Source organism: Dromaius novaehollandiae, chromosome 3 (assembly GCF_036370855.1).
Source record: "Dromaius novaehollandiae isolate bDroNov1 chromosome 3, bDroNov1.hap1, whole genome shotgun sequence".
NCBI classification, from domain to species: Eukaryota; Metazoa; Chordata; class Aves; order Casuariiformes; family Dromaiidae; genus Dromaius; species Dromaius novaehollandiae.
The window spans coordinates 127,661,648-127,800,739 of NC_088100.1; the positions used below are offsets into that span (position 1 = coordinate 127,661,648).

A 139,092-nucleotide genomic window follows, 5' to 3' on the forward strand; every position below is an offset into this window, starting at 1 on the left:
ACAGAATACATTGCTGTAACCAGCTGGGCTTGTGCTGGCAGGACTCTGGCTAAAACGAAGGGAAGAGCAAGCTGGAGAGAGGGAAGAAGCTGTGAAGAAGAAAGCGGTCAGAGAAGGAGAAAAGGACACTGCTGGCAGGAGCTTTTACCAGCCGAAAGGAAATAAGAGCTGTGCCATGGAGGGAGTTGCAGCAGGCGGGTGGCTGCTAAATGCAACCTCCCTCCTTCCTTCCCATCCTCCTTCCTGCCAGCAGGTGAAGGCAGCCACAAACGTTGCCGATATGGCCAAACCCTGTGACCAGGGATTTCTTGGTGGCTTCAGGGCCACGGGAGGGGGCAGATGGGGCCAAGTGAGAGGTTTTGGGGAGATGTGGGCAGCCCTGAGGGACTTTAAGCAGAGTTATCCCTGAAGGCATCCAGCGTGCAGGGCCAAGTCCTGGGGTGTCAGTGGGCAGCACTGATTTACACCTGAGGGCAATTTGGGTGAGCTATACCAGTCCTGCTGGGCAGCCTCTCGTCCCCTTTATCTGCACAGCACGTCAGCGTGTCCCTGCCTGCCCCAGCTGGCCAGTAATGGGCACGAGGGCAGCAAGCAGCTCCTGCAAGCCAGGATGTGCTGGCTACTGGCAAGTGGCAGGGCTGGGAAATTTCTTGCAGAGGAAGATGCATCCCAGGACAAACAGGGCAGTCAAATTTCATGGCTGTTCATCCCTAGCATCTTGGAAAGAGATCTGGTACGTCGGAATAGCAAAAAATGGCCTAAAATAATGGTATTTCCCAAGCCATTTCATTTTCTTTTATTTGCTTTTCTAGCCTGGAGCCCACGGAAGTCATTTTCCTTTTCCATAATATGGAGCACTCATTTCTTTCTAACAAACTCACTCAGATGCCCAGCCAAGTTCACAGGACTGCGGCTCTGATGGCCAGAGATGAGCAGCACGCATTAACTCCCTGCACGCCAGTGACTCCCTGGAAGAAGCACCCGTTTTGGCTAGGCCCTGCATACATCACTTCCCAGTCCACAGCTGAGGACTTGGCCCCGGTTTTGGGAGCAGATGGTGCAGCTGCCTCCTCCCCGGCCCTGCGTGCCCAGCACGCAGAGCTCTGATAACGGGCACTGACCCTGTCAGCTCTCACCAAGAGCCTCCCACCAGCCTTCTCGCCGCTCCACTCCCCGCAACCAGGGCCCCAGCTCCAGGGCAGGGATGAAGCACCCTGGGCAGCACCGGGTGTGACGGCAAGGTGATGCAAGCCAGCAGCATTGGCATAATGGAGCCGTTCGGGGGTTGGATGCAGATCCCTCGGGCTGGAGCATGCTGGAGGAGTTTTGCAGTGGGCTGGCAGGCAGCAGGAACCAGGGAGAGTGCTGTAAGGAATAAATAGCTGTCCTGTCCCCAAGGGACATGAAAAGATTTGGGGCATCAAGTGCAAGAAAGGAAGACAGTGAGAAAAAATTGTTTCTCTCTTGAAGGAAGCAGTGGGGTGGACTTCTCGGGAAGGCTGCAGGGTCAGAAGGGTCGGACAAACCTTTCTCATGAGCACATTAGGTGAGAGACGGCCCCTACTTCGGGGCAGAGGTGGTTGAACCCATACCATCTGCGCCTTATTTTATGTAATGCCCACAAGTATGTGACCTGAAGAAGAAGGAATCCTCTGGACCATGCCTGATCCTACACAGTTTGGAGGATCAAACCTGTGTGAACAACAAGCATCACTGGGATGCACTAGGATCATTGCAGGGCCTAGGAACAGACCCAGGACCCCTCCAGCCTCAGTGGGATGTGCCAGAAAGGCCCCAAGGGTGCTCAGAGGGGCCTTCATTAAGCTCTCCAAGCCATTGTAAGGCCAACGCACAGACCTCAGGATAGCAGCAGGGCTGTACTTGTTAGCAAGGTTGAATAAATGCTGCTCTGGGACATGATATCTGCCTGCTCTGCACATGGCACTAGCACTGGCAAGCTGTCAGGTTTGCTGCAGCAACGCAGCTCTCGGTTCTGCATCTGCCAGGATCCTGCCCAGAGTTGCTCTGGTGCTGGGGAAGCAGGTTTGCTGCCAGCAGCACTTGGGATGCAGAGCAAGGCCATGGGGAGACCCCACAGGCACAGGGACCCAGACCAAGACGGGGTGGGGAAGCCCAGTGCTGCCCCAGTAGACAGCATGGGGCATGCTCTGCCCTAATTCTGGCCTGGAGTTGGAGTGGGGGCTTGGCCTAGCACCAAGAATTCATCTCCAGGGGGTCCCTGGCTTTTGCTAGGCTCAGTGGGTCACCAGGGACAGCAGCTGGCTCAGAGCCCACACCCAATTCCCCTTATCCAGCCACCACGTCTGGTGGCATCCTGCACGACCAGTGCTGTGCGTCAGGGCTGCTCTCACAGCTCCTCTGGGCCAGGGAAGGGCAGCGGCCATCAGAGAGGGTACCAGCAATGCCAGGAGCAACTGAACATCCCCCCTTGCAGGGAAGCAGAGCGCATGGGCCAGATGAGAATTATCCCCCATAACCACAATGACACGACACTACCATACAAAAATCCCTCCTTCAATGCAGTGACAAAAAAGCACATCATCTCCACGGGGCACAATCCAGTGTCAATGCAGGGAAATCCTCGTAGAAAACAGGTACTTTTCTCGCTCCGGGAAAGCTGTCATTTTGCAGTTGCAAAGGCTGTTGGCTCCCCCAGACTCAGTAGTAGTAGATGCTGAAGGCATGAAGGATGTACAGGAAGGTCGTGGTGAAGGCAAAGAACTGCGAGAGGAAGGAGAGCAAAAGCTGGAGTCAGAATGCTGCATGGCTCAGAGGATTTTGTCTCTTTGAGTAACCCCATCTTCTCTCAGTGCTCATGTCTTGAGGAAAACTCCCAGACCAGAGCTCTCTTCCCAGCCTCAAAAGAAGAGGGAATGCCTCAATGTTTCCCAGGAAGAAGCCATGCAAGGCTGTCCCTGAGCTGCTTGTCCCAGAGAAATCCATTCTAGCTGCCTAAGGTGATGGAGAAGAGGAGTCAAACCTTAGAAGCATGTCCAGAGCTCATGGACGTGCAGCATAATGTCTGGCTGCAAAGCGTGACACACTGCTGGGCTGGACGAGGCTTGGTTCAGGCTGGCCCTAATGGAGCTTGGACATTTGCTCCTGCTTCTCCCCAGGCAGAAATTGCTGATGTTTTGACCTGCTTGAGGTTTTCTGCCACCCCACTGGAGCCCTGTGGAGCATGACAGTGTGTGGGGGGGCAGAAAACCCCTCTGGACTGGAAATGCCCAACTCACCGATGCAGCACTGTTGAGCTGGTAGTACAGTGCTGAGTTAAAGCTTGACTCAGAGACGATGGTCGCGTTGGCTTGCAAGACAGCAGCACTCATATACAAAATGGCTGTAGCACCGTGGTACAAACTGTCCTGCGAAACAAGAGAGCAGCATGAATTAAAACCTACCCCAGGGTGATCCTTCTCCAATTCACCCTAAAGAGAAGAGATGCCATGGTCCATCCTTTGCAGGCATGGGTGATGGAATGGGGCACAGACACCTGGACTGAGTCCACAGGGAAACGTTCAGAAACCACACGCAATTTGAAGAGCAGCACCATGCAATGGCAGGGGCTGAGGCCAGGCATTACTCTCAGCCTTGGTGTCAAATCCTCGCACTCTCAGACAACGCAGAGTCCCAGGTGGGGAGCACAGGGCCGGGCCAAGGGCTTGCGAGTTGACTGGGACAGAGGTGGGGACTGTTCCCGCTGCTCCCTGAGCCCTTCCCCTTTGTCCTGCCCCCTCAAACGGACTCAGCCAGGTGCCCAGGCAATGGCATGGCACAAGTTCATGTCCTCCCCTCCTCCCCCAGCATTTCCAGCCAAGGCCTGACTGTGCCTCCATCGAGGGAAGGGACATCCCTCTGCACAGTGGCTGGGGACCAGCTGAGAACCAGCACAACTCAAACTGCAGCAGCTTTGTGCTCGCTCTGCTGTTACTAGCTGCTGCTGCCAACTTCTGCCCAATTTCCGAGCCCATCCTTACCAGCACTCTCCACTTCTCGCTGTTTCTGTGAAATCCCAAGAGGTAACTTAAAAGGAGCAGCAGGGAGAGGAGGCAGGAGGTTAGGGACACGTACATCACCCATCCCTGCAGCAGTGGGGAGGAGACGGAGGTAGCAGCCACGAGGATCCAGACCCAGGCCCCACAGACCTGCCAGGGACAAACACATGCATCGCTGGTGAACGTGGGTTGGGGAGAGCCGGTTGCCCTCTGTGAATCCATTCTCATCTCCCTCCTTCCCTCTCTTCCCCGCAGCCCCGACTTGGCTGTAGCCCACGCTGGACTCTGCCTGTCCCGCAGTGCCTGTTGACCGCGGTTGACTAACGGCGGGCGGTGCAAAGCCGATGCAGACGGGGCTGGATGAATGTAACAGCCCTGCTCCAAACACTGTCAGGTCCTTACAGACTGGGCAGGTGCTTTCAAAGGGCTCCTCTCCAAGAGGTGCCACGCGTGGCTGCGGCAAGGACACGGGTGCTGTACAAGCACAGGCAGGACAAGCCTGCGGGAGCCACGTAAGGGCCCAGCTCCAATCTCAGCTGCTCTCACGCATAGAAGAGGCACCGGGAACATCTTTATGACAGGCAATTCTAGGAAGACAATCCTGAATGCTGGTAAAACACGTGACCTTTGTCTTTGGGCTGCGCTATCTGTGTGGAGGTATTTATGAGCTGCGAAGGGACGTTGCACCTGAGCTGTCTGCCACTGAATAACCCAGCGTCGCACCCCTCCTAGCTGTGCCTACCACCACCCATCCTGCAACTTGTGTCACCCAGCACCACCAAACTGCTTGTGCCACACTCTGTTGGCTCTTGCCAACCAGCGTGGGATGAAGGCCAGGACAGCACGGGCTGGTAACACTCACTGGGCTGCTGAGTAAACACAGCCTGGATTCACCCAAAGCCAACAGTCTCCCGTGAATGTTTGATCCTAGCCGCAACACCCTCCCTGGGCATGAGGTTGGAGCCACAAAACCTGAACTGAGGGGAACCTGCTGGGAAGATCTGACCCAGCCCGAAGAGCCACCACATACGAGCCTAAAACCTGCCCCTCGACTTGGGAATTCAGGGGAGCTGTGTTTCCCCCCGGGACGTGCAAGGGAACAGGAAGGGGTTGGTACGGCAGCAACATCCCATGAAACCTGAGCTCGCACGCAGCCCCCATGCCCAGCCGTGCCCAGGCTCCCACCATCCCCTCACTGTGCCTGACTGGTGGACAAAAACAAGTCGAACCCTCCGTCAGCTCTAACGCGCACCCGGACACCAAGCCCTGCCAGCAGCAGCAGACAGCGGTCAGATTAGTCCGAGCTTCTCCCTCCATTGGTGGCTTCCTCATAAAGCCCCTGGCCACATTTCTGCCCAAGGGCAAGGAGCAAGCATGGCCCAGGCCCTTGCATGCCCTAGGGAGACCTGATCCCTTGCAGCCTGGGGTGGGGATGGCCCTGACATGAAACGAAAATGGGATTTCAGCTCTGGAGTGGTGCCAGACCGCGTCAGACACCCGTGTCTCCTCCCAGCACTTGGCAGCCAGCACTCGGAGCAGTTCTGGCTGCTCAGCGCTGGAAACATTGCAGCCCTTGGGTGTTTGTTTGCACATATAGAAACCATGCAGGTCAGCAGCATAAGAGAGCCGTACCCGCCAGGGCTGCTGCCAGACCTGCCCATAGCTATAAACGAGCAAGCTCTGGCTCAACTCTCCCCCCAAAGGCAGCAGCACCCCACGTCTCCTCTTCCTCCGAGCCAAGGGCACAGGCACAACCGGGATGCGGGGTAGCAAGACTCGCACAGCGCCGAGCTTGGCAGACACCCGCTCACCTGAGCTGGAGTATCTGCCCTGCTCTGAGCCCTCTCAGTGCCTGTCCGATCAGGGCAACGGCACGACAGACAAACGCTCTTTTAACATAGCAGCATGGGCGTCTGGGTGGAAAATATGGAGATTTGTAGAAGGGTGAAGGTGGGCTGGGACCCTTAGAGGTCTCTAGTCTAGGTGTTCCCTCAAAGCAGGGCTGACTCAAAGCTGGATCAGGCTGCTCAAGGCAACTTTGTCCAGGTGTGATTTGAGTATCTTTCAGGATAGAGACCCCACAGTCTCTCTCAATAATACCTCTGATGTCTAGCATATCAGCTGTTCTCCCAATTTGGCATCAATTCCAACTCAGTAGCAAGCCCTTTGATCCCTTTTATATCCATTTTATCCGTAAAATGATGGTCACAGAGATTTCCTTCTTCTGGGGGGGGAGGGGGGGAGGGCTGGGGGACAGCTTTGTAGACTATTTAAAAAGTGGATAATACCCAAAAGTAAAATTATCATCCATTGCTCTCCACCCTTCCAGAGCATGACAAAACAGCATTGCTTTTTTAACATGAGCCGAAACTATTTCCCCTGAATATTTTCCTTGGGAAATGACTTAATACGTTCCTTAAGCAAACAAAATAATTCCTCCCGTGTTTGACAGAAAGAAATTTGAGGGCTTTGGCACAGATCACAGAAACTATGGTTTTATCTGGGGAAGTATTAGGCGACTTCAGCTGTCAATGTCAGCCCAGCCCTGCCTGTGCATTAGCTCTCCCGAGTTTGAAATCACAGCACAAGGAAGTTACCACCTAACTCCATGTGCCAGCCCAGAAGGAGTTTCCGTTCTGGATCCACCTAAACTATTTACTGTGCGTAAATAACACAGGGAGGGTTATCTGGATAAGCTCACTCTGCCCTGTGCAGCTCCATCTCCCGCAGATGAAACTCCTCCCGGCACACGCTGCTGCTGGGAGAACTGAGCCTGCTGTCACCAACCAAGTCACTCCTGGCCCTGGGCAGCACAGAGGAGCGGGTCTACATCAAAGTCCAACTGCTGGGCTATGACAAAAACACCTCTCTCCCATGGCCTAGTCCGGGAGATGCTGCTAAAGGGGAATCTCGGCTCCGACACACGAAATTGGAAGACAGCAAAGACACCGCCACTGAGCCCACAGAGCAGGGGTAAAGGAGTGACATCTCTAAGCCAGGATACATGGCCTTAGAGTGTCTTTGGAAAAAACTTTCCTTCAGGCTGAACTTTCCTTCAACCACCCTGCCCTTCTAGATAGATAGATACAGTGAATCTAAATTCATTGTTGCAAGAGCTTAGGCAGTTTAACAATGCGATTTCCAGACAGCTGCAGTGAAGGCACCCAAGAAAGCGTGGGTAGTGCAGGCTGCCGGCAATCAGGGTTGCAGCTACGAACTATGTATCAAAGTGCAACAGCACTTAACCAGTCACATCGGATGCCCTCTGGACCCAGAAATGTTTTTAAAAAGTTACGAAATCTCATGCATAACCAAAAGCCCATCTACATCCTTTTAGTCCTTGAGAGACTTTCATACAGAGAACAAGTTTTCCTTAATTTGCAAGTAGTTTCCAATTTCTATTTCACAACTAGAAATGCTTTGACTTTACAAAGGAGCAGACAGCTCTCTCCAGGTTTTCCTAGCTCTCTGTCAGCTCTGTGGCTGCCCTATGCAGGCTCAGGGATGGTGCTGGAGCTCATCTCATCCTCCTGTTGCCGCGAGCCCCAAGACCACCTTTATGAATTCAAAATAAGCTAAAAGAAAAGATGTTATTTCCCATACCGCTGTTTAGGATCTTCTGGGGCTACTCCCAGGTTTTTAACCCCATGATTTGCTAGCACCATTAGTTGGTGTTAAAACAAAGCAAAGCTCAGCATACTCACTATCTCAGGTAGCATGAACACGTAGGGGACTGTCTTAAACACGGCCAGTCCAGTCGGCAGGCTGGGCTGTGCTGAGGTGGTGGTTGGAGCGGGAGCTGCTGATGCCATTTCTTCTCGGCTGACGCTACCGTCGCTGTGTTACGCTTGTATTTGTGCCACACCACTCCCATGCTAGGCTTAAACTGACACGCCCACGCAGACACAGTCCCAGAGCCTGGCCCAGCCTGGCAGGACACTACTTCCTTGAGCTGAAGGAGCCCTCAGTAACCCTCCAGTTATCTTCACCCAGGTCACATTCCTTGGCACTGACACAGGGTCAAGAAAGCAGCAGGGATCTGAGCTGTGCCAGCACTGCCACAGACAGATAGCATAAGCCAACTTCATCAGTTCAGAGGTTTTAAATGAGGAAGGAAAAAAAGAAAAAGAAGGGACACCTTCCTTGGCCAATTCCACACCATGCTGGGGCAGGAACATTCCTGCAATCAAATTTTGTCCTTCTCACTCTTTCAAGCCCCGAATATTTTCCCTTCCATTCTTCTTGCCTCCTCCCCTTTTTGTTCTGACTTCTTCATGCTCCCGTAAGCACCCCCCCCACTCCTCCCCACACCCACTGGACGTGTGGCATTGCCCTGCACAAGGAAGCAGCATGCCCTGAATTCCCACCAACTTTTATGTGTATTAGGAGGGGTCAAGCACATTCCTATGAATAACCCAACCTTTTCTGAGTGGGAAAGGAAAACAGTATAAACAGTCTAAATAAAGAGCAACCTACTGTCCATTGATTGGACAAGAGATAATTTTTTTACTCACTAGATGACCTTGCTCAACAGCATTCTTAAAAATCACTGCTATTTTCCTTGCCTAGCTACTACCAGTCTACTTGGGTGCTGTGACAGTCTTCTGTTCAGGACTTGCACTGACTAAAACTTAACTGGAAGTTTATTGGAAGCTGCATGAGAAAAGTGCTGCCTCAGCGTTAGTTCAGCTTAGGTGCACTGCAACACCCAACTTGGCTACGACAGACACATGTAGTTACTAACTGACAACCACAGCCTTGTCTAACACTTCCAAGTGGAAAATTTAAAATATAGTTTCCATTAGCTAAAGTGATAAAAAACTTCTTTAGACTCTAAATGTTAGTGTTAACATATGTTAAAATATTTATTACAATTCAGATAGTATATTAAAAACCTTACAAAATCTGTTTTGCACAGGCGCAATTTCTCTGCGTCAAGAATTCATTTATATTATCACTCAATTCTTTTATACCCTATGTTGTTCTTCTGTAATCTATTCATAATACAGGATTGGTTTTCCTAGTTTCTCCTAAGAAATCATAAGTCAACTCTGAGATATCGAAGGCTTTGTGAGTGTTTTCTGATGTCAGCAAAGACTGAAGTGCACCGTCATTCTCCCGGCTCTTTTTCAAGAAGTCAGCAATCACCTTCCAGCGAGATGCTTCAGACTCTTCTTCAGCCCACTTGTGACTGGGGAGGAAAGTGGACTGGAGGAGAGGAAAGACAGAGTCATGGTACACCAGGACAAACAGAGACTTCAGAAATTCTTGGTCTCTCTGCAAAGAAGAAAAATATTTAAAAATATTTAAGTGCAAATATGCAGTGCTTTCAAGCACTTCTGCAGAGATTTGCATGTACACAGTAAAAATAAACAAACAATCAAAAAACCCACCCAAATCCAAAAAAGCATTCAGCTAAGCCCCAATTCCCAGGATAACAATGAGAGATTCAGCCTTGCTAAACAAATGTCAATTAGTCCAGATGAGCCTGAAGCTCACCACCAGAACTATACAAAGACTGCGGATTAACAAATCTGCCCTCCAATCCACTTACTTTTCCAAACACCAAAGAGCAATATACAGCCAAACCTTCAGATGCCACCACATTGCTCAAGAGGAAACTTAACACCGCTTACCTTGTCTGTCGCAAAAGCTTCCACACATGGGGGGTTTCTCCAGGGCACCAGACCACACTTCTGAATAAACCTCCCCAATGGAGCACGAGCTTCACAGCATGCAAGAGTTCCCCTCACCATCCTCATACCTGATTTTCAGATATAATCTCTCACTGAAATTTGCCCGAGGCAGCATTGCTGTGTAGTCTGATATTAAAAATTTTGACTTAAGAGAAATCTCAGCTTTGCAACCTTCTACAGCCCTTCTCTCTCTCCATTGTGATGATCTTAACTACCAGACTCCTTCTTGGCCTACATGGGCTAACTACCTGTCACATCCCTCTGCTCCAATACCCCATTAAACTCCACGATACAACATCCAATATCCTCTCTAGTTACCTAATGACATAACTCAGCTACACTAAGAGAAATTATTTCTGAACTATACTTAAGCTTGGCTTAGGTGTACCACAGATGGTCAGCCTTGATGTTTTCACACCCTACAGTGCCAGTTATCTTTTACAAAGCAATCATTTGACTAAACCTATCTTCATCCAAATAAGCCCCTTGTAAAAGGCTATTAATATGGGTTGAGTGAATGGAGGAAACAACACACTGGAATGTTGCAATGGTAAAGAAAAAGTAAAGTGTGAATGCCCTTTTCTTCTTTTATTAATGTTTAAATATTTAACATTCTAAGATTAATCAAGGTAGTCTTAATGACAGCTCCCCCATCCCTCCCTAGTTATATTTTTGTTCTAGAAATAATTTTGTTGGAAGAAGATTTATTAGTATGGAAAACCTGAGGCCTCTGATGCATCAAATTCACCTCAAAACTTCCCAAAATTATTTTCATTCAAGCCTTTGCAAATCTAAAGGAGATCTTTGCACTTTTTAGCTGCTTTGCATTAAGTGGCTTGTGCTGCCAATGTTACTATAAAATAGCAATCTGTATAATGGTTACTGAGAGCCCTTTGCTCAGGGTGTATGTATATTTCTTCATCAAATATTAGTGTATATGGACTTCTTCCCATACCCTCTGCATGCACAAGCTAAGAGACTGTGTTTGCAGAGGTCCCAGGGGAAGAACACATATGCTCCCTGCCTTGGAAGCTCAAAATCCACTTGTTTCTCTATTGCCCTAGGTGGAGAGTTGCACCAATCCCATGCTTCTCAGAGCAGCATGGCTCTTAGCAGGAAATAAGACCATGCTGTAAGTACTGTTATTTCACATTTTGACAGGTCATTCTGTATCCGGGGAGAATGATACCCTCCCATGTAATAACAAGTTTGTAAAACCTAGAGACTAAGAATCAGTCATCAAGTATCAAACACTGAAAGATCCTTGACTGCTTTACTTTAAACAAAAACGATTTGCATGCCTTGTTTTCCAAACACACTAGAAAACTCTCTTCCATGCAAGAAGGACATGCACAAAGTGCTACCTCCTGGAAAACTCACTGTCCACCGAAACTCTTCTAGAAATGTTCCAGAAGCGTAAGCAGTGTGACTGACATTGACATCTCTTTGCTACCCCTGGGAGGATGAATGGTTCATGTCTCAGCAGGTGATTTAGCAGCCGTGTCTCATATAAGTAGGCAAGGAGGAGAAAGAGCTAGCTGTCATGCCAGGCAGCAATCCTGTCATGGGAGTGGCACATCAGAAATCAGGTAAAACTGGATGGTTCTGGGATCCTGAGGAGCTACACATTCTTTGAGCAGACCAGCTTTCATTTCAGATGGATGGTTTTGAAAAAGCTTTTCTGACGCAGGGGCTTTTTGTTTTGTTTTTTTTTGCATAAATGGAGAACTCTCCTCGTGCATCTATTCACTAGCACGCACAATGAATGAAATATCCTTCTGTTGCTCCCAAGAAGTGAAATGCCTAGGATCAACAGCCAATGCCCTTCTCATATGTATGGCTTCTCTTTGTTCAGCAGATAGGAGATAGGACAAGATACAGGTAACCCTGGTGACATGGCCAATTCAGTTCTTCTGCGGCTACCTACCTGCCAAAATGGGAGGTTACAACTGTTTGAAGCAGGGAGATTACAGAATTTGGGGGCCTTTCTCCCACCAGAATGTGGGTGGACTGCAGCTCAGAGGTTGGAGAAGGAAAGATTGTTTTGTAGACATGCATAGCTCCTTTCGTATGAATGGAAAGCTTTCACCAGCCAACTCTTGGAAGCACATCATGAAACAGAGCCATGTTTTGATTATGGACCTATCATAGCTTCCCCATTAACAAACATACATAAACACCAAGACAAAAAGTTACGAGCCAAGACAAAAAGTTACGAGCCAAGACAAAAAGTTACGAGCCAAGACAAAAAGTTACGAGCCAATTTCACAGTCCTCCTTTTCTAGCTTGCTATTATAAATACGGATAAGAAATGTGAAGAACTGCATTTAGCATATCTGTATTTACTAAATATCTCTATGGTGAGAAGGACAGTTAACTAGCAATAACACTGACAGAGAGCTGCTAGTTTGAATTAGATCTAATACATGTCAAATAACCACCTGTAATAAGTTACCTTCTCTGATCTCTTCAAAGTTCTTTCTTTATCCGCCCAAGCACTCTAAAATACAATGTAAAATGTTACATCAGACAGATTGTGGAGATTTAGAGAAGTTCCATTCTTAGCTGCAAAAACCTCTCTTACTGCAGTCCCACAACAGTATATGCTGCTGTTGCAGTCCCATTTTCCTCGCATTCTTCATACCTCCCTTGTGTCATTTTAGGCGATTTAAGCAAACAGCCATTCCAACTGATTTTACAGATGCAAGGATTTTAAGATTTTCAACTATCAGAGCCATATAAATTAAGTGAAGTGGATCTGCTACTTAGAACAATCAATCACAACCCTGGTTGACTTTCTCTACCCTATAAGCATGTATTATTTTTTTAAATCATCCAACCTTCTGCATGTAATGCAACATGGAAAAAAACAAATGCAAAATCATCAAAACCTGTGTAGAACTTTAAAGCCTTTGTTTGATTACTATCCAAAAAGAATAGGAAATAACTAAGTGTTATCGAACAACATGTGGTTTCATGCATGACAGATAAACTTCCTTAACGAAATACTTTTAGAGAAAAAAATATAGCCTAACGCCAGACACTAGCAAGTTTTAACAGTAGTGTCCTTTGAGCAGAAATAACTCAGCTGTTGTTGTCTAGTACTGACAGCTGCAAGGGACTGCAGTGTAAATACAGTCAGTGCTGTTCTGCAACTGCCAGTCAGAAGCTAAGTCAGCTCTTACCTGTCATAAATGCAGTACTGTCTTAGAAGCTGGACAAACACTCAGGTAATCCACCTGAGCAATGTGTTGCTGCAGCTACATGGCTAGTAGTGCTCAAATTAACTAATTCATGTCTTTGCATCCTTTCTAAATGTATTCACGCATTCTCTTGTGATTTTGAAGGTGCTAAGGCACAAGAGATCTGTACATACTTCAATAATCATAACTTTTCCACTGTGTGGCTTTTCCATTTATCACTTCATAGGATAAAAAAGCTCAAATTTTGCAAACTACCTTGAAGTTCTGATGTGTCAGAGGTATTGAACCTTATGTAGATAACATACCCGAAGTGCATCCATCAGGTCTGGCTGATCCATGAGTTGGGGGAAAGTTGCTAAAATAGGATTACAGATTAAATCTGAAAGATAAAACAAGCACATTCAAGGATGAGGAAGAGAAAGAATACATTTCAAGATAGAAGACTAGCTCTCCCCAGCCACCCCCTCCCGAGAAGACTTCAGAGGGAAAATTAGCTGTAACAAGACTCCACAGCAACAGGGAAGGTAGAAGAGCTCTCTAAGAGCTTCATTCTCTAATGAGAGCTTTCTGTGGCAAAGTGTCCAATGGCTACAATCGGAGAGAGAAGATGCACACAGAAGCTCACTGACAGCTTATGAGGAGACACCAGTGAGCAAGAGATCTCACTGATTTAATCTAAAGGTAGTTTAAGATCTTTCCCCCCCTCATTTCTGCACCTGTCTTTTTTATAAACATCTCACATTGTGCTGCCAGTTTTGGATGTTATGAATAAACATTCTTCCCTTTTACCTTAATCTGGCTCATGTTGTGTGTGATTTTATGATAACCAGATAACAAGCGGCATGGTAAATTTACCAAATGGGGCACATCAACAAACTGTGTAGGTCTCCTGCATGCCTTCCAGACTATCCATAGGGTCATAGGTGGGTCCCATTTCAGCTTAACAAGCAGGCTGTATCGAAATCGGGAAGGGCAGACCTGTCTCCCTGTGACTGGCAGGAATCAGCAAGGTGCTCTGTTACAAAGCAAGACGCAGGAATGCATGCCTAAACCTTCAGTAGCCATGGGGGTCTGTCATATTTTAGTCAATGAGACTGGGGATAAGACTATAATAGCACTACAAGTGACATACAGAGGAATTTTGGTCAAAATGTTTTCCTTCTCTTGTGATTTTGACTATTTAAGGTACACTGTTGTTTCTTCATGTTGAAGTTGATCGAAAGTTGAGTAAACAATATGCGTTTACTAATAACAAAACATTTCAAGGAAGTAAGTCAGAACCGACTGCTTTTTGCAGAATATAACTGCAACTTTAAATTGCCTTTTTCCAAAGTTTTAGTTGATTTTTAAATAACAGGAGCAATCTTTTGTTACATCAAAAAAAAAAAAAGCAGAAAATAGTGATGACAGTTAGCTATTGGAACAACTTCTGAAGTACTGGGATAAAGCTTCCACTGTTTCCAATCAAGACTGAATCAAAATGGGTGCAACATAAATAAAGATGATGATGACCTCTGTTGGAGTTATTAGCCTGCATTATAATGATCAAATCAAGTAAGCATGGTGGTTCTCAACTGACCTTTAAAAACTAAGCATTTTCAGTTTCTCTGAGTTTATTAAATACAACATTTATTTAAAGGGTCTGATGTTTCGGACACTGAGCACTCAGGATATATACTAAAGTTCATGAAAATCAGGATAGGAGTTAACTTCTGAGCACCTTTGAAAGGTGAATCTATAATTTAGATACCTAAATATGGCTAGAGATTGTAGGTTTAAAAAGTTAGTATGTGCGTACATAAATTTCTTTGCCTCAGGAATAGCTGATACATAATTCAGTCTGGAGGCGAGACAGAAGAGAAAACACATGAAAGAATTACTTCGCAGTATTGATATAATTCACCTACGGTACAGTTAAGAAATGTAAATATCCTGTATTTCAAATACGACTTTAAAACAGAGAAGAATATAAACTATTATACTTTTATTGAAAGAAAGAGGTAGAAGGAATAAGATGCAGAGTTCTAAATCAGAGCTCTTCCATTTCTCCTGCCTCTTCCTGCTCCATCGAAAAATCAGGAGTTGGCCCTACTGACAGAAAAGTTTGCCTGATCTCTTCCACAACTAACAAGAAGAAACATACGCTAGAAATGAATGAGTAAGTCTTTGTGAATGTCTAAACTCTCATTGCATGGGTGGTGAAAAGGAAACATTTCCAAATAATCCCTTTATCTATCCACATAGGAGTGGGGAGTGGGGGGGGGGGGGGGGGTTGATGCAAGTTTCATTGAAAACATTTCATTCATACTTCACAGCAAACAAAACTATTCTTGCAGTTTTTGCATTCTGCTGTGGGAACTGAAGTCAAACAGAGCAACCCATTAGATGCAAGTTGAAATATTACTAGTTTGAAATGCAAACACACTGGTGGTAGTGTGTTTGCCAAGGTGAGAGGTTGTTTTCTTTTATCAACACGGACAAGAGGTTTCATTTTGTCCCCACCTGTAGACTGAACGTTGTAATACTGAGACCCTCTACACAGAGAGCGTGACTGCCTAACCACGTGAGATGGTCAGACCTCAATGCCAGCACTACTAGGGGCACAACTCTAAGAGGACCCCATATCAGTGAGAGTTTCCCCTGCAGGCCCCTGTCTAATCTTATGAAGGGGAAACTTTGGAGAGAATAATTCTCTTTAAGAACCTGATCTTCCTCCTGTTGAAGTCCACCCGCTCTCTATGCTGAAGTTCTTCTCCACAACAGTAATTCTTACCGGCACTTTGCATGCTTATTCTGTCTTTCAGGAGTGCATCACCAAGTATTTGTCGATAAAATATCAAGAGATGGATGTAGCACATACTACCAATTAATGTTTCTGGCAGCAAACTATTGGGGGAAAAGAAGGATAAGAAGTTGAGATTTTTATTTAAAACTGTCCCTGCAAAGCATTGTTCTCCAAAACTTGAGAGTAACAACAGATTCATGAAGATACCTGTATTAGCTCCTACTGGCATCTTCACGAATCTACCACAACTTTTGAAGATATACACGGGTTCAGCTATAACATTAAGCTTTAGGGAACACAAAAAAGATTGTAACAGGGCACAATCAATTCCTAAACTGTAGATTAGCTTACAGAGCTATATATGCCCACGTCCATGAAAGCTCTGAGGTTTATAATAATTCTCTGAAGGTTTCATTTAAACACATACACACTAACTTAACATGAAAGCACTGAAAGCATTTTCCTGATTTCCAGAGCCTGGGCCTGACTCCTGCTGCTGCAGTTTTCCCTCTTTTCTCCCTCCCCTCCTCTTTTCTTCAAAGCTTTCTCCTTCACTTTTGGAGGCTTTTTTTTTCCCCCCAACAAAATAGCTCTAAGCCTCAAACAGAGGTTGAGTACAAGGTGAAGGTGACACAAACCTCAGAGTCATCCATAGCCAGTGTTCCAGGGATCTCTGGGACCATTCTAAATTATCTGAAACACTTTTTCATTTTGTTGCAGCATAAACAAATACTTACTTCAGGATGTCTTTCGACTGCATGCTTAATGACCTCAGTTTCACAAGAAGTGCAGGCTGCTTTCTGAGTGTTAAAATTTGATGAAAAACACTGCCACTTGCTTGAGAAATAAACAGCAAAGCACAAAATCAGTCATTTTGAAAGAACATTCAGAATTATATAATAAGAATGGACACTTAAATTTGTAAGAAATGTTTTGCTGAAATTATATTGGTTTAAGGATGGGCTAAAGACCTGAAAGAGGAATAGAGTGCCTGAAAACTTTTCTGTATTTTCCAGTTATATCAACATTTGGTCTAATATAAGCTATCACCTCTCTCTAGAAAGAGTGGATTCGTTATAATATACATGGAGTAAAGTGGAGATAGGTGTCTTTATTTGAAAGGCAAAGGCCCTCTACAACTTGCAGCAATATGTGTCACTGACAAATGGATGTTATTACAGCTTCCAGCGAAAAGCCATGGCACCTCCAGTGTAGACACAAGCGATCTGTCATCTGAATGAACTCTTAGCAAAGTTTCATTCAACACAACAGGGAAGAACTAGTGCAAATGCTCTGTAGCATTTTTACGCACATGCGGAACATACACATTCACTTAGTTGATGATATGGGGCTTGAGCAGCAGTGCAGGGCTAAGGAGTTCCTTCCTGCTTGCTTATTCAGACCGCATGCTGCAATCATCACCTCTTCAGGCAAGCTCCTTCTCTCTTTTTGGCGAGCTCTTTCCATCTAGCTCAGTTCCCTGCTGCAGTTCACTGCATAGCCCATAACCTGTTATGTCTGTCCCCCATCATACCAGGCACTGTACAACAGGGACAGAAACAAGCCGGTCTGACTTGGGAACTCTACAGACCAATTTTATTGCTAAATTTTGTACCATCATCCAGCAGCCAAGAATTGTTAAGTGTGATTAAAGAAAGAATTGAACACATGTATCAGAAGTAATCCTCAGCCTAGAAACACTGGAAATTACAGAAATATTGGCACTGACTGACAGTTCTGACACCCATCAGCCCTAACAATCAGTCTAGGCATCTCCTAGGCAAAGTGTCAAAATGGCAACACATTACACAAAACCAGGCTGTAGTAAACACCTGCTAATGAGAGCCCCAGCTGAGTGCTGCATGCTGTAAAATAGGTAAAGCATTTGTTGTATCACTTAATTTATGAAATGTTTAGGAGAAACCACACCTCTTCTTGATACTGATGGGTCAACCTCAACACCTCTCTCGTAGGGAGTACCACCATTTAGTAGCAGCTCATGCGTTCTGTGAAAGGAGAGCAGCATAGTTAAACTAAAAAATATAGGTGAGAAATGCACCACGCTGTTCTCCAAGAAACAAACCAACCTGCTATTTCAAATAAAGAAAACACACACGGTGCTTGCAGTTAATACTAATATTTTATGTGAACTGACTAAGCCCAATTACTAAGTAACCAAAATTCAAATGATAAATCTGAAATTGAGTTTATATTCATACCATTCTGGAAAAGCAGTTGGACAAGAGATGCTAACGTTACAGGTACAGCCTTTTTGCCTAGTTTAAGTCCTAGGAACTAATGGTTACTGCACCCTTAAGGATGGAGCTTTTAGTCACTGAAATGTATTTTCCAAGGTGAGAAAGCTAGCCAATCTTAGTTTGGAAGTGTGGAGCATTTTTAATATTAATTTCTTCGTCTTGAAGAGCGAAATATTTTTAATATTAATTTCACATATTTCACACCTAGGTAAAAGAGCAGATTAGAGATGGTGCAGCTGTTCCAGTGGTTGATGTACTGTGAAATGAAGGTCTAATCTGGTTTTCTTCTTCCAGTTTGGAACAACTGTCTGTGGCACTATAAGGGCATATAGTTAAAACACAAAACCGTGCTCTAGCACTTCAGTTAGATGGACAGCACAGTTTTCATTACAGTCTTCCTGGCAGTCTTTATCTCTTTGTATTGATTGCAGAGATAATCTAGAGAGCAAGACAGTACGGTAGGGTGACCTAGCAGCCTTAGTACAGAGACTGGATATCCCTGCTACAAAGAAGAGCGGAGAATATTTAAGAGCCACGTGCAGAGGTTAAACAGGTTCAATGGAAAACACTGAAGTGATCTAAATAAAAGCTATATCATACCCTATGGATACAAAAGAGGGGTGCAAATTAAGTTCACACCATCAGTGCAAACAGCATCTCCTACATTTAATGTTGCCTCTCTCTTTTATTTACCATTCTCTGAATGCCAAAAGAAACCTACAGAAATCACACACACATAGGTCAGGTAGCTAGAGAGCAGCATTAAAAAGGACACTCATCTTTAATTTTACTTAATGTTTTAATATCATATAAAAAAAGCTCTTAAGAACTCCCTACTAACTCAGACATTTCCATAGCTTTAAAATTCTATTGAGGACTATTTTTAAATAAATATTAACCTGCAGCATTTCAGACCTGCATGTTGGTTCCAGGGAACACTTTTCCCACGCAAACTTAGTTTGTTTGAACGTACATTGTGTGTGGAAGCAGAACCAGCATTCTCATGGGGAGATTCAGTACAACCTGCATATTAGACTGCATAATTATACCTGCCCATACCAATGTGCAAGAACTGAAATATGAACTTTACTCCTAGCCTAACAAGTATTTATACTAAAAATAAGCAAGACAACAATATATTGGGGGGTGAGGGGGATGAAGGGGAGTGAGAGGGGAAAATCAAAACCAACTTACTTGGAAGGAACAGGCACTCCATCAGAAGTAAAAAGCTTCAGGAATGCCCAGCCACAACTTAACTCTCCTCTTTCACCTGTAGACTAGAAAATAAAAGAGCAACTAATTTAATCAGCTAAACTGGAATGAGTAACTGAACCACAAATAACTATTTAGAATATCCCATAAAGAATTTCCCTTAAAATGGTAAAAGCCCCAGATACATGGTAAGCAAATGCTGACAATGTCACATTCGCAGGCATTTGAAGATATTTTACCAAACAGCAAACATTTATGCTGAAGTTGATCATTAATAAACATATTTAAGAGACCAGAATTTATAAAGACAGGAAGTACACACTTAAGATAATCCTAAGTATATCAAGCTCCTGAAAATAAAGAAATCCACAGATATAAAGGTGAAACTCCCCAAATCTGCAATGATGTTCGAAGTAAAGGAAGGAAAGAAGGAAGGACAAAAACAAACAAGCATAAAAAGCTCTTGAGCTCCAAGCTTCTCAGTACTGCCACTGGCTCTCTATATATCAACCACTATTCCTCATCCTTAACTACAGGTATGAATGAAAAGAAATAATATATCAGTACTCCCTTAATTGCAACTTCTCTGTCTTTTCAGAATTCCACTGCCCACCTTTTAATATCCTGCTTGCTAACCTCATTACCCCATTTTCCATCCTTCACCCAGGATTGACTTGACTGGCAAGATTCACCCAAGGAAGATGATGATAATAATGAAAACTTAAGTGTTCAGAAAGAAGCTGCAAGAACGCTCCAGTCAGTCTTGTAAACAAAGTGGCTGAGATGTTTCAAAGGTCAGTCTCTAAAAAGCGAGCATCTCCTCCAGATATTAATGTTTCTTATGCTCTTGCACGCATCCTCTATTATATTAATCCTTACAAGAAAAGGTGCTTCATTATCCATCAAATCACTAATCATTGCACTTTTCAGGAGCACACCCTAGATGGATAGAAGGATATAGCTGTATCAACTGCAGCTAGAAACCAATGTCCATACTATTTAAACAGTTCAAATTTTAGTTTCTGAACAATACAGCAGAGCAGTCTGAAATGAATCACACTGTAAGCCATTCGATTGGAAGAAAGAAACAGAAAAAGCACTGAGGGAATGATGAGAAAATTAGCCCTTCGTGATCACACTACATTAGATCTTTGACAGACTAACAGAAATTACTTCGATGTAAGTATAAATATATGCATGTGCACTAATTAGAAAGTCTTCTGATTTCCCAATATTGGCTAGAGCTTAAACTCTTCAGAAACCAACATCTTTCCTCTTTTTCCCAAAAGCCGAAACAAAGACAATCTTGTAGTAAGCTAGAGATAATTCAGCTATGTTTCCATTTGGGTCTCACAGTTCAGTGTTGAGATGCTGCAGCTTAAAGGAGAATTGAGGACAGCAGATTCACTTTATAAACATGTACTTGATTTATTCTGCAAGTTTACACACTTACATTGCGAATATAAGTGATGCCAAGTTCAAATAATATGCCAATGTCTGAAGATGAAGAATTGGACCTGACAAAACAGTCACCATCCAGCAAACTGGGTAAAATGCCTGTTACCTAATACAGGAGGGGAAAAAAGTAAATATGTACATATTTAGAAAATTCTGATTTTTAAAGTCATTGAAGACATCAGACTTTCACATAAGATTTTAGACCCGATTCCATGATATATAAGAAAAAGTGGTGAGCATAGAACCAATTTCAGTTGAATACCCTGCTCCTCTTACTCTTTATCTTGCCAAGCAGCACAGCTATGCTAGCAAGGTACCTTTTTTTTTTTTTTTTTTGGTGACAAGCTCTCAAAGAATTTTAGATGTCAAGAAGCATTTAATTCCCTCCAAAAAACACAGCCACAACCCAGGTAAAACATGATAACTCTTACAGGTGTGACTGTGACCTTACACAACAGTTGTGGGACAGGGCACATGCTTTATTTACGAAATCAAAGCAAAAGCTCATGTGAAGTTGCCAGTCTCTTCCCTTCTCCATGAACACCATCTAGTGTGAGCCCAATATCGATTCATACTTAACCAGTGCCATCTGCTGGATCACCAGGTCCCCCTGCTGCTTTTTCTTCTACCTACTCCTTTTCTCCAAAGTGTGCGAGGTTTTCTGTTGTTGTTGTTTTTGTTTTTAAAAAGTCTGTTCAACCACTGTTCAAGGTGTCATGGCTACAGGCAAGGAAGGCACTAGCACTTCAGCTTTGCTAAAAATGTTACTTCAGTTAGTCTGAATTCACATACTTCAGCAAGTCTTTTCTCTTCTAGATGTTCATTTCGGTTCTGGTAAAAACAATGATGCCTAGCCGCTTGATTAATAGGCTTGAGATCTAGAGATGACTAGTTGTAGGTATGTCAACAGTTTCTTCCCCCAGAATCCCTTGACTCAGGAGAGAAACAACTGTTGTTTTAATCAAGCCAAGAAAGGTCCTGTTTAAGGGACAAGCAAACAGTGCTACGCATTGCGATTTGCATCTGCTCTCCGTAGTTACTCAGAGGCTAAGACAGTACATTCACAGTAAGACACTTAGCTACTGAAAGCCAAATGCTCAGGTACAGTATTGACCCACTGAGAATTCCTTGTAATACATTTTATCTCAGCAAGAAGGCAAGAAGTAATAGATAACTGCAAAAAAGAACCTGTAAATAGATAGTTACTGGCTATGTCATTTCCTGAGCTAGATACCTACCCTTGGAGAAAAGGTCCATGTTTCGGGATTTTTAGGTTGCCATGTAGCTCTTACTGTATGAATGTTACTGAGCACCTAAAACACGAGAGCAGGGAAGAATGCTAAGACAAGTTTTCCTGGAAAGCTATGCAGCTTTAAGAAAATGCAGTATTATCCAAGATTAATCCAGCTATCTGCATGCAACAAAAATTACACTTGTTCTTCAACTTCATCAGATACTTTCATTTTAAAGGACTACAGAGGAAAATATTCTCTGAAGCCATGCACAGAATCACCAGCAGAGTACTTTCCAAGGATTCCTGCTTCATGAAGTCCAGTAATGGAGTCTCTTTTCCCCCAGGAGCATTCAATGGAACAGAACAGCTACACTGCCAGGTTGTTAGTGGCAGATTGTGTGATAAAAAGTTCATCTCTGCACACACAAAGGAGCACAGAGGAACAATAGCAGGAAGGAAACCTGAGTATTACTCTGACCCAGCTACTCCCAGGCCCATCACAGGAGAGAATCAGCCCAAAGGCTCTTCTCTACAAACACTGAGGCACAACAGCAGGCCCAGGAACCCCAATTATACACTCAGAGAAATGGAGCCTGCTGGAGCAGTCACAGAAGAACCATCAGTCTCATGGGCTGGGTGTGACACCCACCACAGTGAGTCAATGGCAGAGGCTCTCCAGATCACCCTGCAGACCAAAACAGGTTAAGGGGCCTAAGGGTAAGGGACACATTGTGGCATGCAGCAGAAGAGCATTTGGAGATTGCACCAGACTTACTGTGGAATCTTTACGGGAGTAATCAAAGGTGGGAAAAGAGAGGGACCAAGGTGGTTCAGGCAGGAACAAGGGTGAGAAAATAGACAGGTAAGGTGATAAATGGGGCAAGTTGCCTGTAAACAGGTGCTAGTCAGTATGCTTGTCTGGCCATACCCTGAGCCTGATCAGTAGTCTGTCCTGTCCTCTCATTAAACTCCATTTCTCATTATTTTCCTGGGTGAGGGGCTCTCTAATCTGTGTGCATGTGTGTGTATGGAGGCCTAAGTGCGAGCAACTGGAGTCAGACCATGAGTCACAGGGTCCTGCATGTCTGGAGCGCTAGCAACTACAGCGAGTGAGGATGTGTGTATCAGTGTGTAATCACAAACAAATACCAAGCCAGACTAGCTAGTGACTGGGCCTCGAGAGCCCGGTGTGCACACATGCATGTGTCTCTAGAGATGTTGGAGTCCACAGGAGAGTTGGCTACTAGAGGGACCAGAGGGTTTAGGACAGCTGCTAGAGAGACTGTGGGGCATGACGGTCAACTGAGACCCACACGTGTGTGTCTCTTTGAGGGAGGCAACTGAGGGTAGGAAGGATTTAGGGGCCAGTCACCTACAGCGTGCCTGGCTGGGTTGCATGTATGTTCATGTGTGTGGGTGAGGAGATATGTACCAGCAGCTGGAGTGGGGCTGCAGGCCTTGGGGGCTCAGATGTCCAGGTACCAGCTACTGGGGATACTGCCAAATTCAGCAACCCCTAACAGCTAGAACTTTGAATTTTTGTTGATATTTGTATTTATCTGAGTTTAAAGAAATTAATTTTTCCTAAAATTATATCTACTGTGGTGTGTATGTCCAATGATTTACACAAACATCATTAATTTATATTGTTAATTTCTTTACTATATGCTACACATTTTCAAAAAAGCTGTTTAGATTTTATATAGTTATGAACAATACATGAACATTATGTTTCTTAAAAAAAGAAAAAAGTTTAAATTATTATGCTCCAAGAAATGAGCTGAAAAACACCACAGCCTTACTGACTAGATTGGGTTATCAGCACATGCATAGTATTTTCAAAAGCAGCTAAGGAACTTAGGGCTCTTTCACTTTTACTGAGACTACAGTTCCTAAGGAACTCCTGAAAGATCCTAAAGCATTACACCTGATCAAGACTTTTTTTGATAGCTAAGCAACTTACTCGATTGCCATCAAATAGACAAAGTCGAACATGTCTACTGAGAACCTGTATGCTGACTCCTGGGACAGGAATCATTTTACAGCTCCATAAAGTTATAATCATGGATACTCGAGCTGTTCTTCGATGGATCTGAAATGCAGACAACAGAAGAAAGATTAAATCTTTCGTACAGGCTCTTCCTGTATGTAGTATCATTTTTGTGTTTGTTTATTAAGAAGATTAAGTGCAGTGTTCACTAGACTGGATCCTTCTACCTACAAAGCTGGTGAAGCACTAGCAGCAAAGTTTTTTCATAAGTCATCTTCAGCTCTCTTCTAAGTAGATTGCTACAGATATTTAGTGCAGCAGATAAGGAAGGAAGGGAATACTGCCATGAGTTTCTTCCCTAAGTATTTCAGGACTTATCAGCAATTACAATTTCTGCACTGTTGTTTTTCCAGAATTATTTTGTAAATAGTCTAACAATGGTGCAAATCAAGATGTAATCATGAGTCAGAATGAAAGAAACCAAATGAAATGAGTGATTTTCACAGTGACTTACAGAAGTTCAGGCTTTAAGAACTCAGACTTGTCAGCCATGCAGATCTGTTTCACCCCAGACAGGAAAGAAATCCAGAAGTTCAAGATGAAATTCTTACATAAGACTCAACATGACAATTTCTCTTGATTTTTTGCCTGTTAATATGAGTGTGATAACATCTCCTGCCTAGGGAGTCTAGACTGACATCAAAGTAATCTATAATCTGTTTCACAGCAATATCTACCCACTAATATGACATGGTTTTTTTAGATTGCTAGTAATTCATACTTACAGTTTGTTATTTCCCTCATAACACGACAATATCATAGCTTCCTCACTAGTAATACTCACAGTATTTTTTTCAGAGTTCCACACCAAGTCTTTGAAAGCCAGTTGGGAGGGAGTAAGTTCAGGCTGTATAAAGTAACTTGCTCGAAACTGATTACCTACAAGATGACAACATTTTATTCTGTTATTTGCACTCCATCCCCAATTCCTTTATCCTGAAGGGATTTGATTTTTAAATTTCATCACAAAGGAACAGACAACATTTCATCTATTCCAAAATACTTCTCACAACAGAAGGAACTTTAAAAATTCTTAAATTTTCTATGACCTTTAATGTCACAAAATGAACAATGCCCACAATTCAAATGTAGCTGAAGTCCATTAGAATATTTGACTGGTCCAAATAGAACTATGGAGGCATCTTCCAAAAACGCCCTTTAGAAAGTGCAAAACAATCTGTATGCTTTCTGCAGTGTTTCACTCCAGAAGCACAGTAATAAAATCAAGAAAAAGAGCTATTTTTGAGTCAGCTTTAAATGAATAAAAAGACATGAGATGTGCAATAAGTTCTGTGAAGAGACTTCAAAGCACTCCAGAAAAGAAGGGAGGAAAACTGTATTAAAAAAAAAAAAAAAAATCCATTTCTGCAATGTCAACAGGAAGTATCCTCCAAAGAGGAAAATCTTTGAAGTCACTAAGAAATTTGTTATTGCCTTCGTGTGGCCCAGATCTCACTCAGATAAATAAAGACTGAATTGGAGAAAAAGGTGGGGGGGAGTGTTTTCAGATTACTTAACCAAAAGTAATGGCAAAAGAAAATCACAGATGCTTAAGAATCCTGCACTGCAATTATTATGAGAAAATCTTACCTTCTTCTAAGAGCTGGAAAAGTGTGGATAGGCGGAATCCTGCAGGAACGGCTCCCATGGTTGCCAATATCTCTACCGTGTCATTCTACTCAAAGAAATTTTTATATTGGTATTCCTGCTACTACATAGCTAATTCTGTTCCAATTTACAGCTCTCAGCCAATATGAAAGGCCTGGGGCATCAGTCACATCTTCTAATATGAAGCTAGTTTGGCCTATTCCTAGAAACATCCTTTACTTTGTTTTGTGTATGACCCTAGGCAGATTTCCACTTTGTAAAATCCCACTTCCATTTCAGAGAAGCACCGTAGCAGCCAGTTACAAAACAAAATCGCACCCTTGCAACAAGAACTGGTGAAGCACTACTATGGCAAAACAACAAAAGACATCTCATTTGTGTCTTCATTCAGACACACAGGCTGGACTGCAGCCTATTTCTAAAGCATTAGAGAGCCTTAACTTTTCTTGCTAGAGAAAACAAGCTAGAGATGCTCATTAAAAACACTCATCTGTACTATAAGACAAAGCATTTGGAAAAATACCAAGCTTAAATTACTATCTAAGAAATATACCTACCTCTGTGACAGCTTTTCTTACAGCACTCCAGTGAGAATCTGTCCTGAAGGAAAAATATTATTCTTTTATAAATGCATCACCCCCATGTGGACAAAAATTTTAAAACTGAATCCATGTGTTTGTCTTCAAATACCAGAAGCTTAGTATCTCAGATAGATATGGTTATTAATAATGACATACTTCCAGCTACCGATATTAACTGGTAGAGTGGCTCATGAGCTGTAACATGACCCAATACATGACCCAGTCATTCTTTGATTATATGAGACAAAAAAAAAAAAGCAAACCAAAGCAAAATTTCCCCCCAAATGTAGGAAATTATGTCTCCAAACTGAAATTAGTAGAATAGAGAAAAATCCAAGTGTCTCCTTCACTGAAAACACAAAGAACCAAATACACTGGTGAGGTATTCTCATTGTAAGTAATGTACTGCCATATTTAAGGAGAAGACAGGGAGAACAACTTTACACACATTTGCTTTTGCATCACAACATTTACCTTTTTTTAATTTTGGTTCCATCTGCTGTTTCATCTTCCACCTCTATCTGCTCTTCACTTTCCTCTTCTTGGCTTTCTTCGTCTCTATTATAGACCTGTAATTCAGATTCAGAAATGGAAGGTGTTTGCTTTTGTCACAGTTTTGTTTTCTTAAAAAAAAGCATTCTCCCACCATAGCATGCCTTCACAGTTTAGAAGGGGAGTTTTTCCTGTCTGCAATAACCCATCACTCCAGAGCACTGTAACTGCAGAACAGACCCCTTAGTTCTGCAGCTACAGTAAGGGACCAGAGTATTTATGCAAGGGCATGTTGAACAAGAGAATGCATTTATAAAGCACTCTCTTTAAAGAGAAAAAATGCATCAGCATCATGAAGTACAAAGTTAGCTACCCAACACAGTCTTTAGTTACATTCTAAAAAGCTCTGTTCCACAATGCAACGGTCAGACTAGCAGGACTCAATTGATCCAAACTGTGTACCCCCATGTAAACGTCTGTCACAACTGCACATTGGATGTACATGCACAGTACGCACACTAATGAGTGTAAGCTACTCTCAATAATAATAAAAAAAAAGTTACAGAACTTCCAAATCTATTTTTGAAAAGGCTGTTTTGTGTCAAATTACAAAATACTCCACCTTCCATATGAATTCACATTTCATATGAATCATGAAAAGCATGAGTTATTCCATAGCACAAAATTCCATATTCCAAGGCCTTCAGAGTTGACCTTTAGTGACAAAGATTATGATTTTCCTATTTAAGAAGCTTCTCTGCAAAAATCACGTCATATCAAAGATCACATCACATCCTCACAAGGCGCAAAAATATTGTTTTTGCTAACTACCTACCTCCATACACACACAAACATGGTGTTATTTGAAAATAACTGGCAAAATAGCACTGTGTAACCATGTAAGCATTATGATCAATTTTATACAGCTATTATATCAATAACATATACATAAAATAACAGAGATTATTTTCTAATGGAATAAGGCGACAGCACACTAACCGCAAGATAGGTTTTAGGAACGAGGCCTCTCTCCCCTTCTGAATTTTCAGCTACCCACCAGCCATCGGCCTTCTTGTCATGTATAACCAGGACTTCACCTTTCTTCACCATCGGAAGAAGAGACAGAGACAAAACACAACCAACAGGTAACCAAAACCCAAGTATTTCAAAAAGGGTCCCAGACATAATTGTTATTCAAATTCATCCCATAACACGGATCAGAGACTACCACTAGACTCTGCCACTACAGAAGACGGCAAAAGGACACTGGACTCCACTAGGCCAACTGTACACTGGGAAAACCCATTTCTCCCCAAATTCTGCAAGCAAATGGCTGAATCCCAGCAGCATAGGATTTAATTACAGTTACTGCTTAGTACAGGATTATCTACAGTAACAGAACAGTGAAAAAAGACTTTTAGAGACATATTTACTTTAAATGTGAGGTCCCCTTCTTGCTGTGCGTTAAAGTTTCCCACTGCAATACATTCTTTAACATTTGGATCATCCAACAATTGATCTTCGTCTTCATCATCTGCCTCATCACTGTCTTCCTCCTCACTACTTTCTTCATCACCATCATCCTCTTCATTTTCATCTTCTGTTTGAGCATCCTTCTGATGCCCCTCATCTCTATCCAAAATAAAAAAATACATCAAATTATTACAATTTTGTTTTTTTTACAGAACTTCTCAAAATTTCTCTGAAAAGCTTGCAATATGGGCTTCTCCACAAGTTTATTATCCAGGTATAGAATTTTCATTCCTGCATTTTGCTCTCCAGGCTGATCCAAAGAAACTTCAAAATCCCAGTGGTGTTTCATCCCTAAAGGCAGACACCACAGTGCGATCACTCCTCTCAATGGCCACGGGTTTTTTTTCAGTCATTAACCATCCTTAGAAACATCCAGCAAGTCATTCTTGGCTGCACCAATAAAGCAAGCCCCACATGAACCAGCTCTTCAGCACTTTTGTTCTTGAACAGTCACATGCACTGTTACTTATGGAATACTCTATTCTGTCTCCCCCAGTCTCTTGAGAAGCTCTCATTTTGCATTTCTTGATTTTATAGCCCTACTACTCTTTCTCTTCATCTTTTTCCTCAGTGGAAAAATGGCTCCAGCCTCCAGAGGTCTTGGTGAAGGCTCACTTTTGTGGCACAAATGTCAGGTGCAGCACCTCTCATTGCGCTGCTGATGCTCCTATGTTTTTCATCCTGCAGTGTTCTCTCTGCCATCCAGCTATGAGAAAATATGGGTTACACCAAATAAAAAAAGAGAAACACGTCAACAGGAGAAAGTTTTCCAGAAGAAACAGACAAGCATTAGGCCTTACTTCAATATGTGGGAGGACCTTGGCTTAATTTCTCTCAAAGTAGGCACTGCCTGGTGTTAGTGCACCAGTAAGTATGCACACAACTTGCGTGACCACACACAGAAAACATCTTGTCCATTATTTTTTAAACTCTATGTTAAGATAACAAAGGAGACGTACTAACAATATTTCAGGGTACTTTCCAGCCTCACATGTACAATTCTATGAAAGTGCAGATTATATTTATTTAAGCTACTTACACAGTATAATTCACAGTCACATTATCCTGATCCAAGATCAGAGCAAGTTTCTGCAGCTGCTGAGAGAGTTTTTGCAATAGTTTTTCTTCTTCCTCTTTCCTCTGATTATAACTCCCTACAGGTGCAGGTTCATCAGCCTGAGAAAGAAGAGTATAATAAATTGCTCAGAGAACCAAACGAAGCTAAAATTCCCCCCAAGAGTTAGTTTTCCAGACATGTCTCAACAGGTTTCACCCTCCTGGGCTGCTGTCGTCCTCTGTTCAGTGACACCTCTCTTGCCCTCTTACTCTGCCAACATGAAATTTCATATTAAATTTCAAATCTGCATTCTCTGCTCCCAGTATAACACATCTGGTTGATAAACATTTTAAGCTCAGAATCTGTACATGATGAAGCATAAAAAAAATATGCTTTATGTAATATTTGTATTATGCAATATTTGCACAGTCTGCAATCAAGGGTTATGCAGTGCTAGGCATTGCTCTTGTCCTGAGGCACCTAAAATCTAAAGACATTGGTGTTCTCTGAACATTCAGTGTGATGCATTTTCAGGAAAACCATTAGCAGATTTCTCTATGTACTTACCTTTTTCAAATTCTGAAGTACGTTTGTGTTCTCCTCTACAGATTTCTTCAGCTCCATGCATCTGTATTGAAAGCAAGACAGATAGACTGTGCTGTCTTATCTCTGATAAACACATAACCCAAATCACCCATAATCTCTGAAATTTGTAGATTGGACTTTAACACAACTGTGTGCACATACAGCTTTACAAATACCAATACTTGCCCAAATGGCAGCTCATAAGCCAAGAATGTAGTGCTTCTTTACAAGAGGTATATTAACAAAACTATTTAAAATCGAAGCATCAGTAAAAGATGTAGAACAGAGAAACAAAATGAAATTGTCATCTGGCCTTCACAATTTCTTGGTGACAATCAGATGGTCACATGAGAATCCTTGAGGAATTGAAGGATAAAATAGCTAAACTGTTTATTATCTCTAATGTGCAAACGCTCACTTGAAACTATCTCTGTCTTTGAGGACTGGAAAGCAGCTAGTGCGTTGCTTCAGCCTGAAAAAAAGAGATGAGTGAGAAGGGGCAGGACAGAGATCTGCACGACTATGAGAAAAATGGAGAAGGCAGATGGGGAACTGTTGTCTGCTGCTTCTTCCAATGTAAGGATGGGAGGACATGGAGTTAATTTACAGGGGCTAGACTCAAAACAACCAGGAGGTGGTTCTTTCCATGAGATGTAGTTAAACCCTGCAACTCCTTGCCAGTAGGCACTACTAAAAATGTGACTTCACAAAAAGATTAGACAAGTTCATAGAAAAAGATTAATCAACGGATATTAAACACAACCAGGGCATCTGAGTGCAGTGGCATGACCAAGGCCACACCTGAGACGATCAGACACAGGGAGAACATTTGGGAGGTATTTACCTGTATGATGTACCTCTATAATGTTTGCCTACGCACTTACCTGCACTCACATTATTTCACAGGCATATGCCAACACACACCTAACTCTGTACTAGGCCGACTGCTGACCTAGCCCACTATGGTTGCACTGATCCAGTACTGACTCTAAGGAAAGGTGCTGGGGTTAATGCAGGTTAGTAGCACAGCAGACTGCAAGTTGCTCAGGGTGGGACCTGTGCTTTTCTCAAATGTTCCACGGTTTTGGTAACACCAGGTAAATAGCAGCCTACTAAGAGATTCTGGTGACTCCTCTTGCTAAACCCAACACCAGCTGACACAGCAGGAGACACTACAGATTTGAATAGCAAAACAAAACCAAAAAATCTTTTCCAAAAGAGATCAGAGGCCTGTGCTCCACTTGCCTTTCACAGCACACAATGCCAGCCAGCTTGACCAGTTTTGTTGCTGGAGAAACTTCAACAAACTACAGCTTCGTAGAAGGGAGGAAAACAAACCAACATAAACTGCACATAAAACTCACAGTTACTTAAGCTTCTCTTTCCCTAAAACACATCTGCAACACACTGCTACAGCTCTGTGCTTTTATTCCCCCCGCTTAACCGGTCAAAATCATCTGTGTAAGGCTGGGCTATACAATGTGGCAAGGCTAGCAACCCTATTAGAAATCGTAGTGGCTTTACTTGGAAATGGACATTACCATGCTCCCTCTTCTAATCTTTTTTAATCTTGCACATTATAGACCTGTCAGAAATATTTGTTTAGCAGTACTAAAACAAAGTGGATTTAAAATGTGCCTGCAGTGATAGGTTTTCCAGTTAACAACTATGACATTTTTTTTTCCTTCCCAGGGAATATGGAAGGATTTCATCCTCATGTGCTTTTTCCACTCCATTCCTTTCCAAGGGGCTGACCTCAGATCTTCAGCCCCACTTGCACAACTTCCAGTAATGCCATGCTGATGTAGGAAGTTTAATTTGTTTTTCAAGAGCACAGATTTATGAGAAAGCAAAAAAAGATGGCTAGCGTGCGTGCACAACTGAGGGCTTTGCTAAGCTCTAAGCAGCATTAGGGTAGAGCAGTAGGTAGTGCCTAGCAGCACAGGTACTTTATCCACATATGCAGAATTCAAATCTAAAAAGCGACAGTACAGCATCATGGTGACATCACTGATATTCTTTTTAAAAGTGAAAATGAGACTTGCTAGTGTAATCTGCATGTTTACACATATCTAAATAAATAAAGAATGGCTCCTAGGTGGACTTCTTACAGCTACACACACTACTTCATGCATTAAAGGGCTTTGTTATTCAGAGTGGCCCAACCTCGCAGCCACTGGGGTAGGTTCATGTCTCACCCCTCTGGGTTGTGTCAATATCGCAGCGACACAGAAAATTGATGCCTGGTAGCCGATGAGCCACGGATTAGCCTTCAACTGCCAGGGGAGCATCTACCGTTTAAAAATCCACTCCCTGTCTTCTCTTGCTAAAATGCAGGTGACCAAATGGATGGGATCTGTAAGCTGCCAAATAGACCGCAGTCGCGTAGGCAGGACTGTGCACTCCCATAGCCAACACAGGGGCAGCGCCTGGGCCACCAAGCACCTCATCCTGCAAACGTTCAGGGACACGGCTGGCTCTACGGCCATTTCACGTCCTGCTGATGTGGCGGCTGCGCCCGTCGTGCTCCCCGCGGGGAAAGGAGGGCGATGCCGGGGCGTCCGCGGCCCCGCAGGGCGGGGACCCCCCCCTCCCCGGGCCCAGGCGCTCCTCACCTCTGCGACAGCGCCTTCCGCTGCCCGGGCGCCGAGGCCGCGCTCTCCGCCCGCAGCGCCGCCACCTGCAACACAGCAACAGCCGCCGTCAGCCGCCGCCCGCCCGCCTCGCCGCCCCGCCCCGCCCGGCCCGACGCCGCCGCACCTGCTCCTGCAGCTCCCGGCTCCGCCGCTGCACCCGCTGCAGCGGGCCCCGGGCCCGCCGCCCCGCCATGGTCGCTAGGCAACGAACGCCGCGGCGCGAAGAGATGGCGTCACGCCCGGCGCGCTGCGGACACGCCCCGCCGGGCGAGAGGCATGCTGGGAGTTGTAGGCCGCAGGCACGCCGGAGGGACCCTCCCCAGGGTCAGCGCATCAAACCCCACGACACGGTCCCTGCTCTCAGGGACAGCCAGCTGGCACACGGTTGCTCACTTATCGTCAGGGAGGCGCAGTTAAGCTCTTGCTACCGGGCACACCTCGCTTATCCGAGTCGGACTCGGTGCCTCCCCACGGCGACCGATGCCCTCTTTGCTGCCACCTTTGAGAGGGTGGACACCTGAGCGCCCGTGTCAGTAAGGAACGTGGCTGGGATTTCATGGGTCCCTAATGGAAGGTAGATGCAGGGTCCTTCCACAGGGTCCCACTGTCTCCGGACAGGGAGGCCCAATATCCACCAGGGCTCACTGGGTTTTTTTTGCTTCTGCAGCCTTCAGCTCCTCCCAGGGACGGGAGAAGGGGTTATTGGTGCACGGAAGTGCAGTGGGAGTAGCGCCCTCCTGTTTCCTCTCCCCTTTATCTAATCTTGTTTCCTGCCCCACAGGGGACACATGCCGAAAGGAGTCTCTTAGATTAGCAATTGTCCCTGTCTGCCTGTGTGAAGCAGCTCCAGGTATGCCTCGCTGCAGCGCTGCACCCCATAGATGGTTTCTTCTTTCCCTTTCTGCCTGCGGGGTGGACTTCCCTCCCCCCTTGACTGCAGTTCTGACCACCTTCCTTATCGGGGTCCAGGATGGTGGCACAGGCTCATCCTATCCCATTTCCCATCCATGAGTGACCACTGGGTGTAAGAGGTCATGGGGAGGGGTCATTGCTGCTGCTGAGGGTCCCGGATTACCCTATTACGCTGTCGACTGCGCTCTATCTCCTCCTTAAGTACACCTTCAAGGCATGTGGTGACCCTCTTATCAATGGTTTTAGGTACGCCGGGTCCACTGGATACGATATAAGCAAATGGCCTAGCCATCCCCAGGCGGCCTCATTTACTGCCTCAGTCAATCCCACTGAGGTGTGGATGGGGATCACTAACAGCTCCTGCCTGCTCACAGGGATCAATTCCTCCCACCCAAAAGGCAGCCCGGGAAATCCGAGAATGCAGTGACCCCCCAGCAGAGCAGGGCAGTCAGGAGGGCCTTCCAAGAGGAAAATTCCTGGTCCCCAGAATCCTTCTGCCTCCGTCCCATCCAACACTGCCCTATCTCTTCCCAGTTTGTTTATTCTTATTCCCCACTATGTCTCAATTTCTCAGGCTTCCGGGAGAATTCTTCCTGGGGACTCGCTAGCTGTAAGGGGTCAAACGGGATGGTATGAGTAGCCTCCCGCCGCTTGCCTCCTTGGGGGTCCCATAGTGATTTCATGTTTTACTATGGGGGCTATCCTTTTTATCAACAGATCATCTTCCATATCTCCTTCCCCATTCTCTGCAGGGCGAGGCAGGGGTGTTTGATCATTATCTGGATCAAACCAGATGTCCCCATCCCAAGTTTCTTGGCGGGTGAGCACTCGGCATATTTTGACAGGGTCAAAAGTTTTAGACTGCCTCGCCAGCATCACCTCAAGCTTCTCTTCTATTGCCCTCCCTTTATCTAGTTCAATCTTCAGTCGCCCATTGGTGTGATCATTTTCTATCTGCAGTAGCAGACATTGTTGTTTTGAGGCCTCCAGTTCATTTTGGAGGGTAGCTGCTCTTTATCTCGCTGTTGCTTGTAAGCATAAGCTGCCTCCAAACAAGCCCCAGCATTTTTAGAATTACACCTTTATTTCAGCCATCCTTACTCTTACCCCTAGCTAAGTCTAGTTGCCTTTCCACATCCCCCCAATCATAGCAATGATTGTGAACCCAATGGGGTGAGAACTTGGGGGATTCCTCCACTCTCTGATTCCATAAGTAGGTCGCTATGGGGTCACTAGTCATCATCCTGCCGACTACACCAAATTGTCACGGGGTGGTGGTGGTTATGTATTAGTATTATGGTATTATCATCTCTGGGTTTATTGCAAACAGATTTACTGAAGATGGCTATACAGTGTAGTCACAGCAAGCGAATCTTACTGCACATTTGCTCTTGCCTGCATCACAGTTTATTACCACTCCAATGGTTTCTTGTCAGCGGTTCTCTTAACTCCAGGACAGTAACCTTGAGAGGCATCCCAACTCCAGGGGAGATTCACCACCACGCTGCCCGCTGCCGTGCAGGAGAGCTCCACAGGCTCTAGGCTGCAGCCCTATTTATGGGCATGGAGTTTGACCCATGGTCATACAATATTTTGTGCAGAGCTATACCTTTTTGCTGACCTCATGCCGCATTGGGGAAAATATACCCTTTTTCTGCTTATCTCATGCCTGTTTCTGGCCTCACCAGTTGCAACCAGTTCCTCCTGGTCAGCCCTGGGCACTGTCAGTTATTTGTGGTCAGTTGGGGCCTGAGATAAGGGGGGGATAGTTGCGCTCCACCACACTTTGGGCCTGAGATGGCGGCAGGGGGTAGTTGCGCTCTGCTACAGGCATCTCTGTTGAACACAAGGTCTCAGCTCCATTTGGTACAGCACACCCAGGCATTTATATCAATGTAACTTTAAAAGGTCCAAAGCCTGTTTCTATAAGAAGACCACAAGACTACTTATTCAGTTACAAATCAACATTTCATGATATTAAAGGACAAACAGCAGGGGTTTTTTTTTCCAATTTTTTTTGGGGGGGGGGGTATTGGTATGTTGATGGGAGCTGTTAAATTAAATCCTCAAAATTCTCCCTTAAGGCAAGCACAGTACATTACATCATATCAGAAATAGGTGTGGCCAAGCCACAAGAGTTAGACTTCCCCTATGCAAACACACCAAAGCTAAAAACCAACCAAATGAAGAAAAACAAAAAAATCCACAAGCCTGGAGAAAAGGCAGGGGTATAATTCAACTGAGATTATGAAGTTTAAGACCAGCAGTCTGCACAGCTTGCAATAAATACTGACACAAACCAGGAGCACGACCTGCTCTCAAACTCAAGGAAATACTCTTGGAGGAGCAAAAAGGAACAAACTACTGCTATTTGCAGTATAAGGCACAAGTCCAAGGGAAAACCATCAAGATTTTTAGGTCATCATGTCCATTTGCTAGAAGTGGCTGTAGTACAAAAGAGTAAGTCTAAAGAACCAGTGTAGTCTTTGCAATGACTACATGTTAGGATATATAATCCAGTACCTTATGTTGCCTGAAATTCAATGTCCAAAGCACAGCCATCATTAATTTAACATACTAATCATCCTACCAGTGCATACTGGTGTATCATCACTTAATTGTTCCCATGGGCTTTTTTCATTTGTGTATTTTCATAATGAGATTTATCCCTCATTATGAACATCCTTAGGCTATACTTTCACTTATCAGAGTAATAAACATACCTAGGATACACCACATAAGCTTTTTACTAGTTTAATGTACCAGCAGTACTTCTTGGCAAGGGCAGAACAATGTACCTCAGTAGTAGACTTAAGGATCACACAGCAAGATTAAGTAGAGATAGTCCTTCCCCAGTACGGAAAGATATTTGGCGTTGTTCATAATTAATTTGTCTCTCAACATTTTGCTAGATGGGTTAGTCTGACATAGGTGAAGATCTTTTTTCTGACAGCAGTTTGTAAAAGATAGGTCTTGTTATTCTACAAGATGCTTTCCTTTTCCAGCAGCACTGTAACATGACTTTTAAAAGAGTTCTTTTTAAATCCATTTAGATAGAGATGCGAGATGAATCCATTACATTCATTCACTGTCCATTCCCATCAACACCAGGCTGTTAAATGAAACAAAACAGAGAGCTGCTTTTACCTTTTAAAATAAGCTGCAAAGACGATAAAAACCTAACAAGCCACAGAAGTCAGCAACAATAGAGAAACCGAAGAAGGATGACGCTCACGAAGCAGAGGAAGGAGCATGGTTTTTCTAGGCTGAGACGTACAGCACCGCACCTTCCAGTCCAAGTTTAACATGAGGATTCACTGCTTCTTCAAACCGAAGAGGCGGCCCAAGGGAAATCTTCGGGTCAGAGAAAGACAGCTCCTGGGACCGCTGCAACGCACGCCCGAGCCTCTCGAAGTCGGTACGCGCTTAACAGGGCCTTTCTTAGGACAGAATTTATCCGAGAACAGCACGATTTCATCCAAGAACAGCACGATTTCAGGTTCAGACGCGGCCCTCAGACTCGCAACGCTTCTCTAAGGACGTGACGATCGAAAAAGCCGCCTCCAGGCCGCAGCCCCAGGCCGCTCACGGCGCTCAGGCCAGCTCGAGCTGCTCCTGCGCGGCGGCCAGGCGCTGCTGGAGCCGGCGCTTGCGCCACTGGAGGAAGCGGCGGCGGGCGCGCCCGGCCTGCCAGCCCACCAGCACGCCCGCCGCGAAGGCCGCCAGCAGCGCCAGGCGCACGCTGCGCGGCCGCAGCACCTCCAGCGCCATGACAACCGCGGGCGGGAAAACCGCCTACGGCGGCGCGCGGCGGACAAAACTCCCCCGGGCGAGACCATGTGTTGGCGGCGGAGGGGGGAGGGAGCGCCGTGGGCTCCGCGTTGGCCCCAGCAGCTCCGCGGGGAGACGGAGGGGGGGTTCCCGAGGGGGGGCAGCCCGCGCCGCCCCGGGCTGGACGGGCACGGGGGTCGCCGTGCCCCGCCGTGCGCTCCTCAGCTCCGCGCCCCCCCCCTCCCGTGTGGGGCTTGGTACGAGACGCCCGCGGGGGACGCCCGGCGCGGCAGGACCCTCCCCCCGCGCCCCCCCCCGCTTCCGCCGGCCGGGTTAAATCCGGCGGGGCCGGGCGGGGGCAGCGCGTCCCTCGCTCCCTGTGGCCATGGCTGAGGCGGCGGCGGCTGCTCCGCAGGTAGCGGCGGGGGGTCCTACCTGGGGTGGGGGGCGCCGGGAGGTGCCGGCCCGCTGTGGCGGTTGGTGGCGGTTGGCGCTGGGGGGGGGGGAGGGAAGGGAGGTGCTCGGTTGCCCCCTCGGAGCCCCCCGGCGCTGGTGACACCCGCTGCTCCCCCCCGCTTCCCCTAGGACCTGCTGCTGGCGGCGGCGTTCGTGTCGGACGCGCAGTACAACCGCAACATCCCCTTCGAGACCTCCCCGGGGGCGGTCAGGTGAGAGGGGGTCGCGCTGGGGGGGTGGGGGGGGTGTTGGCTGTGGCCCCGCTTGCGTGTGCGTTAAGGGCGGGGAGGGAGACGAAAACTCTTCCTTGCTGGAGAGAAAGGAAAAAAAAAATCTTTCCAGAACGAGCCTCTGGCATCAGTGCTCTGTGGAGGTGGGAGAACATGGGACACTCGGCCAGCTCCCGTCCGTCCGGGAGGGGATGTGGGAATGTGGCTCTTCTCCCCTTCGGCCGCTAGTAACAAGCAACTCTGATCAGACGGGTGACTTTTCCTTGAGGCTTGGACTGCTTGAGGCAAGCTGTTTCTGTGTGTGGTGCTTAGGACAAGGTGGCCCCTTTGGAAGGGAAAGATGATGCAAAAGACTGCTGGCAAAGCAGTGTGTGAGCATGAATGAGTCCTGTAGCCCTACCTCTCCCCTCCTTCCCCCACCCTCAGAAAAGAAAACCCTTTCCTCTTACTTAATTCCTTTCTCTTGATTAATGATGCTTCTGGAGCTGCAGGGTGTTTTGGAGCCACAACAGCTCTGAGTATGTCTGTTGTTACAAAGGCACTGAGCAGGTAGATGCCCTTCTGTAGCTGCAATGCCTGGCTGCTTCTGAAAAACACAGACTGTGCACCTGTAGTCTTGTTCTGTCTGAGTATGTTAACTATTAATCACAGAAACTAGTGGTTTTCTGAATGGCATTGTCATAATGGTATTGTTAAGGGCAAGATGTCACATATCCATATAATCACCTGCCCTCTGGCCTTTACTTGAGGTGGCTGTTGGGAGGATAAGATGATTATCTGGCAATGTTGGAGGCCTTTATATCAGCAGGGAAACTATATGCTCTCTCCATAGGACTGCTCCACAAACAAAAGGAGCCACTGTTGCATGCCATAGCGTGAAACCTGTGGGGAGCTTGGAACTAGATGTGTTCACAGTTAATGCAAGCATTCACTGGAGGTTTTGCTGCCTTAGGGAATTGAATGCCTCTTGACTTGTGTATTAAAAGTAGCTTACTCTGCAACTCCATGCTTCTCTCTGGTAGCTTGTCTTGTCTCTTTGCTTTTTAACCTGCAAAGAATTAGATATTTAATCAGACTTGGTTTGTATATCATGTGGCTATCTGACCTTAGCAGAAGTTTGCACTAAAATTAAGGAAGAAAGTAATTACAAAAAAGTAACTCCAACAAATCTACATGTTTCAGGTCTTAAACCCAACTGAAGAAGACCTGTTTCTTCTCTCTGGCTTTTTTACTCCCTGAAAGGGAGCATAGGGACTGTCAGCTATGAGAGTAGAAGGAAGGACTAGGAAAAAGACAAGCTGACTGGGCTGGACAGCAGGCTCCAGCCCTTGGCTGAAATTTGGCAATCCTGTCCAGTCAGTCCGAGGTTGTGTAGGCACAGTGTGAAGGCTCCCCCCAGTAGTCCTTGGCTGGCAGAAATTTGCAAACATGTCCCTGTTCCACTTGCAGCACTTGTACCCTTTTGCTCCATGACTGTTTGGGATATTCTTCCAAGATTCATTTTCCGAGCCCCTGGGGATGTGTATTGAAGCCCTGGCTTATGGTGCCACTGCCTTCTTTCCATAGGCTTTACTATCTCTATAACCATTGGATGATGCAAGCAGCTACCTACTTCTTCATCTTTCTCAACCTTTCCCTTGCGATGTTTGAAGAACCTGCTGTGTATCCGCTCCCTTTCTTGGTAAGTCTCCAGGCAGTATAGAAGCAGGAGCACGACTACTGCCATGTTGCATGTTGTAGCAAGTTAAGGGCTTTTCTTGGAGGTGTCAAGAGATAACTGATGCTGACTTTTTCCTGTTGATAGCTTTGATCTACTGGAATGGGGGGAAAAAATGGGCATAGTAACCAGGTAGGGACTATGGCTGCTATTATTGGCATCAGCAGTAGGGGATGTGACCATGAGTGAAGTCACATTGCTTTTCTTTATCTTTGTATGATGCAAGTATAGTCCGGTGTCTCAAAGCACAAGTGGTATATTGCCCTTAGGACTGTTTCTGCAGCCTTTCTTTGTTTTGTGCTTGTGACAGATGTACAAATCTACCAGCTCTAAGCTGTCCTCAGCAGGCAATTTCACAAAAGGAAGCCTGAAACTGTTGTTTGGTGCCAGATTTGTGAGCCTGCAAAACAAACAACAGAAAATCCCACTGGAAAAACTTTTTTTAGTGACTCTACCTGTTTTTCTCTGTCTGTATGCCAGCCTGAGCATCCTTATCTGTGCGAAGAGGGCTAGCATGGCAGTCAGTTGTCCTGACTCAGACATCCCTCTTTCTTTCTCTCTGTAGGCCACCTCTCTGATTGAGGTGTTGTGCCTTCTGGTGTTCTCTGGCCGGCTTATGCATTTTGCAAAAGTCACCCCTCGCAACATATTTTGGAAGGATACCAAGAATATCTGTGTGATGGTTGCAATCCTGGTGAGTTAGGCCTGAAGTGGCCAGTGTATAGGTGCCTTTTTTTCTTCCTGTTGCTTTCCTGGTAATGTGGATCTAATGCACAAGACTCCTCAGGAGCCACCCCCAATTCAACCTGCAGCTCAGCCTGTTTGTACAACCCTGTCGTGTGTGTGTGTCTTGTATCAGCTAACCCCGCTGTCTTCATCTAGACACATTTCTAGAATAGCTCCTGGGAATTTTACTCCTCTTTCTGCTACAGATGTCTCTAACAGACTTGGCTGTCTATGGGACCCTCAGGATATACAATGTGAGGAGCATTCGATGGTCAAGAATAGTGAGGCCCATCTTCTTGATCAACTTTGCAGAGAGTCGCCAGGTAGGGAACACTTCTAGTGGGAAGCACATGGTACAGGACATGCTTGAGGTAAGGTCATGCTTAATAAAGCATAACAGTGCACAGAGAAGGAAGCATGTTTCCTGTAAGGAAGGATGTTTCCTGTCCAGCCTGTGTGGAAGAGCAGCTGCCATCTGCAAGCAGAGTTAGATCCTGTCCTTGAGATGAGCGAACATAACAGCACTGTGGACAAGAAAACTGTTTCTCCAGTGGCTCTCTAGGATGTGCAGGGTGAATGCAGTTTCCTTAATCTGCCCTGGTCAGGGGCCAGGTTACTTATTTCTGGAAGTCTCCTAGGCAAACAGTCATGAGTGTCATGCTGTGCTCAAACTAAATTCCTAGTCCAGTCTGTCTGGACTTTGATTTCTCTTGTCATGGGGAGATCTTTGCCCTGCTGCGGAAGGCCGTTCTGGTCCTGACTTGCAATGAGTAAAATACCATGGTGCGGAGGCCTGGAGGAGGGAACAGCTGAACTCTCATGTTGTGAGCTTGCATTTGGTGGCTCAGAGGTTCTTGTCTCTGACCTGTCCCCTGGAGCACAAGCATCTCTGCAGTGACACCAGGCTTTTTTCCCCTTGGCTAGCTGAGTTCATAGCGGTATGTACGCTGGGTCTCTCCTTTCATCCTCTCCTCCAGGGGATGAGGTGGAAAGGCTTAGTACTCTTGTACAGGCTTTTGCAGAACAGAATTGGCATGACCAGGTCAGAATCTCTCCTGCTGGGCAGCAGAAGAGTTCCTGTGTCCCACTTTGCCTATCTGTCCCTGTGTAGGTGTTTCATCCTGATGGGCTGGGGAGGGAAAACCAGATAATGCCTTGCCTCTAAACACTTCCGTTGCCCCTGGCAGATTCGAAGAGCATTCCGCAGCATCCGCAACACCTTCCCAGAGATCACCTATGTCTTCTTGCTCTTCATGTTCAGTGTTCTCATGTTCTCCCTCATGGCCTTGAAGCTGTTTGGTGAGAGGTACAGATACTTTTCTGCTCAGAGTGGGTTGGAAAGAATGGGGGTGATGCTTCTCGGCAGGAGGGAATCTGGCAACTCCAAGCTGTACTGCTGAATATATGAACGCTGCTGATTCCTGCAGTTGTGGGATGGGATATGTAGTCTTTCTACTTAACTTGACATTGTCTGTTTCCTCCTAGGAATCTCAAGACAGCAGAAGGCTTGCCATATTTTACAAACTACCTGGAAATTGTATTTGATCTGTATGTGCTGGTGACAACAGCAAACAGCCCGGATGTCATGTATGTTTTCTGAGTTTGAAGCCTTTATGTGTGAATGCTGATGTCCTGCCCCTAGGGGTGGAGAAATCATGGTCCTGTATGCAGAGTTCCGCGGAGAGTGATGTTTAACATCTGCAGCAGCTGACCTCACTTTATGTGCATTTTTTAAAAAAAGGGAGGAGGAGGGAGAATCTTCTAATGCTGACTGCCCATGAAATGTAACTCTTTGCCTGTTTTGTTGTCATACTGTTCTCAGCTTTCTGCTTACTTGGCACAAGGTAACCTGGGCAGAGATCTCTTGATGCAACAGATAAATCTGAGCATCTGCAGTGCTTGCTTAGCAACCTGAGCATTGTGCATGGCTATCTTGCATCCTGGCAGGGTCTCTGGTTAGAACAATTCTGTATGGCACGGCAGTCTCTTTGGATCGGCAATATGTGTGGTTTTTTGGTTTTTGTCCCCTGTTCCTCCCTGCTTTGTGGCCCTCCCCCCATCCTGTAGTGGCTTTGTGAATTGTCAGCTTTCTGCTCTATAGGTGGAATCTGAACCAGAAACTGAGATTAGGAAGACATTTAGAAAAGATGTGCTGAAAATGCTGCTTTCCAAATGACCCAATAGCTAATGAAGGTTTGAAGGGACAACACCCCTGCCAAAACTTTGATTAAAAGTGTGGGGTGGTTTTTAAGGAAGGTTGTGTTCTAATGACTGTATGCCTTTTGTCTCATAATATTTGCAAGGGTTCATGTACAGTTTTTTAAACTTGCACAGTTAAGTTCTATTTATGTAAGGCCTGAGCCTTCCATCCTTATTTGTTCTAACTTGGTTCCTATTTCAGTTCATACTGTGAAGGAGCCCTCAAAAATAGCAAAAACACCCTCATTTGTGTGTTGGAGATGTGCTGGACAGAACTGGGGGTGATCCTTGCACCCTGGGTGTTTAGAGTGAGACTGGTTGACTTGGAGTGGGTAGAATTGGAGGTCTGAGTGCAACATTGCAGTGAGGGTCTGCAAAGCCAATAACTTGCCAACTTAGCAATAGGACCTCACTTCAAGATTCTGCACTTAAACTTCTGTCAGGCTAGGTTTAGTGTCTCTGCTTTCTCTTCTCCATCCCTTCAAAGGGGACTAACGAATATGGGATGAAGAGCTAGCAGAAGAATTCTTCTCTAACTTGCCTAACAGACACATTCTCCTATCCAGAGGTGGGGTATTACCTGGCTATCCAAAACAGTACCTTAAAATCCAGTTGGAAGACAGTTTTCCTGAAGTGACTTTTATTTCCCTGTTTGTTTGCTCTACAAGTAATAATCTCTTTCCCCCTCTCTAGGATGCCAGCATTTGACTTCAGCTGGTGGTATGCCCTATTCTTCATTACCTATGTCATCATCAACACCTATATCTTTATGTCTGTCTTCCTGGCTGTTGTGTACAACAACTACAGAAAACACCTGAAGGTAATGTGTGGAGGGTTGAATAGTTACCTGCAACTGCCTTCTTTTTTTGTATAGCTTTGTGTGGAGGCATCTGGCTTTCTCTTGGAAATCCCCTGTCTCTGGAAAATGTGGAACAGCTTTTTTTGAACAGATGTACAGTTTCTGGCCTCTGGGGTTCTGCAAATATGAAGCACAGATCCACTTTTTGTATCATGGATTGCTGTGAGTTCTGCTTCTAGCATTTAACAACAAAAAGTTCTGTGCTGGTGTGCTCCCAGGAAGTTGCAAAAGATGGCAGTCATGTCTCTGTGCATTATGTCCTTCAGAGGCTTAGACCTCACTCAAGAACACTGTCTCTGTGCAGAAGACTTTTCAGCTGACCATAAGCACACAGCACTTTTCTCTGCCACTGAGCATGCCATTAAAGGAAAGGAAGTATAAAGGGAGGTCTGAATAAATCAGAATTCTATTACTTCAACCTCAAGTGAGTGAGTGCAGTTCAGTACTTGTGACCAAAGGCTTAAAGCTGGAAATTCCAGTATTTGCTTACAGATGGGTAGCATATGTGGATGCAGCACTTTTGCCTCTGTGAACTGAGGTTGTGCAGTTGCTGTGATTGTTTTTCTCTTTTTTTTCTTTGAAAGATATTCCCCCATATATCCTTTGTTAGACACCATCCTTTGCATCTTTTCTTCACGTTTTCTTCCAGTTTTCAATGTATCTTTCAGCAGCAAGGGACCTAGTGATATCCAGAGTGCTGTGCACAGGGCCTCTGGTTGCCAGTTAAATAGCATTTCCCTCGCCCCATTGATTATGCTGTACTTGGTGTCTGCTATCACTCCAGAAGTGTTCCTTTGAGCCTCCTCTTGCATTACTGTGCATGGCAACAACATGAAAAGCAAAGGAGGAGGAAGAGGGACTGAAGCTGTCTGAATCCTGAAATTCTTTCTAGAATGAGATCCGCAAGCTTGCTTACATGAAGCGCCGCAAGATGGTAGAGGCCTTCAACCTCCTGAAGGAAGAGGAGGGAGCAGAATTTGTGGTTAGAGAAGCCCAGTGGAAGCAGCTTGTCAAACTGGTGGCTCCTGATATCAGCAACTCCCACCGAGAGTTGCTGCTACACATATCAGATGATGAGCAGAAGGGCTTCATAGGTGAGCAGCAGGGGCCTACTGTGCTCAAGGCAATGGGAAGGAGGCTGGGGAGGAGCCTGGGGTCAGGAGCGTGATGCTTCAAGGGTTTTGGCAAAGGGACCTGTGGTCCATAATGGACCCAGAGGGACTCCAGGGCTCTCTTGCTGCTTCCCTCTCCAGATTGCTCGAGTCCTGAAAGGTTGTTCTTTCTGCCTGTGCTTCCTCACACCAACTGTGCTGTAGACAATGTCCTGTATGCTGTGGGCAACTCATCACACGGCAAGCCTGACCATTGAGTGTGGCAGCACAAGCCAGGGGAAGCCTCCCTTATTAGCAGATTCCTCTGAGCAATGTGGTGTCCCACACATTCCTCTGGAGCCTCTTCCCCTGCTCCTGATAGAGACAGGATATCAGGAGAGATGGACCAGTCTCCTGATGCTAGATCCTGCTTATCCTGGTCATGAAAGGTTTGTGTGGGCTGTTGGACTCTGGCTTGAGCCAGTCTGCCAGGAGTGGGGCAGAGGAGCTGCTGAGTATTGAGTTCAGTCTGTGGTGGCATGTGCTTTGTCTGCTGCAGTGCACGGTTTTGAGTCTGAATTGCTGCAACTTGTGTGCAGGCTGGTTTGCATTGGCAGGACACTGTCACTTTTATTATGACAGTGGACTGATGTGCAGTGCTCTTCTCTACTGCAGATAAAAAGTCCTTTGTACGCCTGGCAGATCTCCTCAACATCCAGGTGATTACCCTGAAGATACGCAGGCATCCACTGGGGCGATGGCTGCCTCACATCTACAACTCGGCAGCAAGCCAATTCCTGCGCAGCATGGTTAGACACAGGTAAGTCTATGCTGTTGGAGCAAGTAGCCCATAATTCAAAGGGCTGCAGAGCAGTGGTGTGGCAAGCAAATGCTCTTCTGGGTGACATGCTGGAAACTACAAACTCCCTGCAGGTGAATATTAGGGGTCCTGCTTTCAAAAACATTCTGTGGACCACCTGGGCTCCTAGTCTACCTTTGCTGGTGTGCAGAAACTAGACTAAGCTATCTGAGTCCATACCTCTTCCAGTTCACTTGTTCAGCTCTTCTTGATTCCAGTAACAATTACTAAATGCTGCACCTATAGAAGTGCTAGATCATCTAGTGTAACCCCCTTGCTCAAAGCAGGATCAACTAGATTAGGTTATTCAGGGCTGTGTATGCTTGGGTTTTGAATATCTACAGTGATGGAGACTTCAGCCTCTCTGCAACATTTGACTACCCTCAGTTTCTTCTTTTTTTTAACTTGTTTAAATGGAACTTCCTGCATTTCAATTTGTGCCCATTGCCTCTTGTGCTTATACTGGATACCACTTATAAGTCTGACTCCATCTTCTTTACTTCCTCACATCAGGTTGTACACACTAATAAGATGCCTCCTAAAGCCTTCCCTCTTTCCAGGCTGAACAATCCTGAGTCTCTCAGCACCTTGTGTGTCAGATGTTCCAATGCCTTAATGATCTTTGTGGTCTTTTGCTGCATTCACTTTAGTATGTCGATGTCCAGATATGGTCTCCTTAATGCTGAGTGGATAGGAAGGTCTGCCTCCCTTGACCTGCTGGCAGTGCTCTTCCCAGTGCAGCCCAGGATGCTGTTGGCCTTCTTTGCCACAAGGGCGCATTGCTGGCTCATGTTTAACTGTCCACCAGGACTCCCAGGTCCTTCTCTGCTGAGCTGCTTGCTGGACAGCTGGCCTCCAGCCTCTACTGGTGTGTGAGGTTATTCCTCCCCAGGTGCAGGACTCTGCATTTTTGTGTTGAACTCAGGAGATTCCTGTCTACCCATTTCGTCAGCATGTTGGGGTCTCTCTGAATGGCAACGTTCGCATCTGGTGTATCAACCACTCCTCCCAATTTTGCATAGTCTTCTGTTTTACTTGTCCAGTCTTGCTGCTTGACTTCGTGGAAATCCGGTTGCAGTCAGCATCTAAGAATTTGTGTTTAACATTGAGAAAACAGTGGCGTACCTTGAAAGCATGTGCTATTTTTAGTGTTGGATGTCAAGAGCAAAGCTAAACTCCAGAGCAGCTCTCTTAAACTCAGGTTTAGGAAGAATGGATTGGTAAAGATAGTTTTCTAAATGGCATTGTCTGAGGGAGGAGGCAAAGAGAACTTTGAAGTAACTGTAACTTTGACCTTCTTGGGAATGGCAAACTGATTGCTTTATCTTTCTCTTCTTGCAGGGGATTTGTTTGGACTTATGATGTCATCATTCTAATAAATGCAATATTCATTGCTCTGGATGAGGAAAGCCCCTTTATTTCCTATGCAGAGTGGGTGTTCCTTGCATTGTATATAATTGAGATACTCCTGAAAGTGTATACTTATGAACCAAGGACGTTCTTTGGCAAAAACCAATTCTGGAACTGGTGAGTGGGATGGGTGGCTGTTGTGAAAGTAGTGCCAAGTGTGAAGAGATCTTTGGAGTCTGTTTCTCAAGAACTGAAAGTCTTTTGAGGAGAGTTGGCTGACTGAGACAACTGATGTGCTAGGGTGTAGCTGAAATGATTGTGAGCACAAGATGACAATGTGCTCTTTCCTGGCTCTAATGGGGACTTCTGTCCTCTGTCCCCTCTGCTAGCTCAGAGCTTTCCCTTGTCATCTCTGAGCCCTAGGCAAAAAAGGCCTGGATCTGCTATCTTAACAAGGATGGCTTTGTGGTGTGTCAAGGACACTTCCCGCTGCTGGGCAAGGGGAAAGTGTTTTGCTAAACAAAAGCTTTTCCATCTCTCTACCCTGCAAATCTGAGATGAAGTAAGACTGCCCTGTGCAGATATAGGGAGAGGGGTCACTACTTGACTGTGTGGCAGCTAAAAGTCCATTCTGTTGCCCACAAATCCAACAGCACTACCCTTCCCTTGTGCTAGGTTTGATACCCTGATCATCTTTGCTGCCTTGACTGCAACAATACTCAACACCACTCTAAAATCGAGTAAGTGCAGTTTATACAACCTGCATGCATTTGGGAAACCTGGTGGTCTTAAGAGTCCTCTTCTGCAATCACCTTGGGCTCGGGAAGCTCTAGGAAAGGTCAAGGAATTTCCTATAGCATTTCTAAGAACTAACCTAGGCTTTGGGGGGGAGGACAAGGGAGTTTTTTTTGGTTTATTGTTAAGCACTAGCTATTCATAACAGGTAGCAATATGCTTTAAGTCCACAGTTCCTGGCTTATTTTTCTGAAAAAATCTCTTTCCTTTCTCAGCCACAGAGTACAACAGCCAACAAATCCTGGACATTGTCTTCATATTAAGGGTCCTCAGGCTCATAAGGATTGTTGACAGTATTCAAAGGTAATGAACAGAATGGGAAAGGGAGAAATTTGTGGGGTAGGCCTTCTCGGGGACTGGGTGAGAGACAGTTCCTTGAGTTGCCCTGCAGGGCTGCTTTGGACTGACTGGCTACTCAAGTCATCCCAAGACCTTGTCCACATGTGCCTGGGATGAGCCCAGGTGCTTCAGCCTCTCTGAAGACTTTCTTAATAAATGGGTACATGTGGGGAGCCCTTGCTGGATGGGATGCAAAGATAAGCAAGTGTGGGCTTTATCAGAGCCTCCTCATGGAAGGTGGTGTCATGAATCATTTGCTGTAGGTTCCGGGTCATCATGAACACCCTGATAAACATCGTACCGACAATGCTGACATTTGGTGGGCTGACTCTGGTAAGAAACCCTAGTATCATAGCTCAAAGCACTCCAGTTTTGCAGGAATGTGTTTAAAGTCTGCTCTTTCCAAGAGGATAAATGCAAAGCTCTGGATGGAGGGCCAGTTAAACTGTAAGTGTTGATTAGATTCTTGGTTATTGCACATGTAAATGTGTGTAAAGGGACTGGGTTTCTATTGGTCACCAGGTCAGAGGTCAGGAAGCTCTTTGCTCCATGGGGCAGTGAAGATGCTCTGTACAGTCTGAGCTTCAGACACTGTAAAGAATCAAGCTATGATTTGGGCAAAAAGCTGAATGGGAAACCTATTTCTCAAATCACTTCCTGAAAATAGGCTGCTCTTTTATAGTTTGAGAATTCCCATTTCCATGTCCTTGGCCTCTGGTTTGAGTTATTTTTTTATTCCTGGGTGGGAATTGCTCTTGAGTGGGTTGTGTCTTTTTGTCTCTGTCTACTCCTTAGCAGCTTGCAGTGGCTGTAACAGAACTAAAAAACAAAATGAACAAAAAACCCTTCTGCTGGAACTGGTAAACTTCATATGGGTCTTGCTGCTTACTGGAGAAACAGGTGATGGATGGAGTTTTTCTTCCCAGGTTGTGTACTATGTATTTGCTATCATTGGCATGGAGTTATTCCGGGGTAAAATCCAATTCTTCCCTGCAAACTCAAATGCTCCTCATGCCCTGGAGTGTGGAAACCCAGCTCTCAAGGACTCTTTGTTTGCCCGTGGGAAATACTGCAAGAATAACTTCAACAACTTTGCTTCTTCCTTCATAGTCCTCTTGGAGCTCACTGTAGTCAATCAGTGGCATGATATCCTTTGGTAGAAGGTCCATACTAGAGCTCCATGGTACCATACTCTTCTCCTGCCCCCTGCCCCTCCCTTTGTCTTGTGTGTATCCATGTGTATATAGTGCCACACAACAGAGAAGTAATCCCTGGAGAATACTTTTTCAGAAGATCATCACTAGGCAGTTTTATCCGTTTCCTCCCTTAGTGCTACTCTGCAGCAAAATGTTCTCCTCCCTTAGTGCTTTAGCCCTTAACTCCTGTTATACTCATTGCCAACGGATTTGCCAATGTGACTGTTCAGCCTGCAAAGCTGTACTTCATTGCCTTCCACATTGTGATGGTTATAATTATTGTCAAGTAAGTTTTGGTTTCCTCTCATTTCTATTTTGGAGTGAAGGAGAGGGGGCTCTGCCCCCTGCCAGGGTAGTGTTGATGATCCCAGGGGTCATGCATGGGGCAGTTCTTGGAGAAAAGCAAGATATTTGTTGTAGGAGAGCCTGTTGCATCTGTTCTTTTCTCCACTGAGTGCCGCTTTGGTGCTCTGACTTGCAGCTCCCCCTCTCCAGCAGACATTACCACAAGCACGGGGTACCCAGTGCTGGGACATGAGCTTGGGAATATTGAGATAATGGTTTGTGCCCACAAGCATGGGGGATGCTAGTGATGCAATGCTGCTATGTAATCCTGCTCTTCATTTTTTTCAGTATCTTTGTGTCGTTCATTTTGGAGGCTTTCTTTGTGGAGTACTCACTAGAGAAGAGTGAAGTGGAAACAGCCATTGAACAGAAAATCCAGGAACTGGGAATGGGAATCCAAGAGTAAGTCCCCTAAAGAGTGATGATGGATATGGCTGGCTTGGCATGTCAGATGAGGGCTGTGTGATGGCAGGAAAATACTTTCCTCTGTTCCCAGGTTTTAGCTGGGACTTCTCTTCCTTGCCACAAAGCTATTTCTAATCTATCATAACCATGGAGGCTTGGTCTAGACAGTAGCAGAAAGTCGCTTATCTTGTTCTCGCAGGTGGAAGTTCAGTACAGAGCCTGCCTTGGTGTGCTCTTCCAGCCCAGGGCTGTTGCCCAGAGGATGGGAGAGATGCTGGAGATTTGCAGGGTGACCACAGTGCTTGCCCTGTCTGAGAGAATCCACTGCTGCTGCGTATGTGTGGCCCTCCCCTGGAATAACTTCTAGCCCTTCTTCTTGTATAGGGAGGAGCTCCAGGATGAAAAACTCCTTGATAATATGGAGAGTGCTGAGCATGACCTTGAGGGAGAAGGTGGAACAAAGCCACAAGCTAAAGGGCTGGTGTTTAAAATTGCCTCCAAACGTAAGTGTGGCCCTACACACTCTTGGATGTGGTAACTCTGCTGCTGGTCTGCCCAACAGTTGCTTTAAAAGAGGCCAGAGCTTTGAACTGTGCCTGATGATAGTCCTCTCTCTGGGGAAGCTCCCAGAGCACTTCCACCTCCTAGGCAGAAGGCTGGCTGTGAGTTTGAGCTACAAAAGCAGCCAAAACCCAGCTGGAGGCATTTAGAGAACCCTGGACAGTCTATAATGTTGTCTGCTGTGTCTCTTTACTTCTGTAGCAATGCTCTTCCACTCTCCTACCTACATGCTGCAACGCATGCTTGTCAGCTCCATAAAGACACTGTCTTGGTGGCTCAGGTCCTGCTGCTGTTAAGAAGCCTGTTCTCTACTCATCTCTCCTCCCTGTATGCACTTTGCTTTCCTCCTCGCTTGGATCACTGGGTAACTACATGCTGCATTCCCCTAGCTTAATACTCTTCCTTCCCCTGACTTTATTGCTGTACTTTCCTGCTGTCCTGTAGACAGATCCTCTTTAAGCCTATGTTTCTCACTGTGACAGCTGATAAGATCACACATCCATTCAGGGAACACTTGTAAAGGATAAGACCTTTATTTTAAGAGTTAAACACTTTTATTCTAAGTGTTCAGGATGCTTAAAAGTAGGTAAGATAAAATAATAGGAGAAGGCGATTGGGCGCTTTGGTGGCTGTTGTGGGTTTGTTTTTCTGCTTTGTGTGAAACATAGTGGAAACGAGATTTGAGCAGGAGCTTCATTAAGGGAGGCATTGCCTAACTTTTACTGAGGAAATAGGAATGGAGGTTTAGAGTGATTGGGTTTTTTTGGTCCCCTTCAGGGTACAGAACGGTCGATGCTCTGCTTCAGCGCATGTTTGAGGCAGAAATACCCCCTGAGGATGAAGGCCCTTCATTTGAAGAGATCTTAAACCTGTCCCCTACTGACGCTGTACCAAGCAATGTCACTTTTGAGGCTGCTGCATAACGTGGGAAGTCCACAGCAATCAACAAGGAAGAGCTAGTTCTCAGCTGTCCCCAAGTCTCAGAGTGTTCTCTGGCTGCCTTTGGTCGGTCTGCCACTGCAGCCATGGGCCGAGGGGCCAGATCCAGCAGTAGAAGGGGAAGCAGATGCTGGAAATACTGGAGTCATAGTGGCGTGAGCTTTATCTGATGTAAAGTCTCATTTAAATGTTGAAAGTAGAAATACCGTAAAGGGAAAGTGTGCCGAGTTAGTGGATGTGTGTATCCTACCTAACTTGCACAGTAAGACACTACTTGGAACAGCATAGCATTCACTATGTTATGAAATATCTTAATTCCTGTAACTGGAATTGCTATTAGTCACTTTTTATATGCACCTATGGACAAGCATAAGTCGAAATAAACAGCTCTTGCAGCACGGTATGAGCAGTCATTGCAGTTATTAATGGTGGGAAGTCCTCTTGTGACCCTCCGGCCACCCTGGGCACGTGACCGCGGAGGCCGCGCCCACTTCCGTGGAGGGGCGGGGCCTGGCGGCGGCCGGGATTGGTGGAGCGGCGCAGCCAATGGAGAGGCGGCGCGCGAGCTGGGCGCGCTTGCGCGGCGGGTTTGAATCGGCGGCAGCCGTTGGTGCGGGCGGGCGGCGCTGGGGCGGGGGATGGAGGCGGCCGCGCGGTGAGTGGCGCCCCCGGCCCTTCCCCGGGAACCGGGGGGGGGGCTGTGCTGGGGAGGGGGGGCTGTGTCTGTGAGGGGGCTGTGGGGACGTGTCAGGGGGTAAGGAGGCCCTGGGGATGTCTTGGGGGGGAGGGGGGAGGCCGGTGCCGTGAGGGGACGCGGGTCTCCCGTTAGCCCGGCCCGACCTGCTGCTTGTCCCGTAGGAGTTACGAGGCTCGGATACAGAGCTACCAAGGGAGCGACCCGCTGGATCCGTGGGACAGGTCAGTGCCCCTCCTGGCTTGGGTGCTGGTGGAGGTCCTGATGCCAGGCACGCATGTATCTGGCTCGGTCATGTTTCAGGTATGCGCAGTGGGTGGAAGGATGTCTTCCCAATCAAGAAAAGCAAAGCCGCCTGCCAAATCTCCTGGAGCATCTTGTGAAGACATTCCTCAGCGATGAGAGGTACCACCAGGACCCAAGATTTATTAACTACTGTATTAAGCTGGTAGGTATATACACATTTGGGGATTAAGCTATCCCAAAAAATTAAAGCTATCTCACTATTCTTTAGTTCTGTGACCGTAAGTGAGTTTTACTCTGTTTGCTAGGCTGTGTGTGTTTGTATATAGATGCTTGAGGTGGGTCCCCTTTCCTAGGCTTCTGCTGTCCCCCTTGTCCTGCCCCACAAACTTCCCACCTTGTCCTCTGTTGCCCCACCTAACTGTGGGCTGTGATTGCTATTCCTCAATGTGTTTAGTTTAAAATCTTCCTCACCAGGTTGGCAAGCCTGTTAGCAAAGGTGCCCTTGCCATGGTGTATCAAATGGCTCTCATCTTTCCCTAGTAGCTCTTGATCCTCAGAGAGGATTTTGTGGTCAAGCTCTGCCTATGATGTTAGCCTTGTAGCTGGGTGTTAACTTGCAGGATGCTTTTGCCTGAGCCTTTTCCCTCCAACTGTGAGGTGAAGAACACCTGGGTTCTCCTGCCGTTCACCCCAGAGCTCTGTAGCTGCGCTTAGTTGTCCAAGCTCTCCCTCACCAGAGTAATTTGTGCCCACATGCACAAGCAATAACGGGCAAGAGTTCAAGGATTTGGTGAGCCTTTGCTATTTCTTTACAGTGTCCCAAATCCAAGCCCTTGGCAAGCGACAATTGTGTTCTTGTTTGGTGGGTACCCTGGCTTTGTGCCTAACTGGGAAGAATGGAGATTTTCCTTTATGCTTTTTGGTATCAGGAGGTACAGCGCATTTAAACGATGAGTAGAGTAGCGTATGTTTTTCTCTTGAATCTTTGTCTAGACAAAAATTTACAGCTACCGCTGCACTAGTTAATTCTATCGGAGCCTGGCCACCTTTAATATGAACAGTTTTACAGGCTTCCCTCCCTCCCTCCCCCCCCCTTGTCTAATGTAGGTTGACCTATAAGTGACCAAGTCTAGACAAGGCTGTGAGAGGAAGGAGAGCACTCCAGGCTGTAGCACAGAATTCAGATATGTTACTCTCTTCAAGAAATCTGAGAGCTTTTTCAGTCTTGCTGAGGGGTAGTGAATTTTTAATAACAAGGCTGATTTCTTTGGTTTTTTTTTCTTTTAATTGTTTAGTTTATGAGAGGTATCTTATCTACTAACTCTTTTTAAGTTTAGAAAAGAATAGTGCTCTTCTAGAGATTTTTTTTTTTCCTGTAACTTTCTTGAATGGCTTTTGAAAGTGCTGATGGGTTCTGTGTCTTTATCTTACGCAGGGAGAGTTCATCACTTCTCCTTGCCAATATTTTGACTACCTGTATGGACAGGGAGTTGGTGCCAGGACATCTACTTTCTATGTTGCTTGGGCTCAGCAGCTTGTAAATGAAGGCAATGTGCAGTGTGCTGAAGCTGTCCTTCAGAAAGGACTTTGCAACCAGGCACAACCAAGAGAGAACTTGCAACAGCTGTATCGGTAATTCTGATGTCTTTTACTTGTTAAGCTATTCGGATAGTGTTCAGTTAAATTTTGTTCTTGCCTACGTATGCCCTGTGCTATAGCAGAGGTAGACTAATGATCATTTCTGTGAAGGTTATGTACAAGCTTAACATTTGTGCTTCCTTGCTGTTCAAAATGTCTTCACTTACAGGCTGTTACAGAGGATGTATTGAAAAACCTGAACCACAGTGTCTTCAGTAAAGTAGGACCCAGAAAGAAAATCCCTCAATTAGTTAATTCATTTCCAGTCTATTCTCTTTTAAGTAGATCTAAATTATAAAGGTATATAGCATGGCCCACTTCAAGCAACCTATCTTGGAAATACTATGTGTGAGCTTCATTACTTGGAAAAGCCAGCAATCGTTAGCATGGCTAACTACTTGAGTTTCCAATTAGTGATGTCTGTATACTTTCCACAGTGTATGAATTGGCTGCAGTGTCAGGATGTCACTCAACCCCTGTAGGTGCATGTGCTGTCACTGCCAGCTGAAAGTGTAGTTCAGCTACAGCTGGACCCTCTCTGCCTTTGGTTTATAACCACAGCTGGAGCTGCAGAGAAATCACATGTCAATTCCTGATTTTGTGAGACGGATTTTTAAGGAAATGTGGGGTTATGGGTTTGGGGGGTTGTGTTAACAATAAATACCTATATCCAGTTTCTTATGGTGTATGTCACATAGCACTTATCTGAGAGTGGGTATCTGTTGGAGTTCAGTATTTAGCTATTGGAAGCACTAGGGTTGGTGCTTGTGACCAGATGTGTTCCCTCTAGTGATGATAAAACAGGAACCCGATTTCCATCTCTTGCCGCCCATTACAGAGTTGACCTTTTTTTGTTTGTTTTTGAGTATGTAAGGGAAACAGGGTATGTCCATATGCAGTTATAAGTGTCCTGCAACTAACCTGAGTATTTTAATGTTACATTTCTAGCCATGATCACTGTTTAAGGAAACCGTAGTTTCTTGGGGTAGGGGGTGGAAAGAACAGACAACAGACTTGATGATAGTAACTGACATTTCTTTCTGCTTAGCTGGCTGCAGAGTTATGAGCCTCAGAATCCTCCTCTGATGCAAGGTGAGGCTAAAGATAATCTTCCCGTGAACTGCAGCTTAGTTAGATGAATCATCTGTCTTAATTGTAGATCTGAGTAAATTGCTAGATAGCTTTCAAAAAAAGCCTGAATGGGAGGTGTATTTTCTGTTTAACTAAACAAGTCGTCCATGCGTGATTCTGTTAGGTACTTGTTTTCCTTTTCTGCCTAGCTCTAATAGTGTGTATTTTTCATCAGTCAGTTTTGCTGCTGTGAAGAAAATTGTTTCATGCTTCTTTTCTGTCAGATCTTCAGTTAACAGAACTTTGTATGGGAAACCTATTGGGTTGATTCTGCTCTAGCCAAAATGTTAAGGCATCCATCAGAGGTTTATTTCAGTAAAGCAGTTAAAGACTGAGATCTGTTCAATATAAGAATATTACTGTACAAGTGTACAGAAAAGGCTCATTCTTATAGCTGGGAATGTAAACAATGAAAATGAGGAAGAAGCTGAGTCACAGTTCTGAAGTGACACCGGAACTGAATGCAAGTCAGAAATTTGAGCAATACTATTTTAATAATAAAACTTAAAATTCAGTTTCGTGACCAGCATGTGCCCCTTGCTAGATCTACCTGATAGCTGCACTCATGTTCTATATGATCGCTACTGAAATTATAGTGTCACTTTCCTTCAAGCATGTAACAATGGGCACTCTGGAACACTCAGCTGAGAGCTTTAATCAAATTACAGAGTTGGTTTAGTGACTATGAAGTGTAAGGAAATGGCTATAGGAACTGAAAATTATATTTTTTCTGGATATCTTTAAAATTCTTAAAGTGAATGTTTTCAGAATGAGGTATTAGCTTTCCTATGCTTGACATTATTCACAGAAATTAATGAGTAGGAATCATTTTCCCCTTTATTAATGTAAGCCTTTGTTTTTCTCTCCCAGTTGCTGCTGTTACGAAGCCACTTCAAACTTCCTATGCTGAAAATCAAATGACTCCTCGAAAAGATGTTCCAAACCTTAATGATCCAGAACGTGTTTGCAAAAATCAGGTAACTGACTCTTAATGAATGACTTGGAGATGTTTTTCTCCATGTCTCCTTGCCAGGTGATTTTCTTTTTTGAGGGAGAGATAACATCCCTATTCTCTGCAACTCGCATGAAGTTTAGATTGATGAGCTTGACTGACTAAGGAAAAAGATAAAATATTCTAACAACATCTGCCATCTCCAGAAAATGTTACTGATGTTTTTATGCTCTATCTGCATAAAAAATATCTCAGTTGAAAAGGATTGGGAGACAGTTATTAGTCACTCAACACATGTCCAGAATTGCAGGCAGAGAGTGATGTATCCAGCTAGTTGGCATTCCTTGGAGGAATAGTATTATGTGTCAGTTATACTTCCTGGAAATTGCCTGCACTGGATTTTCATGAAATTCAAGTTTAGTTTTTAAATACCTTCTTTAAGAACAAATAAAAGATAATCCCAGAGGAAGAAGAGATGTTTCCAGACTAGTCCTCAGTGGGTTAGAGGTTGCTATAGGAGTCAATCTGCTGATCTGGAAAATCATTAGGAGATGACTTGCTCACAGTTGACGAGTCACTCTGTAGGGGAATGTTGGTAGAGCACTCTAGTTTGCAGTTCAGTCTGCAAAAAGTTCCAGTTGAAGTTCTATCCTTGTACCTTGTGGAGTCCAAATCCTGTCACTCTGTGGTCTTCCTTCATACTTTCCCCCATTACAATAATAAAAAAGTGCTATTTGTAACTTAGATAATGAATACTAGAATACAGCACTCTTGTTCCTCTGAGGTTTGGTAAAGCTAGTTACAATTCCTCACAGCCAACCTGATGCAATAAGTGAAAGGTGGATGGGAGGATGAAATTAAAGACTGTGGACAGGAAACTGATGTAACCCTTTTTCTCTCTAGTTTGTTCTGTCCTCTAAGGTGGTTGCAGCTCTTTCAGTTTGATGTCACCTGCAAATGTTGAAGAATGTCTTGGACGATAGAATAGGGCTTAAATTCTATCACATCTGCTACCTGCCCTTTAGCCCTGAGACTGGGCAGCTTGCAAAAGAAAGCCATACAGTCTGTTCTTAACAAACCCGTGTGTCCTGTAACTTACACTCTTGTCTTTTTGGAATAGAAACTACCTGTTAAACTAGTTCCAAAATCCTTCTGAGAGCTGAGGTTGTCCAGAACTATGTCTGTCTGTCTTTAGTTCTCTGGGATCTTGCCTGTCTTCCAAAAGTTCTCAGAGATGACAGCAAACTGTTCTATGGCTAGTTCTTCAGGGTGAGCTTCCTAAGACTTTGACTTGCATACCTCTCTTTTTGAACTGTTTTTGCCATGCTTGTGGCATAAATAGTTCTCTCTTCAATTAGAATTAAATATTGTGGGCTTCAAGATTGCTGGTCTGGTCAAAATGGGTAGTTAACTATAATGTCAGATTTTTTTTTTCCCTTCCCTGCTCTAGGGTCCTGATTCTGCTGGTACTCAGTCCTGCTCTTCTGGTGGAACAGCAGAAGTGTAAGTAAAAAAACATATGGATATAGTCACATTAGATTTACTCTTGGAGCATGCTAATTTTTCATAATGAACTTAAATAGAACATTTTTACTTTTCCTTACAGAAAGTACATCACATACATCTCCAAATCTGAAGTTGTTCCTAAGTCATCTTCAACTGTCGTTGAATGTGAGCAGGTTGCAATGTATGATAAAAGCCTGCTCATTTGTGAAGGCTCTGAGCTTTCATTTGAGGAGCTAAGAGCCAAGAGATACTTCAACAAATACGAGCGCCTCAGAAGACAGAAAGAATGGGGTATTCTTCTTTATTTCCATCTAGCTACTTCAGAAATAGTTATATTAATTTCTTTGCAACCTCTATATTGAAGTCTTGCCCCTCATAAATTCAGCGCTGGCATGCTTGTAGCTGGAATGGTCTGAACACACAGACAAGGCAAAGCTTGTAGAGATAGTACCTTTTGTTTGTTGCATGATTACAGTTTAGAGGCAAAGTAGATAGACAATTCTGCTTTGGGTCTCAGAGGCAAAAAAAGACCAGCCACTCAGAAGCGAGTTAGTCATGTATCTGACCATTTAAGAAGAAGAAAAAAAAAAAGTTGTTATCCTTGGGATAGAGGGGATGCTGAAATAAAAAAGTAATAATAATATTGTTTGACAAAGAAAAAAAAAATGGATAAGCTATAGTCAGTGGAACGGAAAGTTTCAGTAGTGAGAGGGAAGATGAAGTGTTTCTGAATCCGGATTTTTTTTAATTATTTTTTTAATCCATTAGTTATGTTAGTTATGCATGATAATTTCTAGCAGGGGAAGCTCTTCCACTGGGACAGCAAGGTCTGTTGCCACCCAAACTTTACCAAGGGGTCACTTTGATAGAATCTTTCAGAGTTAGTTTCCTGTTGCCTAAGGAGGGGTGCTACTAGCACGCTTGCAGCAGGACAGAGCTTGCCACCACTGGAAGTACATACCAGCCTGGTGGTATACTGGCTTGTGAATTCTCTGTAGTTTGTAGCAGTTCCCACCTGCTAAAACGCACTAGGGCCACCACTGTTTGCCAGGCTAGTGTTCAGATGGTGTTGCATAGCTCTCCCTTGAGGAAACAGGGCTGAGAGGTTAAATATAGTGAGTCCTGGGGGGAATTTCAGCTTCTCCCTACTTTATCCCCCAGAGCCGAGTGTGTTCTTCCTGTGATAGTATAGACTATATGTCAGATTTTAAATTCAAGCAGCTTGTAATGTCTGAGTGCTGATGTCTTGAGTGCTGAGAAACTCGGTGGGTTACTGATTACCTGTTCTACTTAATATAATGGTTTTATCCTTAGAAGAAGAAGAAAGAGACTCCATAAAGAGGAAAGAATCAGCTCTCCTTGAACTGCAAGCCCTTCAGCAGAGGCTGGAACAGCTCACTCAGCTCACCAAAAGCTTGGAGGAAACTAGACTGGAACAGTCATCTGCAGTGTCAGCTGAGCCAAATAAGACAATGGTAAGTGTGTACTAGCAGGACCCTCGTAATCTCATAAAATTTAACCATGTGTTAGACTGTAGCCTGAATAGTGTATTAACCAAATCTGGAAGTAAAGGCTGCAATGCCTAACAAGTATAGATAGCCAGCATAATTTTAAATACATAATGAAATATATTTTAATTGTTAATTCCGAACGCTTGTTTTTGCTCCTCTGCAATTCAGTTATAGCTACATGTGAAAGTTGTCTTTTATGCATGATAAACTGTTCTAGTTACCCAGAAATAAAGGGTAAAACAGCAATAATTATACCTGTTTGTGCATTTTTTGGGTGTAAAAGAAAGTATGTTTCTTATCTCTAAAGGTACATCCACGTGTGACACCTGGTGTAGCTCTGCAGCAGAGCTGGATGACATCTTGTCAAAGCTCAGATCTGCAAACTCCTCGGGGTCTGGTGCCAGACCAGCCTCAGTCAAGTGCTTTATCATCTACTGTTCTTACACTGCAGTCTGTTGAACCAGTTGGCCACCAGATGACATCAGCTTCCTTGTTAGAAGCAACATATAAGAAGGACACATTCAAAACTCAGCCAGAGTTTGGAGGACTCCAGAACAGTTTGTTGCACACTCCATTCAATAATGTTTCGGCTCAGGAACGGGCACATCTAGACTTGACTCATAATCAGAGCACTGGAGAACGGTATGTATAACCAGACTAATTCTTGCTCTGCAAAGTGTGCAGTCTTCAGTATCTACAATCTGGCTGAGAATTAACTAAAAAAGGCCTACTTTTTTTCCTCTTTGAAAAGAAATCAGAAGTAGCCTGTGGAAGATAATGACAGTCTTTGTACAAGTTAGCACAACAGGAGGTTGTGCTAGGCTCTCTAAGGAAAGTGTCCAGTGATGTAACTGTCCTGTCTCGCAGCCCAAGCTTTCTGTCTCTTATCTTGACCAAGAGAGGATCCTTGTGTTTTAAGACTAATGTGATGATATTAAGGGTCTTGTGAGTAAAGACTTTCCAAATCTCAATACTTTAAAGTACTTCAGGAGAAAAAATTTAATTACAAAATTACAATATTCAGGCATAGATCAAACTTCTATAACTGACGGTCCTAATTTGGATTTTGAATTCCTTTAATCTCAGTTATGACAACTTAAACTCAGGGTTAAAGTATTAGGGCAAATTCAGTGTGTCATTGAAGGAATTACTCAGCGTTGGTTCCCCTGATCTGCCTAAAATAAACAAAGGGATATGCTCAGTTCATGCTAATCCTGTATGTTGCATCTTGGCTGTGAAGGTCCATGGAGGAGAAAAAATTGTATTTATGTGTACTTTGGCTTGTGTGACTGAGCTAATACAGGGCATAGGATTGGGAGGAGGACATGGAGAAACTAGGCTGGCAAAGTAAGCATGGCTGAGTAGGCTTGGCCAACTAGAGGAAAGAAAGAGTTGTCATTCGCTTTTATTATAGAGTTAGTTGGAGGCAAACTGAATCCAAGAAGAATATTTAATCTCTGCATTTTATCCTTTTTAAAGGACTGTCTCCTGCCTTTCAGGATTTGTGCCTATTGATAACTGTGAGAAACTTGGGCATTTTTTAATAACATTCTAAAGGATCTTTGACTTAATCTGTATGAATAAATAATACAGGCATGATGGCAAAATAAAGAGTAGTTCAAATGCTGTAATGGCTATTAAAGTGACTAAATTTCATGTCATATGTAAGCAACAAGCTACCAGAAAATGGGAGCCTACTGCTTTGCAACTGCTCACACTGCAAATATTTCTGTTATAGTAGCACTTAGGGACAGTAAGAGTACAAATTCACAAGCATCTGAGTTAATCTGACAGCTGTGCACTGGAAGAATGTTTCATTTGTGCCCATACAGTACAGCCAGTCTTGTACTACAGCTCTGGAGCTTGTCAGACCCTTGTGTGAGTCATTTCAGCTCATTAACCAAGCAGAAGATCAGTTTTGGGGTTTCTGCTGAATTCCCTTTTGATTGGTTTCACGTGACAGTGAGCCACAGACTGAGATTGCTTGCTTGCTCTGGCTTGGTGTGTTGTGTTATCTTGTGAACCAGACTTTAGTTGCACTTTTGGAGTGCAGGCTGCTCAGGTGCTGTAGCACTGTAAAGTCTGTCTTGTTCACGTGTATTCCTTGTGTTACACTCTTGTCACAGGTAGGGTAGCCTTATTCTATTTTAAAAATAGAAATGGCACTTCTTGGTTCACACTGAATAAACTGCAGTAAAAAAGGTGGTTCCACATGGGGAAAAAAAATAGGATCATTAGCTGCTGTCTCCCTAGGATGTTTCCTGTGTTCTAGACTGGGAAAGACCTCCTTACTCCTTGAAGTGCATTACTGTTAAATCTTGAACTGAAGCTGGAATTTAAGAAATGGCTTTGATTTCAAGTTCATGTTCTTAATCTTTCCTTTGAAGGCACTCTAACAAGAGATCTACTGGACTAACTACCACTGTGGACATGAAAGAAGGTAATAAACCAAGTTTTGACAAAGACTGATGCTATTGCCATGACTTCTACTGGCTGGGGATGAATAGCATGTGATCTTTCAATATTGGTGGATCTGGAACATCATGCTTAAAATTCAGCATAAATATGTAGAGGGCTTTACCATGTAGCTCTCTAACTTACACCCAAAGCCTGGGATAAAATGGCACACTTCAGGCATTTTTATTTCCATTTCATCTTAAATAGGACTCACTTTTCTCATAGCTGCAAAGGTTGCTTAACTATTGAAACTCCTTCCCAAATGAATTGTACAAGCAGTAGAAATTTTCTAGGCTGAGATCCTCTAATCTGGTCTCTAGTGGAAATTCTGTAAGCTAGAGATATTACAGGCTCTTCATTAGTTTTTTCCAGAAAATAAATGTCTGAGATTACACAGAGTATCTATGGTCTAAGAGCAAAGAGTGGATCATATGATTTCTTGAACTTCCATTACAGCATGCTACTTCTGCATTAAGATGACATTTCATGTTCTCAAATTCAGATGGATTTCTGCAGGAGTCTTAATACATAGCTAATTAAACTTTCTGTAGGGTCTTTCGCCTTTTCCTCAGGCATCAATAATTGCAGCCAATTACCACCAGTAGACAATGGTTTGGATGGACCTGTGCTCTCCAGGAAAGTCAACCCTTTGCAGATTTTTTGGGGGGGATAGTATCTTTTGAGTGGCTTAATGATGATTTGATTTGCCCTTGGAAGGGAATTTTCCTCAGGTTAAGCTAGCAAAGTTACTGGGAGCATGCTTTGTCTTCCTGTACTTACCTGTAGAGGTAATGTGGCAGAACGAATAAGATCAAAATATTGAAACTTAATATGGGAGTAATCTGGCTGAAACAGTGACATATTCAGAGAGAGATTGACTATGTGATCTACTAATCCCTTCCAGTTCTAAACTTAGCCCTTACAGGCTGTTTGTATTTCACTAGAACTGTGGACTGATGTAGATTGGCAGCAAACCCTTGAGGCCTCTGAGGTAATGCTTCTCTCCCTTAGTTTTTGCCACAAGCCTCAGGGACCTGAGAGCAGAACTTAAAGTAAGAACAAAAGTAAAATACCCTTTTCCATGTCATCTATTACTAGGTCCCCTGCACCATTAAGCAGCATACCCAGAGTTACCTTAGTTTTCTTGGTTTTCTGTACTTAAAGAAGCCCTTCTTGTTGCCCCTCATGTCCCTTGCTAATTCCAGCCCTATCTGACCTTTCTGATGTTCCCAACTCCATCCCTACACGCCTGGACTCCATATTCCTTCTATATAGTCCATCCCTCTTTCCACCTTCTGTGCACTTCCTTTGAGCTCAGTCAAGAGTTCCCTGTTCATCCACGCTGGTTTCCTGCCTGCCCCTTTGCTAGACTCCCTACATGTCAGAATGGGCCATTCTGGTGCACCGAGGAGGGTGTCCTCAAAGACCACCCAGCTGTCTGAGGCCCTTTTGCTCTTTAGGGCAGTCTCCCTTGGAAGCGTGCCAAGCAGATCCCTCAACAAGTCAAAATCTGCTCTCCTGAAATTCGGGGTTGTCATTCTGCTACTCATTTTGTTTACTTCTCTGAGTAACTTTTCACTAACTGCTGAAAGATTAGTAAACATCCCTGGGTTACTTGAAGAAGCTTTAGAGGTCATTGCGCTGTTCTCTTTTCTAGCATCTACAGTTGGAAATTCTTCCTTTGCTTCTGCAAATGCTTCTCAAGCTACACCAAACACTTCGCTGGGAGGACCAATGCAGGCAACACCATTCAAAGTGCAACCTTCACCTACAGTTCATACAAAGGAAGCATTGGGTAAGCATCTGGAATGAAGTTATAGTCTCGCTGGAGTTAACGGGATCTTGCCTGGTAATTTTAGTGGAGCTGAATGTTTGCTGAGGCTACCTGGTGATATGCGTATGCACGATTTACTGAAAGCAGAAAATAAAATTAATGGTACTGGCACTCTTCTTTTGCAGTTAATTGGATGATCCAAAACTTTGATCGTGTTCTTTAAATACAGTGGGAGTAAAACTTAGCAGAGCATCTATTGCTTACGCTAACATCCCAGCAGCCACATACTGGAAACTCCTCGCTAAGTCACTGATGTTACTGCTAGGCTTCTTTGGGCAGCATGTTCTCTGAGCTCTTGTCTGCACTGTCGCTTAGTGAGTCCTGTTTCTGAGACGATGACCCACAACTGGCAAATGTGGCAGAATGACAGGAAGTTAGTAACTCACCTTTGGTTGACATTGAGCTTTTCCCAAAGCTGAGGCAAGCATGACTTATGCTAAAGGTCTTTGTCGATTCTAAGCGTTGCTTTTTCAAAATACTGAAAGAAAGGGAAATAGCAATTGTATTTCTGATGTCAGACGTGAAGTGATAATATTCTGATGCTATTTTATCCCTTCTATACACTTTACCACCTGCCATGTCCTTCTGTTTTGATGTTAAGCTTGTTAACCACTATCACGTAGCAAACTCCTGCAGCTGAATATAGATCTGCATAAAGAAAATAGAAAGAAATCTGGTGGTGTTCATTAGTTTTCCAATTATCTACAAAAGATAAAGGAGAGTTTGCTATACAGTCAGGCACTTCTACATTTTTTTAAAAAATCTCATTTTTGAAAAAGAAAGTGAAAACAAGGTCATGGCACCAACAGGTATATGTCCATTAAGTCTTTGACCTTCCTGTGTTTGCTCAGTTATCTGGAGTGCTTAAATGTGAAGTCAAGGAATAACATAATGGCTGACACTTGATTTGTCTTACCGGTGACTCCTGCATGGTGAGAAATCTGAGAAGCTTTTTCTTTGTTTTTAAAGGATTTCTAATGGATATGTTTCAAACACCCATCTTGCCTGAACCATCTCCTCTTGAAGAAAGTGAGGAGCAATTTGAAGCCTTTTGCAGAAAAAGTGGTATGTACTGTTATTTTTCAGTCCGTGATATGTCATTCTGTAACACTTCCCTCTTACTTCCCCAACCAGTCCCTGTATAATTCTGAGACAAGTAGTTGTTTGAGTAGGTGTGGAATGAAGAAGCAACTTCTTTCCCGATAGTGAGTTTAATTTACTGATAAGTTCTAAATTCTGATGCCCAGCCTAAGAAAGGCAGAAGCACTTCACTGTTAGCAAATCTATTAATGTCTGTATTAAACAAGTTGCTTCTCTGTAGACAATTCTCTCGCGTTTAAAACCTAAGTATGAAAAGAGCAGAGCTGATATGAGTATGCTTTCGTAGGAGAAAAGCTTTTTTTTTTCTCTCTCTCTAAAACACTTGTCTCCACCCTTTGTAAATCTTGAGCATCACAGGCAGTGTGAGCAAAAAAAGGAGAATATAAAGGCAGAGTAGAGCAGGTTGGGTGTTAGTGTCTGAATTGCAAGCTTTTCAGTAACAGTTAAAATGGTCCGAAAGTCAGGCAGTAGCACTGGCTTACTACAGGGGGCACAGATAGATCTCAGTTACAGCTGATCAGATGCAGGGCAACAGGGAGATCTCTGTGCTGGCCACTCTTGGTTCGGGTATCAGCTGTTTGGTTGGGGTAAAAACATAGTTCTTCTGTATGATCTTCATTGGGTGAAGATAATATCAGTGATGTCTTATTTTAAGAGCCTGATGGAAGTCTGAAAGTTAATGACCCTGCCCCTGTCGTGCCTGTGTTTTCTATCTTTGAAGATGAGAATGAAAAAGAGAATGGCAGGTAAGAGAAGCAAGTAACAAAATGGGTTCTGTTTGTTAAGAATTACATATAGGGTTGATTCTGTGCCATATAATTTTGCTATGACTGCATTTGCAGTATTGGGATTGGCTTGAATAAAATGACTAGCAACTGTGGGGAGGTGACATGAGAAAGATTTAGTTGCTTTTCTCTGGAATCGCACAACTTCCCTGTTTGGACAGTGTAATTAAAATGCTGGAACTTCTGGATAACTGTGGATAGCTTGTTGTCTTTGAGCTATTGTAATTTCTCTAACTTTCAGCTGATGAGGTTCTTAAAAATTCTTAGTTATGATCAGTCTGCCTTGGAAAGATTCTGGGGAAAAGCTGTTCTAAACTGCTTGTTTTGTCAGGATCCCACAGCATAGAAACAAGCCAGAAGAGCCCAGAACTATTGGAGAACGTCCCTTGACTGACTGTGCAACACGTACAGAAGTGAGTGCTTGGACTTACTCTAAGAACTAGCCTTGGAAACGGGTGATGTAGTTAGAACGGGGTATTGGAGGCAGCTGTATTTAGCAGCATCCTGCAACAATCTTCATTTTATCCCAGTCCTGCAACATTCTTTTAAACTGTATCTAGCTGAAGTCTAGGTACCCTTTTCTGCCAAGGGGACAAACATTTTCATTTGTTAATTTTCATAAAATTTCAGAGAGCTTAATAGTGGAGACCTCTATCCTGCAGCTGCTTGAGGGAGGAAGGGCAGGGATCAAGAGACACTAATGTTTTACTAACCACCGAATAGTTTTCATAGCCAAGGAGAGATATAAAACTATATGCTGCTTGGCTATAAGTGATCACTAAGTAATGAGTTAGGCTTTTCCATACTCCTATGGCAATTTTTTGCTCTCTGCCATTTTGCTGTGAAACTGATAGTTGCCAACATGCAGGTGTGATACCAAACTATGTAAACCTGTGGTTTGGGTCATCTTTTTTTTATTATTTCTCTAGTACTATAAGTGGATACATGCAGACTCTGTGTTACTGAGACTGACTGTAGAGGCTGCTGCTAGGTTACAGTGCAAGTCTGATAGGATGGTTTTGATTGCTTAGTTTTAAACTTATATATTTATGTTCCTGTCTAGGAAGAAATACAGACATCAGAGTTCCTGAAGGATGATACAGTGTGGTATGCACCACACAGTAATAAAACCTTGGCCTCAAGTCCAAACAACACAAGAGACTTTGCACGAGCTGCCCAGCTTGTATCAACACCATTTAATTACTTATCCACACATTCACGACAAGCTTTGGAGGGAAAAGGTAAAAGGCCACAGTAAAATAATGAATATTTGAGGTTCAGTGTATCTAATTAAATACAGTGTAACTCCATTTCTGTGCCCTGGTTACTTCCCAGGGTTTGCTAAATACTTCATGGGTGTGGCACCAGTGTTGCCACCTCTGAGTCCAAATTCCTTGCAGAAGAGCAGGTGGGAGCATGTGCTTGCCCAAAACGTAAGCTTTCCAGGAATTGATAATTGGGGAGGAAGAGAGAGGGTGACAAGACAAAAAAGCTGTTGATGGTGCTGTTGGAACTGTTGTTCTGAACTGTTCCAAAAAGTTCCCAGAAGTCTATGGGTAGTCAAACAATTGACTTAGGTCCCAGTGCCGCCTTCTATGAGGACTTCTATGCTTCTGTGCCTTTCTTTAGGTTTTGAATACTCTCCCCAAATAAATCAATCTGTTGTCTTTCCTTGTGTAGTTTAACATAGGCTTGTTCAGCTATAGCTCTTGTGGTACCTTAGCAAGTTTCACAGCTACAGTGTGATTTTTTTTTTTGTTTTTGTTTTAGCCTTCTTGTCTTGGTAAAAATACTCTAAATAAGTATTTGATGATGCACTTGCCTTTTGAAAAAAACAAGCATGTATCATTATTTTTACTTTCTTTGTACAGCCCGTGGGGATGACTTGCTGCAAATGGATTTGGAGCCTTCTGAAGCACCAAACAAGCAGGCAAAAGCTAAGAAGCTAAGGTATGGCATTACTTGCTAAGATTTTCAAGACTTCAGATTGCTATGCAGATTCAGAATTATGGCAGAGTAGTCAAGTCTGTTATGCTGTGGCCAGTGCAAATTTTTCCATAATCCCGAACTGATGCACATTTTCATCAGATTATCTCTGCTTAGCATATGTCACAGCACTTTGGAGTTAATTGAATCTGGGTATGGTCACAATGCCATTAAAAACTCTCTTATGATTTAAATTGCCTGACGCCTTGTGTGAATATCAAGGACTCAAACAATTGTACTGATTCTCTAACCATGTATTGCATGTAGGGGGGCAGTGGTGATAAGAGCTAGTTAACAGTACCACTGCTGCATTTGAGGAAGCAGCGTTTGCCGAAAGGTGTGGATGAAACTGAGAGGTTCAGCAAATGTCTGACTTGCAATGACTGGATGGCTACAGTTAGTGAATCTGAGTGCAAATTTGAATTTGAACCTGCTTGCAGCACCCTTCGTAAAAGCTTCTCTGAGAAGCTCAGCCAGTGTCTTTTCTGTAATGCACACTTCACACCCAAGTGGAAGAAGAGCTGTTTCGAATGGTTTGGTAGAGATACAATTGAACGGAGAACATGCTATGTGAATTTGAAGGCAGACTTCACCTTGCCTGTTCTGCCAGCATTCTTCCCTCTCATGAGATGTGTTATCCAGTATATTACTGATACAGAGGTTAGTTGGAGCAGCTCAGCCAAGCTGCTGCTAGGTACACAAAGAGACATAGCTTCAGTGTGGAGTTCTTGGATACTCTGGATGCAGAAGCTTTCGTAGAAAACAGTCTGTGAGTATCAGTGAGGAGTTAATGAATTTAATACGTAAATGAATCCTAGGGGCAAACGTGAAATGCTGATTAAGATTAGTCTAGTAGGTTATGGCTTTGTACAGATTGATTCACTATTTGAAGTAAAAGAAAATGTAGATAGATATGGAGTGTTTTGGTTGTGTGGGGGTTTAGGATTTTGTTTGTTTCTTTCTTTCTGTTCTTATTTTTAGTTGTTTACTTTTTTTTATGAATAATCTTGCCCAGAGTTGTTTTCTGTTCAAAAACAAATGATGTTTGATATTGGGAAGAACGTACAGTAGGGTCATGTTCTCCAGGTTCACAATGCTAATAGATTTGAGCATTGTTTGAAAAGGGGAGAGTGTATCACACGCGTGGTATACCTTAGTCCTAATGCACACTATTCTGATGTTAAATTTATTGTGCTTCATATCTTAGAAAATCATGAAGCAGTAGTGGTCAGTTTTAATATTAACTGTCCAAAATGTTTTAGTGGGTCAGTGTGTGAAACTGTTCAATTTTGGCTAAAATTATTGGCCAATTGAACTGAAAAGTTATTAGACTATGAGTAGCAGGATATGACCAAATCTAATTTTTTTAAGAAATGTCCACTATATTCATTTTGATTTCTTTTATGGCAAAGGTTGCAAGCAGGGAGTTTTGACATACTTTTGGCTTACTAAAGATGCAAAAAATGCTATGGCAGTACTGTCAATTAACAATATTTTGTTTTCAATATGTAGCCCTGCTCTTGAATGCATTGCGGAACAAGGAGAGCTTCAAGGAAATGCTGTCTCTACAACTGTTTCTCAAAAACTACATGAGCAAACTGCAACTAATAGAACTGAATATTCCTTGTCTGCTGGGGTGGACAGAATTTCCATTGAAGAGCTGTCTGGAACTCAGCAGGACAGAACAGACAGGAGCATTAGAAATTCAGGTATAGAGCACTGGCTACAGTTTTCTTCTGTCAAATCAGAGACTGGAAAGCAGTGTCATGTTTTTGGAGCAGTGGTTTGATCCAACAAAAAGGTGGTTGCTGAAGTGAGCAAAACTGCCTTGTAGCTCCTGCAAGGAGACTACTGTTTATGCACGATGATGTAATTTCATGTGGAAGGACAGGCGTGGGCGATAGCTGCATTATATGATGCCAACAATACTCTGAAGTGCAGGAGTATTCAGGAATACCTTAGGATTCCTTACTAGTTCAGGCTCAAAGACTTTACTTCAGAAATATGTTTTCAGCTTGTGATTAAAAAAAATGGGAACAAATTTATACCTACACCTTCTGGGCTTATTTAAAAAAAAAAATTGATTATCAAAATCAATGCCTACATAACTTATCCCTCTTTCATCGGTGACACTTGTTCAAGTATGAGCTTGTGTTACCTCTTTTAAATGACATTTTGCTTATAGCTTAAATATCTTTCTTTCCATGAAGTCCTTGTTGAGGACCCTTGGGATGAGGAATTGATTTGCAAATTCTTATCAAAGCTTCCTAAACCACTCAGTACCTATGCCAACTATTTTGAATGGAATTCTACTCTTCCATCCATCAAACTGAAGACTGAACTCCCACTGGGTAAGAGCTACTTCAAACATTTCACTTTGAAGCATTTGTTGCAGTTTTTCCAGGGACCTTTAAAGTACTTTTCTAATCCAGTTTACTTATGCATATATTCACAGTGTGCTCAAGAAATAGCTTCCAGATTATCTAAACTTCAGCTTTGAAGTTAAACCTGTTTTTGTTTCTCTTCTGTAGTTGAAGCATAACAATTTTTGATTAGCTGTTCTGAAAAGGGAACAAAGAAACCTTTTCCTAGTAATATGTGACACAGCTCCAAGCTTTGTATAGAACAGCAGCAGTCCTGTTTCAACAAAATCTCTATGACGGTAATTGCAGTGTATTTGCGTGACTTAAACGTTAGTGTTTACTTTTTAAGGAATTCGCTTTGGAATTTCATTACTTCCGGGCAGTCAGACTCTAAACATTGTGGTTTTTAGTAAATGGTGTTTCATGGAACTCTTGATCTCAAGAGTGGTTATGGGTCCCCTTTTATGGGAGGGGATGGCTAGCAAGGAGACCTGCAGTGAAAGGCCAACATAAAAGTTACTGCTTTAATTTGCTGAGCAGCAATGTCTTCTGTGAAGTTTGCAAGAAGGACTTAATGATATTTATCTCTTTTTTTCCCCACAAAAGGTTCCAACTCACTCCATGTGGACTGCTTGCTTGGAGAAGGAGCTTTTGCTCAAGTCTATCAGGCTTCCATCCTGGATGCAAGTAACCCTAAAAACAATCAGAAAGTAATATTGAAGGTAAGTAGTGTTGGTTCAAAAAAATGGAAAGTTCTGGGGTCTTAATGTAATCTGACACCTTCTGACACCCTGGATGGATTCTGCTGAGCTTGCTTGTTTATAAATACAAAGTAAGGCACTTTAGTCTGTCCTCAAAGCCTTGTTCAATTTGAGTGCTTTGATATCTGATACATTTTCTTCCTGGAAAGTTATTTAGCCACCAGACTCAACTTACCTCTTCACCTTCTCTTTAGAAGTAGTCATAAGTATCCTAAGTCTTATGAACTACAGCAAGGCTCTTTTTCACCTGAACGAAGGCAGTTATTTGTGTGCATGCTCTTAGTCCACAGCAGATGAAAATTGATGAAGTTGCTCAAATGATTAGCTCACTCTGCAGGGGCCAGTGCTTCTTGCAGATATGTGCCTGCTACCTTTCCACTGGCTTTTTTGTACTTTGACAGCCCTGTTGATGGCAGCATACGTGTCAGTTCTAGACTGAGCAGCTCCCGCTTCTGCTCTGCGTTGTCTTCCAGGCTGCTTCTCAGCACAGGAATGAGCAACTGATGATAGGATGTGTTTAAACCAGGACCAGTGCCAAAAGGAAAGTGTATGTGATTGCAAAGTCAGCTTAGTCCAAGAGGGTTATACTAGATCGTACAGTTACTGTAGCTTGGTTGAAATGTGGTTGTGTGACTGAATGATCCCCCTCAGGCTCTCCACATCAAGTCTTTTTTCCTACCTTTGGAGTCTTTTTGTGGATTTCTTTTGCAACAGTTAAAGCTTTCAACAAAGAAATCATTTTAGTATCACATCTTAACTGGGAGTTTTCCAGTATGTAAAGGTGGCTGTTTTAAGATGTTTCCTTTTGAACATCCGATATTTAACATAGCAGAGAAGTAAATAGGGAGAATAAGAAAGGTTTTTATGTTTTGAATTCATTATCATAAACAGTCTCTCTTAAACAAAATATATGTTGCCAGCAGGAGGCTGAGACATCAGCGTTACCAAAAAAAAAAAAAGAAAAAAAAAAAAAGGACAGTTTACTAGGAAGGAATATAAGGGAATTGAGGCTGTGGTTGAAATCTTGTTTCAAGAGGATTAATCGCTGAGTGTACTGTCCTGAAGTTAATCACTGTGGATATAAGTATTCTACTTGATTAAAAGAAGTGCCTAGGTACTTGAGTCTGTCATTATAACACTGAGATGATCTTCTGCTTTAATGCTAGTAGATTTACCTACTAAATCAACCTTTTGGTTACAGGTCCAAAAACCTGCCAGTCGTTGGGAGTTCTATATAGCAACACAACTGGTAGAAAGACTTAATCCAAGTATACACCATCTGTACATCCACTTCTATTCTGCTCATTTCTTTCAAAATGGAAGCATTTTGATTGGTGAACTCTACAACTATGGAACATTGCTGGTAAGTGTGCTCAGCTTCTGCTCCGAACGTCTATGTTCTTACTTCTTAGACTGTTGTTGCATATTGCAATATTCAGAAGTCTCTTCTACAGTTGGCTTTATAGAGCTTTACTGTGAATGCACGTTGTGCTTAGCAATGTGGACCTGCAATCCATATTAAGTTGTTTCTGCGTAGCTGATGGTTCTTCCCTTTCTCCCTTCTGTTCACAGAATGCCATAAACATTTACAAAAAGCTTCCTGAAAAGGTGATGCCTCAAGCACTTGTAATCTATTTTGCTGTAAAAATTCTTTATATGGTAGAAGAGCTCCACAACTGCAGGATCATTCATGGTGACATTAAACCTGATAATTTCATCCTTGGAGAAAAGCAAGTATTGCCCTTTACTACCTGAGGTGCCAGCATATCATTGTATCACAGTCTTGATACTTATGTGTTCGTTGCCTGTTGTCTTGGTTGCAGGTTTTTGGACAATGATACATGTGACATAGATGGTCTCTCTCATGGCTTGACACTCATTGATTTGGGACAGAGTATAGACATGAAACTCTTTCCTGAAGGAACTGCATTTACTGCAAGGTGTGAAACGTCTGGATTTCAATGCATTGAAATGCTGACACAAAAACCATGGAACTACCAGGTATGCGATTGTGTAGACAGTCTGAATATTTGCAGCTTAAAAAGCAGGCATCTGACATGAATAGATGGAGTATAGAAATATTAGACTTTTGCACTAGCGTGGCAGATTCAACTCTTGATGCTCTTTGCTCTAAAGACATGATCCTGAACCTTCTTACAGTGCTTGCCCTGTTGGCTCCTTGAAGATTTTTTCAGGTAACTTTTAGTGGGCTTGAATGCCTATTTTTAATATGGAACTTGTGCATGCTTTGTTTAGACAGACTACTTTGGCATTGCAGCAACTGTCTACTGCATGCTCTTCGGTACCTACATGAAAGTGAAGAATGAAAGTGGTACCTGGAAGCCTGAGGGAGCCTTCAGAAGGTTGGTGTCAATCTCTTCAGAAACTTCCCTTTAGTAGAAAGATATATCGTTAATTTCAGTTTTGAGGTTAGTTTCTGTCGTAGCTTTTAGTGTTGCTTGCACTTGCCTTTTTGATGTTCTAAAAACTGTGGGTTTAATTCATGTTAATGGTGTCACAGACTTCGCTGATTTAAGTACAGGAAGCATTTCGGCAGTGGATATGGTGAATTGCATGGCATCCCCATTTTCTTGGTGGCTGAAAAGAGGAAACTACAGCTCGTGAGGAAAAACTGGGCTGGCTCACTAAGCAGCAATGCCACAGAGGAAACTGCATTCTGTTCTAGTGTGTGGTCTGCAGTTCCTCCAGTCTGTAACTTGGAACGTAACAGGGTAAACAGAGGAAAGTGCTTTAGCAGTTTGAATTTAGTTATTTGTTTTTGATTTATTTTTGTTGCTTTGCAGGGTTGCTAATGCCGAACTGTGGAAAGAGTTCTTTGACAGTATCCTAAACATTCCAAACTGCCATAGCCTTCCCTCTTTGGGAGTTTTGCGCAAAAAGCTGAAGGACTTATTTTGCAAGTCATATGCAAAGGAAATAAAATTTCTTCGGAACAGACTTGTTGTGCTCCTCATAGAACACAAACGATCACGAAAATAAGCGTTTAGTTCACCATGCTACTGATGAGTGAAATTTTATGTATGTGAAACTTTTTTTGTAATAACTTGTTTTAAAAATAAATGTTCTTAGGGTCAACTTCAGGACTAATAACTAGAGTCTTCCTATGCTTTCATGAAGAAAATTACATAAAAACAAGTAACGTAACTTTATGAAAACCAGATAAAGTGTTAATCTAACTTGCCCAGCTTCAGGCAAGTTAAGTTAGAGGCAGAGGCATTTCAGAGATTGTCTATAGTTGTACTAATATGTTGTATATTCTTAGAAATAATAAAAAAGTGAAAAGTATTGTACATATAAAGTAACTGCTCTCAGCCTCCTCTGTGATCTAAAAAAAATCATAGAAGCATTCAGGTTGAAGGGACCTCGGGAAGTCATCTAGTCCAAACTCCTGCTCAAAACAAGATCAGTACTGAGTTGAGACCAAATATGTTGACAATACATCTTGTATAGATGCTAGCAAAGATATAGGTATAAATGTAATCCAGTCAAGTGAAGAGCAGGCTGCTCTTTGACACATAAGGTGTTCAGGGTACATTTTCCAAAGATGAAGAACAGAGAACAGAGCCTTCTGGGAGGAGCAGGTGTTGGAAACTTGAATGTGATTCCAAAAGTTCCTAGCAAATTGAAATTCTACTGTCATGAAAGACTCTAGAATCTGTTCTAAGAGAGCAAGGAAAACAGCAAATGGAAGTGAAATGGTGTGTAATAAAGGCTAAGAGAAAGTGAACTCATGTAATTTTCTAAACTTCATCAAGAAAAAAAATTATGGCTGATAGGCATAAGGAGGATGGGTTTTCTGTGAGGACTAAGAGAAATTCACATGTGAATGATAAATGACAGTAAAAATAATAGAGATATATTTAATAACTTTTTTATTAGGAAAGAAGCAGGTAGACTTACTAGTTACATCTGTAGTGGAGGATGTTCCATATTTTAAATCAGCAGGCTGATTTAAAGAAGAACTTAAAGACTGTTGAAGACTTGGATGAAAAGCTGTTACTATACCAGAGCTATCCTGGCATGCTGGGAACTACCAAAAGGCTGAGTCAGCACTTCTTGTTCTTGAAGAGACTGGCATAATTGTAGTCGGGTTAGTCCATTCAACAAACAGTAAAATTGCTATTGGATTACAATGTCGTTTTGTTAACCTGCATGACCTGGTGGAAAATAAGTCATGTAGTACAAAGCTCATTCACTTCTTTTGGTTATAGCTAGCTAAATGATTTGTCATCTTTAAGCTGCTTGTGCCACAGTAATTAAAAAGAAAACTTGTACATGCTGAAAAGTGCATGAGAGAGGAGTTAAGGACTGGATAAGGTTACACTGTGGTGAGGGAATTAATGACTGGTTTGTTTTTTGGGGTTTTTTGTTTTTTCTCTTAAAAGGAGCTTTACCATAGATCCCTTTAAGGCCAGCATAGGGTTTTTTTTTCTTTTCCACACTCCTTCTCCCCCACCCCCTGGTGAAATTATGTATGAAAGCCTGAGCAAACATGTTGGCGTTATTGAGCAAACCAAACTATATAGTGTCCTTGACGTTCTGCTTATCTCAGAACCATGTGATGAAGAACCTAGACCACAACCAGAGAGAAGGATTTGTATGGTGGAGAAAAAGGACTTTGAGTAAATTTTAGCGGGGTCTTGCCAAATCAGGTACTCGGCATTAGCTTTTGCTTGTTACTATGGCAGAAAGGATTGATGTCAAGCATAAGGATATAGATATTTTAATGAGTGACTACAGCATGAGCGATAGTACTACTATGAGAGATCCAGATATAAACTTTAAGCTGGAAAAGAAGAATGTAAGCTCTCCAATTTACAAACAACTTTAAGTGCTGCAGGCTGACAAGGCTTTGTGTGTTCTTTTTCCCTCCTTGCTCCCACAGCAGAGACTTGCTTTGTAGGCTGGACTCTGAAATGTGTCCATTTAGGTGGACAGGTCCTTTTTTTTTTTTTTTTGACTCATCCATGATCTTGCTGTGCATTTATGATGCTAGGCAGTTACCTGTTCCCTAATCTAGCGAAGTACGCAATATAAACCAGCACCCGGAAACTCAACACAGACATTTCGGATGACCTAACTATTGGAACAAGGTACAACGAATGATCAACTTGTTTGTTTCAGAGCAAGGCTGGATGCCTTTTAGGAAGGTGTGCTTCAAGCGAAACAAACAGTTCAGCTTTCGTTAAAGTAGCAGTTGAATAAAATAGCGTGGATTCTGTGATATGAAGAGCTTAATAGTAAAATAGTTATACAGAATGACTAGGAACCTGTTATATTCATGCTCTGAGTGGGTTCTTGCACTTCAGTTTGTTGATGTTGCAGATGTTTGATTAATGTGAATGCTTTTTTAGTGAAAAATAATGCAGATTCCAACCTGGAAAGCACCACTGTTATAACTCTGGTGTTGCAGACTCCAAAGGACTGCAGGAGCATCAGAGAGGAGGACTTGGATAGGGCTGATGCCTCAGTTTCTACAGCCTGACCCTGCCATGTATATCGGAAGTATCTGGTTGATGCCTGTACTGGTAATACTGGAGCCTGCATTGGCTGTGTTGTGCTGGAGTCAGCCAGTCTGGCTGTTTCACCACAAAAAGACCTCTTTGGTACGTGTAACTCAGCCACTGTAATCCTGGTTTTTGTGGTAACAAAACAATTTGATGTGGAGGGTTTTCATGTACTGGATTTTGTTCTAATGCTCTCTGTTAAATCTAGAACAGTTAAACTTTACTGTGTTTATCAGTAGTAGTTTATCTACCAAAGGTCAAAGTGGAGAAACTGATATGATTTTATTGGGTGGGGTACTGTGACTATCTAATTAGCTGAAAACAGCTCTGCCCCTAGGGCAGAAAAAGGCAAATCCTGCAGGGCTTGGAGAGCCACAGAGCTATTAAATGCAGAGCGAGCTAGAGCACGGGAGAACCTGGCTGATGTGCTTTAGCAAACCGCTATCGCTAGCGGTGCTTGCCTTGCTGGTACTCTACCATCACTGCAGAAGATGATGGAGACTAAGCACTGGTGACCTGTATGAAGAGCAAAGGGGACCTTTTTTCACCCTGGCGCTTCAAGAAGAATCCCTGAAACTAGTGGGGGAAATTCGGGGCTAGAAGGAAGCTGCTAGGATCAGTGCAGGGCTTGATTCCCTAATATTTAGGGGCTAGGCCTCCAATAATGTGTGCTATCAGAAAATGCTGTCATCAAAGCTAAGGACCATTTAGAACTAGCTGGCCCCAAGGACTGAAGAAACTGTGTGCTTTCCAGAGTTGTTACATTCCAGAATTATTTATACTCTAAGGAGGGCCAGTTCCGCTCATCGTCACAGCCTTCTCTGGTCTTTATGCATAACAGATCTTTCCTGAGTGCATACAAATTACCTGCCCTACCGTTCTGCATGGGATTGTCTGGGACCTTCTATAAATGGATTAATATTTTTAAGACAAGAAAGAAGCTCCCAATCTGTGGTTGCCTCGGATGGATTTCTGAGGCTGATAGACTTGTTATTATGAGACAACACGAGTTGCCACTAATCTCTACAATCTTCCCCACCTACTTTTAAAATTTTATTTGAAATGTATCCCTTGGTAGGAGGCTCTGCCCCAGGACCTATGAGGTTTGTTAACACCCTTGTTGGGTGAAAGATGTTTTATGGTAGTGTGTCGTCTTGGGTTTGGGGGATTGATTTTTTCTTTCTTTCTTTCTTTTTTCCCTCCTACCTCTAATGTAGAAAGCAGAATAGTGGCTCATCTGGACTAAAAAAACCTGAGTACTGTGTTTAATTTTTGGGAGGGGTTGCATTAGCAGCAACTCCCTACTGTTGCAAGGATGGAAGTATTTATTTGTTCCCTTGTGTTCACATACCTCCTAATGTGTATACACCTCCCCTGCAGCTAAAGTCCAGGATCTCTCTCTAAGTGTTCCCTTCTCTTGTTTGATTAGATGCCTAAAACACCAAAATGTACTTGCCACCTCTACATAGGCTGGCTGACTGTTTGCATTCAACTAGAACTTAAGCTGTATCAATGGTTCTGCTAAAGATCAGACCAAGTCATCACAGAATGGTCTTGTGGTCCCTGTTCGCCCAAAAAAGCCACCTGCAGGTAACTAATGAACACATGAGGGGAATGCTGTTTGAAGTCATTCACAAGACGAAAACACAGATGAGCAATGCTACTCAGAGTGCTGTTACTGCAAATCTTTGAGGTTTGTGGCTCATATACATTCAAAACCCTTCTGCTCTACTCTTTTTCTCAGGAACTTCTAAGTTGAAAGAAACTGAGGTTAGCCAATTAGATTTAGATTAGATAGAACTTAAGTCACACTTGCTACTTTTGCTAAATTCACTTCTGACCGGTCACATCAAAATTATTAGAGAGACGTGGGCAAACCTTTCTCCTTACTGAATGGTTACTTTCTGTTCATCTTGAGGTTTCCCTTTAATTTTGCAGAATATTGTGTTATGGTGTCTAGGTGCATCACCCTGGAAAAGTCCAGTGAAGCATCCCTTAAAAGTGTTCCTTAAAGTGTCTTTTTTTTTCCCTTCTTAAATCTATTTCTACATGTTTCTTAATTACAGTGGCTAATGCACTAACATACAGAATCGTAACTGGCCATGTAAGTCAATCATCCTCATTTGCATGAGGTCGACTTGACTTTATAGGTATTTAGTCAAATGCTCCATGTCAGACCAACTTAGCCTTAGCCTGAACTGCACAAGTTTCCCAAAAATCTATCAGGCAACTCAAGCACCAGCTCCACAGAAACATCTGAGTTAGGTTTTCCTTCTTAACCAAGGAGCAAAGAGTGTAATCTCTTGGGTGAGAAGTGACCTCACTCTTTTGAATCAATGTATCTGCATTTGCTTATGTTACACAAACATCTTAGGTGGAGGTTTCCTCTGCTTGCCTTTCTTCCTTTTCCTCCTCTTGTCTTTCCATTTCTCTAAAGAAAGAGCTGTTCAATGTGTTCATTCTTGCTGTAAAAAGACACCAGGAGTAGCTGGAGCTGAACATGACCTACAGGCACTGCAAAGGCAGAAATGGGCTGAAGCTTGCGATGGTGCAGATGGGCAGCACCTCTCTCTCGAGAGCTCCCGTTCCCACAGGGCAGCCTTTCTTTCTGTTGCTCTGCACCCTTTAGCTGGGGCATGCACAGAACTGCTAAGCTGAGGTTTGCCCCTAGAACTAGTCTCTGTGACCTTTTTCTAGGGCTTAGAAGCTATTAATCATTTTTGAGTGCTTGCTAGCTGGGTTCTTGCCTGTCCAAGCGTCCTGACCTACCTTCTCTCTCCTCTCCAGGATTCCCATCCGGTGGCAAAAGCGCATTGACTGCACCACCCTGTGACTTGCAAGCTGGTAGCGGCTGTGCGCTGGCGTGAGCTCGGAGGAGCTACCTCTGCTTCGAGCAGGTGCTAATTTGACCAGTTGCCTAAAAGGCACACCACAGCTTATTAGTGCATTCGTTCGAGTTTTTGTAGCCGTTGATTGATCTTGAGGGATCAATCTTAAGGGCTGTGTTCCTTGTGTGCAGAGAGTTGGCAGCACTTTGTGATTAACGCCTTGCAAACCGTGAATAGGGGATTGTTCATGGTATCACGTGCATCTTGTTGAGAAGCGAGGCTTGCTGGGTGTTCTCTCCCCGGCGCTGGGATGCTTCTCTTCGGGCCTTGTTTCTGGGCATGACTCAAATGGGAAGGTGTAACCAGGAGTTACAGTGGCTAGTGTGATTCGTAAGGATGATAAAGCATGGGAAATACGAGAGCCAACAGCACTACGTGCCGGCTTCTGGGGAAATTAGTACTCACACGTGTGCACAGCATGTGAAATTACTGGCATCCAGACTTTGTTAGCGTGATTTTGTTGCCTCCGATTCCTCTTCACTCAAGCTGCACATGAGTGACGTGTGGACCTAATCCTGTTATGCAGAATTTGGATAGAGATCTCAGTTTCTGCTCGAAGTCTTGTTGCCTCAGGGTTCATTCTCATCGCTGAGGCTGCAGTCTGTAACAAACCACTTGGCTCTCTGAGGGTCTCAGAAACGTCAGTTCAGGCGGAGCTTACTACAGTACCGGAGCAATGAGATTCAGTTATTCTGATATTGCTGCATAATCATGTTCATATGGTGTCCTGACTGTTAGTCCTGTAAAGAAAGTAGAAAGAAAGGATGTTTTATCAGCAGGGAGGAAGTTATCTTAAAACTTTTGGATAGATGAGAACAGCTCTGTATCCTACATATACAAGTGATAGTAAAAAGAACATTAATATTTCCCAGCCTCAAACCCTAAAAAATAGCGTGGGTTGAGCTTTCCCTTCGTCAAGTCTGAACTCTCAGTATCGTCTTGCAGTACCCAAACACCCACCACACCATCATATCAAGTGACTGGAGCAGCATCAAAGGGCTGTAAATACTGTTGCAGGTGGAAATGAAAATAGCTTGAGGAAAACTATAGATTGAGACACATACACACACAAAAATGCATGCACACATATATGTGTATATGTATATACACACACATCTATTGTTGCATAGGAAATATACACTCAATTTTTATTAAAATGAATACATCAGCTTGCTCTGAAAAGTACCATTTCAGCTTTGTTGCTGACTTACTCTACAAAATCCTTTATGCCTGTGCCCTGTTCTGGTAGACTGTAGAAGGGAAGAGAGCTAAAAGAAAGGCTAAAGTTCTGTCAGGAAGGAAGTGAAGAAAGAGCTGAGAGTTAGTTATCTGTCTTTATTCTATACAGCATCCCACAGCTGTGTCCCCCTCAGCAAGCAGAGGGAGAAGTTAAAAAATCAAAGTTAAAAAAAAAGAGATGCACTTGCTGTGGATGTTCTCAAAATACAGGCACAGCTTCTAGCATCAGCTTTACTGCAAATGCAATTTTGTCCAACATGCCTAATTTCCAAAAGATTTTGACTTCTCTCTGATTCTCTTAGGCTGTTCTTGCATTTTTACTAGTAATTTCCCTGTTACTGGTTCTTCTCCAAGTTTTACCTTTTAATGGGGTAATCATACAGCACAAGTGCTTAAATACAGCTACCTCAAACTAATTTTAGTTGCATTTCTTTTTCAGAACACTAATAACATCCTCTAAATTTGGGTGCAGAGTTGCGTTATCCGGAGTTTAGCAGCAATTGCATAGGATGGTTTCTGAGTGTACAGGTGTGTGCAGCATTTTGGCTTCGCCTGTTAGCTACAAGCCACAGGTTTATGTCTCTTCAGCACTGGGAGGCTTCTCCTGGTCACCCAGGACTTGAAAGCCTGATGCTGCTTGGAGTCCTTCAGGAAGAAGGAACTCCAGCGTTTGCAAGTGGGCAAGGGTCCTGGTTTGTCCTTTATGGACTGCGTCTTGTCTCGAGGGCTCAGCTTGGGCCCTCACCCATCTCCTTGTGACAGCCCCAACAGCTTGAAGACAGAGCTGCCTGGAAGCGAAGCTTTCTGACCTGTGTGTGTGGTTTCTGTGATTCGTTTTGTTTTGAAGGGGAACAGAAGCAATGTTTTAAGAACACTTTCTAGTGAAACAGAAGCTCCTCAGAAAATAGCTGCAGAAGTGACAAGGGCAGCAGGAAAATTGTGTGGCTGGTAGGAGGCTTCGAGGTCCCAGCCATGGTGCTTGACTGTCCAAGCATCCACACAAGGCTTTCCAGGGAGAGGCTAAGGACCGTTTTAGCTGAGATGTCTTGAACTGGATACTTAAAGCTTTCTCAGAAGGTTTCCAGCCAGCTGTACTTGGAAGTGTTGTTGAAGTAGTAAGGAGCAACTACTTTGCTGAGGGCCTCTCTGCCTCGTGTCCCTGCCACCTCTCCCGGTGCTCCTGGGCACAGCCCTTGTGATATATCCACCTGCCACCGAGGGTCAGTTCATTAGATGTGTCCCATGGCCTCAGTGACTCCCTTCATGAGTTCTTTCTGAAGGTTTTGAGATCAGCAGTGAAAAACCCCAGGTAAGGTATAGACACTACTTTTAATTGTGCATCTATCCACAAGAGGGTGGCAAACAACAGATTTTCCTAAATCTCTGCCTGTTGTTGTGTTTGAGAAGTGTATTTTGTTAGACGCTCTGCTTAACTTAAGTTGTTAAACTTAAAAAATGTCTAGCAGTTGGTAAGTAAACTAAATACTTTACAAGCTTTTCGATACACAGCCTGGATGCTGAGAAATGGGATATTTGGTTAAAGAGCTGAGACACACCACAAACATGGATGTATAGTTTGTTTTTCATATGGTTTGCTATTCTGAGAAAGTGTGTTGGCCTGGGGACCACAGAAGGAAAAATACCCCCACAGTAAGCTGAAATTGTAAGCTGATTTGCATGTGGAGATACTGAGAAGTGCTTGTTGCGTTGTTTTTATAAATCAAAGTACACTAGAAAAGGGAGGGCTGACCACAGTAAATGTGTCATTCTTGGTACTTTACTGTTTGTTTATCTTCTGCTCCTCTTGGGCTGTTGGTTTTCAGATGGAGCATTTTTTCAGTGATTTTTAGTGTCTCTCTTCAGAAACTCAGCACCACACCTGTTGGCACTGCTAATTTTCCCTTGCTGCTCTCATGAGAGGTCATATAGAGGGGGAAAGGTTCTGCCTGCTGCCTCTGTAAAGAACAAGAGATGAAGCACAGCTGAGCTGGTCTCATCTCTGTCTAAATTTAAAGCAGACAAAGCTTGAGAATGTTTCTTTCTCATCCTGAAACTTGCTTCTCCCAACCTTTCTGCCAAATCAGTGCATCTTTATCCAAAAGACTGAAGAAACCTGGTGAATCATCTCCTGGAAGGTCTCAGGATTTTAACCTACCAGGAATGTTAGCTTTAACAGCTACTGATTTCAAAGATAGAAGTAAAGATTGTCTCTAGGCTACTTCCCTGTGACTTTGCTCCTTTCAAAGCAGGCAAGCCATGCTTTACAGGTCGATAAAGCTAGGTCTGCAGGGGGAAACCAGCCATGGATGAGGAATGGAAATGCCAAGCTCTTCATAATTTCCCCTGGTTTTCATGTGAGGGGTCTTACTAGAATATTCCTTTCTTGCCAGTAGCGATGGTTAGCTTTTCTCTCCTCTGAGAAGATGTCCTCCCTCCGAGTCTGCTGTTTAAGAGCAAACTTGCCCAAGATTAACTTCTTCCAGTAGGAAGTAGTGCTATATGTCTTGGCTCGATAGCTGGCTATCAGCCTGCCTGGCAGCCCAGGAGACCCAGCCAGCAGACTCCAAAGCCTCGTGTAAACAGAGCAGCAGCGTATCCCTCTGTCCAGTAATGCCTCTCTTTCCTTGCTTTCAGAGAACTTTCTACGTGTCAGTCAGTAATCAGCCACGCGGGGTGTTTTCTTTAAGAACCATGAAGTCTGTGTTGTGATTCTGTAGGAAGCATCTAACTGCAGCTGGTGCTCTTCTGGATGTTTTTATGACAAATTACTCTCAGATTACCCTTTAATGCAGTATGGTTTGCCTGTTGTCTAGGCTTTCTGTGTCATATGGAAAGCCTTCAGATTTGATATGAAACAGCTGGTTAACAAGTCAGCTGTAGCAACTTGCACCATGAAGCAGATCAGCTGGAGAAGCTTACTTGTAGCTGGTGGAAATGTAAACATTAAATGCTATGGGTTTTTTCCCCTTAGTTAAATTTTCTTATGAGCTGAGCTGGAGCCAGCTGTTCCCCATCCAGGCAAAAATCTCTGCCAGGCTCAAGTTTTTATATACACACAAGCATGTATATATATATATATATATAAATTTATATATATATGTATATATTTAGTTCCTCAGCTCATAATGCAGCTTCATATAACATTCTGAAAAGTACAGAGTAGGACCTCAGTGTGACAAAGTCTTACCCTGTGTGTTTAACCCTATACACAGTGGGTCATCTCATTAACTGGCAGCGGAGCTGCTCGTGTTGCACAGTAAACCTACCTACACCAGCTTACTCCACCTTAATTTGGGCTTACTCTGACTTGTTTTAGCATCTAAGGGTGACTTGCAAAAGTAACTGTGGTCTTGAAATGATATTGTCCTCAGGAATGTGTCCTTAAATGTGTGTTGTGCACCTTTTAAATGGTTTTGCTTCCCAGTCACTGAAAGTCAAGGGAGGGATGGTGCAGAGAGACATGTTTTAACAGCCTGAGCTTAAACATCAGGCAAATACAGGGACATTTTTTTTGTGTTCCTTGGGCTCAGAGTGATTCCTGGACCCCAAACTAATTCAGGAGCAAAAAGAAAAAACAGCAGAGTGCAGGAAGCACTGCTCAAAACTCATCGGAGTTGGAGCTTGTGGGAAACAAGGGCAACTCAGAAAGGGGGAACCGGTGCTCTCTGTTGGCACTGTGAGCTGTGCATGCCTGTGAGAAAGAAGAAAGTGAGAAGGCTGCCTTCCTCCTGCCCCTGGCAGAGTTAGCTGTTTCGCCGATCAAGTTCAGCAAGCTCAGGACTTGTTCTGGAAGAGTGCTGCCGGCCTGGCATTCGTGGAGCGCTGCCTCCTGAGAAACGAGACGCAGACGAAAGAGGTGCTTTTAACCAGATGTTGTAAAGGGAAGTGGAAGCTAGAGGAAAAAGGCAGAGCTGCTCCTATGTTACAATAGTTCCTGGGGAGAAGATGACCATTGCTGGGGCAGGGTCATGGACAGAAACCAACCGAGGAAAATGCTGAGGTTATCAGGACACGGGAAGGATCTCAAAGGGGCAGAGCTGCGAGAATCCAGCCGGTCCAGCAGCACCAAAGGTGTCAAGTAGCTACAGACACAACCAAAGTTTCTGGGCTCAAGCTAAGCAAGTCGAAACAAGATTTTGGTAAGGTGGAGACTAGCACTGACTCAAATACCCTGAGAGGTGAGGGGTTCGGAGATTCGAGGATGTGGTCATTTGTGCTGGGAAACCGAGGCTCAAAGTAGCAAGTTGCAAGCAAAGTTGTTGAGAGGTCGTGCCATGCAAATCTGAAAAGTTCAGGAGATGATAAGATCCGTGAAGGCTCCAGTGTTTAAGGTACACAAATCTTATTTGCACACTACTCCCCCGAGGGTACAGGTGCAGCCTGTACACCTATGATCAGCAGCTGTAACCCAGTGCCACTAAATCTCAAATGTCAGACCATTTAAGTAGAGAAAGAAGTTCTGCCTGAGCGTGTGGGTGTAATAGTTTCACATCTTTATATATGGCAATAGGTGGTAACTAAAATTCACTGTAAAACCCTCCTCGCGATTGCAGAAGGGGCTTGGCAAACCTCCCATATCTCTGCAAACACAGGCTCGCTCTCCTCGTTTTCAGATGTATGACTTGAACGAAAGCTGAGCACAAATCGAGGAGAGCCTGGGTCAGTGTAGGTACGTGGTGTGTTAGCTAAGAACGAACTGCAGCCTTCTCTGTCCTGCAGGCAGGGATTCCTAAGGAAGCTGCACTGTTGTGAGGACTCAGCATATGGGATTTCTGTCCGTAGTCACCTTGATTTTTATCATTCTGGGTTCTTACTCCTGCTTCCTTGAGATAGCTTTACTACAGATTATTATGGCTAAGCCAGTAGTCATGCCTCGCTGATAAGTATTGGTATTTGAGTATCTGAGGCAGCAATAGCTGATAGGGCTGTGACAGCAGAAGGGACACTCTCCATCCAGGTTCATGAACAGGTTTAGATTTATGACTGCTGGTCCCCAGCGTCCTCCCTTCAAAAGGTCACTGAGAAACAGCTTTAAAGTTTTAACATTATTTCCAACAACAGCTGCAGAGTCAGATTTTTAAGCTGTACTTTCCCCTGCTGAAATGACAGGATGGCACCAATAAAACATAGTCCGTCACCTGCAGTCATTTTGTTTCTCAGAAAACGGAGAGCTGGAGTGCTTGTAATTATAGCAGCTGAGTCAGAGGAAGTGGGGGGATTTGCAGAAATCTGATGAGACAGAGAAAGCCAAGCAAAACAGTTGCGATTTGGGATCCTGGGAACTGTTTCCACTTTGAATATGGGACACTACACACACAAGGCAAAAATCCTCTGTTTACAGAGAGCTGGATGGCTCAAAGCTAAGCTTGTCCCTGTCGGAGGATGCGTCTGAAGGAGGAATAGGTGAGACCTCTGTCCACTTGTGAGTGGGTGAAGTCGGCTGTTTTGCTCGAGCAGCTCTGAGCTCAAGCTCTAGCAAGCAGCAAGACGTAAGTGTGGGCTAACAAATTTGCCTGCCTGCATTAGACGTCAGATCTCTTCATTGGGAAAGGAAGGCACAGAGATAGGAAGATGACTGTGCCCCAGAGGGGAGTTCAGCAGATCTTGTGTCACATTAGGCAGAAGTGGCTGGATCCACTGGCCAACGAGAGGAGTCTGTTGGACCCTGCGGGCCCTGCACTTCCATGTGCTCCCAGCCTCAAAGCCTGTGGTCTTTTCTTCATTTTCTTGATAGGGACAAAGGCTCGTGGATGGCAAAGGTAGGAGAAACAAAGACTGATACTGTTGAAACCAAGAATTGGCCTGCAGTGGATGATGGCTTAACGGGCACCTGCAAGAAGCAGGATTTTAAGCATTAGAAAATCCTAGGCAAAAGGGCAGTGAAAAGGCATGTAATCCTCGTGCTCTGCTGGCCGGCCTCTCCAACAGACCTCTCCGAAGCTATACCCACGAGCTGAGCTACGCCTGCCCCAGCGCTTGCAGCACTGCCCGCTCAGCGCGCTCTGCAGCCTCGCCGCACCGCTGGAGCCAGCGTGCCCAAGAGGAACCGGCCAGCTCGGAGCAGGATGCAAAACCCACCCACGGGGCTTGGCAGTTCAGCTGCGCTGAGCTCCGGGCTGCAGCAGCTGCGCTCCCTGCAGACCCCCCCGGCTTGGTGATGCTCTTCGGGGAGCGTGGTGCAACCGGCAGAGCAGAGATGGGAGGCAGCAGTGGGTGCTGGCAGAAGGGGCAGTTACTCAGTGGCACAAGGACCGTTGAAGGCCAGATCCCTGGAGGAGCCTTCGCACCCTCTGCCGTGCCCCAAACGCTGCTGAGTGCGAGGGGGTGAGGGCAGCTGGGCTCACAGCAAGAGCAAACTGCCCCGTTTTCAGCCGTCCCACAGTCCTGTTGCTAGTTCGATGCATCGAATATGGCTCTTGAAGAAGCAGGAGGGATAAAGGGTGAAACCACTGTCGTAGCACACCCTGACCCAAGAGGGGTCTGGTAGAACGACTGCTGAGAACAGGTCAACAGAAATGATTCGGGGAGGTGGAAGAGGAGATCTCTCTCTTTTTTTTTAAAATGATCTTAAAATGAGCTGCCAAAAAAGCTGTAAAAGACAACAACAAAAAGCACAAAACCCAAAAGCCCCAGCTGGCAAACTTGATATTTCCTCCTCTGCGTGAGCTGAATCCACGCTGATGAAGATCTCTAGGTATCCCCAGAGTCGCCCTTTAGAGATAACTCATCTTGGGGCCTCCACCACCTACACAGAGAGGAGAGATTTCCTGATGCGTAGGTGGCTTTGCTTTTTCTTCTTCATAAAACCCAAGTTTACTCACTTTTCACTCTTTGCCATAGTGCTATGCCTTGGCAGTGTGCTGGGACCAGTGTCTGGCACTTGTTTTTCTGACGTTGTCTACTATTTGCTGGTAGCAACCCAGCCCAAGCACATGCTTGCTAATAAAATCTCCTTGCCACAGTCCAGTGGGGTCCAAATTTCCTAACTGCAGTTTTTAAGCAATAAAAAAAAAAATTAAAGTTTTTAAAAGTTTCAGGCACCTTACCCAGTTAATGAGATGCATAGTAACGAAGCAAGGAGCACCCTACAGCAGGCACAATTCCCATATAGGTGAGACATTAATTTTGCTAAAGGCTATGTTAATCAGCCCTATTAGGGATGACAAATAATTTCACCCAGCGTGAAATATCCATTAAACAGGTAACAAATTAACTTCATCCACCAGTAAATCAAAGCAACAGCAACCCCCTTGCTGCCCTCCTCCACCCAGGCCGTGTGCTACCCCTGCTCCAAAGACCACAGGGGTTATGAGTGGAAAGTTCTCAGCAACAGCCTGGGTCCAAGGGGTCCCTTTGCTCTCCTGGGCTGTGCTCTGTGACCTGGGATCACAACCTCGTCAGCAAAGAAGCAGGAGAGACACCGTGTTCACAGCGGGCTAGTCCTGGACCAGGGCCTCCACCTCACCCCAGCGAGATGCAGGTTATCCGTGAAGCTCAGCTCTTATGCTAGCGAGCTCCTCCAAGGAGGGCTGTGCTACCCTTGCAGGACTATGCCAGTGCTCCCCAGGGAGGGTATTAGTTGCAATGGTCTGTTCTGGACATGTTGGAGGGGTATCTGATGGTGGGAAGGTCTGTGTTTGAAAGGAAAGGTCTGCGTCTCCTGCCTCCAGAAGAGCTTGCTGCTACAAAACTGTCCATCAGCGGCTGTGGGAGCTGGCAAAGTCTCCTCTGAAGACAGGCAAAGAATAACAAAATCTGACATACAGATATGTTAGTTGTTTTTTTAATGAATATATCTATACACACACATTATATATATATATATATATATATATATATATATATATATATAAAACCTTCACCTGTTCATAACAGGGAAATGAAGCAACGAGGTCACCAAGCTGATGGAGAGGGAGTAAGTGGCTCTTTTTTTTTCTTATTCAGTAGCTTGTTATTCACCCAGGATGTGGAAGACCTAGATTCAGTCCCTGCCTTTACACGGGGGATTTGCACTCATGTCTGTGGGAGGATGACTTAGTCTGAGGCAGGGGGAAGGTGGTGCTTCATCACCCTAATAGATGCTGAGTTATCCCTCTGGCCAGAGAGAGGGCAACTGTGACAGGCAGGACAGATCCATGGCCCGGGCACTCTCCTAAGCCAAGGTAGAGGAAGGATTTGAACTTGTGTCACCCATTCCTCCAGCCTCCTGGGCAGCTGGGGCTCTTTCCCCTGCCAATGTAGTGCATTTTACTGCTCTTTTCTGCAGCTTCATTTTAATCAGTCTGAAAACACTGGGGCAATTTCGAGTGAAAGACAAGCTGAAAAAAGCCCCATATTTTGGCTGAACCCGATCCTGCCTTCTGGTGCGAGCACTGCCCAAACCTTTGCACCCACCGTCCGGGCGAAGGTCTGGCTCCGGCTCACACCGCGGAGCCTGTGCACAGCTCCGAGAGCTTCAGCGGAGGCACAAACGACACTTGTTGCCCTCAAAGCAGAGGAGAAGCTGTCCCATCTGTCAGCAGGTGCATGTCTACTGATAGCGAGTGAAGATCAGCCTCTCTGCAGAGCCTCTAAGCTGAGGTAGCCCCTGGCTGGAGGACGCCAGACCTGCGTCACCCCGCTGCCTGCACGCTCCGTGCTGCTGAGCAGCAGGGCCATGTGCTTTCGAAGAGCGTGGAGGTTTGCGGCACCTGCTCGACATGCTAATGCCCTCCTGGTGCAGGGGCGATATCGGTGACGTGCCCTGCAGGTGTCTGAGCCTTGTGGTGGAGGGTGGCAGCCCAGAGCGTGTTTCACGGGGTGCTGTTAGCCACATCTGTGCTCAGCTGTGAAGGCTGTATTAACCAGAGAGCTCCTGGGGAGGATGTTTTTAACCAAAACATCCAAATGCAGCGAGTAGGCATGTGAACTCTGCGCTTTTCCTGCTCCAACCCGCTCCCCACGGCTGCAGAGGGACGTGTGAGCCCGGCTTCGCCCAAGCCCGCTGGGGAAGGGAAGCCCTTTCCTCGGCTTCTAAAGCACTTCCTTCTTTAAACACATCAGAACTATATCCTCCTCTCAAATAAGGGTCTCCATTTCTTTTTTCGCTCCTGTGACATCTTTAAGGTGTTTCAGCTAATTCATGAACAGCTCTGTATTTGTCTGTACGTCCCGAATGCTGAAAAACTGCCGTATTTAGCATAAACTGCCTTGCTGTGTTGCTGCACTACAATAAAGGTCAGGTTCCAAAACTGATTCAGATAAAGTCTCATATTTAAGACATGTGGCTTAAACTGATTTTATCTACCAGTCTCAAGTGAAATAACATTTATCACAATGGGTTAGAGAAGCAGAAGTCATTTTTTTCCACTCCTAAGTGCTGTATAATTAAAACCGAGTTTGGTGAGCGGGTGATTGTAAAGCACATGGGGGTTTTTTTTGTTTGTTTGTTTTTCCTCTAGTATTACGGGTTTCCAGCTCTTTGTGGCAAAGGTTGGGTCCACGCTGGCCGTGAGAGAATCCTTAGCCTCCCACGAACCTGGTAGGATCTCCTTTTCATCCCTTCTTTGCTCCTCCCAGTTCAGTCCGGTAGAGCAGTGGTTTTCAGCGGCAGTGACAGTCTGTTGACTACTTCTAAGGGGACCACGAAGGGTAACTACAAAAAAAACCTATTGCCAGGGGTCTGACATTTGCTGACCAGGTCACCCCATCCCTTCCCAGTCCCTCTGCTTAACCTCTCAGCCTACACAGCTGGGCAGTGCTGAGCTGGCCCCGGCAAAGCAGATACCTTGTTGTCCTAGCGTGGGATGGGAAAAGTCTCCAGCATTTCTTCATCCAGCAAGGCAGCAGAGCAGCCAGAGTAGGCTGGGAAGCTTCGGTGATGTTTCTGTTGTTGCTGGAAACGTCTAGACCAGCTTAAGGTCATTTTTTTTGTTTGTCCCGTTCATGCTGAAGATATCCCAGGTTTTGGATGGCTTTTTGCTTCAGAGCTGGAGTGGTGACTGGTCGTGTCCCTGCAGCGTGGGAAGAACAACGTTGCAGTCGTTTCAGGCCAAGGTCTCCTCTAGGTATTAGCTAAGCACTTGCACCTCCAGACCCAGCCGTGCTGGTGTAGGACCCTCCAATGTGCATCTGAAAGGTTTCATTTGGGGGCAGTAAAGACCCGTGAAAATGGGTCCCCCAGCTCCTGTGGTAAGGGAGGCCTCCGCATGGAGATCATGCTGTCGTTCTCCTTCTTCTACATCCTCTGGGAATCCAGTGATCCAGGTGTAAGGCTGCATGCAGAGAGGCAGCCCACTGCCTCATCTCCTAAGCCAGCTCCTCTTGCTCCCCGGGACCAAAGCACAGCGCCCAGGAAGCACCGGGGCAGCCGTAGCATCGCAGATGCTGAACATGGTGCTCCTGGTGCCCCACGCAATCACCTCCGGAGAAATCATGCCAAAGTATGGCGGCAGGCATGCACTGTAGAGAATAGGCAATCTCTTTGAAATTATCAAAAGTTATATCTGGTGACAGATAACACAGCTGAAGCCAAAGCTTTGAGGTTTTAAAGGAGGGAAACACTTGTTTTTTGTTAGTCAGAGTATAGATGGTTGGGCTTTTTGTGGGTTGAGTTAGCACAAGGGGAGGGCTGGTATGAGAGTGTGTAGGTAGCTGAAATGAATGATCTGCAGCAATTAATCCGTAATCATTTGGTGGAACTGCCCTGCTTTAGCCGGAGCAGCTGAGCTCAGGCCTGCCCCGAGGGCGGTGGGAAATGCCTTGCTGGTCACACTGTTTCTCTGGGAGCTCACGCTCGAAGGCCATCGTGGGGAACGGGTTGGAGGGGACAAATCGTAGAGAAGAATGGAGTGGGCTGGAGACAGGGCTGGTGCCAGGAGCACCCTGCGAGCTGTGCAATGGGTCGGGAGATGCTGCTGCTGCTCGTGGGATGCGGTGGGGCCTTTTCTTTCTAGCTGTGATGTCCAGTCTTTGAGGGTGGCCTTGCTATTCATCCCTTTCCCACAGCACACGTGATGAGGAGGTGCCGTGCAGAAGTGACAGTCAGAGCAGGTGAGGGGTGGCAAACCAAGCACAGGAGAGCCAAAAAACATCAAGGGGAGGTGAAGAACGGAATGCAGTGAATTCTGGCCAAACTCGGGCTGGGGGCCGGAGCCAGAAACCTCCCCAGCAAGAGGAAGTTGCCATGGGGTATTGGGGGCTGGTGTGTGCGGTCTGCCTGGGGCAGGGCTGTACACACACACGGGGCAGGTCGGGGTACAAGAGAGGGCTCACGAACTCAGGCTGACCACAGGTCTTAGCCACTCATCACCTTCCGCGTTTGTAGCTGAGGCTGTGGGTGTGAGACCGAGCGAGAGTGGAAATATTTACTGTCCCTCCTTTCCTGAGTTTTACATCCCTTTCTTGAAGCTCTGCTAACCCTGCCACTGGGTTTTGCTTAGCCTTGCAAACCTCCCCAGTAATTTTCAACTGGGAGAAAAGAAACTTCCTTACGGAGCAGCCTGTCATATTTTATGTGACACAAGCAGCACCGTGTCCAAACAGGAATTTTCTAATTGGCTGTTAGTGTGTGTCTCCTGCTCTCGTGCCCTTGGATGTGTCCCGGTTCCTTCCATCAGAGCCGCATGCCCAACTCTGTGGGTCAGACCCCCAAGGGGAAGAAGGAGGCTGTGATGTGGCATCCCTGACACAGCATCCTGGAGGGACTCAAGGGATGGATGGTGTGCGGTGCGAGGCTGTCCCTGGGGTGTCTGGCTCATCTCTCCCTCCCCGATCATCCTTAATGGATGGCACGGTGGGTTCCTTTCCACCAACAGGCGATGAGGCAAATTGGGACATCTCTTCTCCAGCTCTCCTGGAGGTCAGGTCCACACGAGAACTGAGCCAGAAAGAGCCAACACAGTGGCAACGGGAGGGTTTGAAATAATATATTTGCTGTGAGTGTGGCTGATAGCTGGGAGCACGCTGATAGTTGGAAGCACACTGACAGCCAAATAAACGTCCAGGGTCTTTTCAAAATCACCATGCCAAGTCTGTTCGTTATTTCACCCGCTTGTATTTACTCTCTCAGTTAAGGAACTGCAGTCTTTCAACCCCTCTTCATCAGCAGGTTTCTCCTTCCAAAAGCGCCCAGCACTGCACGGCATCCCACCAGGCCTGCGCTGGGCGGCTGCTCGAGGGCAGAGGGCAAGAGCCACTGGTGTTTCTGCAGTCCGGGCGTGGAAAGCAGCAGGCTGAGCACAGGTTTCCTCTGTTCTGTCTGCGTTGCTCCCCGTGTTCCTGCCTGGAGCCGACGCAGTTCATCCAGAGTGCTGTAAATCCAGGACTGGCTTGTTTCTCCTGCGACAGCGTGAAATGCTTCACACTCCTGACGCCGCACTTTGCTTTCTGCCCCGCTGGCTGTTCTCCGAGCCTGCGCCCCACGGGCCCCCGTGTCCAGGTCTGTCTGGGAGTCAAAATGGGTGATGCTACTCAGCAGAGCTCTTCTGCCAGAAAGTGTGGGAGGAGAGAGATGTGGGCTTTCTTCATAGCCTCTGCCTTGGCAGGTGCCCAGCAAATGATTATCCAGAAGGTGTTTTATTGCTCTGGTTTTAACCATCATCTCAACCAACTTGCCAGTGATGCTTGTACAGCTTCCAGGTCTTTGAAATACTCACAGGGACTTTTCTGTTTTAATGCAGGAGCAGCATTTGCTGCCTGTCCAGCCCCCTGTTTTACATCTGCCTCTCTGGCCCATACTTGGTTCAACTGCATAATGTCCTCCTGAAGCGAACTCACAGATGAAATAGCGTCCAAACCACTGCAGGGGTCTGTCGTTCCTGTAGCTTTAATGCAAGCTTTTGTGTCCTCCTGAAGCGTGTGGCCAGGCACCACGCTATTGCTCCCAAAGGCTCAGGGCTTCAGATCTTCATGTGTTCACTTGAGAGCGACAGAGGGCTTCTGCTTGAATGCAAAGTGACTTCCCTTCTGTGCTCAACTCCCCAGTTCCTCCAGCTCTGTTTTGATGACCTGAGTCATCCTCCGGCTTGGACTGGCTGCTTGGGCACAGCTTATGCAAGGCCATGCTGATCTGTCAAGCTCAGTCTCCAAGTCTCTGGCGGAGGCCCATGCAGCATCTGGGTGCAACAAACTCTGCTGATTAAACTAAAATCAAGGCAGAGAAGCCAGACGGGGTTTCTTTATTGGATCACAACTGGCTACCAGTTTTGAGGCCTCCAAATGATAAGTTACAAATAGCCTCCTCTCCAGGTGGGGGTTTTCCCCAAACCTTGAATGTTCTGTCAAGGATCTTAAAGAAAATAGGAAATGCCTGCTACTAAAGTTTGCTGATGATGCAGCTTGGGAGGTGTCTTCGTCACGGGAGGAGAAAGCTGCATTGCTTGCTAAGCCAAACATCGCTGAACGGCACACATCTAACCCAGATACGCAGGGTCATACACGTGAAACCCAGCAAGATAGGCAGTATTTTCAGGACATCTGGAAAGCAGCGGTTGAGGCAGATCTGGCATAACAGTCAATAGCCAGCTGGACTAAATTCCCAGTGCTATAAAGTAGCTGGAAAGAACCAGTGCGATTCCAGAACACAGGAGCAGGGAAACACTGAGTTCAAAATGGCATTGCTCCCAGAGATAAATACATGGCATATGTTTGGGACACAGAACGAGTTAACAGCAGGGGAAGATAAGCCCACAGTGCCCTCTGAACTAAGCAAACATATCCACAGTGCAAGCGGTGGAGTCTGATGCTCTGAGGGCCAGAGGAACCTCTCTTCGGTCATGTTTATTGACAAGTGCCATGCCGAACTGGTTAAAATGCGATGACCTTTGAAATGTGGCTTCAGTATAAATATATCTTAATATCTGAAATAGTTTACAACAATGGAAGTGAGGACAAAGTCAGAACAGATTTGTTCCACGAGACCAGTGCTGTGATTCACAGGGTAAGTATGCGATTAGAGAAAGAGAAGTTTAAACAGGCGATTATCATTGCTCTTTACAAATACGCTGCAGATGCGGGGAATGAACTGCTGGAATTGCCCTGCAATCGCTGCTTTTAGCACTCACTAGGAAGCGAAATTGTTCCCTGGGGAAAAGGAGCCTGCCTGGCTGACACGCTGCCCGGGCACCGGCAGTGCCCAGCCGGGGTGCTGGTCCATGGCACAGGAGATGTTGGGCTTCCTCCACTGCGTCCTCGGGACAGGTGACGAAGAGTCCAGCTCCGCAGAGCAGAGCGGGTGCACAGTGGACACAAGCAGAGGTATTTTGCTAAGCTCAGGGAAACCTTTCTGTAGGAATCACGTCAGCTGGCAGAGCTGTATCTGCTCCTCGCGACTGCCGTGCCCAGGGCCTGAGCAGGGAGAAGAGGTGCAGCCGGGAGCAGAAGAAACCCTGCCTCGCCGTGGAAGAGCTCCGGGGACATGCCACCTCCAGCAAAGCCGTCACTCACCTGCGCAGGACCACGACCCTCTTGCCGACACCTCCCGGAGCATCCCTCTGAGGGCTCTCTCGCGATTCTAAGAAACGGGCACATTTTAGACCTGAAAGTGCACTTAAAATGCGGGCTTAAATTTAGGTTTTTAAAGGACAGCCTGTTCTTGTCTTGCAAAACATTTACCCAATAACCTTTCTGTTCACATGAGCCACCCACACAGAAACCAAAATGAACTACAAGGAGAAAATAGAAAAAGCATCTGACTGCTCAAAACCATACCTTTTAACAGCCCTCTTTCATTTTTAAATAATCCCTTCCTTGATTTTTGACAATGCTTCGAATATTTTAAAATGCCTAATGGCATGTTTACCTTGTGAAGTTTAAAAGTCAATACCAGAGGATGCAAAAATTGGGGTGGCTTTTAGATCCAACTGGAAGCATTAGGAAAGTGTTTCTCTCCTTTCGGAGCCATGCCATCTCGTTTTCATAGGCACCTGCTTCAGGAAGTTCCAAAAATGAGGCAGAAATCTACTTTCCAGCTCTGTTGTTAAAGGCATTTCATGGGATCTCAGCCCTGTGGACAAACAGGCTACGTTTTACACACAAGAATTGCCCCATTGGAGACACCTAAGCATGCAAAGATCATGGTACCACCAAATGGGAAGGTCTCACATGTTAGACCTCTTTACTTCCATCTCTTCCCCTAAGCTATGACAGTGGCTCCAAAACTGTTTAAAGAAAAAATTGGACTACTTCTCCCATTTACTTTCTGAATCTCAAGCCTTTAGTCAACACGAACAGTTTTCTTCACCACTGCAATAGCTAGGATTCATCTTTTTTCATGACCCCAGGACTCAAAGATCTGGGGATTAAGGAAAACCATTAATATTCCTAACACTGGATAAAGCAGTGGCTCTAGCCTGGAAGAGAGCTGCACATGACTGATCAAAGCCAGCCCATGTGAGTCAGCATGAAGAAGTGTGGCCCCGATCTGCACAGGGCAAACCCAAGCTTTTATGACGTGATTATGAGTTGTGTGCCTTTTTATGGAGAAGGCTACGCAGGTCAGAGTAAATGAGCGCTTATTGCAGGCATGGGTGCACATGTGTCTTGATAACTTCCATGTGTGGCAAATGAAAAGGATTATTGGAGGCAACTGATTATAGCCTTGTGTCTGCTCCCTCAAAGACGATGGCAAAACTCCCATGGACTTCAATGGGAGCCGAACTGAACCCTATTAGTGCAGCACATGGGCGCATAAACATAGTTATGCTGCTCCCAGATAAAGCTCTGTTTCCAAGTCTTTATGGCCCTGATGTATGCCCTTTCTGCAGACAGCAGTCTGGCTCGCAGTTCTGAGGCAAGAGGTCTTGAGGTTTGCTGGACTCTGCCTAAATATCTTCAAGGCCTTTTGGTGAGTCTTCGAAGGTGCTGGCAAACAGCACACAAAATCCCGTGGGCAATTCTGTGCTCCCCCTAGACACAAGTGTTCCTCAGGGCACTGGAGTAAATAGGAGCTATCAGGAAACAAGGACCAGCCACTGCAATCTGATAGGACTGCATTAAAACCTGGGCTGCATTTCTCTGTTACCTGTTTTTTTTGGATCAGCCAGAAGTTGTGTGAATTTTGGTTCTGAAGAACATCCACAGATATTGCCATGTTGCACTTTGGCGGATGCAGAACTAGCAGTAGTCCTTTCTGATTATTATTATTTCAGAGTGTCTGAGATAGAGTCCAGGCCCTGATGAGACCTCCTGCATCCAGGGAGTGCTCAGGTCTGGGGAAGCCCTTAACCAAATGACCAGATAAAGCCATTGGGTTGGTCTTGTACTTAAAAATGGGCTTGGAGGGACCATGACACACACACCTGCCCTTGGTATCAGCCTGGGATATCATCCAAGTCCAGATCATGCCAGAAATTCCCATGCAGATTAATTGAATTGCATCTGGGTTTGCTGGCAGAGCTCTCGGGACTGTGAGCTGAGCTTTATGCCATGGGCGACTCGTAGCAATGAGGGAAGTCTTTGTTTTTTCCCTCCTGACCATTGCTACTGGGGGAATACAGCTATTTCTGGCTCCAGCGTCAGTCCTTCTGTGCCCACAGGCCACAGCATCCCCTTTCCTTCCGATGGCCTGAACCATGGAGTGGCACCAGTTATACTGGGGCAAGGCCGTTATTGCACCCAGACTCTCCCACCCTTGGGAAAACTCCAGGAGAGCATCCATGAGGACAGCAGGGGCTTGCTGTCCTGCCCAACGTGCTGGCTGGACTTTCCCCTGAGAGGAGCTGAGGAGCAGAACTGAAAGAGGTGCTTGAAGCCAGCTCATCGCTGAGGAAAAGCAGGTGGGTGTGAGTGACGCAAGCCCAGAGAGGCAGAAGCTGCTGTGAAAGAGAAAGAATGGAGCAGGCGAGAAAGAGGACAAAGCCCAAATGTCCCAGGGCTTCCAACCACTCCCATATTCTCCAGCAGAGTCTAGTAGACATGCTGGCTGACGGCAGCTCTGAAAGCACCAAGGGGCAGAGTAATGAAACCAACACAAAAAGCGCGATGGGTGCTGTGCATGGGACGTGTGGTCCCAAGGCTCTCCCTACAATCCCTTCTCAGCAAAAGAAGGACGTGGAGGGTGGAAAATACTCCCCTGATTCGGGGCAGCTCTGCAGCACGTCTGTGGCTGAACAGCCCTGGAGAAAGGGGGGCCTGAGTGTATCTGGGATGAAGGGAAGCAAGGAACTGGGCGTGAAAGCATCCTGTCGCGAAATGAGTTGTTCTTCAAAGACTCATGGTGGTATCAGAAACGCCCATTTTTTGGTCAGACCCTGCTCAGAAAGGGCATTACACCGGAAGTCAAAAAAGACACCAGCATTAAGCCAAAGCCTTTTTAAAGCTCATCCCTGTTGAACAAAACATCGACCCGTAGGCAGAATGTTACAGATTTAAACATGGTCCTCAGGCCAAGCCTCTGCCTCAGGCCAAGCCTCTGCCTAAGCGCTGAGACCTTCTCTGATGGAAAACCTTGACCTTCTGTAGTCGCACCATGCAAGCGGGCACACTTCCGAGGCATTTCCAGTGTGAACTGTGGTTTGAGCAGCTGTCTCATCCCATTTTTTCCTTCTCCTGCTGGTTACTTAGTTCTATTTTTTCCCTTATGGTTTTTGATCTCACATGACTATCTGGAGGCACTGCTAAAGGGCACATAGGGAGATGCTCCGTGCTCTTGCTTCCGATCCCTCCAGAGCGATGCAAAGGGGATGGGAAAACAGCTGTGGAAACTGCAGTGGTTGTTGGGAGAGTGGCCAGGGAACCCCCGGGGAACAGGTAAAATAAATCAGCTCGTGGAATAGTCTTGGTCTCTCATTTATTTGATAGCAAGCCACAACCAGAGCTGCCTTCAGGCCTGGTGATATCAGCAACGGTGTGCCTGCTTGCGCCGGAGTGAGATAAAGTAATTTCATTCAGAAATATCCCAGAGAGGAACAGGGCATGGACAGATGAGCGATACGGGGCGTGTGAATAACAACAGCTTTTGTACACGAGATAGGGACACAGGGCCTGCAAATATGTGTAGCAGGGAAGGAGAAATGTGGGCAAAGCTGCATCCTAATTAAAGTGCTCTTCTAGTGCCTGTAAGGGAAATCTTTCATAACCTGATTGTAAACTCTCTGGAGCTGGAACCGCCTTCTCTTTCTCCAAACCTATTACCATGATCTATGGCCCGAGGTCTGCAGCCAACTCAGTCTAGATAAATTACAACACTCTCCTGGATCTTTCGAGACGGTCTCGTTGGTGGCAGAAAGCTGCCAGCGCCAGAAAACCAAGCAGCATTAATCAAGGCTCGCTCCAAACCAAGCAGCGCCTGGAGCACTTGCAGATAGCTCTGAGGGTAGGGTTACTCCTGAAAGCAGGGAGCCCATTTATCATCCATGCGTTTTTGCGGTGCAATCTTGTCATCTGTGAGTAGGAGGGGTTTGGGCTAATGAATACAACCGCTGTCTTGAGATCGCAAGCGCGACAGGAAAGTGGGTGTCAGGCACTAGCAGGGAGCTGCGTTAATTCTCGAAAGATCTCAGTAGGTTTGATTGAAACTCTTGGGTAGCCCAGAGGCAGAGTCTGCGGGATGCACGCCTGCATCCGGACCCATCCCAACAGCAACAAGGGCAGAAGGGACCCGAGATGGGGCTGGAAAATACTGCAGTATGTTCTGTTAAGATCTTGTGCACCCTGCCAATGCATGAGCTGGCCAGACGAGGTATAGCCAAGCTTGCTGCATCTATGATACAGGACATCTGTAGTTGCAGGTCGCATTCTGAACGTGTCGCGTGTCCAAGGCCAAGGGGACAGCCGGTGTGAGCACAGCGCACTGCTCAGCGAAGGGGTGTAGGTCTCCCGGCTAAGTCTGTGACTGTGTCTTTTAAAACCTCTTTGCACCACCTTGTTACTGCTTTGGGGGAGGGTGGTTAGGAAGAATTACCAACCATGCAAAGAAAGGTCACAACTAAATCTAGACAGCGGGTTTTGTGCAAACAGCTTAGCACCGGGCTCCATCTAACTTTGGTCCCCTTAGTGCTGCTCTTTCACACAGCTGCAACGGCCCTCTTGCCACCTCACAGCCTATTTTAGACACTGCCCCTTGCACGCTGACATGTGACGCTGGGGGTGGGAGCTGTGTACCATGACAAGGCCACCGACTGCCCTTTGCTGCGCTGCACCCAAAGCCACGTGCTGGGAGCTAATGCCCAGCAAAGCCACCTGCTTTTTTCCCTGGTTGAACTCTGAGAAGTCTTGGGGTCCCGGGCATTCCCCACCCCTATTGCACATGGGCTTTGCTCTCCAAGGGGGCCTCCAAGGATGCGTGCTTGGGCAGGGGGGCACGTTCAGGGTGTCCCCTTCATCGCCTTGGTACGATGCTCCAAGGTGCTTCTGGGGAGGGCAGGGGCTGTGCAGCAGGCAGCCCGAGGTCGCGGTCTGGTCCCCAAGAGGAGGCCGAGGATTGCAGGGGGGAGGAAGGGAGCTGCAGAACGAACCCCGTGTGCATGCGGTGCTGGACACAGCCCACACGCACGTGCAAGGCCTCCAGGGGTGAACCGGCATTGCCATTTGGAAACGAGGGCGGGAGGCCAAGATGGGGAAGAAGCAGGAGAGAAAGTGGCTCCATGTCCATGGCAGCTCCTGCCCCACTGGAGACCTGAGACAAGGGGAAGGTTTGGCCAGGTGTCTCTGGAGCCTGGTCTTCTTCCAAGGCAGCCAAAGCGGGCTCAGAAGTGTGGGAGTACCTGGTATGGTCATCCCAAATACCCACTCTTTGCAGTATCTCAGCAGCATCATGCAGAGCAGAGCTAGCTGGAAAACCAGCTCACAGGATGGGCTGCACTTCAGAAACTTTTTCCCTGGTCACGGGCTGAAGGAGAAGAGACTTTTGTCCATGTGATGTTCGTCCCTGCTCTCAGGCTGTGCTGCGTGGTGGGATGCTGCTCTTCCCCTGTGCCGTAGGGAGAAGCTGTCCTGCTGTCCAGGACGCGCGGGCTCACAGAGGGGCTCACGGTCCCCGAGGGCAGACACCTTCGGTGCTGGGCTGCGAGCCCTGGCGTCACCCTCCGTGCATCCTCCGCCGGCTGGTAACAACCCCTCCGGGGCCGGGAGCAGCACCCGCCCTGGCAGGGAGCGCAGCTGGGCTGGGGGATAGGCGCCGCGGGAAGGCGCGAGCCCCGTGCTCGGCAGATAAAGGCACGCCCTCGCGGCGGCAGCTGGGGGACAAGATGTCCCACGGCACGACGGGGTGTTTTTCAAGATCGCGTGGCTCTTTGCAAGCCTGGCCATGCAGGAGGTTGCGGGTGAGAAGAGCAAAGTGGCCAGGGCAAGTGCAGAGGCCTTGGGAGAGAGCAGGAGCAGCAAACTTTGCTTTGCTTGTCCTTGCCAGGGCCAGGAGTTCAGGAGCCATAGACATGCACCAGCCTTGTCCTCCACCTGCAACCACCTACAATGTAAGGGTTGGAAAGCCTCAGGTTGAATTAAAGTTGGGAAGAAAGGCTGCAAGAACGAGTTGTCCCATCCCAGCTGCAAGGTGGAAATGGAGAGCAAAGACTTCCCTGACAAACCCCCACTGGCCACACGGGACGTGGGAACCAGCCCAAAGCTGCCCTTCTGCCCACCAAACATCTCCCGGCACCCGCAATGGTCCACACAAAGCCTGGTGCTGCAGAAAACAAGGCTGGCATCGGCTTGGGTTATGAGTAATGGTTGTAAGCTGTCCGGAGTCAGACCGGGTGCCGAAGGGCAAGGTCCCCTCACCACTCACCTTCGCCAGGCTGATCACCATCAAAGGAGGTGTCCAGTGGTGGCTCTCCTTGAAGGTGAGACAAGTTCAGACTACTGCTGCCTGCACCTGCGTGGTGCTGCTGGGCAGATAAGCCGGCGTATAGACCCTTTGCTCATCCGTTGCCCGTGTGAGCTTCCTCGTGTGAGCTATTTTGGTGTTTATTTTCAAAACTGCCACTGCAGGCAATTCCTGCTGGGGACTATCAGGCAGCAAAACTCACCTTCTGGAAGCTGAGCCATTTTGCTAGAGGCTCCTTTGTACTTTGTTGGCTGTTTTTTTTTTTAATTTCCCCAATAAAATTCCCAAGTCTTATCCAGCTCTTAAAGTTAAGGCAAAGCAAACCGCATGAGCAAGCCACTGTCCACTACTGGAGTTAACAGAAGTGTTTAACATCTGTGTTTTTATAAGGATGTTTATTTACTTATGTAAGAGTTGGATGTAAAAGCAGACCCAGAAGTAGAGAATATGCCAGTGCTGTCCTCAGGTTTCATGCGCGAGTCAACATTTGCACAGTAGTTCACGGCGAGGTGTTGAAAAGCAAGTTGTTAGCCAGAGATAAGAGTCCCCCATTTTTAGGCCTGTTAAATACTGGGCGTCCTTCTCTGCATTCCTGTTTGTTTGCAGGCCTGTTGCTAGTCCAGTCAGGCTGGAGGAAGTGGAAAAGAAGCCGTAAGGCGCAGTGACGTGATTCTGCTCTTTAAATAAATACTCCGATTGCTTGCTGCCCGGAGAGAGGCACATCCATCCAGGTGTTCGGCTTTATTTCCATGGGAATGCGGCTTAGCACTGATCGTCTTGGGATGAGCTCTTCCTTGGCTGGATGCGCACGTGAAAGCCAGGCTGGGGTTTTGGTCTCCTCGGCTGACCCCGTCCCACTTCCTTCTCTGTGGCCGAGTCCTTGCGCCAGGGAGCCCAGCTGGGCTCCTCGGATGGGTTTGTCCAACACACGCGGTTCTGATCCGGCTGGACGTGTCCTCGCTTCTGTGGGACACCCGACCGGGGCTGAAAGGAGAGGATGGCTTGTCTTGCTTTCTACCTGCGCGACTCGGTCATTGATGGCAACGGCAGCTCTTCCGTTCAAGCAAACCTCGCCGCCGAGCATCTGTGCGTGCCCAATCCTTTCCCTGTCTGTCTTGATTTTTATCGGTGGCTCCCTAGTAGTGCCGACATCGGTGTACCGCCAGCCCTCCGCCGCCACGCTGCTGCCGTTCAGCCGCTCTCCTCCTTTCAGCTGCAGCACCAGAAGCGACTCCTGACCTCGTGGGAACCCAGAAGCGTAGGGATGAGTCACTGCTCGGTGTCCCTACGCACGGCGATGGCCGCGTCGGCAGGCAACGCAGCAGCTCTGAGCTGCTGGCGCTTGATGCTGAGCGCCAGCAACGCCCAACCGAAGCCAAAAATCGTCCTTGGTGTCGCGGGGATGTTCAGCGCTTTGAAGGACCGGAGGCTGAGGAAGAAGGGAGAGGAAAATGCAGAAGGAGCAGATTGTCCATCAACAGGGATGAGATGTGTGCGTGGGGCACAGTCAGCAAGCTCCACTGCCACGGGTCCTGTACAGAGACGGCTGTGGGACTTGTCCCTGTCGTGCCCTGGAGAGCGTCTCAAGCAGGGCAGAAGGAGAACTATACGAGCCATGGTAAACACGCGAGGAAAAACCCCTCCGGGCAGGGGTGTGCGGAGGGCAAGGGAAGTCCCGGAGATGATGTGCCTTGCGCAAAGAGCCTGCGCGGGGAACGTGGAGTGACGCGTGAACGTGCCTTTCGGCTCGTAGCGGGACCCGAGGCGCCGGCGATCCCGCGGTCTCTGCGGGGCCGCGACGGGCCGCTTTGCTGCGAGCCTCCCCCTCCGTCCCGCGCCGTGAATCAGCAGCGGCGAAACCGCAGCAGAAAAGCCATTACGGCAGCAAGAAATTAAACGGGGACTGAGCCCTCGCGGCGAGCCGGACCAGCTCCCGCCACGGGTGCTCGCGCGGGCCCCGAGCCGTGCACCCTTCCGCCGTGGGGCCGTCTCAGCCCCTTGGCCACCCGTGTTTTCTCCAGGCCTCCCCTTCCCACCGCCCTCCACCAGTGCCAGGCTTGGGGCACCCAGTCACCCCCGGCTTCCTTTTTGTCCCCCCCTCCCAGCTCCCTGCAGGTAACAAATGAGACCAAGAGCCGCCGGGGAGCTGGGCAGAGGAGACACAAGCACGCTCCGAAATTCGCGCATCGTTTCGCCCAAGAGCTGAGGCTGTTTCCTAGCTTCTAGGCTGCACGTCGATACCGCCGGGTCCCGCCTGCTTCAGGATGACACCTCCCTTGGGGACGGGGGAAAGGCCTGCCGGGGCCCGCCACCCCACGCAGCCCGGAGTTTCGCCCCGGCTTCGGCAGTGTCCCCCAGCCTCGAGCGGGCTCCGCGGAGCTCGCTTCCCTCTGCCCCGCCGCGAAGCGCAGGGGCCGGACCGCGCTGCAGAGGAAACTGTGGTCTCCAGCTATCGGCTGCCGACGGTGCCGTTTTGAGTTAGTCACCACAGAATAATATTGTGATTGTTCATGCAAAACGTATCGTAAAGGATTTTCTTTTGGTTTTGCTGTGCTTCACGGTCAGACCAAGCGCCGCGAAGCCGCACTCCTCTCTGGGCTTATTCATCTCCGTCCCGCCGCGGCGCAGCGCAGCGCACGGAGCCGCCCCGGGGCCGCCGACACCCCGCGGGGAGCCGGGCCGCGCACGTCGGGGGGCGTCGGGGACCGCTGCCGGGCGTGTGCGCGGTGCAGGGGGGCTGCGCGGGGCGGGGGGGGGGCGCGGCGCGGAGGGCAGCGGAGGTGACGGCGCGGCGGCGGCGGGCGCCGGAGCTGGTAAACACGAGGAGGAGCGAGGGCGGAGCGGGGCCCCATTGGCTCCGCCGCCGGGACCGGGCGGAGCGGGGCCGCGGCCGCGCGGGTGGGGCGCTGCGCTGCGCCGCGCCGCGCCGGGAGTCGCCGCGGCCGCGGGAGCAGCGCGCAGCGCGCCGGAGGAGGAGGAGGAGGAGGAGGAGGAGGAGGAGGAAGGCAGCGAGGCGCCGCGGAGCAGCCGGCGGGGGGGCTCAGCCGTAAGCGCGGCGGAGGGGGCCGGCGGTCCGTGTCTCCTCCTCCCCTCGGGCCGCCCTTTGTGTGCGCGTCCGCCGGGCCGGGGCGCTCGGCGCTGCGCGGCGGGACGGGACGGGACGGGTCGGGCCGGGCCGGGCCGGGACGCGGCGAGGGGCGGCGGGGGGGGGGGGGGGGGGGGCGGCGCGGCCCCCGCGGCGGCGGTGCCGGTGCCCGACGGGGCGGGCGGCGCGCGGGCGGCACAATGCCTATTGTGACGCAGTCGGCGCGAGCGCGGCCGCTGCCAAGCCGCGGCCAGACTTGCTGGGCTCAGCACTTCGGGCAGAACAATGGGGCCGGCCCGGGGGAGGCGGCCGCGGCCGCGCCGCTCACCCGCCGCCCCCCGCCGCCGCCCCGCTCTGTCTCCCCCCGCAGGCGCCCCGCGGCCCCCATGGCCAAGCAAGCCGCCGACGGGAACGCGCCGTGCGAGCGCGAGGGCGGGCGGCTGCAGGCGCCCCGCGGGCCCGGCCACCCGCGCCCGGGGGCCCCGACCTCGCTGCCCTGGGGCGAGGGGCAGCCGCCGTCGCCGTCGCCGCCCGTGGCGGCCCCGACCAGCCCCAGCCCCTTCGCCACCCGCTCGCCGCTCTTCATCTTCGTGAGGCGCTCCTCGCTGCTGTCGCGGTCCTCCAGCGGCTACTTCTCCTTCGACGCCGACCGGAGCCCCGCGCCCATGAGCTGCGACAAGGCCACGCAGACCCCGAGCCCCCCCTGCCAAGCCTTCAACCATTACCTGAGCGCCATGGGTAAGCCGGGGCGTGGGGAGGGAGCCCTTGGCTCGCGGGCCGCTTTCCTCGAGCATCTTCGCTCGCCCGGGGCCTCGGGGTCGGCTGCGCGGCGGCGTCCAGCTTGGCCGGGCAGTGGGGCGCTGACAGCTCGCCCGCCGGGCTGCCGTGGGCCCCCGCGCCCGCAGGGAGGAGGAGGAGGAGGAGGAGGAGGAGGAGGAGGAGGAGGCGACGGGTCCCCCCGGCTGCCGGTGGCTTGAACACGGGCCGCCAAGCAGAAGCCGGCGGCCGTAGCCGGCGCCTCCGATCCAAAGCTGCTCCGGGGCCGTTTCCGCGCGCTCGGGGTCCCGGCGTGCGGATCGTCCGCCAGCGAAGGAAGTTGCAATAGCGGGGGGTGGCGGGGCAGCGAAACAAAAGGCTGCGTTGCCTAATGCACCCAGCGCCGTGCCGGTGGCGAGCTCCGGGAGCGTGCAGCGTACCGCTGGGGACGGGAGAGCTGCTTAGGAAGTTGCTTTAAAAACTTGGCTTTGGGGGCGTTTAAAATCGACTGTGCGACTTTTTTTTTTTTTTTTTTTTTTTTGACCTGGGACGGAGATCGTCCCATCTTGGCAGTATAAAAAAGGCGCCAACGGAGATGCGGCGTGCAGCTTTTTAATAGGAAAATAATACACTCCGAAGCAACCGACATGCCATGTGCAGCTTTCTAATAGGAAAATGATACACTGGATGCGGTTTGATTTCAAACATCTGGGCTCGAGAGGATGATTTTTGTTCAGCGTTTCAACTTCATGCTTTCGAACCGGGCTGTTATGAGATCCACCCCCCCCCCCCCCCCCGATATAACCTACCAAAAGTAGTTAGCCTACCTGCAAGAATTGCGAAATACCTGGTCGGGTCTTGAACCTGGGCCAGGGAACGTTTCCGCGCGCGGGGACCGCCGTGGCGTCTGGATAGCTGCTGCGTGTCCGTGTCCGCGTGGCGGTGAGCAGGGGCCCTTTGGGCTGGGTCACCCCGGTGAGGCTTGCGGCGGGCTGGGCGTCTGCCCGGGGAGCAAAGCGTTGGAGATCGTGCGAGTTATCCGTCCCGACGCGGAGAGCGTGGCCCCCTCGACATACCTGCTTTCCCGGCCGATGAGGGGCTTTAAATGGGAAAAGGATGCCCAGATACCCAAGCAGGTATTCTTCCAACAGATTTTGGTTTTTTTTTGTGGGGGGAATAGGTTGATTTCTGCTTGAGGCAAGCAGATAAAATCAGTGGAGGCAGGTGAATCCTGCTTCGTGACCCGTGGCCGGGCTTGCTGTGCACTGCTCTTACGGTTGCTTGCAAGGTAAGATTTTTTTTATTTATTTATTTTAAACAAACTGCTCTGCCAGGGTCACAGAACTCCTGTTTCTGTTGCTAGAACCAAAATTGGTGTTTGACACCATCATCTGTAGCTGCTCAGGGTTGGCGTTTACATGTGGCTTAGGAGGCAAGGCTTGAGTTCAAGCCTCTGGTGATGGAGAAAGCACTGACATAGTAACTTCTTGAAACATTTCACTGATGTCGCTCTGCTCTTGTGATTAATTCTGCTTAATTGAAAGAACGAGTGCTAACCTCCACGTGGCAAAAGCCAGGGAAGGTGGGCTGACTCCCGCGGTGGTGATGCAGGGACTTCTGCTGATACCATTTCGTGGTGAACAACAAACACCAGCCTCAAGCTTTACGTGATCAAAACATTTTTTTTTTATATAGTTAATGGCTGTGGTTACAGCTGCAAAATGCTTACTGTAATATGCCCTTAGGAAAGATTTTCTGACATTATTGCAGTAATTACAGCTTAATGCTGGTTTCACAACCTTATGTAGAAGACACACATAGCATTACTGGACAAGGATACTGGAGTTCTGCAGTGAGGATGGTCACAGCTATTTTTTACTATTATTAAAGGTTTTATTATTATTATTAAAGATTATTTAGCACTAAATAACCTTTTTTTTCCTGTACTTCAGAAAGAAATTGAAGTTTTCTCTAAGTTTCCGAGCTCCTGCTTTTTCATCCCAGTAGAGAGCTCTGGGAATGCTGTTGAAACGATGATTTTCCCCAAGCCTTTGTTCTGTTATTGTTGCTAGGGGCATCATCCTAAACAACTATAAGCGACTGGAAAAATACGCCAGCTATTTAAATGAGACCCTTGGCTACTTTCAAACATGATTAAGCTAGAAATGTGAAGCTGCAGCGCGATTTTATTCTCGTTCGGGGACTGCAAGTCCCAGAGTGTGCCTTACTGCTCGGCTTGCCTTAGAAAGGGGTATGGGGAAGGGGTCAGAAGCTGCGCAGATTTGCCGGATGAGGACCTGGACCTGTGGGGCTTGTGAGGGCTGATGTCCCGTGGCCTCCGCAGGAATGTGTCCGATACAAGATGTGGAGGACCTGAGTCGTACAAGCTCTCAGGGAGGAGCGGACCTGGGAAGCTAGCGGGCCGGCGTACGGTCCGTACACGTAAAAGGATTTTTAATGGTTTCTCAGAGTAACTGCGTGTTTCTGTGGTGCTTATAGGTCTTATGGAAGCAGAAGTTAAATGTCAGGTTAAAGTTCCCGGTCGCTGCTCTAGCAGTGTGGTTAGTTCGGGTCTCCTCTTCACACATGGAAAGACAAAGGTTTAAGAAGTGTTTCATGAATTCCAGCCAGACCCCAAAATGGTATTGACTTCGCCTCCATAGTTGGCGCTTTTTTCAATAATGTCTCATCAGGAAGTGTTAATTTGCAGTTATTTTGACATAACCGGTTACTTATTCTTAGTGCCGTGTCTGTGCACGTCTTCCTCGGTCCCATTGCCTTGGAAACGTCCTGCCGGACGCGTGCCGTTAGTTTTATAGGCGCTGCGTGGTCGTGCCTTCACGAGGACTGCCCAGGGACGGCCAGCAAGTGCTGGAGGAGCGCGGGTCGCTTTTGGTGGGAGAGGCTCACGCGCACGTGGGTTGATGCTCTGCTGTCCAGCTGTGCAAGGATGTAGCGACACAGTCAGATAAAAAACTTCTTAATTGTTCTGCTGGTCAGAGCTAAGTATGAACATCTGCTTGGCAGGTCGGGGACCAAGGTTCGTATTTTCGCTATGATGCACGGCAACTAGTTCTCTCTCTTTTTTTTTTTTTTTTTTTTTTTTTGAACAAGTCGCCGTTGTGCACTTTGGTGCTCCCAGCCTGCTGGAAATCAGTTCCTCCTTAAGGGAATAAATGGTACCGTTTTTGTTGAATTCTTCTGCATACCTTTGCACTCTCAAAACCAGGTGGGCCTTTTTCCTGGGCCCTGGGTGCGGAGAGATGCCAGCTGGATCGCACTGGCTCTAGGACACTATAGTGCACTAGAGGTGCAGGCCATGAGATGAAGAACTTCTCCAGGAGGTGTAAGCAAAGGGGCATTTAATGGTAATTTTAAGTGTCCTGTGAGCAAGAACAGTTTGTGTATCCAGGGCATGACGACAGACCGGTGTTGTTAGCCGCTTTTGTGAGGAGCGGTGGAGCATTTCTGAGGGGCTGGTTGAGCAGAGCAAGTCCATGCTGTGCTCCCAAACCGCCTCCTTGAAATTTCTAAGCCCTCCACTGAAGTTTTCAGATGTCCAAATATTAACGGAAAGCTTGGTACGAAGGCGGGAGGAAGAGAGCTGCTGGCGGAGCAGAAATGCTTCAGGTGTCAGCCAAGCAAAATTGGTTCCCCGATGTATTGCGGGCAATTTAGCAAATCTCGCGATTTGCAGACGAGCATTGCGGCAGCGAGGCCCTTGGAAAAAATTGCAGTTAAGGGGAAGACCTCTTAAATGCTGCAAAACTGAGAGCGGTTCTGAGGCAGCTTTTGCCAGCGTCTCAGCGGAGATGGCTCTCCGTGGCAGACGTCCCTGCTCGCCGAAGCAGTGTCGATGTGCTCGAAGACGGACGTGGTGCTCAGCACCTGGGGGCCTTGCTCGGTTGTGCTGGGAGATGAGGGGTGCTGGGATCTCCGCTACCCCGGCGGGCTCCCGAAATGGTGCGCTCACGGCAATTTTAGCCATTCTTTTGTGGCTTGTTTGGAAGTCAGGAAAGAGGAGGCAGGATGGCAATCTTGATGTGAAATGATGGATTTGTGTTTACAGCGACAGGAAAGGGGACCTCGGGCTCCCTGTTTCCAGGGTGAGTTATTGCAAGGGCTGCGTTTGCAGCTGTATATCCGAGACTGTTTAATTTGCTATGGTGGAGTCCGCTTTAAGAGCTTTCCCTTGTATCTTGTGCTGTCATTGAAAACACTTGATCTTGTTTCTCAGAAAACAATTTGAAGCCACAAAGAGATGTTCTTGGATGGGGGATGTAAAGCAGTTTGCTGTGCGAGGTTGGTTCGGCGTATTAGGAAAGATGCTTTTGAGGACGAGTAAAGGAGGAACAGTGATGAGCTTATTTGGCTTTGCCAGGACTATGAAGAAGTCCCTGATGGCGAATCAAAGAGACTACGCTGGAGATTTGATGCTAGGAGAGAGATCTTGGTGTTATATTCTGCTGAGAAGTGATGGAGGAGACAGGTTTTCGTGCTTTTGGATGTCCGGCATTCAAAGGAAGTGAAACAAAAGCACCCTCATGTCCTGGGATCGTATTTTCTACTTGTCCCTCCAGCTTCTCCAGAAAGCTGAGGCTCTCCAGGCTTGGTGTGCTGCTGGAGTGGATGCGTGATCTTCCAAGGGTTTCAGGCTAGCCGCTACCATGTCTTTCTTAGCTTGAGCCAGCTTTTCCCGTCTTACTCAAAATATCCTGTTCAATGTGTCTTTGGGTGATTTCCCCCCTCCCCGGGACACCAGAAGGCATCTTCCCAATCCAGCTTGAACCAGGTTGAAGCTGTAGCACCCAGGAGATACTCCTGGCCCCCAGAAGGGACCATAAAGTTTGAGGAAAAGCATGGCAAAGGTGATGGGTCCCCTGCAGAGCAATGGCACGTATGGAGGTGGTTCACGCGTGGGAATGCTTGGGATAAAATAACCCGAGACAGGAAAACAGCTTTTCAGAGGTGCTGTCAGAGTCATAGACCAGTATTCCAAGTCCTTGGCTCTTAATGGGAGCTGCTCGTTTCGTTGTATTTTTTCCCAAAGAGCAGCTTTATCTAAAAGAGCAGGAGGTGCACGTGCATGCTTTGTATACATTTTTCTGGAGGTACTTGGAGCAGCCACGTAGAAGTGCTTTGTAAATTAGTTTCCTCTGTGCTATTTTGATCTCGGTGTGTTTTCCTGACCTCCAGAAGAGGGGAAAGAAGAAGTGTGAAGTTTTCATGACTCTGCATGGAACCGTTTTGCTCCTTCTCCGGCAGAGGAGGCAACAACCTGTGTGAAAATAAATAATAGTAATAAAAAAAAACCCAAACCCCTGGCTGTTGTGAGTAAAACTGTATTGGTATACCCTCGTGTAATGCCTATAGCTCGACATGGAAGGGGAAAACAGCACTTTTGTGTAAACTCGACATGAAAGAGTTGGGGAAAACCCTGGGGGTGTAACAGAAAGGCGAATTGAATGGGGAAACCTTAAACCAAGAAGCTGAAAAATATGTGTATGCCCAGAGCTGTGATGCCCTCCTTCCCTTCCGGAGGTCATCGGGCTCCTGCTCTTCGCTTCGCTCTTCCCTCCTCAGTGCCAGCAGGAACGTGGGGTGTCTTCAACGCCTCCCGAATTGCTGCAGGCACCTTTCTTTGCTGGAGGCTGATACTTCTGGCTAGGCGTGACTGGTTGTTTTTTGAGGGGGGAAAGCAAAAAATCATGTCTTTTGACACGATGGCCACAATGCTGCCTTTGCGCCGCCAAATTTCAAGGACCTACTCCAAAGTACAGAAGTGCTAGAGTTTCTCAGCAGAAGGCTTTGGCACGCTCGGATCACTCTTACGGCCAGTGTCTGTGCTTCTGATCTTGTTCTTGGAACTGGACCCATCTGACTTGTGGTGTAAAATGAGAGGTCGGGACTGTAAGGGGGAGCTCCAGCCCAAACAGGCGGTTTGGTAGAGCTACGGGCTGCTGGAGGCAGGCCCTCGCGGTGGAAAGTAGGACACGGTGGTAGCCCTTTGGTTAACATTACTTGATATGTTTTCTTATGAACGTGCTGTTTCAGAGCTGCTGGCTTTTCTCCTTGAGCTTCATACGTGTAACCTGCTGTTTCATTTGAAGCCATTTTCCAATGTTTTTACAAGGAGGTTTTCTTAAAGGGCATCTGGATTACAAAACCTGGAAGATACAAGCAAAAAAAAAGAAGTTGCATCCAAACACGGGCCGGTGATTTTGTTAGTGGTGCCAGTCTCTAGATGAGGACATCCCGTGGGCTCAGACCTGCAGGTGGATGGGAAGCTGCTCGGGATGCACCCAAGACGTAGACCTCCCGGGGATGCTGGTGGCTGCTCGGGATGCACCCAAGACGTAGACCTCCCGGGGATGCTGGTGGCTGCTCGGGATGCACCCAAGACGTAGACCTCCCGGGGATGCTGGTGGCTGCTCGGGATGCACCCAAGACATAGACCTCCTGGGGATGGTGGTGGCTGCTCGGGATGCACCCAAGACGTAGACCTCCTTGGGGTGCTGGTGGCTGCTCGGGATGCACCCAAGACGTAGACCTCCTGGGGATGCTGGTGGCTGCTCGGGATGCACCCAAGACGTAGACCTCCTGGGGATGGTGGTGGCTGCTCGGGATGCACCCAAGACATAGACCTCCTGGGGATGGTGGTGGCTGCTCGGGATGCACCCAAGACGTAGACCTCCTGGGGATGGTGGTGGCTGCTCGGGATGCACCCAAGACGTAGACCTCCTGGGGATGCTGGTGGCTGCTCGGGATGCACCCAAGACGTAGACCTCCTGGGGATGCTGGTGGCTGCTTGGGGCACTGGTGCGGCCCCTGGTTTCTCAGCAGCAAAGTGGTCTTGCTGTCTGTCCCAAGAGAGGCAGGACAAGGCCGGAAGGGAAGTCCCAGCTTCCCAGGTCCCAGCCAAGATATGTGCATGGGGGGAGGATTGCTTAGTGGTAAGCCCAGGCTTAGTACCTGGGTGCCTCTGGGACTCTGCCAGCCCTCTCCTCTTCTTAACCTTTTCTAGACTTCCCTCAACCAGCCTGGACCCTCACCCCTTCTCCACTCCCCGCTGCATCTTCGTTCGCACCCTGGCCCCTCATTGCACGCTGCTCCTTAGTGCTTCCTAACTTTGTCGTCAGCCATCTGATGACCGAGAGGGACCAGGGCTTTGGGGGAGAGGCTGCAGCAACCTGCCCCTTCCCGCCGAGCTTGGGTGCAGGCTTGGCTTTGCCCGGCGGGACACCGAGGGCAGGACAGCGCTGGTGGAGAGGCACCTGGAAAGCTGCTTGGAGACCTCCCAGGCCTTAGCCGAAGGGCTTGGCATGAGTTGCTAGGATCGAGTCTGGATCTCTATTCCTGAACAATTATATATATATATCTGAACAATTGACTCTTCATTTTTGCTTTTTGCTTTCTTTGCTTTTTTGCCTTTCTCTCTTTTTGCCTTTTTCTTTTTGCTGTTTCTTTTTGCTTTTTTGCTTTTCCACGTTTTTTTCCTTTCTCCTGTTCTCTCTTTTCTGTCCTTCCCCCTTTTCCGTCCCTTCTTTTTTCATCTTTCCCCAACCGTGCAACATTTACGCTTTATTCACGGCACTGACTTTAATGGAATAATGTGGGCTCGTAGGCCTGTCAGCCAGGAACATTTCACATATGAGGGCAGGTGTCTCATTCCTTTGATCTCCGATGATGCCACATATTGAAACAGCCCCGTCTGCATGGGTTCGAGCTGTGTTAATGGCAAACCTGGTGTTTCTCAGCAGCTCGAGCTGCTCCGCACGGGGGAAAAGCTGCTCCTCGCCGAGCGGAGCTGCCGGGTCGGCTGGTCCTGCTCCACCAGACCCGCTCCCAAAGCCGGCTCGCTTGGCGTCCAGGCTCTGGCTCTGCAAGACTTGTCCTGAGCTTCTCACTACGGACCTTGGCTCCACCTTGGCGTGCTCGTACCTGCGCCCAGAGCAGCGTTGCTCCTTATTTAATACTTAGCGGGAGGGTCGAGACGTGACGTTTTGCGGGTGCTGTGTAAAACTCTGCACCGCGTGGAGGGTGCCGGCACGGGGGCTTCGTTCCGGCATCTCTATCAGCATTTGCACGTGAAGGAGGACAAAAAATGACCGTAAATAGCGCAGGCGCCTCTCAGGACATGGGTCTGGGTGAGCATTTAACCCGGCCGAGTTCAGGAGCGGAGATTTGAGCTAGAGAGCCGCGGGAGCGCTCGGCGGTGAGTGCAAGCGGGCGGTGCAGAATCGATTGCAAAAGGAGCTGTCGCCCCGACGCTGGGCCGTTACCGACCGTGCCGGGACGTAGCAGTCTGCTTTTTGAGCAGCGTTTTGGCTGCTGGTCTTGGCTGCGAAGGCAAGAGAGAGCGGCCCGAGCGGAGATTTGCATTTTGTTGTGTTCGTGCAGTTCGCTGCCCCTTGGCCGTGAAGATGCTGTTTTCTCGTTGCCCGTGAGTTGCTTTTGGCGTCAGAGGAAGGAGCGGGGGCGGAAGTCGTGCCTGGCCCTAAACCATCGGGTCGACCTGTACGACTCGCGTAGGTCGTGCACGTCCAGCAAAAGTGTTTCCCGCCTGGATGAGCCTTTAAGAAGTTCTCCGCTGGCACATGGGAAACGGGGTCCGGTCCTCGCTCCTCCGACCATCGGAGGAACGACGAGCCTTGAACCATTCCTGACGGCGCAGGGTTGTTTTCCTTTGCAGGCACCCGCTTTCTGTGTTGCGCGGGTCCGGGTTGTTGGCCTCGCGTCTCCTGCGACGTGTTGCGATATGACTGGGATCGCGCTCTCGCGGCGCGGCGGCTCGCGAAGGCACGGCGAGCGTGGAAAGTTCCTCTGACTGGTTTTGCAACCCGTTATGACTGGCCACTTTTTGATATTGCGATCTGGCAACGCCACAGAAAGTCCTTTCTGAAAACCTCAGTCTGATTTCACTCTCAACCACGGAACCGTAATATTAATTTCTCGACCGCCAGAGCTTTTATCATTCGAGGCACCCGCGGAGGCGGGCGTTGGGTAGGAGATGGAGGGGAGGGAGAGCTGCACGGTCTCTGCTTCCCAACCGTCTGCCCCATGCAGGTCTCCCCACCTTGGCCCAGGTGGGTTTTGCATTTCCAAACCTTGCCGTCTAGTACGGCGAGGCCTTTGCTGAATGAAATTCGGCAGCTAGCGAGATAAACACGGTTGTGCCTGATACAGCCTTCCTAGGGCACTACTCTTTCGCTACTACAGCGTGAAAACAAAACAGCTCCCTGAGCCAAGCAGCCTTCGTTTGGCTCAGAAATAAGTTTTCCAGTCGGTTTGGAGCCAGACATTTATTTAATTTTTTTTTTTTACTGCCCTACTAATCCTTTGAATATTTTGAGATTGGAAGCTATTTGTATTCCCTTGCGATTCCTTTTCAGCTTTCGGGCCAAGTTTGTGAAACGCTCTGTTTTGTGTGGGGTTTTCTTTTCTTTTTTTTTTTTTTTTTTGGTCAAGGGCTGTAATGCTCGCTCAAACCCTGAACTTCTGTTTGAAAGCAGGGGAAGAGGTGGCACGGGTAACGCGCCGAGCCTTGGATGTGCCACGGGCTGTTCCTTTCTCCCGCAGATATTTGGGGGGTTGTGCAGTTATTTTATCATTTGTTTAGAAACTTCTTAAAATGGAAACTCGAGTGGTTGGTTATGTACAGTTGAGCGTAACTGATGTATTAGTTCTTTTTTCTTTTGTAAGCCCAGTTCTGTTTTCTTAGGTCTGGTTTGTTTTCTGTTTAAGCTCTGGAATGTAATATTTAAAAGAAGAAAGTTCCAGTTCTTTAACGGAGACGAAAAGTCCTGAAGTTTGCTCTAAGTGCAGCTTCTCTGCGTGTAAATCAAATTGTGGCTTGCTTCTTAGCACGGCGAGAGCAATCATTTTCCTTTCCTTGTTGGACTTCAGAACTATTTGGGGAAGAAATGTGAGAATTTGCTTAAACTGTTGAGACAGAGGCTTGGTAAGGTTAGAGCAGAAATTGCTGCTGCGCCTGCAAGAAAACAGAATGATTTACAAAAGAGAGGAAAAGAAGGTTTTGCTGGGGAAAGAAATTGGAGGGTAGGAGTTACCTGTGCGGGAATCGCAGGGGCTGGTTTTGCCCTTAGATGTGCCCCGTTCCCACCTGCCCTACCAGAGGTGGCCCGTGGCCTGCAGAATAACCTCTTCCTACTGTCCAAGTTTGGGATTTCGGGCTGCTTTATGGGATTTGGAGGCGAGTCTCTGCTTGGAGAAGTGTAGGGAGATGCACTTAAAGGCAGCTGAATGAAAGTCCATCCTGCTCTTGCCTTGCGCAATGAGATGTGAAGTATTTGACACTTGATGTGTCTCGTAACGAGGCCCCCGGGTGAAGGGATATTTTGTGGCTCTGAGAAAACTGAGGGAAGTCTCTCTGAACCATCCACCTCCTCCACGTTTCCCCGCCGGTAGCGATGTCAGTTTGGGGCGTGAATGCAATTCAGGCTGATCCGGCTCATGGGAAAGTTGACCCAAAACCCAGCAGTGGTGGTGGCAGTGGTGGTCCTCGTGGTAGCTCCCTAGAGCATCCCCTCGTGAGCCCGTGCCCTTCAGCCCACGTCCCCGTGGCGTTTGCACTGTGCCCGTGCAAGCATCGTTGCCGCTAAAAGGTACAGGGAGATGTTCTGGGCGGGTGGGCTCAAATTTTAGGAGAGGGGCGTATTTCTTGCCGGTTTTCACGGGCTGACAAGGCTGTTACCAGCTCTCGCTTGCAGGTGCACTCCGACAGCCAGCTCACTGGGGTGCTGGTCCTCTCCTTGCACACTCGTTCGACCTGGGTGGTTTCTCTTGCTGCCCCGTGCACGAAGACTTGCCCCGGAGGAGAGGAGCAGGGTAGGGGCAGGCTGGCTGGCCCGCCGCAAGCGCTCGAGCCGATCGTGTCGCTGGCAAAGAGAAAGTTTGAAGCTCTGCTTCTCCGGGGAGGGCACTTCCCGGTTGCGCTGCCCTCGTCCCAACGTGACGACTTGTTTTTAGCGTGTTTCTGTGCTTAAATCTTGCTTGCGGCATTTTTCTTTTGAAACAGCTCTTCTTTTGAAGCAACGCTTGTGCCTTGCCGGCTTTGACCCTTTCCAGCAAAAGGCACCGGCTGTAACAGGGACAGAGGTGTTGCTTGGCATAGGCAAGGCGTAAAGGCTCATTGCCTTTTGCCCAGCCTAACAGGCTATTTGTTTTTCTTTTTTACTGTTTTTCAGATGCTCTGTTTTTGTTTTGTGCAGCTTCCAGGTCGCAGTCTCACTCGCTCGCAGAAGATGTACAGCCGGAAATATGGATCGCACAGGAACTGCGGCGCATCGGCGACGAATTCAATGCCTCCTATTGTCCGAGAAGGGTAATTTTCAGATTTTTCTTTTCCGTTTCTTTCTCTGCAGTGTGTAGAAGGGACAAGCGTAATCATACCTGAAAGCAAGTTCTGTAGCAAATGTTTCCTTCACGCAGGGGTACAGAGGGGTGTGCGGGTGGTTGTGTTTGCTTGGATGTAGGAGTATATTGCCTGTGCTGTGGAGCCATTCGCTGTTACAGTGTCGTTAAAGAAATTCAGAATAACCTTTAAATCAGGACTTGAAGCTTTCAGGTATAAAATTCACAGTATTATTCATAGTACCGCGAGCCAGTAGAACACATTCTGTTGCTGGATTAGGGCTGAACGTGAAAATAATGAGGAAAAACGTTCTAAAAGTGTTGTATTTCGGTATATTTTTTGGAACGAGAAGAGCTCCCCTGGGAGTGATACCCCACCGGGAGCCGGGGAGCCGTCCCGAGCGGGCGGCAGGGTTGCAGGGACACGGGCAGAGAGCTCATGCAGCGGGTTGTGCTCACCAACCTGCTTGTGTCCCGGGGTGCTGCTGCTGAGGATCGCATAGGTGGAAAATGCAATCACAAATATGAAACCGGGTCCGATCACTGTTTTATTTTTCTTATAAAGAACCCCAGAGTGCTGTTTTTAAGAGAGGTGTATTTGTAACAACGTGAACTCTTACCTTTGTGTTGCAACAAAAATAGGTGGAACTAACACCACCCTCCCCCCCAAAAAAATCAATGCAAGGAGAAATGAAGAAACAATAGTTTTCAGAAAGAACAAAGTTAGCAAGTTACCCACCTGTCTTGCATTATTAATGGCTGCGTGTTCATACATGTGGTTTCTAGTCCACCAGCTTGTTCTTTCCCTAGCCTGAGAGAAGTCAGAAGCCTGTTACGTGCAAGCGTCGATGGTGAAAAGCTGACTGCCTGGATCTTTATCTGTCCTCCTCAAGTCATGAGTCACCCGTGCGGCTTATTTCCTCACCGTTTCATGGATTCACATGGCAGTTGTCTTTTGGCAGAGGTTTCCCCCAAAACGGGGGCCGGGCTGTCTGGGGCTGCCTCATTCTGCGCGGGGTCTTTCTGGACTGCCTTGCTTGCTGCCTCTCCGTCTGGTCTCGTCCCTTTGTGAATACTCTCATTTTTCTCCCGTGCTGGAGTGGGCATGTGTTTGATATGGCCATGCTACTGATGCAAGAAAAATCCTTTCCCCGGCGCTTGGTTTTGATCATCTTTATGAACGGCCTGAGCTGCTCTCTCCTCTCTCTGGGGCTTTCTTCCTCCTCTCTTCTGTGCACATGCCGGCACTGAGCAGCCTACTTGGCTTTTATTCATCTGTGAGCTTGTTCCACTGCGAGCCTGCATCTGTTGCATGCGGGAAGATTTCCTTGAGGTGTGCTTTTGCCGAAAACTTGCTCTGCTGTCTGGCACAGCTTAAGCTCTACTCCCTTCCTAGACACATCTCTGCAACCTGTAACGAGCTGCTGATAAGCTGCATCTCATCCAGACCCTGGAACGCATCTCCCGAGCCCTCCAGTCCAGGCCGGTTCCTCTTGCTGCAAAATACCCAATTATTTGCGCGGCGAGCGGTCTTTTCATTTAAAAGCAAAACACCTGTTCGATGGGAGATGGGAGCTCAATCATTTCTGCTAGCGCTTGGAAATCCGAGGGCGTCTGGTCGTGGCTAGCTGGTTCAGAAGGCTTTGCAGAAATGCAGGCTGCTGCTTTCTTTTTTTTTCTTCACTCCGCTGATCGTCCTTGCTGGCTTCTGGAGTTGTGCTGCAAATTCCCTCCCAGCCCGGCTGCAGAACAGGCGCTGCGTGGTTCAGTTACGTACCAGCCCTTGCTCTTGTTTTCTTATCCTATCCTTGAACCAGCTGCAGTAAAGGTTTGGGGGGGGGGATTTTGTCCCTTTCCCAAGGCTTCTTCCCAGCGCTGGTTTTCCTTGCAGGTGTGAGAGGGTGCGTTTGCTGCATGTGCTGGGTTTGGAAGCTGAAATTGTTGGCGCGGAGTCTGGAAAAGGCTCTTCAGCGGTGGTCATAGGTGGCTGTGTAGGTCTGAGTAAGGTGGTTCTCGGGGTTGCAGCTCCTTGCTCTCGTACCTCTAGTCACCTCTTGAAGCTCCTTTGAGTTTCCTGGGGTGGGGCTTTGGGGTTTTGGGTTTTTTCCCCCCCTTGAAGTTGGGAGCCTCCGTGATGGGTCTGTTCTTGCCCTTCCTGAGTCGCCGTATCGCTGCTGCCCGTGTGGGGCGAGGGCTGGAGAAGCCTGTTGTGGAACATGATGTTTCCGCTGTTCTCTGATTCAAGTCGAAAGCAGCATCGTTCCCCGTTGCTTTAAATGGACGCCGATGAATTCTTATCATCCGTTTTTTCAGAAATAAGTGGGTTTCGGAGCGTTTAAGCAATTGTTGTAGAATTATTGTTGCCGATGCACTTGAATATTGCCTCCAGAATAGGTGTCTTCTACAGACCGTCTTGCTATTTAGGAAAAAAGACCATGTTTTCGGAGTCGGAGCCCTTCAGCGGAGCGGCACCTGGGAAAGGATGAGCCATGAGGTTGCACGCGCTCCCCTGGCTTTCCACGTTGGAAACGTAACGTTGCAGCAGCCGACGGCCCTGACGCCAGCGCTGCCGGTTCGCACCGTCGCCTCTCCGTAGCGGCAACGCGTCCTGGGTTTTCCTTCCCCTGGTCGCGGCTCTGCTCGCGAGCGGACGATTCCGTGAAGAGGGCCCGGTGCTCAGGCCGCGCGGGGGGTTCGGCCTGCTTTCTCTGCTCGCTCTGGTTTGCCCTTTGAGCTGTGTCGTAAGGCGAGAAATGGGGAACTATCGGCGGTGCCAAGGAGGCACTTGCTAGACAGGTCGAAGCTGTCGGACAGGTCAGTGCAGCCGTGCCTGGCAGGCACTCGTCTTCGGGGCAGCCCGGAGAGCAGCATCCTCGACAGCAAGCAGTGCGTTTTAGCTGGTGGGCTTCGGGTTATTTTTAGCTTGCTAAGAAACCTGGAGGCTGCCGAAAGCTCATCCCATCCCCTCGGGCAACGCGGTTGCGTGCCAACGCCTCGCTGGCTCGCCCCGTCTCCGTCCATCGCGGGCCCGAACCACCTGGCGAGGCAGAAAAGTCTCTTCTCGTTTTTGCCCACCCGGCTCTTGAGCAGAGGCTGGAAAAGCTCGTGGCACCCAAGGACACAGCATTGCCTGCGCGGGGTCTCGATAACGCCCCGGGGACGCGGCTGGCTTGTGCACTACGCTTTGGGGCAGCGACGGGTTTCACGCCCCGGCCGTGAGCGCCGGGGGAAGAGTTCGCATCTCGGCGCAGAACGCCCCGATGTCTGCTCTTTCCTGGGGCACGTGCGGACGTGATTTCGCTGCGCTAAATACAGACTGAATCGAATCGTTTCACGAGCAGAGGAGGAAAGGTGGTGACGTTTGGGCTTCTGTTTTGCAATTAAAAAAAAAGAAAAAGGCTTAAAAATAAACGCGCTTCGGTGCTTGCTCCTTCTCCTTTTTCTGCGCTGCGCACGTGCCGGTGAAGCGCGGCTCGCTCGCTCGCTGCAGGGGAGGAGCGTTTTGCAGCCCGGGCTCTTTTGTGAATGAGGCGGCTGTTACGCCTCGCCGTTTCGAGACCAGCGGTGTAAGTTAAAATCCGCGTGGTGTTAGCACAAGCAGGGGCCCGGCTGTTGCATCGCCCTCCGCGGTGGGTGAAGAAATAGAGGAAAAAAGGATCCTTAGGGTGCTTTTTTGTGCTGTTGCTAAAGAACCAGATGTGGCTCGAGGCGTCTCCCGACCCTCTCTGGCTAAAAAAGCTGCTTTTCCCTCTTCTTCCGATCCCGCTCCTTGGTTTGCGCGTGGTACCCTCTCCTCCTAAGCTTGGCGGGTTTCTTTTCTTTTATTTTTTTTCTTTAAACCTTTCCGCGTCGTGGCTTTTGAAACTCCCCGGTTGCTCATTTCCGAGCCCCCGGTGCCGTCGCCCGGCTGAAGCAGGACGGGAGCCCGGCGCAGGGTCTCGGCGCGCGACGTCCCGGTTCGGCAAGCGCCGTCCAGGCTCGCGCGGATGCGAAGGCGGCCGGGAGCGAGCGGCTCGGCAGCTTTGAATGTTGGACATTACGGAAAAGCAACGTGCAAGGCGGCTGGGTTTGCTTCTGTCTGCGTAAAACGCTTCAATTGCACGCCTTGAAATCTCACGTTTTCCCTGGTTTGTCAGTGCAGCTGAAGCAGCCTGATTTCCCCTCCAAATGAGGCTGGTTTTCTTAGCGATGCTCCCTGGGTTGTAAAGAGCAGAAAGCGAATGGACCTGCGGTGTTTAGCTTGCCTGAAACAGCCGCAGGGTTTGAAAGCGGTCCCAACACGCGCAGCCGTACCGTTCCCATTCTCAGGGCCGTCCTCTGGGAAAGGTGCTAGCTGGGAGTTCGGGGGTGGTTTGGGTTTTTCTGCATGTTTTTTGTTGTTGTTATTTTTTTTCCACAAGTCTGAAGGAACCTATTTGTGCTTCCTTGTCCCCGTTCAAAAGAAATCTCGAGTTTGGAGGGCGAGAACCAAAGCGATCCTGTAACTCAAGAGAGAAAAATCACAATCTGTGGTTGAGAGCGTAGACAGACTTGGAGAATACCCTGTTGCCTTTTCCCGTTTCTCTTTTCTTCTTCTCTACCAAGACCGCGAGCTACATGCTGCCTAGGTGTTGGAGAAAACCCTACCATCAGCTTTCTATGAGGGTGTTAAATGGCCTCGAACAAGTTAGGTAGAACATGCAGCTTTCAGGAGAAATGAGAGACAGATGTTCAACTGCATTGTTGAAAGTAGAGATTTTGGAGTCCCCTCTGCTGAGTGACCACGTGTGTTTTGTGCCTCTGCAAACTAGAAGCCGTGGTGTTTTTCTATCCGATCAAGTTCAAAACCAGAAATAATATTGGCAAGTTTGCGTGATGATATGTCGTCTTTCCTCAGTGAAGGCTCTGTAATGACGTGTCCCCTTCCCATCATCCCCCCGTACTAGAGTGGTACTAGAATTGCAAAGTGGAAGGTACCAAACCTGGGTTCTCCTTCTCCGTGTTGCCCGTGTGGTGTTGCACAAGGGACTGCAGGCCTGAAATTAAAGTGACTTTTTCTCTCCTGTTTTTTAGGGTTTCTTGGATAATCGCGCGGGAAACCCCCAGGTTGTCATTTTGCGCCTCCTGCATTACATCATTCGCCTCATTTGGAGAAGGCAGTGAGCGCTGGACGCTTTGCTTGCGAGACCTAGAGACTTGTCTCCTTGTGCCGAAAACTGATGGAGAACAACTAGCGGCGGGTCTTTTCTGTGCCCTAGACAGGCAGTTCGGAAACCTTCCTTTCTTAAAGGACATCCAGAGGTGCCGTGGTCTCCGTCGGCGGAAACCACGCACGTAGACTGCCGGCGTTTGTCTGTTCTTGGGGGGCACCGGAGGTGCGTGCCTTGCCGATGGACCTGTTCGGACTCTCTGAAGCAGCATTTTGAGAGTGGTGTTTACTGTGTTTCTCTCAAACTTTTTTTTTTTTTTTAAAGATTGATCTCAGAGAAAATGCTCAACAAATATTCAGTAATTTTTCCGTCGTTCCTGGAAACCCGTAGGTTCATCTTGGATCTACTCTGCAGTGGAGAAAACTGAGCCAGCTGATCTGCAGAGCTGCCTTAGTTTGTATTACAAACATTACTGTACAGACTTGCAGCCCCTTCCCTCCCTCTTGGCAGGGGGGGGACGTGCTGGGAAGCAGCAGTCTCGCTTTCCCTCCCGAGTGTTTGCCCACAAAAAAGAGGCTGCTGGAGGAGGGGAGGGGGATTTAAATCTGCACTTCTTTTATCTGTAAATACCTAATGTAACCCCAAATCTAACCATATTTGCATCATGCAAATAGCCTATTTCCTGCTGACTTTTTTCTTCTTCTTCTTTTTTTTTTTTAATGCTGAAATTCCGGATTTAGCTGTCTGACTCCCAGGGTCCAGAAAATCACAACCAAACCAAACAAAAAACCAGTCCACCAGATTGCCTTTTTAGAAATTCTTTCTATGAAGTGTGTGTGTGAACACACTTATGTAGTGTATATTATATATAATATATAATGTTGATCACTTTGGATAATGCAGCAATAAAGCGTTCTTGGAGGTAGGTTAAAACAGATACCCAAACCCTGCAGTGCTGCACCCAGACAGGAAGGGTCCTACTGCGTAACTTCAGGAACTGTTTTCAACCATGGTTAGCATGTTACTGTTAAACCCAAGAGGGTTTTTTTAACATTTTGGATTTTTTTCTGGGGTCATCTTTGCGTTAGACACGTCCAGGGTGACAGGAGAGACCAGGCCAGGCCGGGTGTGGAGCAGCTTGGGGACAAACAACGCAGTATCGGCGGCTTGAAGATCCCAAAAGTTCACGCTTTGAAATCCAGCTGGAACAAATCTTTTGCCGGTTTTGGAAGATACTGCCGTGCGTGGCGGGACTTCCATGTGCTCTTTTGAAATGGTACAGGTCCTTCAGGGCACTCGCCACGTCCCTGCGCGGTGGAGCGTTGAGTCTTCTCATGCGTCGCAGGCCACTGCTGCTCAAGGCGACCCTCCTCGAGAGCCGCATCCGTACAACCGGGACTCCCCGCGGACTGGTCTGGGGAGCTGTTGTCGGCAGAAGCCGTGCGTCAGACTAACTCCTTCCAAATCGTGGTCCTCTCCCCTGGAAAGCATTCCCTGGGTGACTGATGTTGTCCCAGGACGGTGCACCGTGTGTCCCAGGGGTTATGTGCTTTCCGCAGTACCCTCCGGAGACCCCGTGGCCGTAAAACGTGGTTCAGAAGCTCCGCACGAGGCACAGAGCGTCGCTGGAAGAAGCAGGTTTGTCTCCTCGCGCCTGTTGAGCGGTGCGTGCCCATCGGTGGAGGACCTCCTCGGCTCTGCTCATCTCCAGCATGCAGTAGGCTTCCGCGCAGCAGGTGCTTTTCGAACGAGCGGTTGCTTCTGCAGCCTGCGTATCTATGCACAAATGTCCTGTCTGCCTTCAAAACTGTCTGCTTTCCTCTGGCTGGTGCAGGTGGTTCCCGTTTCCCAAAACCAACTTCCAAATCCCCCAGTTTTATCTCTGGTTTCACCAGCACCACGGAAGGAAAAAAAAAAACCCAACCAACCCCAAACTGTGGTAGCAGTTTTTCTACTGTGTTGCAATATAGGGAGAAGCTGTTCTGAGTGCCATTGTATTACTAGTAGTATTTTTAACGGTAGGTAAAACCGTACAATCCGAACTCTATGCACTGGCTACTTGTGCCTGTCCGGTAGGCGAAAGACCTGTTAGTTGAGGTGTGGGGCTGTGTTCCTCCGCTTGCACTCGCTTGAAGGATTAAGGAGTGATGTTTTTTGGGTTCTGCAAGGTGAACATCTGTCCCAGGAGTTGGCCTGGGTTGCGGAAGATATTTAGGGGGGAAAGAACTGGTGGAAAATAGCCGATGACCTTGGGTGGAGTTTGAGGAGAAGGGCCGTAGGACAGAGCAGGTTCTTGCTGCGCTGCCCCAGTCGTGGTCACGCCACCGTCTTTTGGTGTTTTCTATGGGCATATGTGCATGGAGTTGTGTAAAAAGGAAAAAAAATGACAGGAGGGGTAAGAAAAACGAGCTTTTTCTCTGTTGAGCCACAGCGGCTACCTCCGCACGCAGCATCAGTGGCTAAACCCGTGCGTTTTGGGGGCTCGCAGCCTTAGAGCATCCTCAGCGCCCCGATTGCTGCGGCAGACGCATCGCAGGAGCACACCAAAGAAACGCGTCCTCGCCGTACCGCCGGGACGCGGAGCACTTTATTCCCGTCCTCCGCACCCCACGCAGCCAAAGAGCTGGCGGGGGGCCGCTCTCGCGGGCTCGCCTTCGCCGGGCCCCGGCGGCCGGCTACCTTAGCAAGCGATTGACTTAGAAAGGATAAATTAAAAAAAAAATCTATGAATTGTATGAATAGTTAGGGGAAAGAGGCAGATATTGGCACTCTGCGCTCACCTGGAAGCCTTCCCTGCCAAAAAGTAGTCGTGAGAAAAGCAGCCCCTAAAAACAGGCTTCGTGCCTTCAAAGCCTCCCCCCCCCGCTGCCCCCAGAGTCGAGAGATTTATTAAAAAATAAATAAAAACCTCAAAACACAAGAATGACTTTTTTAATAGGTATAAAAACCCTTTTTTAGCTGGCTAATTGGGATGGTTTCTCTTTAAGTCCACATCACCTGCGTTCTCCCTGTCCTGCCAAAATGATTTGATGAAGACTTCTCTTTGGTTGTGGAGAAACCAGATTTATTCTTGGAGAATCTCATTCCATGCATTGTGCTTCTCTTCTTTTCATAACTGTAAATATTTGAATATTTATTAGAGTAGAGCACCGTATTATTCTCATCATCTGAGCCAAATATCTGTGTGCAATGTATTTCCTTTCCTTTCTCTCATGTAAGTTTTGTACAGCTTTATAAATAAGTAAAAAAATTACTGTTTTTTCTAAACCTTTTTTTTTTTAGAATTGAACTTGGTAAATACTGTAGATTCTTTTTTTCCCTGTGTAATTAATGCACTCTACTGTTCCATAATGCTGTAACTTGTAGAAATGTTGTATATTTATTTTCTGCTTATTTAAGTTCCTGTAAAGGTTTTGTTTTCCTCCCCCTTCTCTCCTTCCTGCCCCCCAGTTTTTCTGGTATGTGTGGGATAAGTGATTGATTGACTTTCAAAGCACTGTCTTCTAATTTCAGTGCAGTCAATATGGTTTCGATAATGAGATTTTTTTTTTCTTTTAAAGTGCTGAAGTCCTGTTTTCCAGTAGCGATTCAGGCATGAAACGTGTCCCTGATTTTTGTCATCCCCTTTCCAAAACTCATTGTGCTCCATCCCGGCCACTTTTTTCTGGGCCAGCTTTAACATTGGGTTCAAACCAAAATGCACACTGACATTGTACTGATTAATCACTAACCTGTTTCATAGGACCCAGCATATGTAGCATTTTTATCGCAATTTCCCTGGCTTACTTGTGTTTTGCACTGATGAATTTTGGACAGGGTAATTGCCACTTTACTTGTGCAATACTGCTGTAAATAGTTGCAGATCTTTTTTTTTTTTTTTTTTAAGATGCAATCTTTTTATGTTCTTAATATGAGGTTTTATATGAATAAAACTTTCAACTATTATTTGCTGTGCTGAGTTGCCTCGTCTGTCGTCGCGCCCTGACGGGGATTTCGGGGGCAAGCTGCCCCCGCGGACGCGGGCTGTTTGCTGCAGAGAGGGAGGTTGCAAAAGTCGGGCTTGGAGCTGCCCGTGGAGGGCTTCCAGCATGCTGCAACTGGGGGAAAACATTAACCTTCACGTTTATTTTATTGCAACCATAGCCAAAACCACCGCATGGCCCGGGGCTGAGCTTTTGCTTGCTTACATCAAAGTCAAAATGAACATTAATTCCTATAGTGAGGACAAAGACCCCATCCCGTATTTGCCCCGGCATGGGCTGCAAAGGGCGCTCGTCGGGAGCGCCTGGCTCGGCCGTCACCAGATGTTGGGGGGGACCTCAGACGCCAAAAAAGACCACTTTGTGAAGCCGGCTGCTGGGATGCAAAGAGCCCTAGAAAATCCCCGCGTGCTGCCTTGTTGCACATCCCCGGCGGCTTTAGCAAGCGGCACTGAGCAGCCCTAAGCGCGATGCTCGTGTCCGTGCGCTGGGCCAGGACAACCACCAGCTTCTCTCCCTGGCTGGGAAAGGGTGCCACAACGCATCCAAAACCAGACCAATTCCCAGTGTGAATGGCCCACCGGCAGGGAAAGCTCGCAGGCAGAAAGGTCTGCGTGTTGTCCGACTAAATATCCATGTATCCAGCCTACGGTGGGACACCGTAGCTTATTCCCCTCCATGAAACTCCTCAAACCACATCAAGGGACAAGTATTCACTGGCTTGACTCAAACCATCAGGCACCTCCTCAAGGACCCTCACCTTCCCCATTGATTTTTTTGGTTTAGCAGAGGGATTAGGACATATCAGTGGCCAAGAGGCAACCGGCACCACGTGCCCCAGCAGCGCTGTGCTGGCCTCAAGTTCGTTTTAATCCAAAGTCCTTTCTGCAAGGCGATTCTTAGAGATTGTAAGTCAGTCCTACAGCTCAGATGGGAGCTGGAGATGCTCGAGGGCCGTCGTGGGGCGAACCTGGTGCCTGCAGAAAAGCCAGAGGAGGAATGGAAGAAACGATGACATCGGTCCCGACCGTCCCGCTTGTCTTTAAAGGTCTGGGGGAGCTGCACACTTTCATAGCTAGGACTTGTGATGCCCCGTCCACCAGCCCCATCCGGCTGCCTCTGCGGGGGGGAACCATGGCCACAGCACCGCTTCTCACAGGTTTTTTGGTAACCTCCGAAGCTGCTGGCCTGCGTGTCCAGATTTAACATAGGCTGGATATATCGGTGGGTCCGGTCATGGAAGAAGGTCCTGTCAGGCTGAGGAGCAAACACCTACTGCAGAAGCAAACTGCCAGCTAACGCAGTCCAGCCGCTAATTGCTAACATCTGCTCCTGCACAGAAACAGTTAGGCTTTCTAAGCCGGTAATTTTGTATTTTATTTACTATTGCAAATGTGTGCGACTTATAGGCCATGTGCAAGTGATTAAATCTGGCATTAAAACGCCAGGCCATGCTTGTGAATCATCCCAGCGGCCCCTCACCCATGCCGGGGTCTGGTTTTAATAGCAGCGGCGTTGGCCAACGGGGCATCATGTGAAGACGGGATGAGAGCCCAGGGGACGGGGTTGGTCCTCCAGAGTCGGGATCCCCGGAGGGTGCAGCGCTGTGGGGACGGACACGGGGCCCCACCGGGCTCCTGGGAGGGGTTGAGTGCGGTGGAGCCACCACGTGCAATGGGACATCAAACCCCAGGTCAGAAATGAAGGCGGTTCAGGAGACTTTCAGCCATGGCATGTTCCCCAGTACGTTTTGGTGGAACGAAACGGCAGGTTTCGATAGCCAGATATCCCCTGCCCTACGGCAAGGGGCCAGCAAGCCCGCTCTGACCTGCATTGGACCCATCGCTCCCATACTGTGGCGTTGGGTTTCTCATTAGTGGGCTCCCAATGGGACAAAACAGTTGTCAGACCAAACCAGAGCGACTTGGTAAGGAGGGTGATCGAGCGGCCGTGTGTCCGGATGGAGGGAACCGATGCGCCCAGGTGACCCAAGGAGTGATGGCAAGAGCAGATGTTGGGCACCTAGCGAGGGCCCAGCCCTGCCTCCCCAACCCGCTCCTCCGGGCTCTGCCTTTTGTTTTCCTCCAAAACAAAGGGGGAAAAGAAAGAAAGAAAGAAAGGAAAAAAAAAGAGCTCTTCCTGGTCTGCAGTCGCAGGAGCGCCCGGAAAAGCAGCGGCGGGGGCTCTGGCCGGTGCCGCGCTCCTCCCCGCCTATTGTGCCTGCGCCTGGGGCCCGCGGCCCCATTGTGCCGGGCTTCCCCCGGGAGAAAGCCTTTCTCGGCGCTGGGGGTTGCGGAGGGGGGTGGAAACACACTGGCCTCTGCAAAACCACCACCACGAGCCCCCTTGTCCTCTGCAGCCCTCCCATATCCCTCCCGGAGCCTTGCAGCGTCCTGGCCTCGCTTGTGCCCCCCCCAGCTGGAGGGACACCTCTGCCCAGCCCTTCCGCGGAGGCACTGGGATTTTCCTCTCCCCTCCTTGACTTCCCAGGGAGCCCCCAGGGGCGAAACAGGGCTTTGACTTTCCGACCAGCCCTTCGGCAGCGAGAGGCTGAGATCTGACGGATGGGACCGGTGCCGCGGCTGTGAGCCCGCAGGGCGTGGGCTTGGGGACAGTCCGGGCATCGTGGCAGGAGGAGAAATGGGAGAGGGGCTGCTTTTTGCCTCCTTCCCCCCCCCCAACCTTACCTATTTTCACCATATTGAGGAATGATTTGGAAAGGGCTGAGTAGTGAGTTTGTTGCATTTTCAGGTGACAAGGGCGTATTTAGTTAACTGGGGACAGTTAACAGCCTGGGAAGGATGCTGCGTTGCAGCCCCTGAATTCAGCCCGGAGACCTCAGCAAGGTCTAACTTCGCTCAGGACACAGGATCTCAGCTCTGACCGGACATAGGAGCAGGCAGAAAGGGTTCGCTTGGGACAACATGGCAAACGGGCCACACGGAGCAATGCCACAGAAACCCGCCGCTTGCCAGAGACGCACAGGTTTACGTGTTGTGCCACCGTCCTTGCAGGAAAGAAAAGAGGACACCCCCCCCCCCCCCCCAAACGTGTGGTCAGCCTGGCCTGAGAAGATGACTCTTTAGAGCTCTGCACTGGAGCACCCTCAAGCGAAGACCTGGCCTTGCCAGCACTTCAGAGGGGAAGAGCCGTGGCCAAAAATCCCTTTCGGCTGGGCAACAGGCAGCAGAGGGGATGGCACGAGCCACCATGCCACTCGCTGTGGCCATGAGGTCTCACATTTTGGCCCTCTTCCTCCCATCTCACGTGCACTTCTGCCCTGTCAGGATGAGCCCTTCCTCCCTTCCCTTCGCTGCCCCGAATTCAAAGCCTTTCCCCATGTTTTACGGCCAGATATATTTCACGGTAAGTATCAACAAAAGAGGGAGACTGGATAGCTTTTAGCCGTATATTTTGTACCCACGCATTTACTCTTTTTTTGCTTTTATTTCACCGCAGATAATAGATGGCAGATAACTGATAGCATCAACCGCGGTTTGGAACAATATTCTATTGCGATCGCTCAAATACGACTTTTAACATAAAAAGCGTAGATAAGAGGCGATGGTAAAGATCCATAAATTAGGCAGAATTGTTGAAGGGGAACAATGGATGGCACAAAAAAAAGTTCTTTTTTTTTTAAAAAAAAGAAAGAAAAGCAGTTTTATTGAGATTTCACGTAACACACTAGACAGCGGACAGGCGGCTCTGGGCTCAGCAGGCCGCTGGTCTGGTGGGAAAATGCTGTTGCCCTGTGGCCACTGTTTTTGGGGATGGGTTTTTCACCGTCGAGTGATGCTGTCCCAAGCCTCTCTCAGCATCATTTGGGTCCCCGAAGGTCTCAGGATGCCTCTCCCGACAGGACCTGGAGGTTCCCAGCACCTCCAGCGCTGAAATCTCTCCGCCGGGCCGGGCTGGAGCATAGGGGCATCCCAGCACACATCGCCCAGAGCCTCTTGGGACCCCGCTGGAGCCACCCTGAGCCCCCGCGCCTGCCTGAAATCCCCCGGGTGATGCCGAAGGTCCCCTTTGCCGTCTGAGCAACCAGTGCGTGAAGGCAAGATCCCAATCGAGGGCGACCTTTGCCGTCCCTGCCGGGCCCTTTTCAACACGGCTTCGCCCCCAGGCACCCTATCTCGCCGCTCAATCTCCGCAATTAGCCTTTCCTTTCATTTTGGAATATGCCCCTGAAATATAGACTAAGATACTGCTTTTAAATCCTTAAGGCCAAACATTTAATCCCCGCAGAAAACACAACGTTTTCCCAATTTCAGCAGCTTTTACAGGAATCCCTTTTTTTTGGTATCGGACTGCAAGGATCAGAGTTAATCCGAGATGGTGTTTGCACAGAAATATCAATCGGTTCGTGTGGCCGAATACACACCCCGCAGCAAAGCGTGCGGAGCCGGCTGCTTGCTGTACCCGTCTAGCCAGTTTCTCCTCTTTCAGGCGCAGACACTCAACAAATGCCGGCCATGAATATTAAGTTCATGAATAGGAATCATTCAAGGAAGTTCGCCGGGAGCCCTCCGAGTTACTACGCCGTGTCTAGACAGCAGACAAGAGCGTCTCTGTTTACTTTCGGCACCTGTGTTTTCCAAAACAGACTCATGCGCCGTGTTTTCATTCCCATCTTATCTCCCCACGCTCGGTTCTGCAAGAGCTGCACGCAAGAGATGAAGCGGCGATTTGGACGCAACCCTCCATTTGGGCAGCGTTTCCTATTTTTCTAGTCCTGTGACTCAATGTTTTTGGGGGGGAGGGATGCAAAGGCAGCTTTTCTCCAGGAGGAGAAGAGACCCTGCTCCTTACAGTGGTGAGCTCTGAGGTTTTGGTCCTGTGCCCCAAGGGGAGCGCAGAGAGTGTTGTCCTTAAGGGCGCGGGAAGAAATCACTGCTCCGGTTTCTGAAGCACTCAGAGGTGCTGTGAAACCCCCCACAAGCCCCTGGCTAGGAAATAAAGCAGGGAGCTGCCTATTAAGTTTAGCTGGAAATGCTGGATAACTTTTCCCCTGCACCAAGACCGCTCCTTGGCCTGACCTTCCCCGCTCTGGTGGGACCCAGACCCCTGCGTCACCTCCCATAAGAGCAGACATAGAGAACCAGCCATAATCACGGAGGCCAAAGCAGCCGGACGGACGCAGTCCTGCCGCCCCCGCTCAGCAGGAACCTCTCACTAATTTGGGATTTGTCTGAGTCTCCGTTAAGGCAGAGAACTCAGCTCTTAGTCACCCTCAAGTCACGGCTTCGCTTCGGGTGAGTCACAGCTCCAAAGGCAAGAAACATGTTTGGTTGCTTCAGAGGCAGCTGAGCGGCTCCCCGACTTTTCCGGGCGTTGATAACGGTTACGGCAACTTTGCTTCGCATTCGACTCGTTGGCTCGTTTTCAACGTGATTTTTCCCAGGGGAAATCTGAACTGTCACCAAGCGTTTTAGGGGCAAAAAACAACAACCCAGTACCGGACAAGGAGTCAAAACTCACGGAAGGCAATTTCACGAGCGCTTTCTGCAAAAGCGACAGCAAGCCGAGCAAACCCAACCTGCTTTGAAGGCTTCGCACCCAGCTGCGAGAGAGAGTTTCATCTCCCCATGTCAAAATCAAAGCCTGACCCAAGCCCAAAGCTTTACCGTAAGCCTGAAAAGCAAGAGTTAAAACACAAAGCTTTTCAGGCTGAGGTCCAATTCCCAATAAATAAATTGAGGCTCAGACGGTTTTTCTCCCCGTCTTTCACATCTATCGGGTCGGGCTTTCTGCTCGCTTTAAATCGCAGCGATTAACACGGCAGAAGAGCAATCAGTAATCCAGCGCTTTGCCTCGACACGGGCCCAAAGCTCTCTGTATTGACGCTAACACTGAAATATGGGCAGAGGCGTTTCCGTTTTACGGCCACCCTGGGAAAAAACGGCGTTACAGGAGACGTTTCCTAGCCGTGAGGGTCTGCGGGTTGCCGAGCCGCGGTGCTGCCCTGAACCCACGTGATTTATGGGGCTGAACTCGCACTCGTTTGCCCATCTTATATCATGACTCTCCGAACTGCCCGGGACTTCCAGCCTTCCTGCTGGGACAGTCTGGAAATGGATTTTGGAGCAAGCCATAAATCCTAAATTTGTGGAGTGTGTTTTTAAGGGCAGCCTGCGAATTAACGGGGGCGTAACGCAGGAAAGTGGGAAAAGGTGGTTCTTCAAATTTCTCATGGCATCCGGGGAGGTGTCATGCTTGATGCATCCGAGGGGCTGCAAAACATGCTCAGCGAAGCAGGTGGGTAGTAGACGGATTTAGAGATGGAAAATCCCATGGGGGGGGGGGGGGGGTTCTATAGCAAGACTCCCCCGAAGTGGAAGGAGAGTGTGTTGCCAGGTTTAATTACTCTTCAACCGCAAGATTGTCCCGGTGTTCCTGAATAAAGGTGATGCAAGATGAAACCACCCCAAACGCAGTCTTCCTCTCCAGCCTTGCTATGGGGGGACACCACAGCCCGGAGGCCAGAGGCAGCCCAAGGGAAGGGCTGCAAATGTGGGGGCTTTGTCCGGGCGGGTTTGTCCTGAAATGCAGAAGGAGCTTGGAAAAACATCATTTACCCATTTCTAACAACAAAGTGCACACTTCTAACACACAGCATGGAATTACCATCTTCATCATTCAAAAAATCACCTTCAAAGGTGATGAAAAGGCTGTCGAGCACTGCAGAAATTGTAGCAGTGTGCTCTGCCTAAACCAAACTGTATGTCCCCACAGAGACTGTGTGCTGTTTTCTCTGGACAACCCGCTTGGTTCCAATGAAATGTCCAGCTCTTTCTCCAGAAGTTGGTGGAAACTTTTTCTCCTGGCCCACAAAAGCTCAAGTGATTTCAGTATGGCCAAACCCAAAGAGTAAAAATATAATGAGAGAAGTTCCCCCCAACTATGATTTTTAGGAAAACAATGGCTTTTTTCGATTTGCTTTCCAGCTTTCTTGAACCCTCTTTACCAGGAAGAATAGATTAGGGGCACTGTCACCCCTTAACACCTCTCCGGTGGCGTTTGGCCACGCGGTGACCGCGCGTTGCTGGATGCGGTGCAGCCAAATGGGCACCGCTGGCGGCCGTCTCAGCTCGCTGAAAGCATGTGTGTGTCTTTTTGGGAAAGGCAGCAGTAAATTTTGGTGTCTGCTGAACATACCGGCGCGTGATGCAGTTGGAGAGTCGTAAACCATCGGCCAGATGCCACAGCTCCGAGACCGAGCAAGCTACGGCTGTCTAGCACTCATCACCACCGCCATGCATCAGCCTCACGGCAGCCCTAAACTACAGCCAGGCTACTCACAGCAGTGAAAAAAATATATATATATATTTATACTTATATAAAGTGAAGAAAAAGAAGCAAGGGCTTTCCTTTTCACGCACTGTGGCTCTGCAGGGAGGTATGGGGCAGATGCTCTGAGCCAGCTGTGAAGTGCACTCTGCTTTTCTCCTATAAATAAAAGATCTAAAACTTCCGGCCACAATTCTGTTGGGTTCTTGGAAGAGAAAGAAAAGGAAAAAAAAAAAAAAAACGGGGGGGGGGGGTCAGGGAGCGAGAAAGCAGATAAATTTGAGTCACTCTATGCTCTTTGCACCCTGCTCTTGTCTCTCTGCAAGCGAAAGAAATCCCCTGTGTTTAAAAAGGAAAAAAAACCCAAGCAGCTTGTGATTTAGTGTTGTCAGATACCTTTGGGCAGATGCAAATGGTGGCAGATTTTGCCATTAAGAATCTGCTCAAGTGGAGTTTTTCTGTTCAATTAAGCAATCAGTAAAGAAATAAAGCAAGGATAAGATTTTCAGCTAAACTCCTGGTCCCGGAAAGAAAGTGTTTGCATGTAAGTAATGCAATGCAGCAGTTACTATAGCGATTATCTGTCTTTAGCCGACTGTCCATGAGTTGAACTTGCATCTGACAAGTCAGATTTGTCAGTTTTGGAAGGGGAGGGAGGAGAAAGAGGTCTAAACTTGATTTTTTTGGAGCAGGATGCTTTTGCCACTGCAAGACAACGTCCTGGTCCCCGAGGTTTCGGCGTGCTACCGCGAAGCTGGGAGCTGGCGCTGGCCTCCAGGGCTGGGAATGACCATTACAGGGAGCCCCGGGCTTGCAAAACACGGCCACAGCAAAGGAATGGCCTCTGGGGAAGGCAATTTAATTAAGAGGACGAATGGGTCTGCACTTGATTTGGGGGGACGAGCAGCGCTCGGATGAGACACAACAGGCAATTTTTACAAGAGACTAATTCCCTATTCAACCCCCTGTCTGTCCTGGTCCCTCTGGAGGAACTAATCAGAGGAAAATGAGAGGAAAAAAGCAGGGTCTTCTTTAATTATCATCTTTTTTTTCAATAGCAATGCCGAGCCTTGTGCACAGTGCTTGCATTAACTACATGTCAGCTTGTCAGCAAGCCTTGCTGGGAAGCCTCAGATTACCAGATTGCGATGCATTATCCGAGGAGCAAAACTAATTAATAGCGGGGGATAAGAAATCCAGACCATTGAGTGAGATAACCTTACTCCCAGCGGAGCAGCCGGAAAGGCTCCAGAAGGCAAATTGAATGCTAAATCTGCTGACGAGCATAAATAACGGCACCACGTCGCGAGCCAAAAGCTTCTCCCTATTCATCTACCATGCGGCGGCATGTGGAGCTGTCGGGGCTGGCCCGGCTCCGCGCGACTGCAGCCGGCCGGGAGCAGCCGAGAGCCTTGGAGAAACCCCGCTCCTCTGCCTGGCCCGGGCTGGGGGGAGAGGATGCACGCCCCAAGGGGACAGATCTGCCCCAGCCTGGACCCCTTTTCGTTGCAAAATAAAAGAAACGCTGGGTTTGGTCTGCTCGCCTTTCCGTGCTCTGGAAACGGTATTTTCCAGCCTTTTTTTGTGGCCGCAAAAGCTCAAAGCTGATTTTTTCTCTTTGCCTTATTTACGATGCAGTGAAGTAACGTGATTCCAGCAGCACTGAGGAAACGCAGGCTTGATGGCACCACCCGGGTACCTGGCCTTCAGGTCCCTGCATCAGCCCGTGCCCATTTCAGCCAGTTCATTCACCCCGTGCAATGGCTAAAATGCAAGCAGCTGTTAAGCAGCCTGTAGCTTTCCACGTGATCTAGCTCAAAACCCCTTTAAGCTCGGGCAATAAAAAGCTCTTGGAGAGCTGAACGGCCTCACGAAATTCGGCCCAAAGACGCCCCATTAACATACGGTCATCCCAGACTCTCGCTGAGAAACGGAGAAAGGATATGCCCAGCTCTGCTCCCGGGCTAGGCTTGAGCTCAGGACCTCGGTTTTCTCATCTCAGCTGGCACTCGACAACTATTCGTAAGCGAGACCCGTCGATGGTCCCGTGCCCCGAGCATCGGCACGCTGCGCTCGGCAGACAGGGCTGGAGCCAGGCGAGGTTGGGGGACCCCTGCGTGACTTCTGAGCAGGCAATTAGCCGCTACATGAAGGCAAGGGGCGATAATCTCGTTAAACAGCGGCATTTTGGCTGCAGCTCTGAGCCGAGCCAAATCCTGAGTCGCTGCATGTTCACCCTGCTGCTAGCTGGAAATAACTCCCAGCCAGGGAGAAACGAAGGAGGAAATACAGGAGATGAGCGAGCGGAGATGTCTGAGTCTTCGGTTGCTCTAAGACATAGGGGAGACACGGTATGGACTGTACCGACCGTACAGCTGGTTTGTATTTCTCTCTTTGGACTGGTAAGCGCATACTTTTTGAGAAGAATCCAATAATTTTTTTAAAGGATAATAAATAAAATAATAGAATCATAACGATGGTGTAAAAGCTAGGTAGGACTTTCTGCCATTTCTGGGCTGGCCTCCGGTAGTTGATAGGATTTATTACACTGGCACTGCAGCTCGCCGTGGCTCTCAGGGGGGTGGTATTTTTGTCCGATTGAGCTGAAGAATAAAGAGCTGTAAAAGCATAAATAAATGTCTAAAGAACGTGACTTGTCCCTTACCAGCCTCCTTGCTACCATGCTGGGGCAAAACCCCTGCTCTCGAGTTTTGCCACTAGCACTGCCTCTTTGGAAAGAAAAATGTTTAAAATAACTGCACTCCGCGGAGCGCAGTGCTCCTTCCTTTGCCCACGCCAGAAAGCTTCTGCTCTTGGTACCTGTCGCAGCGATAACGGAGGAGAAGCGGGGGAGAGATCTTGCTGTTTTGCAGAAAACAGGATTATAAATTCTCGCACCGGAAAGTACCCCTCGGGATTTCATGCTCAGATGCAGCACAGGCAGCAGTGGGGACTGGCCTGCCTATTTGGGCTGCTTTGTAGAGGGTTAGGGCAGATCCACGCAAAAGTTTGCATGCTCCCTCCTGCTCATGTGTTTCCACTCGTTTTTCTCCCCTAAGCCAGCAGGGCTTTTGCTCCAGTTTGGGATGCTTCTGGTGGGAGCATCTGTCCACAAATGCAGCTCAAAAGCAGGGGAACACAGAGAAAAGGTGTGACCTGAACATCAGGGCTGACGAAGCCCCACACGAAGGGAGGTTTTATCCTCCAGTCAGCTCAGACCATCTCCCAGTACCCTCCGGACCTGGCCACTGGGACCTTGGTGAGCAGGAGGCTTTTAAGGACGACCAGGTTACCGGAAAAGCTTCCTTCTGCGTGGATTGGTGTTTCTTGTCCTCGGGAAGTGAGCTCGGGAGCCAAGGCAGGTGGATTTCCCTACAAAAGGCTGGATTTGTGGCCAGCAGGATCTGTCCTTGGCCGAACATCAGGTGATGCCCTATTTCTACATTGCAGTGGACTACCCAGTGGGGCAGTTCTCTCCTTCTGACTGAGGTGAACTTCAGAGCAGACATGTTAAATCTCCCGCTACAAGAGAGAATTAGCACTCTTAGAGCCTCCTGTCTTGGAAACCCGAGTTTGCATCCTTGGTAGATGGACAAGATGTCCTGGGAGGGCGGGGAAAGGTTTCAGGTCACTCCCTGAGGCTGAGACGTGAGACGTAATTGTGGGATTTCCCAGGCCTTCCCTGTGTCACCACTTTTTTCTCAAGTCTGCACAAAGGTGTGCTGCCAGGGCAAGGGTAAAAGCAGGGGAAAGAAATGCATTTTACGAATATCATCAAGAGCATCCAGTGTTTGTGGCATCCCTTGTGCCCATGGCCATGGGCAAGGCCCGGGTGAACCTCCATGTACTGGAGGCCAGGAGATGGATTTCGCAGTGTCTATTTGCCCTCTCTCAGACTGTCCCCCCGAGTGACAAGGGAACTTTACTGCACAAACAGTCAAAGGAGCCTCGTTGGACATCTGTTAGCCCTCACGTACAGTCCTGGTCACTCTTCAGCGGGCGATTTGGGCCCCAACACCACTTTCAACTGGGAGTGAGTGGGAGGGGATGCAACCTCACATCTTGTTCTCATTTGCAGTCGAGACACTTTCCAGCAGCAGAAACGCATGGAAATACCATCGATTTGGCTCTGCTAGCGCATTTGCAACCCCACCCGCTGCCTCTTATGGTTTGGCGTTTACCAAGCCTTCCCTGGAAGCACATCCCCCACGCAGAGCCTGGCCACGCGAGCGGCAGCGACGCGGGATCCAAGCTGGTCATCGCTCTGCAAAGCCGGCCCCGTGTCCCCGTGCCCTCCGGAGCACCACGGCACTCTCCATCCCGCTCGGCTGCCTGCCGCCGTTACCTCCAGCGCGTGCTTCCCAAGCCCGTCGATCCTGCCGTGGACGCGAGAGGGACACGAGGATCACTGGGAAAACTCCCGCATCTGCGTGGGAGCAGGCAGACACGCGCAGCACCAAGACGGGAGAGGAGAGCACTAGGTCTCGTGGGCGCGACGGCAGTAACGCCTGCTTTCAGACAAGCACCAGCAAGCAACTGGAGCCCAGTTTTCAACCAAGACCAGTCAGCAGCTAAAGGTTGTTTACTGTCCCAATGATAAAACAAAATAGTTTCCAACTGGAACATTTTAAGGAATAAATCCTAACAGCAAATCAGTAGGAATGTCCAGTCTTTAAACAGATCATTACATTTAAACACAGTCGTTTAAGGGCCAGATGAAGTTTATGGGCGTTAGGCACCGTTCTAGAGCCCTGCTAGGGCTAGCCTAATCTTTAAGTGCCCAAATCCCCTTAAAAACACGTCTCCTGTCCCTATCATCCACGCACCTTTGCCCAGGCACCGGTGCTCCAGGCATCATCCCTCGCAGCTACCAAAGTCCTGACCCACAACTCGTCGTGTCAACTTTCCTCCTTCAGCTCCCTGCGCAGCCGGGTATCCGCAACGCCGACACTTGATGTTTCATGCGGACTTTGCTGGCGGAGGGGATCGCCCAGCTGGGAGGAAGCAACCCGCCAGCCCTTCTGCAGCTCCCGCTCCAGCCTCGCCAGCCGGCCTCGAGGCAGAAAGTGCTGAAACTATTCTTTTCCCTCTTCTTGTTTGGCATCTGATTCAACTCACATTTTTCAGGTTACATTATTGACACAAAACAAACTGCTAAGCGTGATTACAGGCAGCAGGGTTTTATTTTATTTTTCTTTTGCTAAGAGGAGACACATAAACCTGAGCTGCGGCTCCAACAAACAAAAATTACTCTTAATGAACTGTCAAGAAAATACTGGCTGATCTACAATTTGGCAGCACTACAGATTATACTTGAACTACCCGGGACTGCAGCAATATGACACTGGGAGCTTTTTTTTTTTTATTGGATAAATAATGAACTGCTGAGTGAAGCGTGCAGAGTAATTACTCCGCGCGTGCACATGTGCGCGTGTGCATGTACGGCTTCATCACTCACTGAGGGAATGGTACCTATAGATCTACAGTGCAACCAGAAGTTCAAGCTGTAGCCGGGATCTGAAGTAGCAAGAAAGAAGACATAAATATCAACAGCCTTGCCCATCCCTGAGCTAGATTCAAGGCTGCAGAAAAAAACCCATGATCCCCGGCAGTTGAGGTGCTTTGGCCAAGCCTTTCTCCTGCAACGCGGCATGGAGGCGGCCAGGAGCACAGGGCAAAGCAGCTTTCTGCCTCCCTGCTGGAGCAGCCTCCCTGCCACTATGGATATCTGTCCCAAGACAGTTGGAGCCACATCCCTGCCAAAAACATCCCCATGGGCCCAGCAGCCTTGAAAACAGCTCAGGGATTTGCCTCTGGTGCTCTCCAGCAAGGCTCTTGCACAGCCTCCCAGGCCTGGTGGTGAGATGCCTTCTTCTAATTCCCAGCCTGGCCATCTCCAGGGCAGCTTATCCTTATAGCCACGGGTGTCCTTGTGCTCAAGCAGTGATTGGCATCCCGTGTGAATTTTTGGACAGCTGTCATGCTCTTTCGTGGCCTCCGTTTGGCAAGGCTAAGCAAGCCAGCTTCTCTGGGCTTCCTCTCCCAAGAGAAGCTCTCCGTTTGCCCGGACAATCCTTGCAACCCTTCCTGTCCAAGCAAGTCCTTCCTGCGCATGGTCAGCACAACCGCCTGCCCTCCTCCAGCTAATACATCAGCAGTGCCTTGCAAAAGAGCAAGACTTTTCATATTTCCCTACCTCTGCTGGAAACTCCCTGCCTTGGCGTTTCGTAGATGCCTCGTGCCGGCAGGTCAGAGTTGCCCTATCATCAGCTTATTCAGCCAGCGATCCCTGCTGCCCCGCGGCACCCTCCCAGGCAGGGGTCCCTTCCCAGCTCCAGGCCTCGTCCCCGTGTCCCCTCGGCTCTGGCATTCGGCAGCAGCATCCCTGACCGAGGAAGGGGCCGTTGCTTCGCCACGGGCCCTGCCTCCGCTATCTCGCATCTCTGCCCCTCGCTGCCTGCGTCGCAGCTCCACTTCTTCTTTCCTTGTTCTCTTTTTTTTTTTATTACGGGCATAGAGTGCTTAGCGTTCACTTTAATTCCCCTTGCAAGGGCCAGACCTCAGCTTTACTCTTCCAGGCACTGACCGGGAACCAGCTCTGATTCCTGAGCAGCCCCAGCAGCACCCTGCTTGCCCCCAGTGCCCTCTTTGGGGCTGTTACTCCCCTGGACTGGCCCAGAGACCTCCAGCAGCATCTTCTTGGTGGCATTTACCCCCTCCAGGGCAGCCCCAGCCCTGCGGCGATGGAGCTCAGCGTTTCACCCCGGAGCGAAAGGGGCTGTGCAGAGCCCTCGGGGGCACAGAGCAGCCGGAATCAGCCTCCCCTTAACGCTTGTTTCTTTAGAAATATTTCATAAAACTATCCTAAGGGCACCAGAGGGGAATATTTGTTTTTAAACGGTAGCTCGCAGCCCAGCCTCTTGCCCTGCGTCCCTCTGCCTTTCCCCGCGCCTCTCCAGCCC

At 47.4% G+C, this 139,092-nt stretch overlaps 5 protein-coding genes and 3 long non-coding RNA genes across 15 annotated transcripts in view; 3 read left to right on the plus strand and 5 right to left on the minus strand.

The window, feature by feature from the left end:
- Positions 1–2,514: 2,514 nt before the first annotated feature.
- LOC112989318 (MAL-like protein) lies at positions 2,515–8,149 on the minus strand. Its single transcript, XM_026110400.2, has 4 exons — positions 7,721–8,149; positions 3,999–4,166; positions 3,258–3,386; positions 2,515–2,742 (listed from the first exon to the last, which is right to left on the minus strand). The coding sequence occupies exons 1-4, from the start codon at positions 7,826–7,828 to the stop codon at positions 2,680–2,682; spliced, it is 468 nt and encodes a 155-aa protein (XP_025966185.1). The 5' UTR covers positions 7,829–8,149; the 3' UTR covers positions 2,515–2,679.
- Positions 8,150–8,856: 707 nt separating this feature from the next.
- Positions 8,857–32,644, minus strand: NPHP1 (nephrocystin 1). Of its 5 annotated transcripts, XR_010388667.1 has the most exons (21): positions 32,529–32,644; positions 32,384–32,448; positions 29,751–29,811; positions 29,166–29,302; positions 28,027–28,225; positions 27,593–27,694; positions 26,576–26,670; positions 26,078–26,120; positions 25,503–25,587; positions 24,697–24,791; positions 23,826–23,954; positions 21,867–21,941; positions 20,624–20,734; positions 19,153–19,235; positions 17,630–17,706; positions 16,438–16,537; positions 15,689–15,801; positions 13,221–13,294; positions 12,168–12,212; positions 9,653–9,780; positions 9,185–9,293 (listed from the first exon to the last, which is right to left on the minus strand). XR_010388667.1 is itself a non-coding variant. In XM_064510058.1 (20 exons), exons 1-20 carry the CDS (start codon positions 32,595–32,597, stop codon positions 9,015–9,017), a joined length of 1,968 nt encoding a protein of 655 aa, XP_064366128.1. In that variant the 5' UTR covers positions 32,598–32,644; the 3' UTR covers positions 8,857–9,014. The 5 variants fall into 5 exon arrangements, 4 of the variants coding, with proteins under 4 accessions (XP_064366128.1, XP_064366127.1, XP_064366129.1 ...); XM_064510058.1 differs by lacking the exon at positions 9,653–9,780 and having other exon boundaries at positions 8,857–9,224; XM_064510057.1 differs by lacking the exon at positions 9,653–9,780 and having other exon boundaries at positions 8,857–9,293.
- Positions 32,645–35,262: 2,618 nt separating this feature from the next.
- LOC135327969 (uncharacterized) lies at positions 35,263–36,913 on the minus strand. Its single transcript, XR_010388668.1, has 2 exons — positions 36,604–36,913; positions 35,263–36,428 (listed from the first exon to the last, which is right to left on the minus strand). It is a non-coding gene; the product is annotated as an uncharacterized LOC135327969 (long non-coding RNA).
- Positions 36,914–37,355: 442 nt separating this feature from the next.
- On the plus strand, positions 37,356–51,555 carry LOC112989362 (uncharacterized). The gene is made up of 19 exons (XM_026110487.2): positions 37,356–37,502; positions 37,673–37,755; positions 39,340–39,454; positions 40,056–40,184; positions 40,423–40,539; positions 41,404–41,522; positions 41,702–41,803; positions 43,109–43,235; positions 44,167–44,368; positions 45,041–45,185; positions 46,566–46,751; positions 47,250–47,314; positions 47,585–47,672; positions 47,972–48,041; positions 48,635–48,854; positions 49,100–49,190; positions 49,538–49,651; positions 50,039–50,157; positions 50,993–51,555. The coding sequence occupies exons 1-19, from the start codon at positions 37,473–37,475 to the stop codon at positions 51,136–51,138; spliced, it is 2,268 nt and encodes a 755-aa protein (XP_025966272.2). The 5' UTR covers positions 37,356–37,472; the 3' UTR covers positions 51,139–51,555.
- A 119-nt stretch (positions 51,556–51,674) lies between these two features.
- Positions 51,675–73,438, plus strand: BUB1 (BUB1 mitotic checkpoint serine/threonine kinase). Of its 2 annotated transcripts, none has more exons than XM_064510061.1 (25): positions 51,675–51,809; positions 52,013–52,072; positions 52,152–52,296; positions 53,530–53,726; positions 54,781–54,824; positions 55,734–55,840; positions 57,266–57,318; positions 57,422–57,612; positions 58,636–58,796; positions 59,140–59,474; positions 61,220–61,272; positions 62,947–63,084; positions 64,093–64,188; positions 64,880–64,970; positions 65,341–65,422; positions 66,073–66,250; positions 66,881–66,959; positions 68,508–68,704; positions 69,206–69,346; positions 69,965–70,080; positions 71,321–71,482; positions 71,692–71,849; positions 71,943–72,120; positions 72,376–72,482; positions 72,924–73,438. In XM_064510061.1, the coding sequence occupies exons 1-25, from the start codon at positions 51,793–51,795 to the stop codon at positions 73,117–73,119; spliced, it is 3,282 nt and encodes a 1,093-aa protein (XP_064366131.1). In that variant the 5' UTR covers positions 51,675–51,792; the 3' UTR covers positions 73,120–73,438. The 2 variants fall into 2 exon arrangements, with proteins under 2 accessions (XP_064366131.1, XP_064366132.1); XM_064510062.1 differs by having other exon boundaries at positions 58,639–58,796.
- A 14,103-nt stretch (positions 73,439–87,541) lies between these two features.
- Positions 87,542–104,821, minus strand: LOC135327971 (uncharacterized). Its single transcript, XR_010388669.1, has 3 exons — positions 104,328–104,821; positions 94,554–94,757; positions 87,542–94,265 (listed from the first exon to the last, which is right to left on the minus strand). It is a non-coding gene; the product is annotated as an uncharacterized LOC135327971 (long non-coding RNA).
- On the plus strand, positions 103,374–124,805 carry BCL2L11 (BCL2 like 11). Of its 3 annotated transcripts, XM_064510066.1 has the most exons (4): positions 103,374–103,563; positions 103,973–104,340; positions 115,566–115,702; positions 120,784–124,805. In XM_064510066.1, the coding sequence occupies exons 2-4, from the start codon at positions 103,989–103,991 to the stop codon at positions 120,871–120,873; spliced, it is 579 nt and encodes a 192-aa protein (XP_064366136.1). In that variant the 5' UTR covers positions 103,374–103,563; positions 103,973–103,988; the 3' UTR covers positions 120,874–124,805. The 3 variants fall into 3 exon arrangements, with proteins under 3 accessions (XP_064366136.1, XP_064366134.1, XP_064366135.1); XM_064510064.1 differs by lacking the exon at positions 103,374–103,563 and having other exon boundaries at positions 103,753–104,340; XM_064510065.1 differs by lacking the exon at positions 103,374–103,563 and having other exon boundaries at positions 103,753–104,340; positions 115,590–115,702.
- An 11,889-nt stretch (positions 124,806–136,694) lies between these two features.
- Positions 136,695–139,092, minus strand: part of LOC135327972 (uncharacterized) — a 4,501-nt gene continuing 2,103 nt past the window's right edge. Inside the window, exon 2 of the long non-coding RNA XR_010388670.1 lies at positions 136,695–139,092. This exon is cut by the window's right edge and continues 960 nt beyond it. This is a non-coding gene — a long non-coding RNA (uncharacterized LOC135327972).

Coding starts and splice junctions, on each gene's coding strand:
- LOC112989318 (XM_026110400.2), bottom strand. CDS start 7,828: ATGGCATCAGCAGCTCCCGCTCCAACCACCACCTCAGCACAGCCCAGC. Junction 4,167..7,720: donor TGTTCATGCTACCTGAGATA/GTGAGTATGCTG, acceptor TGTCCCTGGCAG/GTCTGTGGGGCCTGGGTCTG. Junction 2,743..3,257: donor AGCTCAACAGTGCTGCATCG/GTGAGTTGGGCA, acceptor TTCCTCTCGCAG/TTCTTTGCCTTCACCACGAC.
- NPHP1 (XM_064510057.1), bottom strand. CDS start 32,597: ATGGCGGGGCGGCGGGCCCGGGGCCCGCTGCAGCGGGTGCAGCGGCGG. Junction 26,121..26,575: donor GGAACCAAAATTAAAAAAAG/GTAAATGTTGTG, acceptor TTTTTCCTTCAG/GACAGATTCTCACTGGAGTG. Junction 19,236..20,623: donor GCATCACTTATATTCGCAAT/GTAAGTGTGTAA, acceptor TTTATTTTCTAG/TCTACAGGTGAAAGAGGAGA.
- LOC112989362 (XM_026110487.2), top strand. CDS start 37,473: ATGGCTGAGGCGGCGGCGGCTGCTCCGCAG. Junction 48,855..49,099: donor TGTAGTCAATCAGTGGCATG/ATATCCTTTGGT, acceptor CTCCTGTTATAC/TCATTGCCAACGGATTTGCC. Junction 49,652..50,038: donor CTGGGAATGGGAATCCAAGA/GTAAGTCCCCTA, acceptor CTTCTTGTATAG/GGAGGAGCTCCAGGATGAAA.
- BUB1 (XM_064510061.1), top strand. Junction 58,797..59,139: donor CTGAGCCAAATAAGACAATG/GTAAGTGTGTAC, acceptor TTATCTCTAAAG/GTACATCCACGTGTGACACC. Junction 64,971..65,340: donor AATGAAAAAGAGAATGGCAG/GTAAGAGAAGCA, acceptor TTGTTTTGTCAG/GATCCCACAGCATAGAAACA.
- BCL2L11 (XM_064510064.1), top strand. CDS start 103,803: ATGCCTATTGTGACGCAGTCGGCGCGAGCGCGGCCGCTGCCAAGCCGC. Junction 104,341..115,565: donor CCATTACCTGAGCGCCATGG/GTAAGCCGGGGC, acceptor ACTGTTTTTCAG/ATGCTCTGTTTTTGTTTTGT. Junction 115,703..120,783: donor CCTCCTATTGTCCGAGAAGG/GTAATTTTCAGA, acceptor CCTGTTTTTTAG/GGTTTCTTGGATAATCGCGC.